Source organism: Caretta caretta, chromosome 1 (genome assembly GCF_965140235.1).
Source record: "Caretta caretta isolate rCarCar2 chromosome 1, rCarCar1.hap1, whole genome shotgun sequence".
In the NCBI taxonomy this organism is placed as follows: Eukaryota; Metazoa; Chordata; order Testudines; family Cheloniidae; genus Caretta; species Caretta caretta.
In genome coordinates, this window is record NC_134206.1 from 158,623,557 (window position 1) to 158,767,735 (window position 144,179).

Genomic DNA, 144,179 nt, shown 5'->3' on the forward strand with positions numbered 1-144,179 from the left:
CTCCTACAGCCTCCAGTGACTTCAGTGTTCTTTAGTGACAATTTAAAAAAAATCAAAAAAGGAAGCCTTATCTGAGAAACAAAACTATTTTTGCCTTCAGATACCAGAGAGCAGCAAACATTTAGAGTAATACAGGAGAACCCAACAGTACAAATTTTCACAATATCAATAAGATGTTGTGAGCTTTCTTTGAGTTTGGACTTGGGAATGAAAAACAAGTTGTAGCTGGAAATTTTTGGAGCCTGCCATTTGATTTTGTTGTAAGTCCCAGGGAACCTTTTGGCCCTCTCCAGATTGTTCTAAACCGAGTTTCAGAGTTACATTAAGTGATAGTCCTGTCTGAATTGCAAAATTTGTATTTGGAATCTGATCTGACTCCAAACTTTCCTGGACCCAACCCCACTTCCAAAATGAAATGCAGGACAATAGGTCACATGGTCGGTCCTCTTGATGAAAATGAGCACCAGGGAATCCTTGTAAAGCCAGACAGGTCCAACACTTCTATTTTTAGAGTTTTGCCTTCACCAGGTTGGATTCACAGAAACATGCAATAAAACTGAAGGAGTGGAAATACAAAAGGAAGACAAACTTGGGCACACTGAAGTCAGCAATTTTTGCGCTGCTTAATCTAGACTTTTTTTTTTTTAAGCAATAAATACTGAGCAGTTCAAAAGTAAGGGCCAAGCAAGTAACAATTAAAGAGGTTTGGAACCAATACCTCTTTCAACTTTCCAGTGGGTTTCTGATGTTGACGGTGTAGGCAGCTGATGTGATGTCTAATCCAGGAACTAGATTTGTAAGTTTTCCTCCATGAGCAAGGCAGAGACTTTGCTTCTTATCAGTGTAGGCTGAGGTCTGAAGCTCCTATGTGCCTAGAGGTGTTCTGAGGAATGGGCTCCGCTCATGCAGAGCAGGCACTGGGAATGCACTCCCATCTCTATGAACATGAACAGTGTGCATCACCCCCTTCAAAATCCATACCTTCTTATCCAGGTGTTTGGATAAGCCTGGCCACTTCTCAAGAGTTCTAAGGATTCTGGCTGAGGTAAAAATTAAGTGTGCAACAGTGCAAGCTCCTAACATTTACTAATTATACTGACATTTAACAATTGTAGTGGAGTTCTGAATTAAAAAGACACCTTTCTAGGCCTGGAGAAAATGTCCTTACACTTGCAGCTAGCCCCAGAAAAGGACTGAGACTTTTGGAACTGCATTCCTCTTATATAACCTGTACTCCAAATTTTCAAGGTTGCAACAGTGTACTCATGAAGCCCCCATAAGCTTTGCTCTCAAGAAGGGTCCTGCACCGTAGGTTCATCCCAGTAGTGCAAATATGGAGAGGAAACATCGGAGAAGAATGTAGACATATCACTTGTGCTAAAGGGTGCTCTCCTTCACTCTCTAATTAAGAGCTTACTCTGCTCTTTGTAAACCACTGTGACACAGAGGCCCATCGTTGGTTTACTACACTGTGCCAGTAACTCTTGTCAGACCTGACATACTCACCACACCTAAAATACTGTTGTCATAATCGGTATCTAAAAGGTGTCATGTAAGGGATCATATTCCACATTGGTGAGGCCTCATCTGGAGTACTGTGTCCAGTTTTGGGCCCCACACTTCAAGAAGGATGTGGATAAATTGGAGAGAGTCCAGCGAAGGGCAACAAAAATGATTAGGGGTCTGGAACACATGACTTATGAGGAGAGGCTGAGGGAGCTGGGATTGTTTAGCCTGCAGAAGAGAAGAATGAGGGGGGATTTGATAGCTGCTTTCAACTACCTGAAAGGGGGTTCCAAAGAGGATGGCTCTAGACTGTTCTCAATGGTAGCAGATGACAGAACGAGGAGTAATAGTCTCAAGTTGCAGTGGGGGAGGTTTAGATTGGATATTAGGAAAAACTTTTTCACTAAGAGGGTGGTGAAACACTGGAATGCGTTACCTAGGGAGGTGGTAGAATCTCCTTCCTTAGAGGTTTTTAAGGTCAGGCTTGACAAAGCCCTGGCTGGGATGATTTAACTGGGAATTGGTCCTGCTTCGAGCAGGGGGTTGGACTAGATGACCTTCTGGGGTCCCTTCCAACCCTGATATTCTATGATTCTATGATATACTGGTAATGTGCTGGTCTGAAAATCACTATGTGATGTATGTATGGTAAACCCACAAAGGATTTTATAGCTATGTGCTGCAAATGTGTTCTCACAATGTATTTTGGAAAACAACGCTTAAGAAAGCCATGCCTGTTCCAGACAAAGGAGTATGGTTCCACCTCCTTGAATGCGTCTCTAATGTAAGTTAGGCAGAGTGTGACCAAAGACAAAGAGAAGCACAAGGTAAACAAAGCCATCTGGAGAGCAAGTGCAGAAAGATGAATACTTAACAGTCTTGACGTGGGGGCGGGGGGGAAGGGGATGGATATTGCATCCTCAGGGAGGCCTCCTGCCTCTTGAATCACAGTCAATGAACTTTGGGAATACAGCATGGTGTCTACACCCTGGCAGGAGAGAGAAGCATGGTTTGGGCTTACTTTTCAAAGCATACATTGCAAAGGTTTAGTGGACTATAAAAGACAGGGGGTCTGAACATCATGTGATAAGCTAGTGAATCAAACTGATTATACAGAATATTACTGTATCAGAAGTGTACTGAATAAGGTCTTTTATGAATCACCAGTGTGTCACAGGCTTTAATATCATTGTGAAGTGTATGTATTGACACTATATGCGACATAATGGGTACTTACTGATATGCTTTAAAGTCCAACTAAATAGAGGGAAAAATAGGTTCTCCCCCAGACAGGAGGGGAAGTAGCTATCTCCAGTGTAAATTAAGCATTATGGAAACAAAACAATGGAAGCCTCCATTTACATACGAATCAGCAGAGGGATGGGAAGTCAACAGAAAGGGACGAACAGCAGGGAGCCTTCCTGCCTCTTGTAACAGGGTCAATGAACATTGGGAGATATAAGCAGAAACAGGGAGCCATTTTGGGGGATTTAATTGAGGGATTAAAGGGACCACAGCTCTTGAAAAAAATCACAGAATGTTGGATCCTTCAAGCAAGGGGGTTGAAGTCTCTGGGAACGGAGTTTCAGTGTGAAAACTGTTTAGGCAAAGATTGTAACTTGCTGAAATTAACTTCTAAGTCATAGAAGTGTATTTTCCTTTCGTTTGTAACCCTATCTTTATTCCTTATACTTGATCCTTAAACCTAGGAATTTTTGTTTAATAAACTTGTTTTACTTTTACTATAAAACAATTCAGTGCGCTGATTGAAAGGAAGGGTGTGTTAACCCCAGTTAAGCTAACAGGCTGCAGTGTACTGCCTCTTTCAAGGAGCAACAAACATAAAACTTCTGTGAGTTTCAGAAAGAGGGCTAGAAACTGCATGGAGACGTCTCTGGGGAATTCAAGAGTTGGGATTCGGTTTTGTTACTGGTAAGACAAGGTTTGGATTGGCAGAGTCCTGAAGAGTTTCGTGGCAAGAAAGACAAGCTGGTGTGTCAGGGCTTTGTCACGCAGTAGCAAAACTTTCACTTGCTGAGGTTGAGAAGGCTAACACAGTAACTCACAATTCTGGGAACCCCAGCAGATGGTCACAACCAATCACTAGACTAGAGCACAAAACAAAAACACTTCATCAGGTCTGATTCCATCCAGCAGATGACAACACAGGACACAGAAAACATTATAAGTACACACTGACCCAAGCTAAGGCAGCACTAACCAAAGTATCTGGGGGTCCATTCAAAACTTCAGCCAGGAGCCAATCAATAAGAATCTGTGGCTCCATAAAAATATCACATGTGTTTGCAGAGTGCATATCTCTGGCACAGGGAATAGAACTTGTAATTTCAGCTCAAGCACCTCCATCACTAGTTCTTTTGCATTTGAGCCAAAGGTAAAGGTCCCTTAGCTCACAGTAGCACTACGGTTCTTATCCTTCTTGTAGGTCAAACATTAGAGGAGGAAGCCACCCCCCAAACACAGATCTGATCCGTTCCAGAGAAAGAACTCTGGTACACATACAATCCATTATAATACCCAAACTTTTCAGGACCTCCTTTGTTAGCACTGAACACTTGAAGCAGCAGAACCATTACCACATTACAGGTCTTAATTACCTGCTGTGCAGGTATTTAAAATTATACAAATGGAACTAACATCCTGTGCATTATTTCAAGTTTGAATATATTACAATGAATATAGTTGTCTTTCTTGCTTGCAGACCATTTGAGGAAATCAGGATCAGTTTGCAAATATATTCATTATCTACAGGTGGACGCTGAATATTTTGTGCAAACAACTTTCAGTCAATGAGGTATATGAGAACTGTTCATTTTTGACTATTCACTATTTGTTGTGAGATTGGTCATGTATGTCACATGGTAGTTTCTGCCCTTTGATTGTATAATAAACTTTTTAAATAGAAAGAACTGACAAATAGCAAACAATCTTGTTTTGTACAAATACCAATATTTGTATGAGCACAAGAAACAGCCACTCTCTTTCGATCTGTGTATATATTTCACTATATTAGAATGAATGAGTCAATTCATATTATTCCTTCTTAGATCAACTGCATTAACATATGAAGGGAAAAAACTTTGTATAAGAAAAATAGACTTTGTGATAAAGCTTCATTTGAATTGTTGCCAGAATGTATTTAAAAGAGAGAGGAAAAAAAAGACATATATCCCAAGCATGTGTATTTTAGTTCTAGAGGTGCTGTCCTGTATCGTTTATTGTTGTCTGTTTTTAGAATAGAGTATTGCTTGTATTTGTGTATATATCTACTTTGAGGCTCAGATTTTCAACAGTGATTGCAAAACACTTCTGTAGGTACTTGATTTGCATATGCACTAAGTTCATTTTGCAGCATATACAAGTATGTCTGTATGCAAGTCTGGATTTACATGTGATCATTAGTTTTCACATCTGCAAAAAACTGCACATGTGTGCACACACACACACACACACACACACACACACACACACCCGCCCTGAAAATATAGTGAAAATGTTGGAAAATATTCAATGAAAACACGAAAACATTTTTCTGCTTTTAAAAATAAATTGATTTTATATAACAAATCAAATTTTGGCTTTTGCCTGAGCTCTGTGCGATAATTCTGCAAAGCATTCTCAGTTATTGTTTTCTGTAGCCATATATAGACTTGATGGGGTTTTCTTCACCAGATTGCAACAATATTAAGGTACGTCAAGTTTTGAACCTATACTACTTGTCACTCTCCTTTTAACATGAACCCCCTGAAATTCCTGTTACATAAAACTATGAAACATTAAAGTGAACTACGAAGGAGTGGAAATCTATTATGAGTTCTTTCAGCATATCAATGCACAAAGTCAAAGCTCCCTGCAAAAACAGTTACTTACCAACAGTAAATGTTGTTCTTTGAAATGTGTTGTGCACATATACATTCCACTGCAGGTGTGTGTGTTCCCAATACACTCGAGTCAGCGACATTTGCCAGCAGGACCACAAGGTGGTGCATGTGCTCCTACTCTCCTGGTGCTCTCAGGCAAAGACATAAAAGAGGTGTGTCTGCGCCTCCCTCTCTCCTCCTTCGCACCGCTGTATGTAATGTAATGTCTGAAGTCGTGGGGAAGGTGGGAGGGTTATGGAATGTGTATGGGCACAGCACATCTCAAAAAAAGCAAGGTTTCCAGGCAGCTTATCTAGATTGGCTTCTCTCTCCAAAGGTCTGGCATCTCTGGACCATATTTTTCCATCTGAACACCTGGTAAGCCTCTACAGGAATATGCTTATAGCTGTGCCTGCTGTCAGTCTTTTCCAGATATTATATTCTCTGATGAAAGGATCCGACCCTGAGACGTGCTCTGCATCCACAACTTCTTTTCAGGTGACACATCTGAAGATCAGAACTATAGCATTATAGTCCTTGTGATTAAGACTTTCAAAGCTGACTCGGCAATTTAGCTGTAACACACCCACTGAAATTAATAGAAGTGATGCAGATAAATCCCCGTGTCATCTTTGAAAATCTTTTTTCCTCAATATTTGGAAGAAAACATGCACAATGTTTTATGTCAAAAATGCTTAAGACAGATTCATATAAGTGTAAAAGGTCTCCAAGACACCATACCTGCTCCAGACCAGTGGCTGAACTGACATAGCAGAGATGTATTGACACGTTTACCCACACACAAATTAATAGAGGTTAAGGACTGCAAGACCAGCCAAGGTTTGTAACAGAATTATTCCACATTAGAAGTATATATATTTTATAAACATCAAAACAAAACGCAGCATCCCGTTGATTTTTTCCCTATGATTAAAGGCTGCTCATTTTCTTTTGCAGATTAAAGTACTATATGTAAGAAATACCCAATTTCACCAGGGACCATCAGTATAATCTGCACACTTTTCACATGAGTAGTAAAACCCATAAAGCAGAAAGACACTTGGATTGAGACAAAAATCTCCTCTCATCTCCATTGTGATGTTTTTATTTTAATACTAATGTCACACAAAACCTACTTCAAGCAACATTCAGTGTCTGCCAGAAACTAACCCAAACCAACATATTGAGAAAGAAGGCTGGAAATTATTCTAATCTCCTGTGTCTTGTGTGAATAGCCCAGTTGAAGTCAAGGGAACAATAGGCCTGATCCAAAGTCCATTTAATTCAATAGGAGATTTTTCAGTGACTTCAGTAGGCTTTAGATCATGCCTCATTTGCATTAATAATCTTTTAAGAAGTAAAGTTCGGATCTGACCTATTGTCCCAGCTCTAGATTTTGCAGGGGTTTCCTAATAGTAGGTAATTTAACAGACGACAGGCCGGATCCTGCATGCCTTGCACACTTAAAACTCCCACTGACTTCAGTAGGATTTTGAGTATGCCAGGAATGCAGTACTGGGCACTTGCATTGTCCTGCAACACCCTCAGCACTATTAAATGGGGGATGGACCAAGCATTTGGCAGAGCTCTGACTTTATGGCTTGTGTCAGTTTAAGTTAGAGGGTTAATCTAACCTTTTTGTGGGTGTATGTGTTTCCTTTTATTAAGTGTAGGTTTTTAAAAAATTCCTACTTTATATTAAAAGGTGCATTTATAAACTGTTTACAAAAAGGGTTAATAAAGGCTTCTTCGATACCGTAATAAGTGGTTAATCAATTGTTTTGGTATCAAGAAAAGAAATAAGTTGCTTAGAGCCATCTCTGTCACCTTCTAGTAAAGCCATTTGTAAGTTTTTTGGGGGAAGGATGAGGATGTATGTCCATGATCTGTGGCTGAAAGGCTTTTTTCAGATTTTTTTTTTTTTTAAATGTGTAGTCTTCATCTGATGTACATTGTTACCTGCCCTTCATAAGGGAAGGCTGGTGGAGTTAATCGATTTGTAAATATGCTGTGCTGCTAGGTGGTTATTGTAAGTTTAATTATTGCCAGGACAGCTTTGAATCTGTGGTTTCAATGTCACATTAAAGACATAATAAAATACTGATGTGTCTAAGACCAACTATAACACACTACTCATGTCTATAACGTTTATTATAATCATTAACCCTTTATTAACTATTTATAAATGTATTCCTAGTATGAAGTGTGACTAACAAAATCTCTCTCTCTCTCATGGACACATACCAGAGTTGCAATCATAAAACCTTTGTTCTTGAAAATATTTTTATGAACTTATAATTACATATCCAGCAAAGCAATGACTTTGGAGGAAATGCAACTGTATCGCATAAAAACAAGTGAGGATTTTTAAAGTGAGGATTTCTGATCTAATAGAGCATGATTGTAATGGATTTCCAGAACTGTCTATCTGCCTTTGAAAAAACAAGTTGGCACATAGGACTTGTACTGCATTGCACAGGAAAAATCCTTCTGAAAGTGTTTTTAAAAAGCAGTTACTGTACATGCCTGAAAGCTACGTTTTGGAAGTTCAATGTCCATGCCATTTTAATTAACAATTAACAAAAACAAAGAACACATATCATAGACTAACTACCTGCTAAGTCTTTCATTCCTCAAAACGGTTTTTGCACTGCAAAAATCACAGTCTCCCTCTCCCACCCAAAAACATTAAGAACTAGTAAACCATTTTTTCTGCATTTGTGTAAACAAAACAAAAAGGCCAAAAAATTGTCCCACACAAAAATCTTGGGTAACTAGTTTGATATGGTATTTTCCAGCTACGTTACAGATTCCTGAAAATATGACTGACGTTGAACTAAATAATGCTAATATAATTAAAGCAATGTGAATACTTTAAGTTTAAAGACAAGGCATGCTTTTTCCATTCAGAGAAACTGTTCATGTAAAAATCCATCATCCATGAAGCATGTTCTGATTTTTAATTTTTCTTTGCTTTGATAGATCAGTTGCTTCACAATATCCCTTAAAAGACAACTATCCAAGAAAAGCTAAATTTACAGTGTTCACATTTTAAAGATTGTCAGTTTCATAGAAAAAATGTTGCTAAAACAGTGGAAGATTGATGGATCATTTCTGTTACTATCTGAAAACATGGGTATCAACTAACATTAGGTAAATATTTTGACAGTAGACTACAAGGTTAGTAAGTTTGTAAAAAGGCGCGCTCTCTCACACAGTCAAAAAAAAAAAAAGAAGAAAGTGATTTTTCAGTAGATCCTACAGAACTACAGAGCAGAACAACATTTGTATTTCCACGTTGCACAGGTAACCAAATGACATGGTTAGGGTGACCTTTTAACAGCATACTTGCGCCATCTTTCATTCTACTTCGTGCTGGATGATTGAGTAAAATTACTTAATAATGTGAAAAATAAAATTCTTGAAAGAGTTTAGCAAGCCTAGAAAATCAGATTTGGGTTTGGCAAAGCCAACCTAACTATTCAATCTACAATGAAACAACAACAAAGTACAGTCAAGTCCTAAATGTTCCAATAGTACTCGTCAGCTATACATTTAACAATTCAGAAGTAATACCTGTTTAGGTTTTACTTTGTTCATTTGAATACTACAGTTAAACTTGCATTCTCATTGATTTTTCTTGGCTAGCTTTGCTTTTTGGGGGAGATGATTACAGTCTGAATACATTCCATTTACTATGGAAGAGGGGAGAACTGTTTAGAAATAGAAATGTTTCACTACGTAGAACTTCAGGCATTTAACATCTTAGATTTTCAGGAGGGAATTAAGGTTACATATATTTCCAACATGCTTTCCAAATTATATTTTGCCTAATCAACTTTAAACCCAGCTGAATTTTTCATGAATGTTTTGTCTGAATGATTATCAAAAATAAAAGAAGACCAAAAATACAACAGAGTACCTATAAATCACACAGTTATGGCTGGAGGGGTGACTTTCACCTTGCATAGACTGAATAATTATTCATTAATTGCTCCCAAGCAGGTTTGAAATTGAATCATTAATAACTTAAATTAACTTAATTACAATCAAGTGCATCTGTTTTAATTTTGCACAATTTCCATGATTTCTTTTTAAATGCTGCAGTTTTAGTTATTAGATGTCAGTCCTTGAAAAAATTTGGGTCCCATAGTTTGTTAAACAGTACCTCTGATTACTAAAACTGAAGTAATTTTACAAATATAGTTTACTTTTCACTATACTGTTTACTTTTTGCAGTTCTCTTGAGACTGACATTAAAAATGGATTACTCCATTTTCTTTTGTCACTAGTAACTTTCCAGTCAATTTCACTTTCCAGGTACTTATGCACTAGCTAAATGCTGCAAACACCAGCGAGAACGCTTACTTATTCTATTGAATACAAATATATATATTTCCACTAGAACTAAGGAAAAAATCCAAGGAAACACTTTTAATTGGTGTAATGATTTGTACAAGCTTGCTTTCGTAAAATCAAAAGGGACATCATCAACTTGAAATCTAGTTATTTTCAACTGAGTTGAAAGTTTCAGGTACTACACCTGCCTGAGTCACCCTGCCAATATATACATATTTTAAAATCACATTTTCCTATTTTTTGAGGACTCAATTCTGCCAGCTTTACTTGTATTGAGCACGACATTATTCTACTCACGTATGTAAGTATTTACAGCACCGTGGCTTCAACTGCTACTAAACATGAACACAGTTGGCTGAATCTAGCCCTACAAATATTTTTCCTCTCACCTTCGGTTGTATGAAAAACATACACAATACAATAGGAAAAAATGGCTCTTCCATGGAAACACTGAAAACAAAGTGCTGGCAGAAGCAAACGGTAAACAAATTGAAAAGATAGAGAAAAGTATATTTGCTTCCAATCTCTGTCAGTTATATTCATCTTAGGTGTTGCTTGTAACAATAGTAGGCAAAATGTTTTCAGATAGGAGTTTGATTTTTAAAGTTGACTGTGTCCTTTTAATTTTGGGGTAAAATTGGACTTGTCAGTATGCCTTAAATCAATTACATTATACCAGTTTTCATAATTAAATCTTTCATTATACACTCTTAGTATTTTCTTTAAACTGCTCAGTACATAGGGAAAGAGTATTAGAGGCAAAAACAGAGAAGTTGGATTAAACAAATACTTTAAAAAAATTAATAATTCTAACCATAATAATACCTCATTACTGCAGTTGAGTCAACAGGCCCAATTTATCACAGGCATAAGTGGGTGCTATAGTAGCGAAGTCAGCTGCTTATGCTAGTGGTGAGTGTAGCCCAATGCCAGTAAAACAAGGGTTTTTTTAATGGTAACCTCTGAAAAATAAATTTGCCGTCTGTGTACATGTAACAATTCTTTAGCATCTCCTGTCAAGGTCTCTGTTCATGCTGCCTATAAATTGCTCAATAGGGCAGACTTTAAAGCCCCAATTCAACAAAGCACGTAAGCATGTGTTTAATTTCAAGTATATGGTTTAACCCCACTGAAGTCAATGGGATTTAAGCACATGCTTGGATATTTTGTGGAACAGGAATGGCTTTAAGTAGGTGCTTACAGTTAAGCACATAACTAAGTGCTTTGCTTGATCAGTGCTTAAGATTTGAAGGTAGCACCCTCCTTCTTTTCACACTGTCCTGCTACAAGACTTCTTGAGTCTTCAGTTATTTGCACTTAACAATGGGGAAAGACCCAACTTTTTCAGCATGAAGCGTTAATAACAGGTGTTCAGAAATAACAATACACAACTCAAGATCTGCAGATAAACTGAAATTAACCATTATCACAGATAAATCTATTTTCATCACTAGTTCTGAGTTTGTTAAAAGATACACAAGGATTTTTTACAAGCCTGTTGTAAATTCTGGTAGTGATGTTTGTATTTGAAAAGATTCTTTATAGAATCCATGAATTATATTTTTTGTATGTGGAAAAAAATTTCAAATTCAATAACATAACCCAGGTGGAAAAACTAGCCAGTCAGTTTTTCATTTTTAAAAATCAGACTGAAAAAACACGAACTATTAAATTTCTCTGTTGATTACTAGAAATTTTGTGGATAATTGTACTTACTTACCTGAATACTTATTTAGCAAATATCTTCAGATACAAGTTTAGATACAGAGTTAAATGTAATTTGAGCATTAGTTTACAGATATATAAATCGAAGTTTGACAATATCAAAATCCCATCAAACCGTGGGCCCTTCTTATGCTATTATCAAATATACTATACCACTATGGGATAGCAGAGAATCATGGAACACTAGCATTAGGCATGTTTATTAAATTTGGTCAAATTTTCAGAACCTTCCAAATAGGAATACTAAACATTTATTTTCCCCTTCTGGAAATTTTTTTCTCATGCTCAATACAGTTGTCATTCCAATTCCTACTGAATTTATAAAAATATTTTTTTTATCCAATAATCCCGCAAGGTAAAAATAGGAGTTTTTATAGCAAATGATAAACAAGCTCACTGACTATGAGAGAAATTAAACTTATTTAAACTGTCATACATTCGCTACTGAATCACACATCTCTATTTTGTGTGTGTGTGTGTGTGTGTGTGTGTGTGTGTGTGTGTTGTTGTTGTTGTTGTTGCCCACCTCAGACTGGCAGTTTTTAAGGTGCAGAAGCATCTTTCAAATGTGTGTCTAACTTAATGATCAAGTGACACATGCTTTGAATTTACATCGTTAGCCAACCAAGAGTTGTGTTAAACAATAGGTCTAATTGAAACGGCATAATTCTTTAGAAATTGTAGCACTTTCAATATAATGAGAGAAAAAAAAAGGGATATTTATGTGGATCATTATATTATTAGATGCAATTTTTTGAAATAAAAAAAAAACCCAAAAACCTAACCCCTCTTCAAAATTCAAAAACACATTTGAAAGAAGTTGCTGCACCTGCAAAGACACTCTTTAAGCTTACTATGAAATACAAAAAAGTGCACCCTTCTATATCTACATATAAAACATATTAGAAATAAAACTTGTGTAAAATGTTTGCTGTGCAAACTATAAAAACAGTCAGTCAGTCCATTCATTTTCCTAAATATTTTGTCACACTCTTGCTTCCTACTGCAAAGAATCACTGTTATCCAAAACAAGCCCACTGATGTTTGTTGTTGAGAGGTCTGCTCCATCATCTTCACCACTATCCACAGATTCATCCTCACTTTGTCCTGCCATCATAACTTGCTGAACAGCCAAAGTAGCACCATCAGATGACAGAGACTGGAGACTGTCTACATTCATGTTGACCGGAGCTGTAATTGTTACAACAGCTCCTGCAGAGATGAAAACGTGTAAACTGAATTAGTAAACCATTAGTAAACTGAAAACAATGATCAAATCAGAATTTAGATTTAACATTACACAAGAGAATTTGTATTTTTTTAAATAGGATATCTTGGAAATTACGTACAACAACTAACTATGTTATTTAGGTTGCAAAGTCAAGCACTCAAAAGTTAGGAAATGTCAGAATTGAGATTGCAAGACACTGTTTGGTCCCTCTGTGTGCATGCATGAATCAGTCTTTAATTACATGATCACAAACTAAATATTTCCCACTGTACCCCTACCTCATTCAGTGCACAGGCTGGAAGGTGCTCAGGGAGTGAATCAGGGTTACTTAAATGGATGAGACTGCTGCCTTATTTAGCTCCCATTGATGTCAACAATTAATTGAAGTGTTGTTGTAGCCGTGTTGCTCCCAGGATATTAGAGAGTCCAATAAAAGATATTACCTCACCCACCCTGTCAACAGTTACTGGCAGCTTTCCTATTGACTTCAGTGAGAGTCAGATCAGGCCCTTGATGCAGACGTTGCAAGGTGAGTAGGGACCTGAGGCAGGGGAGTGCAGGAAGGGAAAGGCTGGTCCTGTGATTAAGGCAGTTGGATGCCATCCAGGAGGGATAACTGGGTCTATTCCTGCCTCTGCCACAAAAGTTCCTACATGATACTAGCCAAGTCATTTAAACCAAAAGTTCAACAGGTGGTAACCAATTATATATTCCTCATTTTCTCAGTGCCCAAATGTGAGACTCTTGGGGCCTGATTTGCAGCACTGAGCACACAAACACTGTAAGAGAATTCAACGGGAGCTGTAGTACCTTGGGCAGTAAGGCAGTGTGGTCTGCAGGAATGAGAACAGCGTGGAGAGTCAGGAGGCCCCATGTAACAAGTCTGGCTCTTCCACTCTGGGAAAAATAATACATGATCATGTAACTAAAAACTATATCATAATACATATGCACCAGGGCGAAGAATTAAGGTTGCGTGGGCAACTTTAATTCTGACATTTCCTAACTGCTGAGTGTTTGACTTTGAGAAACTTAAACAACATTCTTGAAACACATTTTTTCTATATATATTATATACCAAAAAATCCAAGTATTTAGCTAAAATTCTGAGAGAGAAATTTCTGTTAATTTTTTCCAGACTATCGACACAGTGATTTAGCTACATCAGGAAATGCCCCAAAACATAACAACAACAAAAGCCACTTTATTTCTATGTAATAAAGACATTTAAATAAGGAATTCATTTTACTATACATGTTCCAGCCAATTTTCCTTACCATCTGACATTGTAAGTTCATTAGATTGCTGCTGAGCAACTCCTGATGCAATGGAATCAGGCCAGAACCTCTGAACTGGTCTGTTTTGAGCTGTTTTTTTCTTTGTTTTTGGAGTTTCAGAACAGCTGGAATCCAGCATTGGCTGAAGAATTCGTCTTCTAGCATTGATAAACCTAAACATGACCAACAAAAACACCACACAGCTTATGACCAAAAAATTGTGAATGCATGCGCGTTCACGCACACAGAGAGACGGTCTCAATCAATGTTTTATGCAAAAAATAAAAATTAAATAGAAATTCATATTAAAAATGAAAAATGCTATTTCTCAGCACCTTGATTTCATACTCCATGTTAGGGATGAACAAGAACCACAACACCTGCTCCTGGAGCACTGAAGTCCTTTGATATTGCAAATCTAACTAAGGAAGCAGCTCTCTACTCCCTGGCTGGCAGGCCCTCTTTCCTTAGTGCCTGTAGAGTGTTTTGAGGTCCTTAGGTGCTTTAAGTTTGCAGAGTACTGTATGTGGAAGATCACCCATTGTTTCCAGGCAAGTTTAGTGTAGAACTGTAGATTTAACTCTAGATGTTCATGATTTTTTCAGTTTAAGTTAGACTCCTAATTTTATTTCTATGTATTGTACACATGTGGATGGCACTCACATACACAGAGTGTACCTCCATACCTACACTCCAATAATGGACATTAAACCAAAGTTTTGGATCTTACCAATTGTTAACCTGCAGTAGTGTAAGATTTGTCTGGGCTGCAATCTGCTTTTTCTCATCTTCTGTTGGATATGGATGCTAAGGACAAAAAAAAGACAAAAAAAAACTTTGTATGTAAACTTTTTGCTTTTTTTTTTCCTTAAAAGAAAATGAAACTTTCTTCATTACAATTGATAAAAAATTGTATCAATAAAAAAAAACCTGTTTCATCAACAATACATTTTAAAACAAACTTTTACTGATACAGTCACTTAATAAGTAAAACTTTACTAAACAAAAACTGCTTTTATCCTTATAAAGTGTATACGCCACCATTTAATTGCCCATGTCAAATTCAGGAAAAAAATGCTTCTCACAGCTGCCAGAGTCCTTGTTAGACAGTGTGATCCTTCACCAGCACAGCATGTGGTAAGATTTGATTAGTTACACTGTCTGACAGCTATGTCACATGAGAGTGCTGATGAGCCTTTTGTGGTTAAACAACACCCTCCCTCCCCCCGAATTAAAAAGGACAAGGGAACTGTATGTAACATAAGAAATACACGTGTGATTTTCATGCATAATTTATCTGTTGTAACATCAGTTAGCTAAAACAGAAGATACTCCATTAATTTATAGTGCTCTATTTATTACAAATAGAACCTATCTTCCCCTTCCAGCGCAAGTATGCATGCACAGGGAGGACACTGTAGAATAACACAGAGCAGATGGCACACAGCAGTTGTTGGAAGGTTTGGTGAAAATTCAATTCTCCATCCACATATAATTTATACATGATTGCTCCTGAGTGAGCCATGCACTGGAGGAGTACCTAGCACTAAATCCTGAGCACACTGAAATAAAGAATAACAACGTCTAGAAAATTTAATAAAATCTTGCAGTTCAAATGTTAAATATATTCAGAATTAGGTCCTTATTCAATTCATATTAGAGTCAATGGAAAACTCTAACAGACTTCAGTGGAAGCTGGATTGGGCCCTTAATGCATAAAAAGTAAGGCCAAAAAGTTTTATGTTCCTCAGGAAGCAAATCCAAATAGACCACACAGAAAGTCTTCTCTGAATACTTATGTCTGCTGATCATGTTTAGTCCTTACCCCTATGTGCTGAAAGAGCCAAGATCTCATCACATTAGTAGCGTGCTTTGGAAGAACCCCTCTCTTATTTTTTGACGAGCCATCATCTTGATGCAAGATACTTAGATCTTGGTTTAACTGTAACTGAAGCTGCACAAATAATTTAAGAAAAATGTAGAAAGTTATACAGTTACTTTAATGAATAAAGATATTGCACAAAAACTGTTTTTATCATTATGTGAAAAAATGAATATATTTACAGAAGCAATGAAATACGTTAGCTCTATAATCTGTGTCAAAAAAGGGAACTTTATTTACCTGCAGTGGTAGTGGTGGAAGTTCTCTTGCAGTATTATCCTAAAGAGATCCATACTCTGGGTTACATATTATCAGGTTTCTGACGTTTTAGCATTTTCTAGAACCTCTTTCAAGAATTGCTGTAGTTGCCAGAAGGCTGTATTCACTGCATCACAGCTACCAAGTGCCCATTTATTTTCACTTACAATAAAATTCATTCCAGTGCAGGGGGCCAGGCATAATATCCTCCTTATCCTGTAAACACCATATTGAGAATCTGATTCTCTACTGACTTGCAATTTGTGTATCCATTTACACATGGTGCACAGAGTGTAACATGCTATGCTTATTTGGTAGTGTTTCACACTTACTTTACACAGGCGTGACTACACAAGATGCAAGGCTGTGAAGAATCAGGCCCTAGGGGCTTAACATGGAGCTTAAATAGTGTAAGACACCTTGTGTGGGTCTTCTGCACTGAGGTGAATTTAACTCTAAGGTCCTTACTTCCCCAGCCTAAACAAATACACCAAAACTCTCGAAGCACAATAGGTCTGTGCATGTGCCTCAATCCATATCATCATCATCATCATCATCAAAGACGACAATAATGACTGGTATAAAAAGCAGCTCTCACTACTTAACGTTCTCCCAGCCTCCAGCCTCTGGAAACTATAAAGCTAAACCGGTGAGAGGCGTACACACCGGCTCCTTAAAGAAAACCATATATATAAAACAGATACAAAGAATATATGTATGACAACTAACTTTGTAAAATGAACAGCTATCCTATCACCAGCTCCACTTTTAAGAGAAAAATCGGCTAAACTCTGTCCTTGAAGTAGGTATGCAGTTTCTTGGGAACTGCATGTATGCACGTTCAAGTTGAGTTTGGCCTGATGAATTTAGATTATTGCAACAATAAGTTCAAAAGAGCATGAGAACAGAGTAAAATAAATGACAAAGTTTAACTGATTGTAGTGGAAATTCAGCAGCTCCTTTAGAAAGTATATAACTGTATGCAAAGCCACTCTACAGGGAGAATCTATTACTTAAATTTACATGCTTAAAATACCAGTTAATGAGGTTTTCCTCATATATCTCTAGCTATATGTGTGCATACATTTTTAAAAACGACACTAAAGCAAAATTAAGTTTTAAAGTTTAACTGCACAAAAATCAGGAGATTCTGAATTAGAGTTTCCACACAAATTCTAACTCTACCCAGTCAGTAATCAATGCTGCATGCACTTGATTTATATTTATGCTGTACCTTTTCTACAGCTTCAGAGGCACATATTTAATGTTTTGTTTTACCAACTCTGATACAGAGGCTGTATTTGTTTTACAAGACCATGAGGCTGTATTATATTCTCCATGTCCCCTCAGCTACAGAGCATAACCAAGTGGCATCAGCTGTTTTAGAAAGGGCTGACTGGCTTCACATGTAAATGTTTTTGGTCTCCCAAACCTGGCAGGCCACTGCATGATTAAAAGGAACACAGCATACAGACTTGAAACGAGACAGTCCTCTCAGTCAGCTGGAATCCTCTGAAACTGAAGTCAGCAGGATTTGAAAAGTCTGCACTTGGGAATAGAGATCATGAAACAGATTTCAAAGCCTGGTGGCCAGGTCTCCCCACAACCCCCAAGACATCTGAAGAAAAAAAAAAAGAAGTTGTACTGTATTGTATCTATACTGTATGATCATTTAATGGAAGACCCTAATGTACTGCCTACAAGGGGAAGAGTTCAGGCTACTATAGGATCCTTAACACTGAGTAGTTTAATTCTTAATTGTTGTATTATTAAAAGCTAGACCTTAATGATTTTTAACACAGATGTATGAAACCTTCATGAGGTATCAATCTTTCCCTCTTTTGTCTCCTTTTTTCACTCTCAATTGATGTATCTAGATGTTCCCACATTGAAAAAATCTGCATCTATGAACATTTGGAGAGATGCTCTTCAGTGTTTATCCAAACCTAGTAGGAAACAGCATAGAGCTCACATATGATATATCATTTCAAACAGCTGTGTTACAACTTTATTATTTCTAAACCAAGTTTCTTCAAACAAGACAGAACACTGGTTCATCACCAAGCACTGTGTATATGCTGAGTGTGAATCTATTTTAAAAAGGATGTTCTTGAGCTAAGTGTAAAGTATCATATGAAAAAAAAATTCTTCGAGCCCCCAAACACATTCAGAATTGACAACACACACAGCCAAATATTTTAAATTCACAGCAATCGGCTTCTCTGCAGAGGCTCACCATTGTATTTTTCAACTCCCACAAGATAATTTCTTCCCCACTCCCTCAGAAAGTTATGGAACACTAGAAATAGGAATTTAGGAAGTTCTATTTCATGCCCAAGGGTTACAGTGGAATACAGGGTCACAGTCAACCCACAGATGGACTTGGGAGTTCCAACTGAAGTCAAAGGAAGCTATGGACATATATGTGCATAAATTGAGGTTATTTTCCATTGGATGCCACACTTTTCCCATTCAAAGTGGCAACAGTTTTCCCTCCCAACAATCCAGACCAATTTTACAGGTCAGGGGTATGGATGAAATTCTTATTAACTCAGAGGTATATGTATCTGAGGGCAGAATTTGGCCATGTATGTGCTATTACAAAGGATAAGTGAATTTTAAATATACTCTTTCATGAAAGAAAATCAGTAATTGTTAATGGGCTTTATATTGTGCAGATGAATCTTCCTGTTCAAATGTTTAACAAATTAATCCACTCTGGGGTCTTCTTATTCCTGGATGATCTGATTTACCACTTTCTGATACATAGACCACTATCTTGATGTTCTGATTTGAGACCGTCAACCTGTTATCAAATATTTTCCCTTCCTGAAATGCAGATTTCATTGGACTGTCCTATTCTAAATTGTAAAGGGCTTCCCAGCAAAAGAAGGCTGACCTTTCTCTTTCTTGAGTTTGATGTAATGCACACTATTTGGCTGTCACCCATTTAATTCAACACAGTACTCTGAAAGTTTGTGTAGTGAGAAACACCTCTTAACAAGTGTAAAATCTGAAATATATAAAAATAAAGTTTTAAATGGCAAGAAGTCTGCCAGCACCAGTAAAATGATACTTCTGACACCAGCAGTATGACATCATAACATACTCATATAAATCCATCCTGCCATAATCCTAGTTCAGTTACAAAGAGTTTAAAAATGCTTAATGTTTACTCAGTAAAATATTTTTCTTCTATACAATTACTTCTCCGCTATCACCAAGAAGAAAGAAATTGATAGTTGATGTCATGATGCTCTGTCCTGTCAAGGGAGATTTTTTGCAAATCTTTGAGATCCTATGCCATATTACAAATGTGGGGATCTTTGCAACAATGCTTAACTTTTTTTTTCTGGAATTAAGGTAATTAATGTTTATTTGTGTAATGCTCAGTCTGGCACTTTAATCATACTGAATATATTACTACTAATTTTAAAAAAATAGGTTTTTTTACTCCAAGAAACTATTCCATGAAGACCATGAAACAAACCTGTGAATTCTGGATCCTAATTGTCCCAGGTGACAGTGCTTGTGTCACTACTTGACCTTGTGGAGTGACCACAGTGACTGGCTGATACACTGTACCCCCTTTAAAAACAAAATACAAAATTATGACTATAAAGTAGATAAAAAGTGAATATTTGAAAAACATGCATTTCAACACTAAGATCACTACTGATTTAGTTGGGGATTGGTCCTGCTTTGACCAAGTGGTTGGACTAGATGACCTCCTGAGGGCCCTTCCAACCCCGATATTCTGTGATTCAATGAAGTGAACATCTTGGTGGGAGTTACTTTACTGAGGGACAAATAATCATTCTATTTAATTATTTTAATATAATTACTGCTGACAAATATAAATGCATTTTTTAGATAGCTGATATTAACTATATTTTATTACAACTTCTCTAACACATTAAGATGCACTCTTTGATATTAAAGTTTCATTTACAGAAAACTGCAACACGTTTGACTCAATTTCCATCCATTTTAGATATGCCGAATCAGATGCCCATAGTGACCTTAGTGACAAGACATTTCAAGTGTATTTCATCTTGACTGCCAGCCCAACACAATGGTGCAGTTTGGAGTTGTCAGGATTTCACTGTCTTCCAGATCCTGTTACAAACCTACATAATGTAGTGCAAGACTTTGAAGCGGAGGTGGGCAAACTCCTGCCTGGCCCCAGAGGCTAGTCCCCCGCTGTTTTCCCTCCCCCGCAGCCTCAGTGCACCGCGCCACTGCCACAATGCTCTGGGTGGCCGGGCAGCGCAGTTGCAGAGCCGCGGCCTGACCTGGTGTTCTGGGAGGTGCGGTTGTAGCGCCGCCAGCCACTGGTGCTCCAGGCAGCGTGGTAAGGGGGTGGGGGGTTGGATAGAGGGCAGGGGAGTTGGGAGGGCGGGGGTGTGGATAGGGATCGGGGCGGTCAGAGGGTGGGGAGCAGCGGGGCTGGATAGGGCAGGCGTCCCGGGGGACAAGTCAGGAATGAGATGGGGGGTTGGAAGGGGTGGCGGATGGGGTAGGAGTCCCGGGGAGCCACGATGGGGCGAGAAGCGGTGGGGTCAGATAGGAGGCAGGGGCCAGGCCACGTGTGGCTGTTTGGAGAGAGAGACACAGCCTCCCCTAACCAGCCCGCCATACAATTTTGGAAACCCGATGTGGCCCTCAGGCCAAAAAGTTTGCCCGCCCCTGCTTTAAAGCACAGCATTTTAATAATACATATTTTTTGCCTAACAATTTTTTTTCAAAATATTATTCTTTTCAATAATAGATCAAATAATTTTTCCATTTATAAAAGGACATTGCATAGAAATATATCACCCTCCCCCACCCCACATACACATAACCCTTTAGATATATTTCTGTGCAATGTCCTTTTTTCGGTTGTATATACATAAGTATATACCAGTGGTTCTCAACCAGGGTTCCGGGGCCCCCTGGAGGGCCACAGGCAGGGCCAGCGTTAGACTCGCTGAGACCTGGGGCAGAAAGTCAAAGCCCCACCGCATGGGGCTGAAGCCTGGGGCCCTGAGCCCTGCCACCCAGGGCTGAAGCCAAAGCCTGAGCAACTTAGCTTCACGGGGCCCCCTGTGGCATGGGGCCCAAGGCAACTGCCCTGCTTGCTACTCCGTAACACCAGCCCTGGCTTTCATATGCAGAAAAACAGTAGTTTTGGCACAGGTGGGCCATGGAGTTTTTAATAGCATGAAGGTGGGGTGGGGGTCAGAAAGAAAGAGTTTGAGAACCCCTGGTATATACTATTCTTAATTTACACAAAACATATAAAACCAGTATTCAAAAGAACTACTGGGACACTTGGTTGTAGAACATTTGGAAAGTTACTATTATAGGAGTTTTTAATAAAAAAAATTCCTATCTTTGTACATTTCTTAACAACTGTGAAAGAAAGCAAAATAAAGAGCAATATGTCAGTTTTTCTTTTCTGTGTCATACCTGCTACTGTTGCCATAGTTACATTTCCCTGCTGCAATGCTGATGCAGGCACCATAATCCCTTGGGGACTGAGTGTGCCTGCAATGGCACTTTGAATTTGCTAGAAAAATAAAATAATTAATTTTAAAAACTAAGTATGCTCATGTAATTTGTAGTTGCAACAAAGCTGGGGCTTTAAAAAGAGGATCATCTCGAAGAGAAAGACTCCATCACTCAAAGGGCATTACTGCAAACTGACCAGCTTGAAAACATTAGTCATTAAATAATAAATCCATAAAGCAGACATGAAATAACCAAATATATTTGGGGATAAAAAAGATTTTGGATACATAACTAAACCAGAAGTCAAACAACAATTTTCAAAGACACAGAAGATAAAGAGTAGATACAATGGGTCTCAGGAAGTAAAATTATAAGTGAGTTTGGAGGTTTAATAAATAACTTCATTCCTTCTGTAGCTTTCTGACTTAAAAATGCAATATGCACACAATATCTTAATCTAATTAAACTGAGTACTACAGTTATGTAATTTAAATTATGTTGGTAAACCCTGATCCTGCAAATATTTGTACATATTCTTAACTCTGCCTGTGAATAGTTCCATTGACTTCAAAGGAAACACATGTGTAAAGTAAAACAAATGTGCGTCTACAGCATTAAGAACTAGTAGCCATGCCACCAAAAATTGTTTTAAGTAATCTCTATCTAATTTCAAACTTTCCTCTCCATGCTTCAAGGTACCAAAAGCAAAAAGTGAATTTTAAAAACTGAAATTTAAACCATTAGGAATATTCATAGTGCATAAAATTAAACATGTACATAAGTCACTACAGGATCGGCACCCTAGACTGAAGCATTACTAGGTAGTATGACATCATTGTCCACACTCAAGGAAATAGTGTTGCCAACTTTCTAATCACACAAAACCGAACACCCTAACCCCACCCACTACATTCCCCCTCCCTCAGTGGCTCACTCTCCCCAACCCTCCCTCACTTTCACTGGGCTGGGGCATGGGGTTGGGGTTCAGGAGGGGGTGAGGGCTCTAACTGGGGGTGTGGGCTCCAGGGTGGGGCCAGAAATGAGGGGTTCAAGGTGTGAGAGGGGCTCTGGGCTGGGGCAGGGAGTTGGGGTGCAGGCTCCGGCTGTGAGTGGGCTCCAGGCTGCGGCCAAGGGATTCGGAATGTGGGATGGGGCTGCGGGTTGAGGCAGGGGGTTGGGGTGGAGGAGGGGGTGAGGGCTCTGGGGCGGAGGCGGGGATAAGGGGGTTCATGGTGTGGGAGGGGGCTCTGGGCTGGGGGTGAGGGGTTGGGAGTGCAGGAGGGGGCTCTGGGGCGCAGGAGGGGGTGAGGGCTCTGGCTGGAAGTGCAGGCTCTGGGGTGGGACCAGGGATGAGGAGTCCAGGGTGTGGGCAGGGGCAAGGGGTTGGGGGGCAGGAGGTGGTACGGGCTCTGGGCTGGGGGTGCAGGCTCTGAGGTGGGGCTGGGGATGAGGGTTTAGGGCATAGGAGGTTTGGGGTGCAGGGCTGGGACAGAAGGTTGGGACTCGGCGTTGGAGCACAGGCTTACCTCAGGAGGCTCCGGTCAGCAGCTCAGCGAGGCTAAGGCAGGCTGTCACCCGCAAGCACCGCCCCCCAGCTCTCAGTGGCTGGGAACAATGGGCAGGGGAAACGCACGGAGCCCCGTGGCCTCCCGCCTAGGAGCTGGACCTACTGACCGCTTCTGGGGTGCAGCGCGGTGCCAGGACAGGTAGGACGAGCATGCCTTAGCCCCCCAGCACCACCGAGTAGACTTTTAATGGCCCAGCTGGCAGAGCTGACTGGAGCCACCACGGTTCCTTTTCGACTGGATGTTCCAAAAAGGGTAATAAAGCAATCATTACCTCTCCGATTACTTTATAAAATAGATTAGGTATTTTAATCAGATATTTCAACAACCTAGCAAATACAGTGCACGTGTATAAGAATATGTGCAGCTGTTGATATTACAAGGTAGACAGAACAGACACACGTGACACATCTCTAAAATATTATGACTAAAAACCAACAAGTAACCTTTGTCCACTCTAAAATGTTTGGATCAACTTATATGTTCAGTTTATACACATAGAGCCAAACCATCTTTAGTGAGGCAGATAGCCTTGACCCCGCTGTCCAGTTTAAGAAGACATTGCCAAAGAGATACAATGCATATTATGACAACTTTTTCTTGTGTCCATTCTCTTTCCTAACATCTGTTGTCATCAAGGCAGCAACTCCAGCAAATCCAAGGGTTTTTTTTAAATTTTATTTTATTTTATTTTTGAAGTTGCTGGACTGAGGTAAGAAGTAAAAGGAATGCAGGCAAACTAATTATGGCATGTCTCTAAGTGTTGACACTTTTCAATAAACTTGTCCACTGTTCAGCTCCTCAAAAAAGGTTAGCAACCCTCAATAAAAACACAGTTACAAAGAACAAGCTAAGCAGCGTATAAGTGGAATTCTTACAAAGTGTAGCAAAAACGTATTATAAATTTCACAGTATTTCTAAGAAAAAGCCCATTTAAATGAGCATGAAATGTACCTGTGATGGTACAGGTGAGTAAGGACTTCCAGGTTCTCCACTTAGTAGAGTTTCACTGTTCATTTTAGTTTTCAGACAGGCAATGTAACGACTACAGAAATCCTTGCAGAGTTCATTAACCTTTTCTAGCTCAAGCAGATGAATACGTAGCACCTGGATTGCCTTTACCATCTAGAGAGAAAGATGGAAAAAAGACTTAGAAACAAGGCAAGAAAACACTATTACTTGCATGAATAATTAATTTAGGGCAAACTTTAAATACATGTAAGAATATACTATTTCAATTACCAGAACACAGAATTACTGATGCAGAAGGCTGCTCACAATACTCTTTCCCAGGTTGTATTACACTGGAATGTGAAAGGCATGTGTTTAGAACAAACTCCTGTGTTGCTCCACTGCTTAGGTAAACTGTCAAACAAGACAGAACAAACACAAATACAGCATAGGATTTTTCTTGTCTTGGCCACAGTCTATATTACTGTACAATTTTTAAAAAATGGTTGGGGCAGGTGTGGTGAACAATAGTACTCTGAGCTATACTCAGAAGAATGGGTTCAATTCTTCAATCCCATTCCCTCACTCCCTGGGCCAGGAGAAACTGTAAGTGGTATAGTAGCCCCGCTGGGGAGGAGTGCTACCCATTACTCGGCAACCCATGTGGCCAACTAATGCTGCCCTATTACCTAAAAGGACATTGGCAGCAACATAAGGCCTCAAGAACAGAGCTGTGAAAGTGAAAAAGAGGGAGAGGAACCTTCAGTTCTTAGACAAGAATAGAGCCTGTCAGCAAATAAACAAATAAATAAAAATGAGCATTCATGCCGTCCTTTGAATATGAACATATTTGTAATCATATGCTTTAAAATACAGTTCTATTCCAAAGCAAGACTACATAAAACTGACATCTTACTCAACAAATCTGCTCCGATGTGTATTCAGCCATATCTGCTGACTTTAGTAACAAAAAAGCATTGTTTTTCTGCTTTTTATGCCAGTTTGCAGAGCTAACACATCTAAGAAAGAATCCACAGCTCAGCTCACCCTATTTCACCTTGTGCATCAACAGGATTGCTCACAAAACTCCAATCCGTTACCTTCAGTGAGTTTGTACTGGGATAAGACGGTTGCACTGGTGTCACTCAGGTGATAATTTGAAGACAATGGGAATGCATGTTTAATCTTATCTGGCCTACAGAACTTTATTACTTACAATGTACAAAATATGTTTTTTCCCTTGCCTGCCACTGGATTTTTTTGTATCACCCAGAAGCCTTAGACAAGTTGAATTGTTATCTGGGCAAATAAAAGCATCAGACTTCCTGTTCATCAAACAAGGACATTCAGAGAGCCAGAATGACATCAGACACAGCAGCACAGACCATAGTCAGAGGACAGAGTGGATGGAGGAGACTGGTGAAAGGGGAGCAGAAAGAACTAAGTTGCCTCAGGGACAGAGAGGAGCAGCAACACTGAGCTACCAGTGAGTGGACAGGAGGAGATGCTGGGCAGAGGGATGGGCTTAGATGCTGTCAGCAAGATATGCAATGCTTTGGGAAAAGGGGCTGATACAAGGGAAAAAGCACACTACTGAGCATATCTGAGGATAATGTGTTGGATATAAGTGCTCTGATCAGAGGTCTGTGCTGCAGTCAGGTAGTTCAAAGACAGTCCGGTATCTTTCCCAAAAAGAGAAGCAATGGTTTAACTTTTCAGCCAAGCCAAAGTAGGCTGTGTATTATTATTTATACTGTAGCAGCACTAGAGGTCTCAATCAGAGATCAAGACACCATTGTGCTAAGCAGTATATGTACCTAACAAAGTCTGCCCCTGTCCCCATAAAGCTTATACCTGACTCAAACGAACTAAAAATTGAATTACTTGCTGCTGCTAAACACAATTTGATTGTATTTAGAATGGAGATGATCTCTCTTTAATACTCTGTTGCAGCCTTCAAACTGCAAATTGGCTCCTCTAAGGACAGGTAGTCTGATTTTTCGCAGCAATCCTTGCTTTACACACTAAATACTTAAGAATCATTTGTGTAAAGACTATCTACACACGTAATTTTAAACATATCTGAAAAGTGTCTGGAAGACATTGAACAACACTGCTGGGTTTTGGGGTAAAAAACCATCATCAGCAGAGCACAATATTGGAGGCCCTGAGTCAAGTAAGAATAAAGAACATGACACATAAGGAAAATGGGGTACTTAGAGTTAAATGCAATTTCCAGAATTAATTAAAAGCTACTATTGATATATTTCATGTCAGAAAGATTAAATGTTCTGTGTAATTTGCAGAAAGCATGAGATCTTCTTGTAAATGGGTGAAAAACCTTTAGAACTGATTTGCTACACATACATGATCTCTCTGCTGCTCATGCAAAATACACCAAAGCAGAAAACAAGTTGCTGTCCCCAAAGAGAACCTGTTACTACATAATTTTCTGTAAAGTGTTAAATAAGGAGATCCAACAAATTTGTCACCTTGTTTAACACTCTTTACAATCACTAAACAAGATTTTAGTTCTAGAGATTCTGAGATTGAGATTTTGTAATTTGAAGGCCAAAAGTGGCCTTAATCCTAGATGAGAGGTGGGCAAACTATTGCCTGGGGGCTGCATCTGGCCCTTCAAACATTTTAATCTGGCCCTCAAGCTCCTCGCAGGGAGCAGGGTCCAGGGCTTGCCCCGCTCTGCATGTGATGTGGCTAAGCGCAGCTCCCGGAAGCAGCAGCATGTCTCCACTCCAGCTCCTATGCGTAGGGGCAGTCAGGGAGCTCCACATGCTGCCCCGCCCAAAGCACTGCCCCTGCAGCTCCCATTGGCCAAGAACTGCAGCTGATGGGAGCTGCAGGGGCGGCGTCTGCGGACAGGGCAGCACGCAGACCTGCCTGGCTGCGCCTCCGCGTAAGAACTCGAGGGGGGACATGCCACTGCTTCCAGGAGCTGCTTTAGGTAAGTGCCACCCAGAGCCTGCGTCCCTGAACCCCTCCAACGTCCCAACCCCCTGCCCCAGCCCTGATCCCCCTTCTGCCTGCCGAATCCCTCCTGCTCCCCAGAGCCCACACCCACAGCTGAAGCCCTCACCCTCACCCCCTCCCACACCTCAACCCCCAATTTCATGAGCATTCATGGCCCGCCATACAATTTCCATACCCAGGCCAAAAGTTTGCCCATACCAGTCCTAGATCAAATCATATTAATAACTATGGCGTGGAAGACTTTACAAATGCAAAGTTTCTTCAGGAAGTGCCTCAGAAATATATACAGATAGCTATCTTTGTTACTGTGCTTGCTGATGAATCAACTGACAGGTAAGTAACGGAGCAAGAGATGGTGAAATCTGATTTGTGCATGATGACAAATCTTGTACTCTTTACTGATACCGAAGACTTGGAATCTGGGATAGCTAGTGGTATTACTCGGAATAAAAACAGCGTCAGGAATTGTAAATGTCATGGCAGAATAGCTACAACCAAAACCAAATGGCCTTTCAAGACTGATTGTACAGTAGTGAATACAGGATGTTAAAGTAGTGTGCAAGCCAAATATAGGTACAAGTCTCTTTGGCTGGCTGTTGCATCATCCACAACACTGAGGTGCTATTCTGGATCTCAAAAAACAGTCTCCTTATTCTATATAAAGTTTGGATTTCTTTTGTAAAACATAAAAGTCTCAAAAGATGACAGCAGTTTCAAGCAGTGCACTATTGTGGATGTATTCACCATGTACATTGATTTGCTTGCCCGGCCAGAGCACTGAAGCCAAATGATCATTTTTGATCACTAACAGTCACCCATTTGCTACATATTGCAGAAACTAAGTTAAGGGCATCTTAAGGAGATCAAGACAGGCAAATTTGTGCGCACATTGTTTTCCATGATGGATGGAGCCTACATTATGCCTGAAGTTTTTCCTTACTCTTCAAGGAGAGGATCTTTTCTTGTATGAAGTTTCAGCAAATCTAGAAAGTGGTATGTCCGAACTTACAGCAATGAAAGGCAGTCCTAGCCCTTTGGTTCAAAACCTGTAGGGATGACAAAATGCTTCTGAGTCTTTAAAAGAAGAGCTGAAGAAAAATCAGATCCATGTGCTCAAAGTGTTATTTTAAATATGAATGCACATTCACTGGGTTTCAATATCTTGACTACACAGAGTCCTAGTGATAAAAAAGCACCGAGCCATTATGAAAGTATACAATAGATAATCTTTTAGACCAGGGGTCGGCAAGCTATGGCACGCGTGCCAAAGACGGAACATGAGACGATTTTTAATGGCACGCTGCTGCCTGCTAGGTCCCAGCCGCTGGCCGCACTCCGCCCGCTGCCAAAACCAGGCCAGCAGCGGGCTGAGCGGGGCCGGCGGCTAGGACCCCGGCAGGCAGCAGTGTACCATTAAAAATCCTGCCCGCCCCGGCCTGCTCTTCTCCGCTCCCCGCCGCGGGGACAGGGTGAAGAAGCTTGGTCCCACCACCTGCTGCTGCAGGGCAGGCAAGCTCCCGCCTCCCCCGCCTCTTCCCCCAGCATGCTGGGTTCCTGCCCCTCCTCCTCTCCCTCCCTGCCGCTGATCAGCTGATGGCCCTTGCGAGGGAGGGGGAGAAGTGGAGCCACAGCTTGCTCACTGCTTCGGGGAGGAGGCAGAGAAGAAGTGGGATGGGGCCCTGGGGAAGGGGGGTGGAATCAGGGCATATCCCCTCTAGGCCCGCCATGAGCCACTTTGGGCAGGGGGCTGGGAGCACCCCCATGACCCTAGCCCACACCCCAAGCTCTCTGCCCTGATCCCTACACCCCACCACACACACCCCAGCCCTCTGCCCTGACCCCTGCACCCCCCACTTTCCCACCCCTCGCACCAAATGGGAGCTCCTGCACACACACACCCCCACATTCCCACCTGCACCCCTCGCACCAAATGGGAGCTGCCCAGGTAAGCACTCCACACCCAAACCTCCTGCCCCAACCCTGAGCCCCCTCCCTCATTCTAGCTCCTGGCCAGACCCTAAACCCCTACCCCCAGCCTGCTCCTTCACCCCCAGCTCTATGCTCAGTGCACTCCCACCCTCAGCTCGGTGCAGAGAGAGAGAGGAAGAGAATGGGTTAGAACCAGGAAGAAGGTAGGTGCCCACCGGCAGCCGGGACCCTGGCTGGCAGGAGCCGGCGGACGGAACCCCAGACTGAGTGGCAGTGAGCTGAACTGCTCAGCCCACTGCCGGTCTGGGGTCCTCACCGCCGGACCCACTCAGCCCGCTGCCGGCCTAGGTGAACGGAACCCCAGGCTGGCAGTGGGCTGAGCGGGCCGGCGGCATAAGATCAACATTTTAATTTAAAATGAAGCTTCTTAAAACGTTTTGAAAACCTTGTTTACTTTACATACAACAATAGGTTTAGTTATATAACATACAGACTTATAGAAAGAGACCTTCTAAAAAATGTTAAAATGTATTACTGGCACGCAAAACCTTAAAATTAAAGTGAATAAATGAAGACTCGGCACACCACTTCTGAAAGGTTGCCGACCCCTGTTCTAGACCAATGCAGTCCTCCAGCGGTTGCCTTTCAAATTGTGTTTAAATACCACCAAATCCCAAATAAATGGTCATGAACATGCATATTTAACAAAATGTTTAACCAGCAGGTCACCTACTTTTAGGGGTATATTGTTCTTGGTGGAAATATTGTTAAATAATTGTCCTGTAATGCCGCAGTGGTAGAACATGGGTTTTCAAAAAGAACTTAAAAACAAAAACTACCAAGTGGCAAAGCAAGACTTGATGTAGGTACAAGTAAACAGCCTAAATATAAACTTTTTTTAGCCTCAAACTATTCTCTATGCAGAGGTGGGCAAACTACGGCCCGCGGGACCATCCTGCCCAGCCCTTGAGCTCCAGGCCGGGGAGGCTAGCCCCCAGCCCCTCCCCTGCTGTCCCCCGTCCTCGGCAGCCTCAGCTCGCCCTGCTACCAGCATTCTGGGTGGCGGGGCTGCGAGCTCCTGCCGGGCAGTGTGGCAGGCTCTGGCCGGAAGGCGCGGGTGGCAGTCCTGTTGCTCTGAGCGGCATGGTAAGGGGGCAGGGAGCAGGGGCATTGAATAAGGGGCAGGGAGTCCTGGGGGGCAGTCAGGGGACTGGGAAGAGGGGGCGGTTGGATGGAGCGGAGGTTCTGGGGGCGAGGGTGGTCAGGGGATGGGGAACGGGCTGGGGGTTGGATAGACGTGGGAGTCCCAGGGGGCCTGTTAGGGGGCGGGGGTGTGGATAGGGGTCCGGGCAGTCAGGAGACAGGGCGGGGTGTGTGTGTGTGTGTGTGTGTGTGTGTGTGTGTGTGTGTGTGTGTGTGTGTGTGTGTGTGTGTGTGTTGGACAGGGGTAGGGTCCCGGGGGGGGTGGGAGGGGGAACGATTAGGGGCAGGAGGTCTCGGGAGGGGGGCGGTCAGGGGACAAGGAGCAGGGGTGTGTGTATGGATAGGTCGGGTGTTCTAAGGGGGGCAGTCACGGGGCAGGAAGTGGGAAGGGGCAGATAGGGGGCAGGGACCAGGCTGTTTGGGGAGGCACAGACTTCCCTACCCAGCCCTCCATACAGTTTTGTAACCCCAATGGGGCCCTCGGGCCAAAAAGTTTGCTCACCACTGTTCTAATGGCTTGAAGAAGGACCAAGAACAAAACACTTTCATGGACACAGTCACAATGAGCATACAACAGTAGGTAGCATTACTGGAGGGCTTGACTAATGCTAGTCTATAGGATCAGATGGACAGCACTCATAGTATTACCTGGGTATCAAAACTTTTACTTGTTTGAAATAAGTTACCTTGCCTCAGTTCTGACCCTATGTCTCAGATTAGTGGTGATACTGTAATTAACATTAAAGCAAGGACAAAACTAACATAAGATCAAGTGAGAGCTAGACGCACTAAAAACAAGAGAATAAAAATAAAATTCTAGCAGAATAGTCTAACACAGAACAAACAGACCATAGAGAAACGCTTCCAGACAATCACAGCAAAAATAATATTTCATTTTAATTCGCTTGAGAGAAAGAGACTACAGCCTGTAAATTTGGATGACCACGTTTTCGCATGTAACAAGTACATCAGCAGTCTTAGCTTCCTGTGGACAAAGCATTAGAATTCTTTTCCCCCAGCATGACTTGACTATTACATGCCACCTAACTATGGGTGTCAATGGCCATCTGATATTGTCTTTCCAGTTGCAGAAACAAATCTGGAACATCCACTAATGGTTAAATCCAGTAAGTAGAATAATTTGTCCATAGGTGCCAGATAGTAAAAACTACATTGATATTGTTTTAAACAAAGCCAGGAACATACTACAAAACAGGGAATAGGACTAGAAGAATGGCTATGCCAGACAGATCCTTTGTCCATTTACTTCAATATCCTTTCAGTGAAAGTGGCCAGCACCAGATAGGTCAGAGGAAGTTGAAAGAAACCTTATAGCAGGACAGTTACAAAATAAACTACCCATGGAAGAAGTTTCCTTCAAACTCTCCACCATCTCATCAGATATCTTATCAGATTGGCTTATGCACTAAAAGATGAGGGTTTATTGTTCTTCTAAAAAAACTGTATCTGTTGCAACTGTACTGAATCTAAACCAAAGTCCATTAAAGTCAATGGAAAGACTCCCACTGACTTCAATGAGAGTCATATCAGGCATATTATCACTAAAAAATGTCTAATCCTTTGATGTCTATTAAGTTTGGCTTCAATGACAATGAATTTCACGTGTTGTGTGAAAACTATTTTTTAAAATCGGCCTTAAACGAGTTGCCTTTAAATTGCACTGAAAATCCCTTGCTCTGGTATTATGAGAAAGAGTAAACAGGAGTGCACAGATTTTTCTATATATTATTCATTATTTTGTCCACCTTTACCATGACCATTTTATTTGTCTCAAGATCACTTTTCCTGTGGAAAGTCTCTCCTTGCCTTTAAATAATACCATAAATCTGATGAAGGTAACATGGACAGCTCTGAGTTTCGAAACTACTTCTCATATGATAATAACTGCTTGGATTAGCAACACCACCTCCATATGTCCCCCACAGGAATATATTGGGAAATACAGTCAGACACACTACTCGCAGAAGGCCAGCTCAATACCTTGGGGTCAGCAGACACATCAAAGATTATGTTACAAAAGAATGCACATACGCCTGAGCGTTGCCTTTGAAAATTGTTAGTGTACACTTCTGAGTAATGCAACCAACCATTAGTTAGATAATTCTAACTAATCTTTAACTCTCTGGAGCAATTCAAATCAGTGTAAAAATAAATTGATAATGTTAAACTGCTAATTTGTTAAGTTTTCTTTTTAAATGTTGCCAGATAGCCTTTTCACTACTCTGGGCAATCTGACCTACTCGAAATACTCTGCTTGGTAATATCTGTAACAGAATTTGCAAAACATACTGCTAACAAGTCTCATTGGTAAGCCCCTGTGGCATTCTTAGTACTGACCCAATAAAGAAATCTCATTACCTAATGCTAACAATGGTTACACTGTAACAATGGTTACATTACACTGCATCTAGGATGAAAAAAAATACAAGTTCTAATGTCTATCTTCTCTCGGATAGATTACTTCAGAGTCATTCACTGGGGTCTGATCCAAAGTCCACTGAAATCAATGTGAGTCTTTCCATTGATTTCAATGGTCTTTGTATGAGACGATGTTCGGAGTGGTACCGTTTAGGATACTATGCCAACTGGTTCAATTGGGTGCAGCATGGAGGAACTGAATCCTCTCAATTTCAAATAATCAGACAGTGCTGAAAATTTAATTTAGATGTCACCCTCAACTACAGGTGCACTAAAGTAGTCCTTAGAGATATTTCAAGTAAATTCTGCTGGAGTTTTGCTTGCTGAAATCTTTTGCATAGTATTAATGCAGAAATCCATCAACTCACTTAAGTGAGTAGCCCTCATAGTATCAAAGTAATAGGAAGTCATCAAAATGACTAAAATTTACTAAAAATTGCTGAAGGTAATCAGCTTTAAAGGTTCTGCAACCCAATACAGCTCACAATCCACTCCCATTTTAGCCAAATGGCTTCATTCCCAAAAGATCTGTGCCATGTGGGCAAAGCACTCTTTAGAGGCCATGCACACTTTATCAACCCCTTCCTTGGGAGTCTCTCAGCCAGTTTAGGTGTATGAGCCACGTGAATCACCTGTAGGGTGCTGTTACTGATCCATAGGAGACTCCCAGACCATCCTTTATGACTGCTCAGAATGTCCTGCAATTAGTGGATTAGTCTCTGTGCTGCCCTTGAGCCATGTGGGTTTGCCAAGAACCATGGTCACAGTATCCCAATTATTGTGGAGCTACTGTTCCCTCAGAACAGTCCTTGAAGCAACACTGAGTAAGTCATAAGAATGGCCATACTGGTCAGACCAAAGGTCCATCTAGCCCAGTATCTTGTCTTCCGACAGTGGCCAATGCCAGGTGCCCCAGAGGGGATGAACAGAACAGGTAATCATCAAGTGATTCACCCCCTGTCGCCAATTCCCAGCTTCTGGCAAACCGAGGCTAAGGACACCATCCCTGCCCATCCTGGCTAATAACCATTGATGGAGGTTTTGAACCCTGTTATAGTCTTGGCCTTCACAACATCCTCTTGCAAGGAGTTCCACAGGTTGACTGTGCATTGTGTGAAGAAATACTTCCTTTTGTTTGTTTTAAACCTGCTGTCCATTAAGTCTAAATTCTGAAAGCTGTTTCCCCCCTTCCAGACACAAAAAGTAAAAAGAAAGCTCTTTCATCTTGGCCAAGCTCATTGCTCTTCTGTTGGTACCGAAATATGTGGTTTCTTTTAAATCAATACTGAAATGCATGGCTCTTCCTAATTCAGCTCTTGTTCCACGATGAGCCAACCAGACACAGGGTTCTTATGTCAACCCTCCTTGAATTATTAGTGCTCCCACAACAAGGGAGGCTTGCAACTGGTTGCAATGGCAGCCTTTCCTCCCTTATAACTTTTAAAAATATATATTTATAAATCCAGGTGGAATGGGCAGGAACCTTCATTACAAGGTTGATTTCTCCTCCTCCTTCCCCCCGCCCCCCAGCTTCTCTTCTTCTGTCTTTGGCCCCAGCTCATCCTGGCAAAGAATGCAGGCACCAACAGGGACTGTTATCAGGACAGCCCAGAAAGACTCAGAGTGGGCCAGACAACTGCAAAGCTCCCTTCCTTCCAGTCTGGAAGCGTTTCTCTATGATCCGTTTGTTCTGTGTTGGACTATTCTGTTAGAATTTTATTTTTATTCTCTTGTTTTTAGTGTGTCTAGCTCTCACTTGATCTTATGTTAGTTTTGTCCTTGCTTTAACATTAATTACAGTATCACCACTAATCTGAGACAGAGGGTCAGAACTGAGGCAATGCAACGGGGACTGGACTGGAAGGAAGGGAGCGTTGCAGTCGTCTGGCCCACTCTGAGTCTCTCTGGGCTGTCCTGATAACAGTTCCTGTTGGTGCCTGCATTCTTTGCAGGATGAGCTGGGGCCAAAGACAGAAGAAGAGAAGCTGGGGGGTGGGGGGAAGGAGGAGGAGAAATCAACCTTGTAATGAAGGTTCCTGCCCATTCCACCTGGATATTTTTATATATATAATTTAAAAGTTATAAGAGAAGAAAGGCTGCCATTGCAACCAGTTGCAAGCCTCCCTTGTTGTGGGAGCACTAATAATTCAAGGAGGGTTGACATAAGAACCCTGTGTCTGGTTGGCTCCTGGGGAGTAACTCTTCTGCTCATTTCTTTGGTGCCCTTGACTGACTGGACTGTATATTGACATGTGAGCAATCCAGAATGTCCAATAATACCAACAGGTGGGGGAAGAGGTTACACTGGTCAGAGGTGTCATTTCTTAATTATCTCATAGTGGAAAGCTCCCAAATAGGGGAGGAGTATGACGAACACATATACCATAGAGAACCTATCTAAGGTATTTGGAGTAAGACATAAACAAGGCCAAAACGATCTAGGGGCAAATTGAGTTTAAAGATTTCGATTATTCCTCTTGAAAGAAACCAGGAACGGGGGACAAAGGAAAACAGCGTCTTTGTTAATATTCAAAAAGTTAAAAATACCTTGAGGCAGTATCATCTGATCTACCTCATGCAGAATAAAATGACTTTCATTTTTACTTATTTTGATGACAGAATCTAAGGCAGATTAATAGAAGTCTGGAAGAAAAAAAAACCCACAGGAAATGTTAAGATGCCAGTCAAAAGCTGTGGCTGATATAGGAGCAGCAGCAGTCAGGCACTCCATTGCTGTCAGTCGTGAAAGAACTGACAGAGGCACTACAGGCTAATAAACTGGCAGAACTGAGGGAAGAAAAGAGCTGTCCCTCAATTCTAAGACTATAAGAATTCCTGCCAGTCAATATACTAGGATCATGGACTTAAAAATGAGACTAACACCAATGGTCTGTTTAGGGAATTCTGCTTACAGTTCTGTCATGTTAGCAAGCAGACTCACAAGAGCACGTACCATGTCACTCATGACATCAAAGATGACTGAATCTGAAATAATGGCTGAAATCTCTCTCAGAAAGAAATCTTTATGGCTATTTAAAACCATTAAATGTATTTCCCCCCTTGACAATGAACCTCATATTTAAACAAGATATTTTAATTGAAAACAATCTTTGAAGGTGTGAAATGTCTGCAGCGGGGCTCTTTCCTTTTCAAGAGGAATCTAAAATGGTGGCAGCAATGTGGTGGGTCTTACAGAATATCAGTAAACCTGCAGTGTTTTCTATTGGCTCGGCTACACTTTTCATATGATGGGAGAGAACATATCATTATAGCCATTAACATAGCAGTTATTCTTATTACCAATACTTATGATAATATAGTGGTATGAGTACTTCACAAGGCTTCACTGGGTCATTAACATTCCAGTTAAAATGAACAAACACCACGTGCCCCTGCTGCTTGCAGCTTTCAAAAAGCCGGTGGAAGGACCTGGTTTATTTTCTCTCTTCCACATTCTGTTCATTATTTTGGTCTATGGTGGCAAAAGCCACTCTACTACAGGATTTAGCCACAGAACCGTTATAGGATACAAACACATTTCTTCTTCTTTCTGTCTGGGCAAATTATTTCACAATGTCAATGACCTTTTCTTATGCAAGTTACATCAAACCTTGCTTCTCTGTTAGAGAGATACAAAGGCCTCATGGTTGAAACACTAGACAGGGACTCAGGAGTTCTGAATTCTCTTCCTAGTTGGGACCTTGGACAAACCACTGAATCTCTGTGCTTCAGTTCCCCATCTGCAAAGTGGGGATAGTAAGATCTCTTCACCTCATATAGGTGTTGATTATGCATTAATGCCTCTAAGGTACTCAGACAACAGAGGAGTGCCATTGAAAGGCCTATAAATAAATATAATGTAAATATTTCACTAACTCCTTAACTACGTCTCCATCTTTCTTGAACACAAACTGGGTCTTCCAGTCTAACTCTGTTCAGTTAGAAGTCACCAAAACAAACTTTCTACTTGACAATGGAAATATCCTAAGCTATCTATCTCCCTTTCATTCAAGTCTAGTCATGAGTCGCCCTCCACCATGAGCTCCTCTCTGCACCTCAAATGTATATAATCTGCAAGTAAGCCTATTGTAACCTTTTCAATACAGCACATTGTCTTCCTTCCCCTCCAAGTAGCTTAATTTAAATATGTATTAAGCTCTTTCAATGTTTCCTTATACTTCACTCCCTCCAGTCCCCTGACAGTTTCCAATGATCCTTTCTGAATTCCTTCCAGTTTGTCAATACCTTTCTGGTCTTGTACCCAGAAAGAAACCCAGTATTTCAACCACAGTCACACAAGTGCCATATAGATAAGAACTATTACCTACCTCCCTGCTCCATGATATCATGTCTTTCTATATGTATTGACTTGTGTCTCCCACCTTTCCCTTCCCCCAAGTTATTAACTGCATGTTTTTAATCTTTCTAAGTCCCTTTCTATTACAACATTCTTCTGCCCTGACTTGTTTCCCCAATTTCGTTAAATTCATAAATGAAACATGTTTACTGACTCTTCAAGACCGCTAAAAATGTTAACATCAGCCTTTGTGGGCATCCCAATAGACACCTTCCCCAATTCAATCTATTACCATTTATCATTAATCTTTGTTTACAGTCTTTTAAGCTATAAAATATACTTATGCACACACTTTTAGAAAACTAAGGATATGAAACTCTCTTCTCTCCAAAGATACATAATAGATCCCTATTCTGAGTCTCTAAAGCTCCAAGACTGTATTTGTAAAAATACAGAACTTGCAACCATGTAGGAATAATATAAATATGCTGTAACAGAGTGCAAAAATCAAAACCAAAAGGTAAAATATATCTTGATCAAAAGACAATACAATAATCTTTTTTGCCTGCTTTCAACAGGTTCAATGAGGTGGACTTCAAGGAATAATACCTTGTAAAAATATGTTTGGAACTCTGTGTGGATGCCATAGATCCCAAGCCAACATTTTTCTGACACTCATCGTTAAAACCACCGAAATCATAGCCCTAACAAGAAATAGCAATGCAAAATGTACTAAGACAAACTTCTGAGGTTGAATTTATGGAGAAGGGCCTTTACTGGGCTTGACATGTGTGCATGAGAAACTAGCAGGACTCACTGACTTAAGTAGAATACAGAGAAAAGATATTTCACTGTAACATAAAAATAAGGTAGTCAAACATTTTTTGTGTGATGCATGCCAAAAGAGCCACATGGGCCTTTTTGGACCAGACAGTGAGTTCTTTCTGTGTAAGTTGGAATGCTCTTTTGGTAGGCTTCTTTTGAGCAACTGGGACTTCAGAGGTACTGAATCTCTGATCCTCTACCTGCAAGTACTCATGAGCAGCCTAATTTGAAGTTCCTTCTCTCTGCCTTGTCTGAAATGGCAGAATTCCATTTATTGCTACAAAACAGACACAACCTTATAGGACTCTACATTTGAACAGCTTTTTACATAGGCCCAAAATACCAAATTGAGTATCATTTAGAAATGCTGTCTCAAACTGATTTATCATTCAACACAAACTGTTCTACTTGATTTTTTTTTTAAAAAAAGATTTGCTTATATTCCTATTGCATACCATGCCTCAGACTTATTTTTATGTATAAAAGTTAGTGGGCAAATTTTCTAACCTTTCCTCCCTCAGACAATGCAGATGCATCAGGGCAAAGAACACAGAACAGGAAAATCTGACTAGATAAGTTATATAGAACAGTGAAGCAAAAATTATCTGATTGCTTTCTGAGAAACTACTCTGTACAGTCGACTGGATTGTAGTGGGTATATGTCTTAACTCATCTCTAAATATAATGTCAACCTCAGCTGTTTTATGAACACATACTGGAAACAACTACTGAAAAATGTGAGGCATGTGGTCAAAATGAAGGATGCAATACATCAGTGGTTCCCAAACTTCAACAACCTGTGAACCCCTTTCATTAAAATGTCAAGTTTCACGAACCCTCTCCTAAAAATGAATATTTCCAGGGATTTTCTCCTTTACCTGAGTATAAATTATAAAAGCAGTGATCTTGGAAATATAAAATTTGTTTTTATGACATGATTATACACTATTTATTATTAATTATTATGTATAATTACATTATGAAAAAGGCAACATTCTTCCAAGATCTCACTTTCGTAGCTTGTATAATTTTGAATAAGCCTGTTATAAGACAAGGCTCCTATGTTTCATCAAGGAGTATCAGATGTGAAACAGCGTGAAGGTATTTAAGAAGCCAACTCAAAGACTTCCTCTTGCACAAGCATTCAGGTCTTGAGCAGTCCAGGCACACAACGCACGTTACAACAAAGCTTAAACTTATTCTTCATAATAATTTTAAAAACAATATTAGTTGCCTATTTAATTTTAAAAACAGAAAAAAATATCCACCTCCCTTTCTATTTCATATAAGGAGTCTTGAAGTTTAAATGTGTGTGATAGATATGCTTGCTTTGATCTGCTTAGCTCTTGGAAGTCCAGGGGCTCCGGACTGCTGGCCCCGGGCTGCCTGGGGTCCCTAGAGACAGCTCTGTCCGCCATTAGGGAATTTTTCCCCCTCCGAAAACTCCCTGTAACATTTCGTGAACCCCCAGGGGTTCATGAACCCCAGTTTGGGAATCACTGCAATAGATGTTTATAGATAAGAAAAAAAAAGGATAAAAAGACTAAGTTTACAAACGTTTTCTGATCTATAGTTTCATAATTCAGTACTTGCAATACTAACAATACACCATTGTAGGATCAAAAGATTTGGGAATCTACCAAGAGCAGCAGTTGAGAGAAGTAATTGGGAATAAGAGGGAGAAGTGTCATTTGCTTCATAAAAATGCTTTATACTTACTAAATTATCAGTCTCTGGATCTTCACAAAAAAAGGGTTTTCCTTCCTTCTCCTGCTTCCTTACAAAATTTTCAATATCTACATCAAAACTAGCAGAGGTAGTGCCTTCTGAGCCCTGTGTAGATTGTTCACATTTTTCAAACAATAGTGCTAACAATGGAAACAGTGGGTGCCTAGGAATAAATAAATAATAAAATCAGGCCTGAATAAATATTTTTTTAATTTATATTTACTACTTTATAATGTTAGGTATCCAAAAAGTAAAAACCTAACCACCACTCATCCAGAAAAGCAATTCTGTAAGTTTTATTAACAGATTATATACAACACAACTGATAATATTAGCCAAAATACATGTGAGGGTTTTTTTTGTTTTTGTTTTTTTAAATAAGAGTGAAACTGTATAAGATTTAGAGATAACTAAAGCTGTATAAAAAAGCAGGACTATGTAATTGGACCTTAATAAGAAGAAATCATAATTGCAGTTATGAAGCTATGAAATGCCATTTTATTAATTGTTATTTAGTAGAAGGTGATGTATTAGTACACTGTGTAATGGATTAACACTGACACAAAAAATAAAACCAGATTTAAATTACAAAAAAAAACAAGCCTGAGAGCACACATCTGGTCTCCAATATGTGCCCCATTTCAATATAATAAAATCACCTTACAGTTTGGTACAATTGAGAACGGCCTGTATTATGAGAGACTCACTGTGAAATTAGCTAACTTGGCTCAGGTCAGGACTAAGATGATTTTACCATTAACTCACTTTGTCATCTTGGCCAACTCACTTACCCTCCCTCCTATGTGTCATTTTCCCCATGTGTAAACTGGCAATAACAGTGCTTTTGTAAAACACTTTTGGTATGTCTACACTGCAAAGTGAAGATGTGATTGTAGCATGGCTAGGCATACATATGATAGCTTTAAATTTAGCTAGCACAGGTCACAATAGCAGTGTACTCATAGCAGCACAGGTTTCAGAATAGGCTACCAACCAAAGTACATGGCTAGGGTCCATGGAGGGCTTGTATTCTGGTTGATAGCCCATACTAAAGTCCTTGCCACTATGTGTACACTGCTACTGTTACCCACACTAGCTAGATTAAAGCTAACACAGGTATGCCTACCCATGCTATAATTACATCCTCACTTTGCAGTTTATACATACTGATTAATATCTTCAAATGAAAAGTGCTAAGATAAGTATTTTTGTATTACAGAGTTGTGAGAAAAGGCACATTTTTATTTATTTATTTTTAATCTAAAGAAAAAGTGGTACAGGTTTCGTTGATCACAAAAAAATAAAATAAAATAAATGAGAAAAGGCCTTACATACTATTGAAGCTAATTCTAACATATAAAATATAACGGGACAGCTTGAGTTAAAGTCACTATTCCTCAATAGCCTAGACAAAATACTATTGCTAACTTAAAGCTTGATGCCTGCTGCCCACTACAGCTATAGCAATATCTGTTTTTAATAACTGACATGTGCACTTCATAATAGTCTTCAAGATCATGCAACAGAATCCTAAATTTGGGGAAATTTTTGCCTTAAGTAAAGAATCTAAAAATGAAACCATTTTATTTGAACTTACTCATCGTTTACTTGCAAACTACAACTCATCTGGTTTTAATCTGCCTAGTTAAAAGAAAAAAAAAAAGGCAAAAACACACCCCGAACTGTACTTTTTACCCTTCAAATACATAACCAAAGTCCATAATACTACCTGTAAATGGCCTGCTTGTCTGCATCCATTGGCGTCTGAGATTCTACAGGGGCAGGACTCACTCCTTCTGCATCAGTTTCAGAGCAGTTTGGGTCTTGTTCAGTTTTTAACTCGGTTACCACTTGCATCTGTAGAAAAAGGAGGATAAGTTATTTTACGTCACCAAGCACAAAGATTTATTAGTAAGTATACTGTTTTCTAAGTAAATAGCAATGCAAAAAGCTAGTAAATTGCCAGAAGGTTGGTATGATTTGGCAATTATACAAAAAGCATAAGCAGTAACAAGAAACTCATTTAATCCTTGACACTTTCTGTTGGATAGTGTAAAGGTCATTTCAAGTTTCAGCACTCAGCTTTAAAATTGGGATGATTGATATTAGTGAACTGCTAAAGCATTTTGTGTCTCACAAGCAGCTATTTTTGGAACAGGTTAGACATATATTACTCCAAAAATGAGATTATGAAAAGGCTGACTTACCAGCCTTTGTGGTGAAATCACAATAAAATTTTTACCCTCCTATTGATTTCCTTCTCCCTTTCCACAGATATGCTGATGGAAATAGGGACTCTGAAGCTAGTTTCCTAATCCATTAAAATTTACACTTTGTTATACAGAACTGAAATATAGCATTTGTTGCAGTCTTTCACTAATCAGGAATGTAATTTCGCCTTACAATTTACCTCTAAACTTTTACATATGCAGATGATATTAAACAATATAGGAATACCTACTCAATGTAAAAAGCAACAGTAGTTGTATTTAAAAAGTAATATTTACTAGTTTTTCAGCAGAATGGAGTGAAGTAACTGCCATTAAAAATATTTTAACAAGGCATTTGTTTGCCAGTTCAACTAAATGAGCTCATCTTCATATCCATGCAGAACAAACTTAATCAGCTTAAAACAGAACAACGACAAATTAAAATCAAGTTAAGTGAAAGATACCAGCCTAAAAAGGCATCCAATAGCGTATGTTAGAGAGAGACTATGAGTCTGAAAAGCTACTCTGCAGTTTGTGTGGGAGTGCAGGGCACAAGTAAATGCTGCAATAGTAAGAGGCAAGAAAAAGATGCAAAACAGGAAAGCACCAAAGCACCTTAAAAGATAAGCTTAAAGAGTCATGATTTAAACATTACTAACAGGCTATAGAGTCCTGTAATCTTTGGGTAGTTTTATGCTATTCCATGATCATATTGGGTATATTATAGCTCCACAAGAACATTGTTAGAGTTACAGTAGGGCAATTCAATCTGCACATATAGAACATCCTGAATGGCACCAATGGACTGGGAATGCCTTTGAGACTTTCTGATGGCTTTCTAAAATGGGACTTCCATTCTCTTTCACCTACAGCAAGGTATCTTTAGACTAAGAGCCCGCTTAAGGGGGACAAAAAGATCATCCCACTTGAAGAACTTATCCACCATGGAACCCAATCTTCCCTTCAAAAAGGATTGCATTTTTCTTCCAGCTTGAACATTTGTCACGTCCCCCTAGGGGCACCGAACCAGTGGCATAAGAAGATTCTTTTTCTGCTTGAACCATGGCAGTTTGTGTCTTACGCAGAAAAGCCAGGCTGCATTAAGCACCATCACCACATTAGGATCAAGGTCTCAGAAAGAAAATTAAAAAGCACAGAAGGACCCACCCTCACAAGGGCTGTCACCACCTTGTTCTCAAGAGCAATCCTTTGAAGAAAGAGTCAGCCCCTTAATAAATATTAGAGTAACCAATTCAGACGTCATCTAGGGACAAAGCTTCACCTAATTCCGCACACAACAAAGAAAAGGAATTTAAGACACTATCCTGGAGCGAGTCTTGCATAGGCTGTTTGGACTTTGTTGTCTGACATGGCTGAGCCCTCTTTTAGCTCAACAGGAAATTTTGAGAAAATGGCAGAACTTCCTAACCCTCAAGAAGTTCTCTCGGAAGGGTTAGCTGATTTGGAAGCCACTGTGCCTGGAGAAAGACATAATTGATGGACTTATTTTTTGGCTAACAATGGGAAAACAAGTTACCTAAATCTGGGGGCTACATTCTTTCAGCTGTTTCCTGCTGATGACAGAAGCCAAGACACACCAAAACCAGAAGACTACCTTGTGGCAGAGTGCTCCTGAAGCGCAAAACAAAAAAAGAACCACCGCTCTGCTCCTGAGGGAATTCTGCACCACTGTGCATTCACATAATTCGTGTGCCGTGCAGAATTTTCTTTCCTCAGCACAAAATATATTCTGCCAAGAAGTGCTGCAGTTACGCCTTTTGCCCACCAGGGGCCGCTGTTATGCCAGAACAGAGAGCAGACGCTGCTCGGTGGAAGCAGCCCCAGCTGCAGACAGAGAAAAGAAAAGACTCTGTTCCTCACAGCATCCTACCTGTGGGGCTAGTTCAGGAAGCATGGTATATGGGGAGGGTGGAACACATGGAGCTGCTGGGGAGTTACAGACTGGGGTTCAGAAGGGCTAGTTCAGAAGGGGGGACAGACTAGGGTGGGAGCTGAATGGGAGTGGGGGTGCAGGGACACATGGGGATGGCTGAGTGGGGACACATGGGGACAGAAGGGTGTAGGGACACGGTGGGAAAGGTGGCCGGCTGAGTGGGAGTTCAGGGACACATGGGGATGGGGCAGAGGTGCCTGACTGAATGAGGCTAGGGATCAGCAAGAGTCTGCATGGGGGAGGCTCCCTAACAACCCCTCCTACCCCACCCCCCAAAAAACGGTTCCATACTTCTTCCACACATACCCAACAACCCTCCAAGTTCACACCTAGGCTCCCTCCCAGCAATTACTTTCCTCTTCCTCAGCTCCTCCATTACCCTTGACTTCTCCAAGTCTTTGCACTGCTTCTGAGGGGTGTGGGAAATACATTTCTGTATTGTAGTTTAAATAAATTACTACTCAAAATTACATAATTGCGGATAGATATTTTGAAATAAATTACCAAAATAATTGAAACTGGCATAATTATATTGTGTTATTTTGACAAATAAAATATACAGAATTTTGCCAAATTTGAAACTATTGTACACAGAATTTTTAAACTTATGGCGCAGAATTTTTTTTAGGGTGCAGAATTCTCCCAGGAGTAAACTGCCACTAGCCAGGGTGGATTTGATTTAAATCAAATTGATTTAAATCATGACTTAAATCACTAGTCAGGAAGACTCGATCTAATCATGGATTTCTACATAAAAGTGCATTCTTGTTGGTTGTTATAACCTTAATACATATTCTTCACAACTCAGAGATAGATGTAGGTTTCATTTTTAGAAGGTACACACTATACATTTTTAAAGTGAAAACTTTTCAGATTAGTTTTACAGCTATATCAGAAAAGAAACAATTGTTTGGTTATTTCATTTACCAAAGGTAACTGAGGCAGATATTTATGAAGTCATTGGGAAGTGAACTATCTCCAATTCAACAGGTTAATCATTAATATTTGGAGGATTTTCTTGCCATGCTGTATTAGGAGGAGATCACCACCAGACAGACATTTAAATTGTTTTATTTAACTAAAACAACGTTATGTATTCTGGATTTTTCTCTTCAACAGCAAACGTGTGATATTTTAACAAAACAAGCACAAGAATTTTTGAATTTAATTAAACATTCAAGTTTTTTTTTAAAACCAGGTTTGTTTTTGTTAAAATTGTTTTAAAACTAAAATAGTTAAATGAAACATTTAAAAAAAATTAAATTGATTATGTCATCCAGGTCAACATGAGAAACTTAAAATATTGGCTTCTGCAGCTCACTCAGTTGTCTTTACCTTCATTTTCCTGTTTGGTCATAATCTGGGAAAGAAAAAACAAGCTTTTCAGGTCCCAAATGATTTCTCAATTTGGAATGAATTAGTCCAAAGGAAGAAAATATTCTTTCTACACTGGCTGAAGAAGCTACTGCTGTTAAAAGTGAGATTATCACTTCAGCAGTCTCTGAATCCAAGTGCTTAAAACAAAAAAGAGTTGAAACCCCCATCTGACACCTTATTTCTGATTACAGAGACTTTAACAGTGCTTTTCTGTTGAAAATGGATTGAAGACTCCAAATCCATTAGTTAACTCTTGTGTCTTTCTTTAAAAGATCATCAGCAAACATATTTCTTGAATGGTTCATCCTTAGCTCTGAAGTTTATTATAGTTGGCATTATGGAGGGATGATTGCTGGATGTCCATGTCATAGCCAACTCCTCTTCTTCAGCAGTTAAGGTTTGATCCTGGTACCAAGTATTGAGAATATTTGCAAGAAAATAAGCTGGAAATAGTGCTTGTCCCATTTGTTTTTTTAATGCTTGTAATTTAACTCTGTCATTGCATATTTCTCATTTTAAGATCTCACTCAGTTCCTTCCAAATTTCAACAGCGTCAGCAATAAAACAGCTATTTCCCTGCATTTTGTTCCAGGTTACGGAAATAGACTTCAGGGTACTCAGCATGCGTTCAACATTTCTCTTAAGATCAACGTTGAGAACTTTGGCTGCGACAGTACCATCTATTTTTTCATGATTTTGTTCCAAACTGTCATCAGATTAGGCCAGTTCTTGATATAGTGCTCAAAACAGTCCACTACTGAGTTTCACCGCATGTCTTGTGGGAGAATTAGCTTGGTTCCTCCCACTCTTTTCAGAGCAGCCGCTGCAATATTTTGCAATTTCAACAACATTAGCCTTTATTTCTGGAACACTGAAGTCTTTGGCTAGGAGGTGCATCACATGATCACTGCAATCGTATGTTATTAGCTTGGGACTCTCTTCATGCTCTTCTAAATAATTTCTTCTCATTTTGGATATATTTGCAGCATTTTCTGTGACCAAACTGCATACCAGACATTTGAAATTTTTTTCACACTTTGTTATAGCTTTTACTGCTACTTCTTGTAAGTATTCTGCTGTGTGTGCATTTCCTGATGTAGCAATTGTTTCTGTAAGGAAGACATTCCCTTCTTCTGTTGTCACACAAGCACATACAACAGGATCATTATGGACATTGTTCCACCCATCAAGACTCAGGTTAACAATTTTACCCTCTAAACTTTTTGCATACTGCTCAATTTTTCTTTCATACACTTTATCCAAATTTGCCTGCAACATCTGCTCTGTTGGTGGACTGTATCCCAGTCTGAGTGACTGAACCATGTTAATGAAGTGTGGGTTCTCAATCATATGGAAAGGAGAGTTTGTTGCATAAACAAACCGGGCAATTTTTTCATCAATTACCTCTTTTTGTAATCTGCTGGTTTTTATCACAAACTTATCTTTACTGGTTGTTTCTGGATGATGGAGATTTTTTTTTCTTTTTGCTACAGCTGATATACTGTGGCTATGTGACATACATGATGTGACTGAAATATTATCATTGGCAGATAACTCTGAAACTATGGAAAATTATGGTGATCTTGAAGGTGGATAGTCTTCAGAATCCTGTATGTTGAGGATGGATTCTCCTAAACAAAATAAGTCAATGCAGTTATTTTATTATTACCATACTGCTCATTTAGTATTACTCATTTCATTCACTGATACTCAGTACTACTTTAAAGGTGAAATTGTAAAAAGATGATCTGCCTATTTCAGTTATTTTTTTTATCACAACTGCATCTAAAATGACAGTACCACAGAGTAACAAATATATTTTTGCTCAAACACGACAATTTAAGAAGAGTCCAGAAGGAAGACAGGCAGTCCTTAAGAAAGAAGTATGAAATAAAAAAAGTTTACCAACCTGAAGATCCTGCATATTCAGACACGTTCCTTTCATCATCTTCAATACAGCTTCCTCCTGAGAAGGAGCACTTCTCATGATGTTGTTTCATTTGGGCAACCAGGCCTTGCATTTCTTTGTTGCACTGTTTGCATTTTGCAAGCATGCCTGTTTTACCCACAGGTAGAGGAACTTCATTAAAATATTCCCAAACCGGGTCTCTTTTACAGTCTTCTGCCATTATAGGTTTTCCCTTCTAGTGAGAGAATGGTATGGTAGATCTCAAATCAATGAAGGCTACACTCAGAAAGACCTTAAGACTTCTGGAATATGCTGCTCGAATAGTTTCACTTTTGTTTCTACTGCCTGTCCCTCCCTTCTCACATTTATCTTCAGACTTCTTCTCCTTGTCCAGATCTATTCCGCCCCCAATAATCTTCTATTCACTGAACTTTTTGAAACTTCGCACTTTTAGAGAGATAAAAGGGATTGACTCTGTGTACACAAATTTGCAGAGGGACAACAGGGTGAGGTCTGTTATTTCTCACCTCTATATATTATTTATTTAAAAACACTTTTGCTGTTACCAAGCATGTTATCTCTGGAGTGCAGACACAAATTCACAGGTTGAGAACTGCAAAACTAAGCATCTCTGATGGTATCTTCTAGACTGAGCCCCATTGGGTAGATAGAAAGATTAACTTAAACAATCTATACAGAAGCCCCTGGAATCTCATAAGATTGGATCCCTAATCCATTAACTATTGGAACTCATTTACAAAACTTTTCTTAAACGTTACATGAACATATTGTCTCATACTATAGAATTAGAATTTATAATCCCTATTCCATGATGAGATTGTTTTAATTAAGATACATTATAGCTCAAAGATATCTTTAGATAGGTTTTTTCCTCAAAAAGCATTTTATCAAAATAATCCAATTTTTTAAATTTTTTTTTTTTAAAAAAATCAGTGATTTTTATCCACCATTCCACCATCTCTTTACCAAGGCAAATAAGTATTCTAAACTAAGTAAACCTGTCAAAGAAAAGGGTTTATGGAAAAAAAGCTCTCCAAAATAAAAGCAGGAGGTACTCCAAAAAGAAGACAGCAATCCAGAGACCTGCCTCTTTGGAAATAAAAGAGAACTTACTGTTCAGCTAACCAGGCCTCTTTGTAGGGGAAGAAACAACTCAGTTTTTCTTCTGACAGTTAACACTATCTCCATCTACTGGCAGGAAGACTTGTACCTACTGCTCAGGCTGGCATACAGCAATAATGGAGAACAGGTCTTCAGAGTGCGGATCAATGACATAACTTGCCCACAGACTAATGTTAATTTGAATGCAGTTTTAGGAACCACTGCTCCAAGATGCAACATCACATCACATATAGAGCCTAACCTTAAACAAAAAGGTAAATTTTTCACTTGCTAATAGTAATGCAATACATAGAGGAGAAAAAATGCTCTCACTTGTTGCCCATCTTGATAGTTGTCTATACTTAATGTCTGTGTTGCCATCATGGTTAATGAAGGGTTTATAATGTCAAATCATCACAAGAAAGAACACATATTCTAGAAAAGAGTAAAAGATGTCAGTTACAAAAATAATTTTTTTTAAAATGGATTCTACACAATGCAAAAAATGTTACCAAAATTTGTGTGCGCAACAGCAAAGTGACTCAGTTATTTAATTGATCATGCAATTATATTATTTTTTTACGCAGCTGTCATAAATATAAAGGGAAGGGTAAACCCCTTTGAAATCCCTCCTGGCCAGGGGAAAGCTCCTCTCACCTGTAAAGGGTTAAGAAGCTAAAGGTAACCTCGCTGGCACCTGACCAAAATGACCAATGAGGAGACAAGATATTTTCAAAAGCTGGGAGGAGGGAGAGAAACAAAGGGTCTGTGTCTGTCTGTATGCTGGGTCTTTGCCGGGGATAGACCAGGAATGGAGTCTTAGAACTTTTAGTAAGTAATCTAGCTAGGTATGTGTTAGATTATGATTTCTTTAAATGGCTGAGAAAAGAATTGTGCTGAATAGAATAACTATTTCTGTCTGTGTATCTTTTTTGTAACTTAAGGTTTTGCCTAGAGGGGTTCTCTATGTTTTTGAATCTAATTACCCTGTAAGATACCTACCATCCTGATTTTACAGGGGGGGATTTCTTTATTTCTATTTACTTCTATTTTTTATTAAAAGTCTCCTTGTAAAAAACTGAATGCTTTTTCATTGTTCTCAGATCCAAGGATTTGGGTCTGTGGTCACCTATGCAAATTGGTGAGGCTTTTTATCCAACATTTCCCAGGAAAGAAGGGGTGCAAGTGTTGGGAGGATTGTTCATTGTTCTTAAGATCCAAGGGGCTGGGTCTGTAGTCACCTAGGCAAATTGGTGAGGCTTTTTACCAAACCTTGTCCAGGAAGTGGGGTGCAAGGTTTTGGGAAGTATTTTGGGGGGAAGGATGCGTCCAAACAGCTCTTCCCCAGTAACCAGTATTAGTTTGGTGGTGGTAGCGGCCAGTCCAAGGACAACGGGTGGAATATTTTGTACCTTGGGGAAGTTTTGACCTAAGCTGGTAAAGATAAGCTTAGGAGGTTTTTCATGCAGGTCCCCACATCTGTACCCTAGAGTTCAGAGTGGGGGAGGAACCTTGACATGGTGGCATAGTGGTGGGATTAACCTGAAATCATTTTGAGATCCAGTTGAGATTTTTTGAACTAGAAATACAGATTTTAAAAAGGAATTTTTTTTTTTCCTTTGGAAAGGAAGTCCAGAAAGCAGCTGAAACTGAAAGCAGCTTGGTTTTTCTCTGCTTTGTGGCCAAGCAGAGACAAAAGGGGATTATCTTTGTGAATTGCAGGTTTTCTTTGCCTGGAGGCAGGGTACTTAACTCCTGCAGGGAAATTCACAGTCTTCCAACCCAGAGTTTTTTTTTTCTTTTCTTCCTAAAAGTAAATAGGGGGGTGTGTGTTCTACCCATTTGCCTGGAGACAAAAGTGGCAGGGTTGTTTTTTTTAGGATTTTGATTTTTTTGTTTTACAAGGAGCACAGGTTTGAAAAGGAATTTTTTTTTTACTTTGGGCTGCTGGTAAGCAGGTTTCCAAGTAGTTGGAGGTTTTTTGCTTTGATTTGGGCCCAGAGCAGAGACAAGGGAATTGTCTTTTTCTGTAGGCTGACAATCACTATCAGAGAATAGGTATTCTATTCCAGCACAGCAAAATTTTACAGCCAAGTTTTGTTTGTTTATTTCTAAACCTTGGGTGTAAAGTTAGTTAAAAACAGAGAGGTTAGAATGACAAAATCCACGGCTCGACAAAAGCTGGAATTAGCCAGATTTCAGGCTGAGGAAAAACAAAGGGAACATGAAAGACAGATAGAACTCATGCGGCTGAAAATGGAAGCAAGGGACAAAGAACTGGAGGAGAAGGAAAAAGAGAGGAAGCATGTGGAGGAGGTGGAGAAGATAAAGGCTCAGCGGAATATCCCAACAAACCCTAGCAATCCTTCTCCAAGTACCACTTCCCATCCCAGAAAGTTCCCCACCTACAAGGCAGGTGATGATACTGAGGCCTTCTTAGAAAACTTCGAAAGGGCCTGCCTTGGGTACAACATCTCTACTGACCAATACATGGTAGAGCTGAGGCCGCAGCTCAGTGGACCCTTAGCTGAGGTGGCAGCTGAAATGCCTAAAGAACACATGAACAAGTATGAACTGTTTAAATCCAAGGCGAGAGTCAGAATGGGGATAACACCCGAGCAGTCTCGTCGGAGGTTCAGAGCCCTAAGGTGGAAACCAGACATGTCATTTACCCGACATGCCTACCACATTGTGAAACATTGGGATGCCTGGATATCAGGAGCAAGTGTTGACTCTCCAGTAAATTTGCCCTTCCTAATGCAAATGGAACAATTCTTAGAGGGTGTTCCTGAGGAAATAGAAAGATACATCCTAGATGGGAAACCCAAAACTGTAATCGAGGCAGGAGAGATTGGAGCCAGATGGGTGGAGGTGGCAGAGAAGAAGAAAACTGGTCGCAGTTGGAGCGGAGACCAGGAGGGACCACCCCAGACCACACCCTATTACCAGGGGCCGCCCAAAGCCCCACCTACCTCCCAAAGAACCCTCCAGACCCCTTATCGTCCCACCACCCCGTTCTCCAGCAACCCTCCTCGCCCCAGTGACCCGTCAGCTGGACGATGTTTTAAATGTAACGAGCTGGGGCATGTAAAGGCCAACTGCCCCAAGAACCCCAACAGATTACAGTTCATTGCACCGGAATCACACCAGAGGTCCACAGGCCCAGATACCTCCCAGATACCCTTGGAGCGGAGGGAAACTGTGAGTGTGGGCGGGAAGAAGGTCACCGCGTGGAGGGACACTGGAGCACAAGTGTCAGCTATCCATGCTTCCTTAGTGGACCCCAATTTAATCAACCCAGAGATCCGAGTGACGATTCAACCCTTCAAGTCCAACTCTTTCAATTTGCCTACAGCCAAGTTGCCTGTCCAGTACAAGGGCTGGTCAGGAATGTGGACTTTTGCAGTCTATGATGATTATCCCATCCCCATGCTGTTGGGGGAAGACTTGGCCAAGCATGTGAAGCAGGCCAAGAGGGTGGGAACGGTCACCCGCAGCCAGGCTAAACAAGCCGTGAGGCCTAGCTCTGTTCCGGAAACTTCTATCAGGACCCGGTCAGAGGTGATGGACCCGGACCCCAGGCCAATGTCTGCAACAGCAGTAGTGGATCCAGTCCCAGAGACCCAGACGGAACCAGTCCTAGAACCGGAACCAGCCGAACAACCAACACCAGACCCCGTGTCAGCACTGAATCCAGTACTTGCAACCTCAACACCAGAGGGCCCCACCGAACCTGAACTGGCAGCAGCCGATAACCCTACACAAGAGGCTCAGCCGGAGCCTGAATCCCAACATAGTGCACCAGCGGAGAGCGGTTCACAGTCAACAGAAACAGCTCCATCCCCTATATCGCTTCCAGAGGGACCAAGCCTAGGTCCCCAATCCAATGAGGGACTGATGTCTCCAGCATCAAGGGAACAGTTCCAGACCGAACAGGAAGCAGATGAAAGCCTCCAGAGAGCTTGGACGGCGGCACGGAGCAACCCACCGCCTCTCAGCTCTTCTAATTGATCCAGGTTTGTTATAGAAAGAGGACTTTTATACAAGGAAACTCTTTCTGGTGGACACCAGGAAGACTGGCATCCTCAGAGACAGTTGGTAGTTCCAACTAAATACCGGGCCAAGCTCTTGAGCTTGGCCCACGATCACCCTAGTGGCCATGCTGGGGTGAACAGGACCAAAGACCGTTTGGGGGGGTCATTCCACTGGGAGGGAATGGGCAAGGATGTTTCTACCTATGTCCAGTCTTGTGAGGTGTGCCAAAGAGTGGGAAAACCCCAAGACCAGGTCAAAGCCCCTCTACAACCACTCCCCATCATTGAAGTTCCATTTCAGCGAGTAGCTGTGGATATTCTGGGTCCTTTTCCGAAAAAGACACCCAGAGGAAAGCAGTACATACTGACTTTCATGGATTTTGCCACCCGATGGCCGGAAGCAGTAGCTCTAAGCAACACCAGGGCTAAAAGTGTGTGCCAGGCACTAGCAGACATTTTTGCCAGGGTAGGTTGGCCCTCCGACATCCTCACAGATGCAGGGACTAATTTCCTGGCAGGAACTATGAAAAACCTTTGGGAAGCTCATGGGGTAAATCACTTGGTTGCCACTCCTTACCATCATCAAACAAATGGCATGGTGGAGAAGTTTAATGGAACTTTGGGGGCCATGATACGTAAATTCGTAAATGAGCACTCCAATGATTGGGACCTAGTATTGCAGCAGTTGCTCTTTGCCTACAGAGCTGTACCACATCCCAGTTTAGGGTTTTCCCCATTTGAACTTGTATATGGCCGTGAGGTTAAGGGGCCATTGCAGTTGGTGAAGCAGCAATGGGAGGGATTTACACCTTCTCCAGGAACTAACATTCTGGACTTTGTAATCAACCTACAAAACACCCTCCGAACCTCTTTAGCCCTTGCTAGAGAAAACTTACAGGATGCTCAAAAAGAGCAAAAAGCCTGGTATGATAAACATGCCAGAGAGCGTTCCTTCAAAGTAGGAGACCAGGTCATGGTCTTAAAGGCGCTCCAGGCCCATAAAATGGAAGCATCGTGGGAAGGGCCATTCATGGTCCAGGAGCGCCTGGGAGCTGTTAATTATCTCATAGCATTCCCCACCTCCAACCGGAAACCTAAGGTGTACCATATTAATTCTCTAAAGCCCTTTTATTCCAGAGAATTAAAGGTTTGTCAGTTTACAGCCCAGGGAGGAGACGACGCCGAGTGGCCTGAAGGTGTCTACTATGAAGGGAAATGTGCTGGTGGTGTGGAAGAGGTGAACCTCTCCATGACCCTTGGGCGTATGCAGCGACAGCAGATCCAGGAGCTGTGCACTAGCTACGCGCCAACGTTCTCAGCCACCCCAGGACTGACTGAACGGGCATACCACTCCATTGACACAGGTAATGCTCACCCAATTAGGGTCCAACCTTACCGGGTGTCTCCTCAAGCTAAAACTTCTATAGAATGGGAGATCCAGGATATGTTACAGATGGGTGTAATCCACCCCTCTGAAAGTGCATGGGCATCTCCAGTGGTTCTAGTTCCCAAACCAGATGGTGAAATACGTTTTTGCGTGGACTACCGTAAGCTAAATGCTGTAACTCGCCCAGACAACTATCCAATGCCACGCACAGATGAACTATTAGAGAAACTGGGACGGGCCCAGTTCATCTCTACCTTGGACTTAACCAAGGGGTACTGGCAGGTACCGCTAGATGAATCTGCCAAGGAAAGGTCAGCCTTCATCACACATCTCGGGCTGTATGAATTTAATGTACTCCCTTTCGGGCTGCGAAATGCACCCGCCACTTTCCAAAGACTTGTAGATGGTCTCCCAGCGGGATTAGGAGAATATGCAGTCGCCTACCTTGACGACGTAGCCATATTTTCGGATTCCTGGGCAGACCACCTGGAACATCTACAAAAAGTCCTTGAGCGCATAAGGGAGGCAGGACTAACTGTTAAGGCTAAGAAGTGTCAAATAGGCCTAAACAGAGTGACTTACCTTGGACACCAGGTGGGTCAAGGAACTATCAGCCCCCTACAGGCCAAAGTGGATGCTATCCAAAAGTGGCCTGTCCCAAAGTCAAAGAAACAGGTTCAATCCTTCTTAGGCTTGGCCGGTTATTACAGACGATTTGTACCGCATTACAGCCAAATCGCTGCCCCACTGACAGACCTAACCAAAAAGAAACAGCCAAATGCTGTTCAGTGGACCGAAAAGTGTCAGAAGGCCTTTAACAAGCTTAAAGCGACACTCATGTCTGACCCTGTACTAAGGGCCCCAGACTTTGACAAACCATTCCTAGTAACCACAGATGCGTCCGAGCGTGGTGTGGGAGCAGTTTTAATGCAGAAAGGACCTGATCAAGAATTCCACCCTGTAGTGTTTCTCAGCAAAAAACTGTCTGAGAGGGAAAGCAACTGGTCAGTCACTGAAAAAGAATGTTATGCCATTGTCTATGCTCTGGAAAAGCTACACCCATATGTTTGGGGACAGCGTTTCCACCTGCAAACCGACCATGCTGCACTGAAGTGGCTTCACACCGTCAAAGAAACTAACAAAAAACTTCTTCGGTGGAGTTTAGCTCTCCAAGATTTTGATTTCGACATCCAACACATCTCAGGAGCTTCTAACAAAGTGGCTGATGCACTCTCCCGTGAAAGTTTCCCAGAATCAACTGGTTAAAATCGTCCTTGAGATGTGGAAAATATTATTAGTCTTTATGTACTTGGTAGTATATTTAGAGATGCATGTGTCTTATTAACTCTGTTTTTCCTAGAGCTCCAGGAAGAAATCCCAGCCAGTGTTTCACCCTAGCTGAGATTTGGGGGGCGTGTCCTAAATATAAAGGGAAGGGTAAACCCCTTTGAAATCCCTCCTGGCCAGGGGAAAGCTCCTCTCACCTGTAAAGGGTTAAGAAGCTAAAGGTAACCTCGCTGGCACCTGACCAAAATGACCAATGAGGAGACAAGATATTTTCAAAAGCTGGGAGGAGGGAGAGAAACAAAGGGTCTGTGTCTGTCTGTATGCTGGGTCTTTGCCGGGGATAGACCAGGAATGGAGTCTTAGAACTTTTAGTAAGTAATCTAGCTAGGTATGTGTTAGATTATGATTTCTTTAAATGGCTGAGAAAAGAATTGTGCTGAATAGAATAACTATTTCTGTCTGTGTATCTTTTTTGTAACTTAAGGTTTTGCCTAGAGGGGGGATTTCTTTATTTCTATTTACTTCTATTTTTTATTAAAAGTCTCCTTGTAAAAAACTGAATGCTTTTTCATTGTTCTCAGATCCAAGGATTTGGGTCTGTGGTCACCTATGCAAATTGGTGAGGCTTTTTATCCAACATTTCCCAGGAAAGAAGGGGTGCAAGTGTTGGGAGGATTGTTCATTGTTCTTAAGATCCAAGGGGCTGGGTCTGTAGTCACCTAGGCAAATTGGTGAGGCTTTTTACCAAACCTTGTCCAGGAAGTGGGGTGCAAGGTTTTGGGAAGTATTTTGGGGGGGAAGGACGCGTCCAAACAGCTCTTCCCCAGTAACCAGTATTAGTTTGGTGGTGGTAGCGGCCAGTCCAAGGACAACGGGTGGAATATTTTGTACCTTGGGGAAGTTTTGACCTAAGCTGGTAAAGATAAGCTTAGGAGGTTTTTCATGCAGGTCCCCACATCTGTACCCTAGAGTTCAGAGTGGGGGAGGAACCTTGACAGCAGCCATCACTCTCGCAAACAAAACATTTAAATTAATTGAGCTATGGAAATTTAAGGCTCTGAACCCTATATGTTTTCCTTCTGTAATGTGTCCAGTCATCAGGAGTGCTTTGGTTGTTGCCAAATCTTTCCCACACTCTTGCATATCACTGTAGTATATGACAATTAAGATGACTAATTATTCATTATTTTCCAGATGTATTCTATTTTCTAGATATTAAAAACAGTCTTAAGTGGAGTTTTTCCATTGAGAAAACATTTCAGGTAGTTTGAAGAATATTCTCCATTTTCATTTTGTTGAAGGGTTTTCATATCATGAACAGAGGAAGGTCACAGCTAAGGATACTATTTAGTCACAGAGATCACGGCAGTCACGGATTCCATGACTTTACTGGACTCCATGACTTCTTTGGCTGTCAGGGACTGAAGCCAGGACCGTGGCTTTGGCCAGGGCTGTGAGCCCCTGTCCTGGGGCTGTGACTGTGCACGTACCCCTTCCCCCTTGACTGCAGCTGGTGATGTGTGCCCTGCCCTGTTGCTGGGGCTGGGACTGTGCGGCTTCAGCTGGGGCTGTGTATTCCCTACCCCTTTGGCTGGGGCTTGAGCCAAAGCCATGCGCAAACTGCCACCCCACATACTGGGGCCAGGGCCATGCGCCACTGCCGCACTCCCCACACGAAAATGGCTGGAGCCATATGTTGTTGTCCACTCCTCTCTCCCCGCTGGGGCTGTGGGCCCCTGCCCCATGGCTTTGGCTAGAGCTGGAATCTGGACTATGCACTCCCCACCGTGGCTGCTGCCGGGGCTGGAGCCAGGACTGTGTGCTCCTGCCCCACAGCTGTGGCCAGAGGTGGAGTCGTGGGGCTGCGTGCCCCCCACCCATGGCAGTGGGGCTGGTGCTGTCAGTCCGTACCCCCAATTGGGGCTCCAGGTGTCATTCTTCTTCCCTACCTCTCCCCCCTAACCCCCAGCCCTGTCTCCTGGTTACTTTTAGTAAAGTCACAGACAGGTCATGGGCTCCTGTGAATTTTTATTTATTGCCAGTGACTTTTACTAAAAATAACCATGACAAAATGTTAACCTTAGTCTTCGCTCTTTGGGACAAGCCTTTGTATGTGTTTATATGGCACCTAATGGGGCTCCTATCCTGATTGAGGCCTCTAGGCACTACTGTACATTTTCACTGATTTTAAGGCCATAAAGATCCATTATGATCATCTGATCCTCTGCATAATGCAGGCCATAGAACAGCACCCAGCAATTCCTAAATCAAGCCTTTATCCTGTGGTTGAGCTCAGCATAATGTTTAGAAAGACATTCAATTTTGTGAAGAAAGGGGATTGGATTCACATTCCTAGATCCTTTGTTTACAGTATTAATGAAAAAGTAGGAGGAGGCTATTTTCTGGTTCTGGTCTGGAGGCAGCAAAGATCTCGAGAGAACAGGATTTTTACAATATTTCAGTCCAAGACAGTAGAAGCCTCACAAGAACACCTGATCTTGGCAGAAGTTACACCATTCCAAGTCAAAAACCTCACAAGAGCAGATCATGAGATTCTGTCATTTAATAACAGAAAGCCTAGGCCTGATTTGTGTATTCTTGGCCCATCTCCATTTAAAATGCAATTGTCCTTATACTCACCCCACACAACCCCAAAGCAAGCACTGAAGATATAAGAACTATTAATACTGCATTGCATTCTCATTAATCTATATAGATATGGGTGGGCAGAGATGCTGGAACAAATTTTTATAGTGGAGTGCTGAAAGCAGAAACCATGTATTTGGTTGTTATTACTACTTCAAGCCAGGGGGTGTTGCTACACCACCAACACCCCTAGTTCCAGCACCCCTGGGGGTAGGGCAGAAATTAACAATCTTTTTCATAAAACTTTTCCATTATAACAATCTTTCTTACATAAAATTTCTCATGACAAAAGGTACATTGCTATATTGCCATAAACAAACTTACACACATTAATACTGGGATAAAAATCAAAACAAGAAAGGCATTTTGTACCTAGATATTACAACACTAGACTTCTATAACACCTTTAAAGGGATCTTTAAACCTCATTGGTCCATAGTGATTGACACCATGGTAAAAAGGATGTAAGCGGTGGCCAAAAGCCTGGTTGGTAGTTGGTATTTGTACCATCTGGTGAGGGAGGTCTCTCAAGGTTCTCCACCTTAGGTGGCCTGGAGAGCAGTGCCTCCTTCCATGTGTTACCTAGAAATACAAGACCAGACTGAGGTGGAAGGTCACTAAAACAGCCTTATGGCTCAGTTTTTCCATCTGTAAAATGGAGATAATGCTTTCTTCTTTGAGTGCTGTCCCTGTGAATGCTCTACTTCAGGTGTCGGTGCATCCCGGTGCCGTTGATCAGACATTTTGAGTAGAAGTGCCCGTTTGGGACACACTTGTGCAGTAGTCATCTTGAGACACAGTTGGCGCCTCATCTAGTGAGCGCATGACCTCACAGAGGAGAAGATACCACCCTACCCCGCGATCAGGACCCCTGACCTCTCTGCCACCTCACCGTCAGGGACCACCTAAATGGAGACACTACTCTATTCTCTCCTGCTCCTCAAAAGATTGTGCTTCAGGCTAAGATCTGGATACCGAGAAGGATGGGGAGTGTCTAGGTCTTTCCCTCTGAGTACTCTCCCTCTGGGAAACTGTTGTGTAAAAGCAACTCATGAATCCCAGCAAGGTCATTGCATGGGCATAGGCCTGGGGGGCCATCCATGGGTGCCCATACCAAGGCCCAGAATCACACCTGGTCTCCTGGTATCTAGTACGCGTGTGCAGTTCGCACTGTGTAGTCCATGATATGGGGGGGGGGTACGCAATATCACTGAATACAGAACTTCATCGACATCTTTGTCTTCACTTGAGAAGGAGCGAGCAGTCCCAGATGGTGATGGTGAACAATGTGGTACCGGTTACACTGTGCAAGGACAGGTGCGTATCGCTGGGAGCTCAGTGCAAAGCAGGGGTGATTCCAGAGTCTCAGAGATGAGCAGGTCTTTTGGGAATCTAAATTCCTGTATTACCGGCATCAACAACATCGGTATCAGGGACGGTATTTGCGTCGGTACCATGGGAAGCATGTGCATCAATGCCCATACTGTTGGTGCTGATGGTGTCGAGATGACTATGTGCTCTGTCGATTGTGAGGTAGGTGGAGGCCAAGTTCCTGTCAGTGCCGAAGCACTTGGTACTGTGTGTTTAGGTGGTGTCCTCTGTGCCGTCTTTGAGGTTCTGGGCTTCTCTTTGCCTCTATTGCCTGACAGTGCAGTCTTGTCCAGTCCGGTCCGGTCCTCTTGGGGTCCTTGGACTTATCGGCAGTGTTGGTACTGGAGGTCCCAAGGAGTCAAAGATACTGTGTTTATACCTGACGGCATGGAGGCTACTGACCTTGTCAGGGAACTCTTTCTGGGATAGCTCCTTGGTAGGCAAACTTGGGGCCCTTTTCTTACTCTCTTTGTGAGAGTCTGCTGCCTTTCTCTTCATGGATAGTGGAGAGTGTGAGGTGGCAGATGTCGGTACTGTCGGTGATCGCTGCTCTGGAGAGATGCCAGGACTGGAGTCTGAGGCTAGCCGCAGCAAACTCTCCATCATTAAAAGTTTCAGCTTCAGTTCACAGGCTTTTCAGGCCTGAGTTTTGAGCCTGAGACACTGTGTGCATTTTTGTGGGAAGCGCACTTCTCCCAAGCAACGAATGCATTGGGAGTGCCCGTTGCTCATGGGGATGCCTCTTGGCAAGAGAGGCACCTTTACAACCCAGGGTATCCTGGCATAACCCCCATGTAGGGATAACTCCTGTGAAGGAAAGAATTTAGGGAAATACCAATCTGAACTAAAGGGTAACGAGGAGGAAGAAAAAAAAATTTAACAAGGAGAAAAAGGGAAAGAAAATGGAAGCAACTATTAACTATCTAAATTTTAAAGAAAAAACATATTATAAAAAGCACTAAAGGCACTAGAACGGGCTCTGCAAAGACTCTGTCTCTGGACAAGGGCGGTTGCAAAGGAATGGATGACGGTTGGATTACACAGCCCTATATAGTTGCTGCTCACAACGTGAGACCAGGGGAGAATGGGCTCATGTGCATTGCTACCAAAAATCTCAGATCCTAGGTACAGGGACGCATACACACCTAAGGTGAAGCACCCACAGGGACACTACTCAAAGAAGAATCTATTTTTTCATGTTTAACTGCCATCTCAAATTTAAGACCTATTAAAACAGGTTTAAGATTTTCTATTAAAACTTCTCCCTTCTCTGACTTAACTGACAACCTTACAATACTTCCAAAATCTATATTCTCTCTCCTCCTCTTCATGTATCCAATCCCTGTAATTCATGTTATTTCTTCCTCTTTAATATTTCCAAATCTGTCCTTTTCTCTTTGTGACCATTGATCAAAACATGTCTACACCTGATCATCCTCTTACCTCGATTCTGATAACTTTCAATTATCTTTTACCATTCCAATATACTACTACTGTTAGTTTTCTCACACACCATTTGACTACCACATTTTATTCTTAAGAACATAAGAATGATCATACTGGGTCAGACCAATGGTCCATTTAGCCCAGTATCCTGTCTTCCAATAGTAGCCAATGCCAGATGCTTCAGAGGGATTGAACAGGATATATTTATATCAAGTGATCCATCCCCTGTCATCCACTCCCAGCTTCTGGCAGTTAGAGGCTGAGGAGATCCAGAGCATGGGATTGCATCCCAATAGCCATTGATGGACCTGTCCTCCATGAACTTATCTAATTCTCTTTTGAACCCAGTTATAGTTTTAGCCTTCACAACATCCCCTGGCAATGAGTTCCACTGGTTGACTTTAATTGTGTGAAGTAGTACTTCCTTTGTTTGTTTTAAACCTGCAGCCTATTAATTCCTCCATCCTTCCCATCTCTTGCTGTAAAAAATTAAAGCTCCTTCTCATCACCTAGAAGGGTTCACACAATCTTTCTTCCACGTACATCTTTGCTCTCATTTCTTCTTCTCCCCTCAATTTCCTATGCTTTCTTCCTCTTCCCCTTCACTCCCTCCCCCGACCGCTTATCTTCCTCCTTCCTTCGTCTCCTTTTTCCATCCTCAGATCTCTGCCTTCTAGACTGCCACCAACTACCCCTGAACAACCTCCTTGGCTTCCTCTGAGAAGCTCCCTCTCTGCCCCTCTTCAAATAAAGCCAGCTCTCCTATATCTTGTGCTTATCTGATCTTACTAAGACTAATTTCTTCAAGATGGTGAGAGTATTTATGTTCTGTAAAACTTTTACAGCACCAAGAAACAATTTTATTTTAATATAGATTTTTGCTATTTAATTTCTTAAACGTGGTGCTAAATATTGTGTGTGGCACCACCCATTAATGTAACAAGGATGAATAAAAGGTTCACATTTTATACTACTTTATAAATACCACCTTAGGAAAGTCCAATAAAAATAAAATAAAAAAAGGATAATGAAATTATAAAGTATTTAAATGAGGGTTTCATAAGCCAAATTTTCATTTATTTTCTTGGGAATTAGATCAACGTGTTTTCTCAAATCCTTAGATACTTGGAGGTTTCTATTTTCTAACCCAAATTTATTAAATAATGACTACTAGGTTAGTGTTATTCCACTATTTAATTATGGAATGGAAAGAATGAGGAACACTTCAAAGTTCTTGCTACATTTATCTTGGGTTTACTATTTAAATTCCACTATCCCATATATTTACTAGAGGAGCATATTTAGCTTGAAGGTATCAGTTAACTGCTACTCCATCTCCATAAAACTATAGATTCAGTATCTGTTTTTTGGAATGGCAAAATATTACAGATTTTTCCAGTACAGAAGTTATAAAGAGGGGAAGGTGGGAATAGAAGGAATAAATGCACTTACTCATCAAACCTGTATTATTTCGTTACTGTACTGAGACACGCGATTGTAAGGACTAAGCAGTCTTGTGAAGACCAGCGTTCATCTTAATAGTTAAAGTGGAGGTTTCAGTAAAATTTGTAGGATTCTAAAGGGCCACATTCTAAAGTGGCTGCTTTCTCAGAGTTTCATCATATCTTCAGGTGTGTCTCTTTTTCTGTTTTATCTGACAGTTTATGCTTGGGGAAACCATGTAGATGTCTTCACTTAAATGGAGTGAGGAAAAGAACTGTACATTTTCCCTACTCTTATAGGCTACTCTCATTTCATGTCTTAGGGGGATATCAGAGGGACAAACCAACATAGCTCTATAAATTTACATTGTGCCTCTCTGATCTACTATAATTATTTGAATAAGTCAAATTAAATGGATAAAGGAGAATCAGAAGACATAATTTGGTAAAATCCTTTTGAAAGTTCATATTAAGTCCTTCACAGAAGGCTACTATGGAAACTATGTAGTCACCGAATGAGAGACGATGTTCTGTTCTTTGTAAGAAACTAGTCAAGAGAGAGAAAACAGAAAATAGGAATAAATCATTAATTTTCAATGTGTAAAGGGAGTCTGTCCAAAGGAATCTTTTTCGGACTAATGTAATTTCATACCATTATTAAATGACCTGAAAATAGTGTGAACAGTATTGTGGCAAATTCTGAAGATAAGTTATGTACACTAATCAACACTACAGAAGAACACGAGGAACTTAACAAGGTCCTAACAATGGCCTGGATGACCCCATCATGCCTGATTCTGACACAGAGGAGACTCTCCACGTTTGCACCTCCCCCACCTAGGTGTAAGGGGAGGAGGAAGAGATATTTGGTAATTGGAAGCAGATCAGTAGCTCATTCCACTGAGAAGGGCTCCAACATCACCACCTCTAAATGGAACATTTGAGGAGGACCTCTAAAAGGAATCCTATCATAGTGGTCCTCCCCTATAGCCTCCTTCTGTGGATGAGGAGGATACTGGGCAAGCCAATGACAGATAAAAATTCAGCTAAGATAACTCCAAGGTAACGCAAACTGAAAAGAACAATTTGAGATAATCATGCACACTGACTGGCTCTAAATTAACTGAATCCACTCAGGAAAGACTGAGTCTTCATTGTGTATAACTAAAGAAACATAGCTGTTCATTATGCAGTGGTGGCAAAAAAAACAAATTATGTTAGGTTTTATTAAGAAAGGGAGAATATAAGAAAGAACAATATAATGTCTTTATATAAATTGGTTGTACATCCTCATCTGTAATACTGCATTCAATTCTAGTCAGCAAAAATATAATTCAATTAAAAAAGGGATAGAGCAGAAATAGAGAAGGTTCACAGAACAGCAACAATGATGATTAGAGGCATGGAAAGATTTCCTTGTGTGAACAAGAAGGTCTATGTAGTTTAGACAGGAAATCAACAGGTGAGCTGAGTCAGGTATATAAAATCCTTAATGGTATACAGGTCAATCATGTGCTCCTATTTACTCTCATAATAAGAAAGTGGACATCCAGTGATATTAACTCAAAGCATAACTACCTTGTGGGATTCATTGGTGCAAGATATGGCTAAAAGAGAGCTTTGTAGGATTCAATAAAGAAACAGATATTCACAGATATAAACAATGTCATTTGCAGGAAGACTACATACGGCAGATAGTTATAAGAGATCTAAAACCTCATTCCTCAGGGTATAAACCAACCATTAATTGCTGTGGGTCATGAAGAAACTTCTATGGAATTATTAGTGCACAGTTGTTCCTTATAGGATTTTTTGTTTATTAAACTACACCTTCCTCTGAAGCATTTAGTACTGGCCACAGTTAGACAGACAGATACTGTAGATGTGGGCCACTGACCTGATCTAGTATGACTAGTAGCAGTACCAGTAGTAGTACCAATGCTTTCTATACAACTGTCCATGGTTTTGTGTTCATACATAGCAAAGTGAAAAAAAATAAAAATGGGTATTTCTCCTGCCCAAGGCAGGCTAGCGAGGAACAGACTGCACTTTCCATTCAAATATAATGGAATTTGCCTCCATCTGCACACTGCCTGTTAGAGGAGGAGTTAACATGGTACCAGCTGCAATGAAGCTGCTCACCCCTTTATTTCAACTGGACGTAGAAGCCATTGTCTTATTCCAGCAGATTGAATTCCAGGCTCATTGCTGCACAAGTTAGCAGATACACACCTAGGAATCAACAAGGAAAAATTCAGATGGAAATAATAATTTGGCAAATAGCTTATCAGCTGGAAACAAATCTTTTTCCCCCCAGAAAACAGAGTAATAAAAACAAGGGTTATAAAAAAAAATGTAATGGTAAGATGTTTTTTCTACCATTTCTATTTTGGGGGGAAAAAAGGATGTATTAAAAAAAAGAATAAACTGCCCAGTCTTTATTGTTGACTTGCCCTGATCTTACGACCTCCAATGTTGCTTTTGTTAGTGCTTGCAAAGGAAAGGAAATATTGTGACTGCTGATCATCTTTCCATTGTACGTGGAACCTTTGTATTTTACTCTCTGGATAAACATCCATTTGCTTGGGCAACACAAGGCAAATTCCAAAATAAATCTAGTGATGGCAAATCAGAACAACTGTGTACTGTCTTAAAAGAAGCTCTTCCATATCAAATCAAACACCAAGAACTATTAATCAGCTTTTTTGATATCCTTCTTAATTGTACTCTCTCAAAATAAGTTCAACAATTATTAGTGAAAAAAATAAGTGACCTACTACATGAAAAAATATGCAGAATGTAATGTTGGGAATTATTCATCCCATATGCAGAAAGCTGGTAGGTTGTATTGTAGGTTTACAAAGCAGTTTAAAAAGACTTCTTTAAATTATCACTTAACATTGAATTATGTTTGACATATTAAAACTAGCACTTAATGAGTGCTGATGCAGAAATTATGAAAATGTACTCAGAAAATATGGTTCCTGAAAACACTATTGAAAATTGGCAGTTAACCCAGAGCAAAGTTTATGGTCAATAAAACTATCTCAGGGGAATGGTCAAGATACTAACGCCATACAGAGGTCAAATGGTGAAACAACAACAACTAAAGAGTGGTGATTCTTTAATACACAGTTGTGATTTAAAATAAAACTATGTATTCACTTATTCAAGACTCCATATTTCTAATCATAAAGCAATTTTTCTAAAATTTAGCTACAATGAAAAAAAGAAAAACCCCAAATCCAAATTTTGGAAACTGAACTGGAAATGGTTGGATTTGAGATCTAGAACTTCAGTTGTGTTCAGTGTAGAACCAGTACCTCAAATGGCCAGTTTTTATTCCTGGGATAAACTATAATGAGGACACAGTGGTTCATAGTACTTTCTCCCTTTATCCACCAAAGCCCCACCTCCCCCAAGAAGCTGGACATCCCTAGTTTTCTGCAACTCCCCACTATTGTCTTTGTGGAGGGAGATCTGTGGCCTCAGTACTGCAATTGCAGGCCGTATATCTGGGGACCACTACATTAGCTTTATGAATGTTATCGGTACGTTGTATGTATTGTGGTGGGCTAGGGATTGTATTCTACTTTATGGGGGAGGGTTAACATTGCTCCTCTAGGAATTAAAAACAGTCCCTTGACCCTCCCTCATGTAAGATACCAAGTATGAGCAGGGAAAGGTGCTTAAGGAGGACAAGACCCAGGTGGAAGGGTGTTACTGAAGTGTGGAGACTGGATGGGAAAAGATGCTGTGGGAGGAAATTGTGTTAGTTTGAATGGGAGGGAATCACATGAGGTTGTGGTTGTGCAGTCCTCCCCATGAAGATACTTGAGGCCTTAGCAGACCACTATGTTTTCCTGTAGAAGACATCAGAGGAGACTGGAGTGCCACAGGAAATCATGGGGCCTCCATAGGTTGGGACAGTGTGAAGCCTGGGCTTGAGTCTAATATTGCTGAGGTTTTTTAAAATTAATTTTATTCCTTGTGTACTCCTACAAATAGGGCAAGATTAAAAGAGGGAAGGTATGAGCACTCATATATCACAGATTTAGATGCTGATAAGAAAATTAAAGGAACCAAAGGACATAAAGAGAAGAAATTCTTTAATTGCCTAAATACCAATGCTAGGATGCTGGTAACATAAGGAATTGCTCATTTTTTGGGCATAAATTCAGTCTAGTTGGTATTACTGAAACCTGGTGAGATGATTCACATGATTAGAATGTTAAAATCAATGGTTACACCCTATTTAAGAAGGATAAAGGGGAGAGGGAGTGGCACGCTATGTCAAAATGCCATTACCTGTTTCTGAATCACTGACAACTTGGAAGAAAATGATCTTGAATATTTATGGATCAATGTCCTAACAGATAAAGCACAAGATGGGGTATTAGTTGGTGTCTGCTACAGACCAGCAAAACATAGTAGGGAACAGGATGACCAGCTCCTTACACACTTATCTATAAAACATAGGGAAAAATGCTACATGATCATGGAGGACTTTAATTTGAGTGACATATTCTGGATGTCTCACGCTGCAGCAATAAAATATTCTTGGATTTCTAAACAGTATAGATGACAATTTCCTAACTCAAGAAGTGTTCCATCCAACATAGGGGAAACCTATATAAGACCTCATCTTAATATATAAAAAGGACCTGGTCACAAAATTAAAAATTAATGGTAGCTAAATACAAGTGATCATGACTTGATTATTCTGTTTGCACACTAAATATGTAAAGTCCAGACCAGTAATATATATACGTGGTACTTTAAAAGGGCCAATTTCACAAAACTTAACACACTTATGAGCCAAGTCAGGTGGAAAGAGGAATTTAATCAGAGAAGTGTGAATGATAATTGGGAATCATTAAAAACACCGTACTAAATCCCCAAAATCTCACAATTGAGGAAGAATGCCATATTGGTTAAAAAAAAAAAAATCTACCTGGTTTAGAGAGGAAGTGAAGGCAAATATAAACAAATGGAAAAAAGGAGAAGTTGATAGTAGTTAATATAAATCAGAAACTAGGAATGGTAGAATATGGATAAGGAAAGCAAAGGGATACAAGGAGATATCTATGATCGGAAGAGTTAAGGACAGTATGGAGTTTTCTAAAAGTGTATTAGCAACAACAGGAATCCTAAAAATAGCGTTGACCCATTACTAGATGAAAATGGTAGATTTATCAGTAGTAATGCAGAAAAGGCAGAGGTGTTCAATAAATATTTTTGTTCTGTATGTAGGTGAAAAAAAAGATGAGGGAGTTATATCATATGATAACATTCTTTCCATTCCGCTAGTATCTCAGGAGGATGTTAAACAGCAGCTACTGAAGTTAGACATTTTTAAATCAGCAGGCCCACATAACTTGTATCCAAGAGTTTTAAAAGAGCTGGTTGAGGAGCTCACTGGACCATTAATGTTGATTTTCAATAAGTATTGGAACACTGGGGACGTTCCAGAATACTGGAAGAAAGCTAATGTTGTTCCAATATTTTAAAAGACTAAACAGGATTACCCATGTAATTATAGACCTCTCAACCTGACACTGATCCAGGGCAAGATAATGGAGCAGCTGATATGTGTCTTGATTAATAAAGAATTAAAGAAGGGTAATCAATGCAAATTAACATGGACTTATGGAAAATAGATCCTGTCAAACTAACTTGGTACCTTTTTTTTGGATGATACTACAAATTTGGTTGATAAATGTGTGTTGAAGTCATGTACTTAGAATTCTGTAATGCATTTGTCTTGGTACTAACATGACATTTTGATTAAGAAACTAGAATGACATAAAATTAACATGGCACATATTAAATGGATTAAAAGCTGGCTAGCTGATAGGTCACAAAAATGCAACTTTAAATGGGAAATCATCATCAAGCAGGTGTGTTTCTCATGGGGTCCTGCAGGGATTGGTTTTTGGCCCTATGCTATTTAACACTTATCAGTGATCTGGAAGAAAACAAAATCACCACCGATAAAGTTTGCAGATGACACAAAAATTAGAGGAGTGATAAACAATGAAGACGACAGGTCACTGATGCAGAGTGATCCGGATCGCTTGGTAAACTAGGCGCAAGCAAACAATGTGCATTTTAATACAGATAAAAATAAATGTATACAACTAGGAACAAAGAATGTAGGCCATACTTACAGGAGGGGGATTCTATCCTGGGAAGCTGCAACTCTGAAAAAGAATTGGGGATCCTGGTGGACAATCACCATAACATGAGCTTCCAGTGAGATATTGTGGCCAAAAGGATTAATGCGATCCTCAGCTGCACGAACAGGGGAATCTTGAGCAGAGGTAGAGAGGTTATTTTACCTCATATATGGCACTGGTGAGACTGCTGCTGGAATAATGTATCCAGTTCTGGTGTCCACAATTCAAAAAGGATGTTGATAAACTGGAAAGGGTTCAGAGAGCCATGAGAATTATTAAAGGATTAGAAAATATGTGGTATAGTGATAGACTCAAGGAGCTCAATCTATTTAGCTTAACAAAAGAGAAGGTTAAGGGGTGACTTGATTAATCCGTTAAGTACCTACAAGGGGAACAAACATGTGATAATGGGTTCTTAAATCTAGTTCGGAAAAGTATCACACAATCCAATGGCCAGAAGTTGAAGCTAGACAAATTCAGACTGGAAATAAGACAATTTTTTTAAAAAACAGTGACAGTGATTTACCATTGGAACAATTTACAAGGGTCATGGTGGATTCTTTATCACTGACAATTTTTAAAACAAGATTGGATTTTTTCTAATACCTGTGCTCTAAGACGGCAGTTCTCAGTCAGGGGTCTGAGGCCCATTGGGGGGCCATGAACAGATTTCAGAGGTCCGCCAAGCAGGGTCAGTGTTAGACTCTCTGGGGCCCAGGGTAGAAAGTCAAAGCCCCATTGTGCAGGGCTGAACCTTGCCACCCACAGCTCAAGCCAAAGCCTAGCAATTTAGCTTTGTGGGGGCCCTGTGACATGGGGCTCTGGGCAATTGGCCTGCTTGCTACCCGCTAATGCTGGCCCTGTTTTTTATATGCAGAAAACCATATTAACCATGGAACCAATGAAACTTGCCTAAATTTAACCAATGAAAGCCAAAACGGAGACCATTTTAGCTTGATATGGTCAGAGAGAGTACAATAACTTGGCAAGTGTAAAATACTCCATATCCCTATAGGTTAGGAAGTCAAAATCAAAGTTAGTTTGCTTTTGTCACATAAAAAAGACAAAGCTCCATTGAGGTTTTGCTAAAAAGCAAAACAAGGTAACCTGGGCCCAAGGGCCCAATTCTATAAAAGAAAGCACACAAAATAATACCCTAGCATCTTAACTGAAGCATTTACATTGCACACTCATTCTCACAATGCCTACTTTATGTATTAAAAACACAAAGACCTGTGCATACCTTAACAGATGCATACATTAAAGATATTGTTTAAATCAATGAACTTACTAATGCAATAATACAGCAACATAGTGTACAAGAGTGTACTGTGTTACAGGGACACACTCATTCCACTGCAGTTGAAGTGATTACTTGTCTCTGACTTACCTAAACACTACTGAGCATATACTACAGTTGTTCTGTGTTTGTTATTTATAGGATAGCCAATAATATGATGAACATCCGATGAAGTGAGCTGTAGCTCACGAAAGCTTATGCTCAAATAAATTGGTTAGTCTCTAAGGTGCCACAAGCACTCCTTTCTTTTTTCCAATAATATTGTAATCTTTGTTTGGAGGATATTCATATGTGTCTATGGGATTCCCAGAGCATCAGCTTGCAAAAAGAGCTTGTCTACACAGGGAAATGGACTAGCATATCTACAGCAGAAGAATGATTCCACTATGCTGGAGTGACTTTGCAGCATGGCCATTCTATTCCCGAGTGTCACTTTTATTCCAGAATAGTATGCCCACACAGGGGAGTTATAACACCATAGCTGTAGCAGAGTAATTGTTCCATTATAGCTGAAAAGTTATTCCACTATAGCTAGTCCATTTTCCCATGTAGACAAGCCCTAAGAAAGTCACTGATATGATTTTCCATTACAGTAAGAGGAAAATTTGATTTTATGTAACTTTTCTCTTGATTGCTTTGTGATCCAATCAAGCCACTACCCCACACAGACATGAAAAAGAGTGTAAGGCAAAGTTAAGGTTTGAGTGCATCTTACCTTTCAAGAATGTTAAGTTGGAAATCCAAGAAACATAGAGTTAAGCTTGGATTTCTCAAGCAAGGCACCCAAACTTTGCCCATGAGGAGACAAAAGCTTATCATAATCATTTCTTTGCATGTGGAGTGTTAAAGATATGCATTATATAACACTGGTTTTATGTTTCATAGACACATCTCTACTGTTACTTTGTTATTACATTAATCTTTGCTTTTTTCATGTAATAATATAATGTAATAATCTGGGCATGCTAAATCTGCATATGGATCATTTTGTGTCTAGTGACACTTGGAAAATTGGATGCCACATGCCATCATAGAGATTGAGCCTATAAAGTACTATGCATTTCACAGGAAGTGTTATGTGCCCTCAGCATTTGACAGGATTAGGTCCTTAATGATGAGTGAGTAAACGCTGCCTTCAATATACAGTTTGTCAAACCAAGAATTTGAAAAATTATTTTATATGTGCTACTTATGACTAGCAATGTTGTGAACTGGCACAACCATTGTATGATTAAATGAACCTGTTTTTACGGTCACTGTGAAAATGAAACTTTAGTATGGATGGATAAGGAAGTACAAGTTTTTAATTTTCTAAATGCATCACTATGAAAGCAAAATTAAACAAGTTAGGATGCCTCATTTAAGAAGCACAACCTAACTCTGCATTTCCTTTTTTTGTTTTTACATTAGCATTCTTGAGGTAACATTCACTTAACCCAAATATATATGCCTGCAATCTCCATTTCACCTTAAAGGTTCTGGGTTTTTAAAAAGAAACCTTAGGCTAGCTGGAGGAAGGTCCCTTTTTCCTATGAACCGAAGGGAGTCCAAAGATTGGAAGATATCCTGGAGGTCTCGAGTGAATGCTACCTGGGGCTGCTGGCTACAAAGACTCCAAATAACCAGTGTCCTCTTTACCAGATGGGAGTGGGAAGTCCTGTAACTCTACAAGGGTACTCAGAATCAGGGATCCTCTCCTACAGGACACAACAGTTCCCTTCCTCTCAGCTTCCTATTGTACACAGGATTTGGGCTGTCCTCCTAAATCCTGCAGGAATGGTGGTGAGGAATAAAGCGGATTGGAAGGAGACCTGAAGTTCAGAAGAAGTGGAGTAGGAGGGGGAATCTCCTTATCCCTCCTTTTGCTCTCAAGGCCCCATGAAGGGGATCTCGGCCTTTCCTCACTAGTCTCCAGGACCCATTTAGGGTTTTCTGGTAAATGAAGATTCGCTCACCTGCTCATGCTGGCTTCCTTACATCATGAACCTTAGAAAGCTTGTGGCCTCCTGCTAGTGAACCTTGGGATGCTCAGCACAGTCCCCTATTCCCACTGGCTTTAGCAGCTTCGCTTGGCCTCCAATTAGCCAAATTATGTTCATATGGGACTAACATAGGCAATGCTTTCTGAATAGGTAGTTATTCAGTATTTTATTTTAGCCTCATAATTCAGTGTGGCCCATACACTATTTACTGCACTTCATCCAAAGCCAGCACAGAATAAAGAATTATTAATTTCTTAAGGCTTTTTCTGTGGTGCTCTCAATGTAACATCTTAGTTCTTTACAAACATTAATGAATTTATCTTCACAATATCCCTGTGAGATTAGATATTATCCTCATTTTAGACATGATGAACTAAGGGACAGAGACCAATGACAAAAATGTCAGACGTGTCTACTAATTTTGGGTGCCCAACTTGAGACGCCCAAGGCCTGGTTTTTCAAAGTACTTAGTATTTTATAGCAATGAATATGCTCAGACTGGAGCTACCATTCACATCACTTGTAATCATGAGCTCTTCACGCTTCTGCAAATTTGGCCCAAGATGTCTCTTGTTGGGCACCCAGAAAACAAGGCACACCCAATAAGTAGCTAACTGTGAAAACATTGGGTTTAGTGACTTGCCCAGAATCACAGAGGAACTACGTTACAAAGGCAGGGATAGAATCCAATTCTCTAGTGAAGCATTCAATTGTCTTAACCACAAGACCATCCTTTCCTCGTCCTGCAGTCCCCTGCCTTTTCACAGCATACCTTCCAACTTCTGCAACAAATGAAGTAAGGGTGCTAAAGACCATAGCCTCATTCACTACAAAACCTGGATTCTTCTCGAGAATCCACAGTCCTTGTGTGCACTAAGTAAGTCAGGAGTCCAGCAGGTTTGGGATGGTTATATCCACAGCACAGTCCTCTGCCACATAAGATAATGGACTAACCAGTAGCAGTAGAAGACGATGTTCTATGTGGACCTGCTACTAGAGGGACATGAGACAAATTTTGTCAGTGGCTTTCACAACTATTTGGTATCTAGCAAAGGAATGTTGAGTCAAAAATAATGGGTTTAATTCCAGTGTGCTATAATGGTTAGAGAATCTTCTGCTCTTATTCCCCCTAGCCTCTCCCTATCCCCTCCTGCTCCCATCCACCGTGCGTAGCTCTTGGCCCATCCCCACCCCTGCTGCCCCCACACCCAACTCCTATCCCTCTCCCTTATTCCCTTTGCTCTTTTCCCTCCGCCCCCATTAGTTCCTATTCCCCCATTCCCTTTCCCCTCTTTTTGTCCTATTGAATCTTGCCCCTGTTGCCCTCCCCACCAAGTTCTTAGTCTCATTACCAATCCCTCTGCTCTTTACCCCTCCGCATTTCACTAAGGCTGCTTCCTCCTTGCTCTTCTTGCAGTCTGAGCACCAGCAGGAGGAGCACTGACAGGAGAGACACTCCGTTCCTGTGCCTGGCACCACAGTGGCATTGGTAACTGGTAGAAGCAATTACAGGGAAAGTCCTGCTCAGCCCATACAGCCCTGGGATGCTGCATGCTCAGTGCAGATGGAATCTTCATGGAATTTAGCTGCCAAACTCTAACAAACTGCTAATCACATGTAAACTTTTTTCAGAGGCTTATAACTCAAATAAATTTAGGCAAGTTTTCACAGGGGCAGCAAAAAATATAATCCTGGCACAAATGCAATCACCCTATCAAATTTCAAGTCTCTGCATCCATGTCCCTCAAAACAAAGGATGTAAGATTTTTTAATTGGCAAAATGTATTTTTCCTTAATCGCATTCTCAGAAATGGTTGAACTGTTTTAGCTGGAACTTTCCAAAATAATTCATTTTAAGACAGCCCAAACAGTTTACGTTTGCTGAAGTTAGAAGCAACTGAAAACAGGATTTTATATTGGAGAGTGTCAGGCAACCTTACTATAGGTATTGCTATCTTCATCACTTAGAATATATAAATGAATTTAGTGGTTATGAACTGACTGACCTGGAAACGTAAGTTCTTTAGCTGAACAGGTACAGCATGAGAAGTGCATACATACACACACCCACACACCTCTCACTCCTCTATATTCTATACACACAGATATTATGTACTTCAGTTCCAACTCCTATTTTAGAATCCACAGTGTTTCTTATATAGGACATATTTTTGAGAGAACAAAAACTAAGCCTGTATTACTGTTTTCCCCACTCTTTAGTCCATTGTTTTTAACTCTAAAGTAAGTAAATGGAGAGAGCCTAGCCCACTGTGACTACCCCCAAAACACACTATATCCTCAAAAAGGGCAGAGAAATAATCCCGAAAGCCCACAAACACAGGTTTAATCTGCTGGCAGTGTAATTCATTTTTATTTTATTCCACTAGAAGTAAATCATCATATCCCTTTTATTATCAGCAATAGGAACTGCAGAAGAAGGGGAGTTCCACCAGACAGAGCCAGAGAATGCCACTCTAAGGGCTGTATATGACTATTACTTAAGCTGGCAATTCTACCCCCAGTTGTAAAGATCTGCTTTACAAAGCCTGGAATGTAGACCCAACTATTATATATTTTTGATAAAGTATTTTGCTGAGTTATCAGTTGAATATTTACTAAAAGCTTCACCAGTAAGAGACAAATAAGGAATAGCAGGGTTTTTTTGTTCTTTAATACAGCAGCACAAATAATACATTAATTTAAACATGGCTTATTACTGCTGATGCACACCACTGAATTTTAAGAGTTGGGTTTTTTATAAATTGTTTAGAAAATACACTCTTTAAATCAGTGATACTGAGATTAAGGCTCTGGAGCCACAAGTGGCTTCTTAATACATCTCCTGAGGCTCTTTGAAGTACATGATATTAAAACAGTATGGTTTAATTATTAACCAATCAGAACGCTTTTACTATGTTATTAAATAATTGTAGTTGATAGTCATTTTGCTGTGAGAATAGTTAAATATGTGTGTATAGAAAATGAAACAACGAATTCATGCTACTGTGGCTCTTTTGAGTAATGTTGATCATTAATTTGGCTCCTGAACCACTGAGGTCTGAGTATCACTGCTTTAAATTATGTACTAAGTTGTTGACATACTCTTTCTATTATAACACAGAAATGACACACAGATTATAACAGAACAAGAAAGACTGTCTCCAGAAACAACACTCTGAGACCTAGCTAAACTCTCAACTTGAAAACCCTTCCCTCCCTCCCATAAAGTACCCATCAAAGTCTAGGGTTATGTAAATTAAATTTTTGATTATACTTTGCCACTTAGAACTGAAATGAACATTTAGAATAACCAACAACTACTCTGTCTTAGCTCACACATTTATCATATTAAACCAAACAGTGGTCCACAAACTTGTTCTGTACATTCAAGGAGGAAGAACACATGTATGCAAAGCAGAAGATCTAGGTTTTATTTCCAGTTCTAACACAGGGTGACCTTGGATACGCCACTTAACTCAGGTTATGTCTACATCAGCACTTTTGTCAGTCAGGGATGTGGGAAAAAAAAAAAAAAAACACAACCCGACCAACGTAAGTTACCCCGACAGAAGCACCAGTGTGCACAGCACTATGTCGGCGGGAGATGCTTTCCTGCCGACATAGCTACCGCCACTTGTTGGGGATGATTTAATTACACCAACAGGAGAGCTCTTTCCCGTCAGCATAGAGCAGCTACATGGGAGACCTTACACCGACACAGCTGCATCGGTACAGTTGTGCTGCTGTAAGGTCTCTAGTATAGACATAACTCAGTTTCTTCCTCTGTAGAATGGGAATACGGAGGCTATTACTATTTACTTATCTCACAGGATTGTTTTGAGGCTTACTTAGCTAATATTTGACGCTGTCAGATGATGGTTGCCTTGTATTTTCTACCCCCCACTTTCACTTTCGTTCCGGGCTACCAATGTTCCATGCTTATGACATCAGAATCACTTCCATGATAGTGAAGTGTGACATCAGAAATAATGATACTAGTGAATGAACTGAGTAAAAGGAAAAATTTGATTATGGATGAACATATTTTAGTATTCAGCAATCATGGGAAAGGATATGATGGCTTTTGATGAAGTATTTTGTAATACTTGTCTGGGTGCAACCAAAGCAAAGAGTTAAATCTACAGCTCTGTCTTTAATTTACTGTTCTGAGAACCTTACAACACTTAGAAAAGCAGTGATTTGTACATTGCACACGATACGGATTATGGTAAAACGGTAAAAATGGAGTAAGATAATCCCTTGACAGAGTTATTCTTTTTAACCAGACACACCCCATAAACAAATGAGGTAAAAAGGCACCAGCTACTGCAAGAGATTAATAATATATCTAGAATTTTAAAACTACGCTAAAATAGCTCTAATTGTTTCACTTACTACAATAAAACACATTAATGTCTTTACCCTGCTGGCGTACAACACTTTTGTAAACTCAGGTGCATAATTTTTGCAGAAATGCCTCTTCAGCCCCAGACTACTAAATACAAATCTCATACGTTTTTGATCCACATCTCTTTGGCACTCAGGACATTAACAGAACCATTACAACAGACAATTCCATGAATGCAGTGGTACTGTGGGTCATTCATACTTGGTTGTTAGTATATGCCATTCAATATAAATCAAATAGTTATGTATGGTAATGCCTTTTAAACCATTTCCAGTTTACTTATACATCAGCTATTAGACCCTTTGCGACTTTATTACAGCATTGCATTTGCAGTGTGGATAAAATAATATATAAAAATTGGTTCTTGCACAGTAGTTTGTTTTTTTCCAAAGAGAAAAAACGCAGCAACAAAAACTAGCAAAAGACACCCAATTTGTAAGAATCTGAAAAATCTGAGATTGAACATGTATTTCTAGCATACCCCAAACTCTTACTGATTTAAGTGGGAGTATAGGGAATACAAGATTGGACCTTGTTTTAAAAATATGGTATTTTTAAACACAGAATGCCTCAAAGGAGTACGCAGGCCTCTACAACTATATTTAACATGGAAAATAATACAAACAACAAAAATCTAAAAGTTAAGCCTTTTACTGTAAAGAAAATGAATGTAAGCCAACAACTTGTATGCCAAATTGGCCTTTCCAAAGGTGTATCACAATTTCCATGTAATGCACCACACAGAACTCTTAAACTTCCATAAAGCATACAGCAAATGGTAACTGAACTGTTATAGTTCAGCAGAGCACTTAAAGCAAGTGAGTAATAAATACATAAATATCTCACAGATGAAAGGAGGCAGGTATAATTAACCCCACTTTACAAATGGAGAAACAGGCGAAGTGGCTTGCCCAAGGTCACTCAACAGATCAGTGATAGGAATAGAAATGCAGATCTCCTGAGTTCCACCCTAGTGCTAAATCCTCTGCACCACACTGCCAGTGAAGTCAATGAAACTATTCATATGCTTAAATAAGTCCTTAAGTGATTTACTAAATTAAGGCTTAAATTAAGAACTTGCCATAAAGTTTACATTTTGACGTTGACATTTGTGCCCTTTATTATAAATCAGGGACAGGGGAATATCTAAAGTTGAAAATATTCATGGTGACAGACTAAACTGAAGATATGTTTGGAACCCAAACTGAGCACTGAAATTATCATTTGTAACAAAAAATATAGAAGCACTAATTTAGGTATAGTAAAAACAAAGAGGTTAAACTCAAAAGACACACTGTACTATTTCACCAAATAAATTTGCTTTGTTATTGGTCTCATTTTCAATAATTTAAGACAGTTCATTATAACTTTTGTACTTACTAGTTTGTAAATATACAAATTATCTGCAATTTTTGGCAGAGGTATTAAGAAAATGTGTCCACAATATATTTTTATTATCTGCTACCCTGGAGATTGTGGGTTTGGATCAGGAAATTTCTGATGCTCCAGCAGTCATCAGTTTTCTGGCCTGCAATATAATCTGAGAGATTAAAGTATCCTGTATACACAATTAACATTCTTGAAATACATTTTAGGGCTTGTCTACACATACACACTGTATCACTTTGACTATACATGTATAGTCAAAGAGGTACAACACCCCTATGTGGACCCAGTTATGCCAGTACAAAGATGCTTTGTATCAATATACTCATATAAAAGAAAAGGAGTACTTGTGGCACCTTAGAGACTAACCAATTTATTTGAGCATAAGCTTATGCTCAAATAAATTGGTTAGTCTCTAAGGTGCCACAAGTACTCCTTTTCTTTTTGCAAATACAGACTAACACGGCTGTTACTCTGAAACCTATACTCATATAGGTATTGTTTATTTCCAATCCCATATAACCAGGGGTCCAACTAATATAACTCCTTCAAGCTAAAATAAAAACAAACAAACAAGAAAAACCCCCTAACCGAATCCAGTATACCAGTATAAAAACTGAGTACAGACCAAACATTGGAAATGAAAGCAAGATCATGGACTTTAGAACAAGCAAGCAGTGATAACCAGTGATCAGTGTAACAAGAAATCTTTTTTAAAAAAATAAATCAAGTTTTAAACTGGACATTGTAAATTAGATGAACCTTTTACAATACAGTAAAGTGACCTTCAAAAAACAAAAAAAAACCCCTGTGATTCCCAAATTCTCCAAAGAAGTCTACAAACTAAGCCAAAATGTGTTTCATACTCTTTACACCAGAAAGATATTTGAAGGAACAGACATCATAGTCCAAGTAGGGTCAAGGAAAAAAATTAAAAAATAAATTTTGCCTGGATTGCTCTATTTGGGAAAAATAGTTTATTATGTAGCACAACATTCCTAATTCATAAAGCTATCAAAATAAACCTGGAACCTCACTTTCCCCACTGAAACCACACATCAGTTACACTTCTGTAGATGACTGGGACAAAGAGAGGACATTAATTGAAAGATACATACAAAGCCAAAAACAGCAATTGGATCTCCAAGAGTGTTGGAAATGTTAGCTGCTGGGACACCATTCTACAGATGAAAAATAATCTTAAAAATAAATAAATAAATAAAGCAAGACAGGCAGAGAAACACACAGTATATATGTTAACCAGTGAAGGTTTAACTGGTGAGCTCTGGGTGATATCTACTGGTACATGGGACGCACATTTCCAGAAACTCAAGATGTGTGGCTAATTGAGGGAATATTTCAGGATAGTAACAATATCGGTACCCTATTTTATCTAAGTATATGTACTACAATAGTGCCCAAAGGCCCCAGTCAAGTTTTGGGGCCAAATTGTTCTAGGTGCTGTGCAAACATGTAGGAAGTCATGCTCCATGTCTCAAATTGCTTATAATATAAACTGAAACACCGATAACGTAGCAGGTCAGTTTAGCATAAAGCTAATAAGACCAGCCACTGCCTAGCCTAGCTATGAACACAACTTGTAATTTCTGAGTAATTTAAAAGACATCATGCCCAACCACTAGTCAAGATAGCCATCATTAACTGGCTGATTTCTTGTGGGTGTCAAGGCAAAAGTGGAATTCAAGATGGGATGCGAGGAGGGCTGTGAACTATACAGTTGGTATCTTTGTTGTTTATGTGGGGACCTAACAACCCACCCCTGCAGGCCAGGTCTATTGGTGTCAGGCTCAAGTGTTTACACTGTAAGCCCCTTGGGGCAGGGACCCTTGGCAGCTTTTCTAGCCTCTATAGGGAGGAAGCAGCGTGGGCCATGGAGGAGCTCAGACTAGGTGATCTGGGGGTCTAGGGCTCAAACTCTCAGCACCCAACAACCACCGGAGCAGCAGGCCGGTGGGCGCGGCGGGCAGCCCACGGCCCGGCCCCGGCGGGGATGTGGCGGGGTGGGGGGTTAACACTGCGCAGAGGGGCGCTGGCCCGGGCGAGCTCGGCTAGCGCCGACGCGGGCAGCTGCTCTTTCCTCTCACCCGGGGACTGCCGCGGGCCGGGCCGGGCCAGGCGAGGCCACAGCGGCAGCGACCGCAGCCACCTCCCACCCTGCGGCGGGGGTGGAGAGCAATGCCCCCGCCCGGCAGCAGCCCGACCCCCGCTCTATCGGAATCTTCGCAAAGGCCCTTTAAATATCCCCCCCTCCCGCCGCCTCCGCCCTCGCGGCACAAACAGCTGTTACCCGTCCCCCTTCCCTCGCACCGCCTCCCTCCCCTTCGGCGGGCGGGCGCGCGCGCACGCGCTCCCACAAAGGCAACGGTTAGTCGGCGGCTGTTCCAGAAATTTCCTCGCTCCCCCCTCCCTTCCCCGCGCCTACCCGCCGCCGCCCCTATCCTCCCCCCCCGAGTTGGGTATAGCGCGGGTGCCCCCCTCCCCGCTGCTCCGTGTGGCGGGCTCTCGCTCCCCCGCCATCCCCGGTCTGCTTGTGTGTCTGGGCCCGGCCGGCTAGCCGCCGGCGACGGGCGCGCCGTGATGGATGGCTGGCTGGGAGCGGGTTTGAGTGACAGCGCTTACCTGGGTGCCAATCTTCGTCACACTGACAAGCGGCTGCAGCAATCGGGACCCGCACCGCCGCGACACGCGTCACCACGCACACACGCACCCGGCCAATCGCCGCCCGCGCCACACTTAACGACAACACGCTGCGCATCACGCCTCATCAATATTCACCAAGGGGGCGGGGCGAGCGGCGGCGCAAGACACGCCCACCACGAAACTCGCCGGAGCGAGTGGGCGAGGTGAGCAGCACGGCTCCTCCTCACGCCGGCGTGCCCCCACACGTCCGTAATGAATACTCATGAGGGGGCGGGGCGAGCGCCGTCTCTGTCACGCCCCCTTCCCCGCCTCTTCTGTGTGGTCGCGGTGGGAAGGAGGCGAAACCAACTCCCAAGGGCAGTCCGGGGGGGGTCGGAGATACCAAGTGAAGCGGGGGAGGGGGAGCTGCAGGCATTTGCAGCGGGGCCTGCTACAGCTGCCCCTGATGGTTCTGCCCTGAGCTGGCGCGAGAGGCCGGGCGTTTGGCGCCCCTGCTCTGCCGCCCCCAGGCTCTCAAATGCCCCTGCTGCCAGGGCGCCCCTCCCTCCAGCCTCTGGCAGGTGCGGTGCCCCCAGGCCTCCTTGTGTGTGTGTGGCTTTGCCACCCCCTGTGTCCCAGTCGCTCTCCTGCCCTTTCCCCCCACCCCACCAGCCACGCAAGGCCCTAGTGCTCGCCCCACACACAGCCAGCCTGTTGCCAGGGCCTAGCTGCCCACGCTCAGGGATGCAAATAAAGGCAGGGGGCAAAGGGGAGCAGCCTGGGAATGGGCAGAGCCCATCTCAGCAGCTCTGTTGGTGTTACACAAATGGGCACTGCTGCACTCCGTTTGCCATAGCCTTCTGCAGAGCCAGGCCGCGTGAAGAGTCTTGGCCAGCTGAGCTGGTGAAACTGGCAGCAGGCTAGCTGAGTGTCTATGCAATACGCAAGCGTGTCCCATATCCCCTAAACGTGACCCCACTTCTCCCCATCTATCAAAGCCCTACTCTGTCCCCACTTGCAGTTTTTGTCTCTGAGAATCTGGTCACCCTACACCTACATCAGCACCTCGCCAGTCATATATTGTCATTTTAGTTGCCTTCTTGCCTGAGGAGGCCTACAAGGCCTGGTCTACGCCTAAAACTTAGGTAGCCCTAACTATATTGCTCAGGGCTGTGAGAAACTTCATATCCTGTGCAACATAGGTCGACCTAACTCCCACTGTAGATGCAGCTAGGTCAATGGAAGAATTCTTCCATTGACCTAGCTACCGCCTCCCAGAGAGGTGGATGAACTACATCAAGGAAAGACCCCTTCTATGTAGGAAGTGTCTACATTACAGCCCCACAGCCGTAGCACCATTGCTGTGCCAGTGTGATGTAGACAATACTCCAAGTGAGCTCCCTCTTGCCACTTCTCCGTACATTCAGATCCATGTGGAGTTAGAGACTGTGAATGTGATAAGAATAAGTGTGGCAGAAACAGGGAGAAATCAGTATTGCCAACCACAAGTTTTCAAAAACCAGGTGACAAAACTCATAATATTGTCTAAAAAATCATGAGATTTTAATAATAATAAATTTTGTATTTTTTATTTGCCTTCTGGCTTTTGAGCCTTTAGGGTTCACGTCAAGCTTTACTCTGCAACCACTGGGTCTAGAAACATCCTCTTTTTAAAATGAAAGCTGACTCCAAAAGATAAAGCTTTAAGAAAACCACCAAAATATCAAGAGACTTACATTAAAATTGCAAGTGTTGGCAACAGTGAAAGGAGAAAACAAGGAAAAAGAAAAACATAGAAAAGGAATTGGAGGAAAGAATATGCACTCTTTTCTCTCTCCACCCCTAGCTGCCAAACGATCATGTGCTCCCCCTTCCCAGCACTACAAAGGGTCCAGGACAGGAGTAATGATACAACAAAAGGTAGAGGAGAGCCACAATGAGGGGGGTGGGTGGAGTGCTTTTGCACTCTGTAGAGTTCCATAGCTGTGGGAGTACATAATATAAAGCAATGGTGATATTGATGTGCAAGTCTCTTTTTTTTACTTAGAAAACATGCAAAGTGAATACAAAAACTTTTTTGCATAAAATGGTTGTCACAGTTCAGGGCAACTGCATCTGTATTCCCCCTCCTTGGTCCATCAAGGGAACACATTCTAGGCTCTAAGCTCCAGGCTCCGCAGTTGTCAATTCTCTTGGGTAGAGACCTGTGTATCTCTCCCTTCTGACTGGGGTATTTCCAGGCTGAACAGTTACCTGCCTCCACTGTGTTATACCCCAAAAGATAGACTGCCTTGGCAGGCCTGCTTTGCTGCTCTGCTCAGAGACAGTAGACAGTGTAATTACCCACAGTTAAAAGTTACCACACAGCTCTTTCTAAGCAACCACTTTTAGGCTAAAAGCACTACAGACAAATCATATTAAAAACAATAAAAGAACCTACACTCATGCTAGTAAACTTACCAGAGATCACCCCGCCCCAACAAGGCTCTGACTAGTGATTAGTCCTTCAAACCCCTCCAGTTCATAACAGTTTTTTCTCAGAACTTACTCCCATATCTAATAGGGCCTCAGTGGACCAAAGACTTTCTAACCCATCCCTAACAATTGGGGCCCCACTTGGAGCAGAGGTCTGTCCATTTGCTGGATCAGAATGAAGCACTTGAGTCACTTTAGCTTAGCTTATTTAACCAAAAATCCTCTTTGTTGGACAATTCTCTGGAGAATTCAGTTTGAACCAGTATAGGCAAGTCTCTTTCCAGGTGGTGGTAGCTCTCTGAAGGTGTTACAAACGGAGTTAATTTGCCCAATCGCACTCCCCCAAATTCCCACTGTTCTTAGTTCCCGGAGGGCTGTGGTCCCCTTCGCACACAGAAATTCATACAATCCCTTAAGAGTGCATAAACTTTTGTATTTTTAATCCAATGAACTGTTAAAATAGTTAAACTTAATTTGATAAGGTTTAATTTAATTCAATAAAGTTTGCCCAGGATATTGCCATAGCTGTCATAGTATTTAATGCTTTCAATTACAATTTGCAAAAAGCTTAAAATGATTGGCACTACCAAAGTCTTGCAGTTCAAGTAATTAAATACCACGGTTCTCATGCTAATTTTAACTTTTTTTTCACACTTCGCATATTGAGTACAAACTGTATGTGTAGTTCTGAGAACTGAATTGGGCTTATTATATAGTAAGGCTACCTTTAATAACTTAAGCCCCAGTCCTGCAAACACTTATGCATATGCTTAATTTTACTACCACGAGTAACCCTAAGGATTTTAATGAGACTGCTCATGGTTGTAAAGTTAGGCACCTGCCTAAGTGTTTGCAAGCTCAGGACTCAAGTTATTAAAGGTAGCCTTAATATATAACAAGCCCAATTCTGTTCTCAGAGATATACATACAACCACAATTTTCTGAAATAGGATTTGTACAATTGTATCTGAGGGCAAAACAGGATCCTGTATATACACAGTATACCTGTTAAGGTTACTGTGACATCCTTAACTTTTGCAAATCCTAAGTTCTGATTGTTAAAATGGTATGCATAGTATCATATTGATGTAAGTTTTATACTTAACGTATTCAAACAGAGAAAAGGAAACATTTCATTTGACAATAGTTAGTCTTTATTATGTACTTTGAAGCTTTTTGATATATAAGCATTAAAAGCTATGTTTTAAAGTGGTGTTGGGATGGGTTACTGTGTATGTGGCAATCACTAATGTGTATAACATTATACTGAATAAAAACTTTAGTCCCAATTATCAGGTTGGCATAACATTGTCATAACAGTATTTTGCACAGGTTTCCATTACAATGCTGTCAGTTTCTTAAGTGCTGAGCTTTAACAAAGGAAGGGCTCAACTGCTGCTCTCTTTTGTTACTAATGGAAAAAAACAGTTAAATAATAAGAGATACATGTTAACCATTTTGATGTCCTATGGCTATTTGGAGTGCATCCAGAAAAGCAGCCTTTGTATGTCTGTCCATGTATGCTGAACATTCATATAGTCTACTAGAGTTTTACATGGCATAGTAACAGTAGTGAAAAAAACTTGAGACTCATTGTACAATAGATGTGGGACTCATGTTAATACTAATAATAATCTATTTAAATCAATATTAATGATTTAACTGAGTCTAAGTAGATATTAAGCCCATGAATACAGTATAACTCAGTTGATAACATTCCCTCTAGGAAAAAATGTTAAGAGATCATGTTCCACAGCAGGCTTTGGGCTCATATCAAATTCTGGCACTGCAGTGCAGTACAGCTCAAAGGGAATTCTGCACAGTAATCAAGATGTAATTCTTTGGATGAGATATCACACAGTGGTTTCATTTACCCATCTCTATTCAGAGAAAAAGTAAAGACCTCAAGGCATTTCCCAAAAAAGAGAAAGGAATAAATCCTATCTCCCGTTTGGCATTTCCTCTCATTAAAACAAGTTCTAATTTCCAGGGCAGTATGTTAGCTGAATCACTGGCTGCATAATAGTTATTCCATCTGTTTATATAGTTGAGTCACTGCATTACCAGTATCGAATGCGTTATTTGGAAAGAATGTTAGGCTATCTTGATTATAAAATATATATATATTCCATTCTATATGTTCGCCAATACTTCGACACCTTTCACTCCCGTTTTAACATTTTAACAAATGGCTGAAAAGTTAGCGGATAGTACCAGTACAACAAATACAGCAGAGTGAATAGTATTACAAAAATACCCCTACCCCTATATTGCCTTCCTGCCTGCAACACTCTTTGCTACAGGCATTTAATGGTAATGGAGCTAAATTATTTCATAACTCACTACATTTATTTTCCATTTGAGATATCATAAACAAATTATATAGACAGAGTTTGAGGGGAAATTATCTGTTTTTTATTGGTGCCAAGAAATTGTGGATATTTGTCACTTGATTGCAAACTTTCTTCCAAAACATAAACTGTTTGAAAAGACACAGTAAATTTTAAACCTAAATTTAATCTTTTTTTTTTTTAAAGGGGAGCAGGGAAGGAGGGGAGGCCCTTAAATGTATCAAAACACTTTCTTGATTTAAATATAAAAATTAAATGAGAACATTTTATTTAAATGTTACCCTTTAGTGTTGCGAATGCAAACAACATTGTTCTAGTCAGTGCATGAGAACCTGAGAATGAAACTGACTAGAAATAAAAATAAAACCAGTTAGTCTACATTCACTTTCCAATAAATGGGCGAGATCCATCCCCCAAATCTAAAGTCAGTGGAAAGACTCCTGTTGGCTTCAACGGGAGATGGATTGGGTCCTAAGTGAAATGCAATGAAATGCCAAAAGAAAACAAACATCAGAGGTTCTCAAACTAAGGTCCACAGAACACTTGCTTATGGTCCATGGAGACCTGTCTTTACTCTTCATTTCCAGCTGCTTTTACAGGTCTCCAGGGTTTTTATAGCACAGAAGATCTGGGAGGCTTTCCAAGAGCAGCCGGGAATGAGGTGAAGGAGCCAGCCAGCCAACCTCTGCTGTATAAATGGAACAGGAGAGGAACCAAGAGCTACGCATAGCAACTAGAATAAAAAACGGGAGTAGAGTGACCAGGGGAGCAGAAGAAAAGAAAACAAGGCAGCTAGGTGGTATGTCCAAAAAAACAGGTAGCTGCTGGAGATAATGTCCAGGAGAAAACAGAATCAAGTTGTGGGAAAATGTATTCAGAGGTACAGGAGGACTACATAACAAGCAAGCATGTGCAGCGAAAGAAACGTAAAAGATGGCAAAAAACAGTCGAGAAGCATGAACAGAGAGAAATAGAACAAATGGGAGGAAAAAATGAAAGGAAGAGGAAAAGAAGAATATATTCGAATATAACATAATAAATATAATAAAGAATATAATAAAAAAGACACAATGCATTGCATTAAGGCAGTTAAAATACATACATATTTTCCTGATAATACTGCTCAATACAAGCAACTGCTGTAGTTCCCAGGGTGATATTATGTGACTAGAAGTGCATGAGGAGTTTTATTACGGGGAATCTCTATTAAGATATGGTCTATACTATCAAAATATTTGAGAATTCCAGGAATAGTAAAAAGTAAACAATATTTTAAAAATTCTCTTTTAATAATGTAAAGTGTTGTTAGTAGCGGTGATACTTTAATACAGCATACTTTTATGTTGATTGTGTGCCTTTTATAAATTTCAATATACTTAACTATACACTTAAATATCACACTGAGCTGTGTCCAGAATTCAAATGTTGGTGTCATAACCTGAACTACTTTCAAAGAGTGTCAGGAATACTATTATATATGACTTTATCACCTTTACATAGACTACAAGAGCCCTCTCAGCTACCATAAATTAACTTTTCAGAACTGTAACTGGGCATACCCTATAAAACATTCTGAAATATCAGAAGTTACACCAATGAAATACCCTCTTCATATGTGCTTTCTGATGTTATCCACAGTAAAGATTTCACATGTCCAATTCAGCTTTCTGTCTCAAGGGGCTGTTTCACATATTCCTGCTTTATGAGCAACACCACTGAACACTGTCAGACTCATTCACTTTTTGCCATGCTGGCCCCTGCAAATGAAAATGTCTGCTCACAAAAATGAGCATGCTTGTATTTCCCATATATTTTTTACATCAGAAGATTGAAACAAACCCACTTAGTGTCTATTTCAGTGTGATATTCATATAAATGTACTCTGTATGCATATTTGAATGTTCAATCAATTCTCAACATTTTCTTTCTTTAATTAAAAAAAATAGAAAATTAAATGCAAAAAGTCACATTAATTCTGTATTATGGTGGACATTTTTAAGCCCATAAGAGTCAGGAAGTTCAATGTTAAAGGTAAAAGTCAACTGTAATTTGACAATATTGTTTATTTTATATGTTAATCCTTAGAACAATGGCATGGTTCACACTGCCAACCAAATAAATATATTGATTATTATATACAGTCTCCAGAGCACAAAGTAACACAATTTTATAACATAAAAGTGTACAAAAGACACCATACATGCACAATGGTGCCCAATTATAGCTGCTACAGAAACCATAAAAACTGTACATTTTTGGTTTAAAAAGTTCACCAATAACATTTTACCCTACCATAGCTTTTTGCTTTTAGTATAAATAATCTGGTTAGAAGATATTTAGAAACTGAAAATATTGTGTGGGGGAAAACATGTAATGACTACATAAGTTCCAGATACTCCCCTAGCGGGTAGTACTGTGGTGGGACATTATTGGGATAGTTAAAAGAGAGAAAGGTTTCAAAATCCATGCCTCTATGTCAAGTTTTGGTCCAGGCTTATCCCAGGTCCAGTCTCTCCTCATCATCCCTATTGCTGATAATGGTTTGCTTAGTGGGAAAAGACTGTAGTCGCAACTGCAGTCACTGCGAGAATCCATTGGCTCAAAATTACTCTGAGTGAGAGCTTAATGCCATTATAAGGTCTATAACAGCTGCAGCAGTAATATATCTGCAAGTCATTTGAAAATGTCATAATGAATAAAAAGTTATCCATCACACAGATGTATACATTATATATAAACCCTACTACCTATTCAGTTATACTTCCAGTAACCCTCTCTCCTTTGTATACTATAAACCTCCCTAGCTGCAGTAAGACACCTAAAACTTACTATCTGGTGTAGCAATCCCTGCATAATATTACCTAACCCATTCTACCTGTTTTAAACAAAAGATAGGATGTTGAAAAAAGAGAGGGGGAATAGAAAGCTATACAAATTCATAATGCAAAAGGGAACTATTAATAGCATGAGACTGAGTGAATAATATAGTGAAAAAATAAGGTGAATATTGAGGAACAATGAAAAATATGTACTTTAAATATACAGTTATGAGGTTTTGTTAAGATCTCCAGGGATCTCTAACACATCCCAATGCCCCCAGCCTGCAATCTGATAATAACAAAGTCAGGATTTGAAAAATAAAAACTCAGTATAATAATGAAATGGGTGGGGCAGGTTAGGGTAGAGAAAGGGAAGCTATGAGTAACTATGAAGATTTTAGAAAATAATAAAAAGGGATCAAGTGTAAACACAATCCATGGAAGGAAATGTATACATGTCCACCAATTATGAGTCCAGTCCTGCAGGATGTTAAATTCCTCATGAAAGGTGCTGAAAACCCTTAATTTAGGAGTTCAAGTTGCTCAGCAACTGAGCATCTTGCAGGATTGGGCCCTATGTGGGCTGAAAAACACCAAAAATGTTATTCTATATTTATCTAAATTGTAAAAATGAATTAGACAAGAAACATTTTCACCATAAGAACTATGTACTGACAAGGCAAAATCCTGGCATCACTGAAGTCAACTGGAATTTTGCCATTAACTTCAATGGGGCCAGAATTTCACCCATAGTCTCAAAAATGTTTAAAGAATATTTCATTTTACTTAATCTTTCATTATCTATTGTCTGAAGACTCCTTTTACAAGCTCAAAAGTAAGTTTTGTCTTTTCCCATTTGTTTTACTCTGTATTTTTGTGTATCAGTACAGTATCTTTCATAATATCACTATAGCTCGGGAAACAGGATTTGTTAATCAACTTGCACTTCCACAGTGAGGTGGCTATCCATGCAACAGCAGATCACGCCATATTTTAGTTTCTATATAAACAAATAGTTTTTAAAATGATATGGTTAGAAAAGTGACTATGTGAAAATGCTTTCTTCCTCAACACATCAGCTTCTTATGTGCATTCAGAGCCTGAACTGCTTACTTTACTGACAATTTTCAGAGTAGCAGCCATGTTAGTCTGTATTCGCAAAAAGAAAAGGAGTACTTGTGGCACCTTAGAGACTTATTCCCCCCCCCCCCCCCCTTCCTCAGACGTTCTTGTTAACTCCTGGAAATGGCCCACCTTGAATATCGCTTCAAAAGGTTTTCTCTCCGCCCACCCCACTCTCGTGCTTGTAATAGCTCATCTTAAGTGATCACTCTCCTTACAATGTGTATTTTTTCATGTTCTGTGTGTATATAAATCTCCTCACTGTATTTTCCACTTTATGCATCCGATGAAGTGAGCTGTAGCTCACAAAAGCTTATGGTCAAATAAATTGGTTAGTCTCTAAGGTGCCACAAGTACTCCTTTTCTTTTTGCGAATACAGACTAACATGGCTGCTGCTCTGAAACCTGTCATTATGCAAGGCACTGCATTTAGCCGTATGGAGTGGAAATCTATCAACTTCATGAAAAAACTTGTACAGATACACACAGACATCATCTTCCTTTCCAAATGCAAACAGATGGACATCATACCAAAAGGACTGAAGGTAAAAAATCCATTACAATCTACATACCACACAGACTATGCTGACAGCTTGTGTCACACGCTCTCAAAGAAACTGCAGAACCACCTGATCAACATCCTCTACAGCAAACAGGGAAAGATTAAGAATGAGCTCTCAAAACTGGATACTCTCATAAAAACCAACCTTCGACACAAACTTCCTCGTGGCTGGACTTTACTAAAACTAGACAAGCCATTTACAACACACACTTTGCTTCTCTACAAAAGAAAAAGGACACTAAATTATCTAAACTACTACATGCCACAAGGGGCCACAGCAATGGTTCCCTCAACCCTCCCAGCAATATTGTTAATCTATCCAACTATACTCTTAGCCCAGCAGAAGAATCTGTCCTATCTCAGGGCCTCTCCTTCTGCCCCTCCACCCCCACGAACATGATTCAGTTCTGTGGTGACCTAGTATCCTATTTTCGACGTCTCCAACTCAAGGAATATTTCCAACACACCTCTGAACAACATACTAATCCACAGAGACCTTCCTACCAACACTACAAAAAGGATTCTAGGTGGACTCCTCCTGAAGGTCGAAACAGCAGACTGGACTACTACAAAGAGTGCTTCCGCCGACGTGCACGGGCTGAAATTGTGGAAAAGCAGCATCACTTGCCCCATAACCTCAGCTGTGCAGAACACAATGCCATCCACAGCCTCAGAAACAACGCTGACATCATAATCAAAAAGGCTGACAAAGGAGGCGCTGTTGTCATCATGAATAGGTCGGAATATGAACAAGAGGCTGCTCGGCAGCTCTCCAACACCACTTTCTACAAGCCATTACCCTCTGATCCCACTGAGAGTTACCAAAAGAAACTACAGCATTTGCTCAATAAACTCCCTGAAAAAACACAAGAACAAATCCGCACAGACACACCCCTGGAACCCCGACCTGGGGTATTCTGTCTGCTACCCAAGATCCATAAACCTGGAAATCCTGGACGCTCCATCATCTCAGGCATTGGCACCCTGACAACAGGATTGTCTGGCTATGTAGACTCCCTCCTCAGGCCCTACGCTACCAGTACTCCCAGCTATCCTCAAGACACCACTGACTTCCTGAGGAAACTACAATCCATCGGTGATCTTCCTGATAACACCATCCTGGCCACTATGGATGTAGAAGCCCTCTACACCAACATTCCACTCAAAGATGGACTACAAGCCGTCAGGAACACTATCCCCAATAATGTCACGGCAAACCTGGTGGCTGAACTTTGTGACTTTGTCCTCACCCATAACTATTTCACATTTGGGGACAATGTATACCTTCAAATCAGCGGCACTGCTATGGGTACCCGCATGGCCCCACAGTATGCCAACATTTTTATGTCTGACTTAGAACAACGCTTCCTCAGCTCTCATCCCCTAATGCCCCTACTCTACTTGCACTATATTAATGACATCTTCATCATCTGGACCCATGGAAAAGAAGCCCTTGAGGAATTCCACCATGATTTCAACAATTTCCATCCCACCATCAACCTCAGCCTGGACCAGTCCACACAAGAGATCCACTTCCAGGACACTACAGTGCTAATAAGCGATGGTCACATAAACACCACCCTATACCGGAAACCTACTGACCACTATTCCTCCTACGTGCCTCCAGCTTTCACCCAGACCACACCACACAATCCATTGTCTATAGCCAAGCTCTACGATACAACCGCATTTGCTCCACCCCCTCAGACAGAGACAAACGCCTACAAGATCTCTATCAAGTATTCTTATAACTACAGTACCCACCTGCTGAAGTGAAGAAACAGATTGACAGAGCCAGAAGAGTACCCAGAAGCCACCTACTACAGAACAGGCCCAACAAAGAAAATAACAGAACGCCACTAGCCGTCACCTTCAGCCCCCAACTAAAACCTATCCAATGTATCATCTACAACCTATCCTGAAGGATGACCCATCACTCTCACAGATCTTGGGAGACAGGCCAATCCTTGTTTACAGACAGCCCTCCAACCTGAAGCAAATACTCACCAGCAACCACACACCACACAACAGAACCACTAACCCAGGAACCTATCCTTTGCAACAAAGCCCATTGCCAACTGTGTCCACATATCTATTCAGGGGACACCTTCATAGGGCCTAATCACATCAGCCACACTATCAGAGGCTCGTTCACCTGCACATCTACCAAAGTGATATATGCCATCATGTGCCAGCAATGACCCTCTGCCATGTACATTGGCCAAACTGGACAGTCTCTACGTAAAAGAATGGACACAAATCAGACGTCAAGAATTATAACATTCAAAAACCAGTCGGAGAACACTTCAATCTCTCTGGTCACTCGATTTCTGATCCAAAAGTGACTATTCTTCAACAAAAAAACTTTAAAAACAGACTCCAATGAGAGACTGCTGAATTGGAATTAATTTGCAAATTGGATACAATTAACTTAGGCTTGAATAGAGACTGGGAGTGGTTGAGCCATTATACTAAGTAAAACTATTTCCCCTTGTTTATTCCTTCTCCCCCCACCCCCCCACTGTTCCTAAGACGTTCTTGTTAACTCCTGGAAATGTGCTGGAAATGGCCCACCTTGATTATCACTTCAAAAGGTTTTCTCTCCCCCTACCCCACTCTCCTGCTGGTAATAGCTCATCTTAAGTGATCACTCTCCTTACAATGTGTATTTTTTCATGTTCTGTGTGTATATAAATCTCCTCACTGTATTTTCCACTTTATGCATCCGATGAAGTGAGCTGTAGCTCATGAAAGCTTATGGTCAAATAAATTGGTTAGTCTCTAAGGTGCCACAAGTACTCCTTTTTTTTTTTTTTTTTACTGACAATAAGTTTTTATTGGTTGCATATAAAAAAAGACAACATATATCTGTTTTATGATCTAAACCAACTGAGAAAATACATACCGTAAAAATGTTAACACTATGAATGGCTCATCTGGAACAGGATCCTGGTATATTCTTAGACTGATTTTTGTTTTTAAATCTTATAATGTGTTGTATTTCAGGGCTGTAAAATCCTCTTACCAGTGGGACTGCCCAAGCACCTCTTTCAGCCAACTGGCAGAGGGCACAAGGATACATGGCAGTCCAGGGATCCCCTAGGTTCACCAAAAGAACATCATGCAAAGCCTCTAATGAAAGTCTGTGTCACACTGGTCATCCTAATCACTATGAGATGTATGCACAGAAAATGTGAGGATGTATATATATTTATGCTGAAAATTACCTGCTCTAGGCCTTGTAGTTAAATGCAAGTCACTCAAATTGAGAAAAAACTTCTCCAGACTGGAAGTGGGAGATACTTATTTCCTTAGTGGACCATTGTGTACTGAGTGTTTTACAATAGAATTCTGTTAGCATACTGAGTGAAATGTTAATGAAGAGCCTGTGGAGACTACAGAAGAAAATTAACAGGAAAAGGCAAACAAGGGTGGGGAGGGAACCCTGTTTTCAGGTGAAGATCAAAGGTCTGGTTTAGTAAATCTGGGGTGCAGAGACATGCCCTGGCATCCTTCAGTCTGTGAAGATACATTGCCAGCAGGCATGATCTTATGAAAAGAAGATCTCAGTAATCCTGGTTGAAAATGCTAGGAAAAGGACTTAGGGTAAGTTATTCAGCAGGAAATGGGAATGTTTTGTGAGTTTAGTTTAGGCTCTAGAAAGCATATTATGATTTTGGTTTTTATGTAACTATTTGCTTCCAATATTCTTACTTACTGTCATTTGAATTTCTGTTCTTTGATAATAAACTTATTCTTGTTTTCACTATAAATATATCTAAGTGCTTTTGTTAACCAGAGTGGTGATTCTGAGTTAAAACTAGTAAGCTAGCCTGTCCTATGCATTTGTGAGTAATGAATCAGAGAGTTCTGTGAGCATTCAGTGGATCAGGAGCTGGGCACTACAGACAGATGCTCGGAGCACTAACCTGTACAGGGAAAGCAAGGCTAGCAGAGGCCTGGAAGAAAGTGTTTGTGTTGCCAGAGGTTGGCAGAATCAGGGAGCTGATCCACACTAGATGCAGACAAGATTTCTTCACAGTCAGGGTAAGTGGTAATTAGGTGCCTCACAACCCTGGGTACCCCGGGAAGCATCACTAGTGGTGCTTTCAGAGCAGACAGCATCACTGCCTTTACTCCTGCTCACAGCTTTCCTAAGATACAGCAGAGTAAAACAGATCAGAATGGTCAAGTTCACAGAATACCTGAACAAACATGAAACGGACAATAAACAGATTGTTTTCACTTAGTTGCTTCATGCAGTGTTGCCAACTCTCTGAATTTTATCCTAAGTCTCATGATATTTGATGTTTTATTTAAGGCTCCAGCTGCTAGAATCATGTTACTACCTGAGAAACTCAACTTCCATTAAAAAAAAACAAAACGAACAGTTTCTACATCCCTCATAGTTGGAAGGAAAAACCTGAGAACGTGAACACTTAAGGCTTCAAGAGCAGAAGGTAAATAAAAAGAACACAACCTTTATTAATGTTTAACTGTCATGATTTTTAAATCCATCTAATGATTTTTTGGGAACACCTCAGGATTTTCAAATGCTCTGAGTTGGCAATACCGTGCTTGGGAATGCAGAAGCAAATACTGAAGCTATTTGTGGAGGAGGGGTACCCAAGGATAAGGAGCCTAGCACACTCTGATTAAGACCCTCACAGCTTACAGATAGGGTGACCATGTGTCCAGTTTTCGATTGGAACACCCGGTCAAAAAGGGATCCTGGCGGCTCCGGTCGGCACTGCTGACCAGGTCGTTGACTGTCCAATTGGCTTTGCTGCACAGTGGGACTGGCCGGCTCTCTGCTAGCTGCCGCGTGGCTCCTCGGAAGCAGCTGGCATGTCCAGCTCCTAGGCTTAGGGGCAGCCAGGGGGGCTTCAGGAGTGGGCCTTTAATGGACCCATTGAAGCTGTGATAATGTGTGGTCCTAATTCTACTCATAAAATTATAATAACTTTAGTGAACAAAAATCGTAAAGCTGGTTATGAAAAATGGGAAGAGGGGAGGGAAAGAATCATGAAAACCTTTGTGAAATTTCATTTTTTAAAAAATTACCCTTTTTAACTATTTTGCTGCCAGCTCTAGCAGCCTGTAACAAATAAAACCTGAAATTAGCATAATATATTTGTCAAAACAATAAATATGCGTTTTTGGGCCTTGCCTGGAAATAAGGCATCGATTTTATCAGATACCTGCTAAGAACAGGTTGATATGAAAGCCACAGAGCAGGATCGAATAACCGAGTAGGAATCCCCATTTTCCCTGTCTCCACTAGTAGGCCTCTGGCTAGTAAGTGCCTGGAACATTTGTAAAGCCATTTTGTATCTGAATGTCTTTACCACTGCTTGACTGTAATTTCAGAATTGCTGGCATTTATAAACAGAGCAGCTGTAGTATATTTTTCTGATGGTGTTAATGTGTATAATGTGTGTCTTGGGGAGAACTGGAACTAGCTCAAAGTTTCTGGATTAAACGATCACTTATGGAAGATATATTTTAAAAATGCTTTTCTTACTTTTTACTCCAGTTGGCACTGAAAATAAACAAGATGTTCAAAGGATGAGAGAAAGTAAGTACTATTACCCCATTTTACTAAAGGGGAGCTGAGGTCCAGAGAAATTAAGGTCCAGATCCACAAAGGCATTTAGGCTCCTAAATCCCACTGAAATCACTGAAAGTTAGGAGCCTAAATACCTGTATGGATCTGGGCCTAAGTGATTTGCCCAATGTCTCACAGGGAGTCTATGGTACCTTAGGTAACTAATCCAGTCCAAGTCCAGTGCCTTAGCCACAAGATCATTCTTCCTCTCTCTTCTCACATCCTACATGTGTTTTCCAAAGACTACTTTTCCCTCTAAAGAGTGGAGAATTTTTGGCCCATAGTTTCACATGAGCCCCGAAGAGAGTTTAGGTAACTTAAACATAGCTTGAATTGCTGAATTTGAACTGTTAAGTGTTGGGGATACTTTCAGGGTTGGGAATGTATGAGAATGGGAAATGAAAGTGTGGTGGGGCTAACCTCTGTTAGCCCCCTTCTGGAGCTGCAAGAAAAAGCCATCACGATCATGGTCCATTGATTTAACTGGGGTACTAGCATCTGCCTAAAATGGTACGCGCTGTGGCTCAGCCGTCTTTACCAAGCCTCACATGTTCTCCTGTGGAATACTGCATAGATTTTAGGGCACAGATTATTTCCAAGGTAGGGATTAAAAAGGTAGCAGGCAATCAGAAAATTTGAATAAAAATACAAATGTTACAATTAAGTAACTTTTATGTGACAGCAAAAAGAACAGGAGTACTTGTGGCACCCTAGAAACTAACAAATTTATTTGAGCATAAGCTTTCATGAGCTACAGCCCACTTCACAAAACTATCCATCCAGTGCCACTGAAATAGTCACATTTGGGAGGGAGGATTGGCACCAGCTGGTGCTCAGCAAACTGCAGAGTGTTTTGTAGGGACAGAAAAATGTTGTCTGCTAAAAACCTAAGTATCAATCTTGCTGAACCTATAAGATACAGGTACAGTATATAGTACACTAAGTAGATGCTACAGACCAACACATGCATCAGACTGGGCTGTCACTGTGCCATCTTTCCCACCACCACCACCACTGCCCTATAATGTGGCTTTCCCCACAATTATATATTGTAAAAGTGTTTCCCATCACTGGGTAAGGGTTTGATTTCCAAAAATAACTGAACGGACGCAGTCTATCAAGGAGTAACAACAACAGATCTGAAAAAGTACATTGGGAACTATATCTTCCTGAAATAAACATTTAGGATACATCTCCAAAACCATGAAGTGTATGCAATTATTTAAAAAAAGAAAAAAAAGAAAATCAAATCTATTTAGGCAGAGAATTAGAAATGGGAAAATCTGGAAAGGATGTTGCTGGGATATTTTATTTAAAATCCTAATCCCCACAGAAGATTGTCATCTAAAAGAGGAGAAAGGAAATTATTTATAAACACTCCACCACCATCCCCCAAAACCAAACCAAAATATTAAAAGAACATTTAGAAGAAAGAAGAAGAAAAGAAAGAAGAAAAGAAATATTAAAAGAACAAAGTCAAGCATTCAGAAGTTAGGAAACATCAGATCAATGTGGCCTGTTTAAACTTAATTTGCCTCCCTTGTGCACATGGATATGATACAGTCTTAAATTACACAATTGTATGCTACACAATGTAGGATAGGGACCTTAGACTGTAAACTCTTTGGGTCAGAGACTGTCCTTTACTGTGTGTTTGTACAGCATCTAGCACAATGGGACCCTAATCTTGGTTGGGGCCTCTAGGTGTCCTGGTAATACAAATAATTCAGCTTCAACTCCCTGAGTTTACTTCTAGCCTATTGGGAAGGATTCCAGAACAAAGAACTGGTAAGGCTCTTAAAACAGGTTCCTTACAAGCAGTACACTTGGGACAGCGTGAAGATACAGTCCCTCTGCACAATTGCCTGAGCCAGCATGACCTCTTCAAGTGTGTAGTTCCAAGTGGACAGAACATTTCACAGAACTGGCATTCCCACTCTGCCACACCTCTCCGGCAGGCTCAGACAGTTTTGGCTCTCATCTGCCAGTATTAATGGAAGAGAAAACACGAGCTATTTGAAGAGTTACCCAGCTTCCTCAAACCTTCCTAAATGCTTGGAAAAGGTCCTGGTATTTTCATTACCTTTTGACTGTAGACAAGAAAGAGTCACCATAGTGCACATTTAAAAGCAGCTTGGTCAATGGCAAGACAGGGTTCAAGACTCACATGCTAGGGCTAATGCAACTATTCAGAAAACCATTTACTTTGAACAGCAGTGATTGTTTTTCTGCTCAGCTTTTCAAAACATGGAACACACTTGGGAAGAAATTATCTTAAACACCATCAAGTTAAAAGACTTTTCACCTATTTAAAACAGGGCTGAAAAAGAGTACTGACTTCACTACTAGTACATCTGTTTACTGGATCTCAAAACAAAAAGTCTTTATATTTCTGTTATTCATAACTTCAATTATTGCATCTGAATTTAAAAAAATCGTATTTCTTATCGATTTCTGCTGTTTATCTTAGCATCTTAGACAACGAAAATAAACCAGTTTCACTTTTAGCTAGATTCTAGTGAGTTTCTCTTTTACATTCTCATCTACTTGCAGAATGCTACATTATTTGGATTGCAAACACTGCTTTAAAATTTTTATTAAGAATTTTCTGCTGGGTTTTGTAGAACTTGTTTTGGGCCTAATTTGTTTTACTTTTGGAGGTGTAACAGAACTGTGTAAACATCAGAGGCTGAAAGATTTTTGGAGCAGGGATCACGTCTTAGACATTTGTCAGAGGTAGACAACAGGACACAATCCTGACCTGGATGATGTCATAATATATTACATATCATGTATTATAAACAAATTATAAAAAAAAAGGATAGGTTAGAAATTTGTAAGTCTTTTAATCATTATATTGCATTCTGTTTTCAGAGCAAGAGGTGCTTTGAAATTAAACTGCATTCAGAAAAGAAATGGACCTAGTCCTTCTGTAACAAGCAACTACAAGAAATTCACTCTGTACTGACAACCTTTTCTACAAAAATCCAGGAAGTAATATTTCTGTGGTGATGGTAGAAGCATAGAGCAGTTCAGGTCTCTTCTCTTCATTGTAGAATACAACATGGACTATAAGAGAACATAGTATTAGGGCATGTATTGATAGAATTGTGAAGTTATTCCAATTTTGACCTTTATGGCCTGTGTTATACAGGAGGTCAGACTAGATGACCACAGTGGTCCCTTCTGGTCTTGGAATCTATGAAAAGATGTGGAGAAGAGGATCACCATCTGATAGTTACTTGAACTGTGTCATACAGGCCAAAAGGACATTCTGTGTGTGTTGTCTCTGCTACCCTTCTTTCACAACTACAAAAGGCTACTCCTGTGCACACTGATTTATGTGGCAAATTCCTATTAACTTCAAGTACAGACTAGGACCTAAAGGAGTTTCCACTCCACTAAAATTCATTTATTTTTAGTAGATCTACTAAACTATGTATTATTTACCCACTTCTGAGGCTGACAGTGTACTTAGTGAGGAGCACACAAAATGAACAGTCTTGGCCCCAAAGAGTTTACAATCTACACCACTGTGATTGTATTTAGCAAATCTATGCCCCACATTATTATTAGAGGTTTCAGAGTACCAGCCATGTTAGTCTGTATCCGCAAAAACAAAAAAAAGGAGTACTTGTGGCACCTTAGAGACTAACAAATTTATTTGAGCATGAGCTTTCGTGAGCTACAGCTCACTTCTGTGTGTATATAAAGTCTGCTGCAGTTTCCACGGTATACATCTGATGAAGTGAGCTGTAGCTCACGAAAGCTCATGCTCAAATAAATTGGTTAGTCTCTAAGGTGCCACAAGTACTCCTTTTCTTTTTGCGAATACAGACTAACACGGCTGTTCCTCTGAAAAACAAAAAAGGACTACTTGTGGCAGCTTAGAGACTAACAAATTTATTTGAGCATAAGCTTTCGTGAGCTACAGCTCATTTCATCGGGTGCATGCAGTGGAAAATACAGTGTGGAGATTTTATATACACAGATAACGTGAAACAATGGCTGTTACCATACACACTGTAGAGAGTGATCAGGTAAGGTGAGCTATTACCAGCAGGAGAAAAAAAAAAAACCTTTTGCAGTGATAATCAAGGTGGGCCATTTCCAGCAGTTAGAGAACACTTCAATCTCTCTGGTCACTCGATTACAGACCTGAAAGTGGCAATTCTTCAACAAAAAGCTTCAAAAACAGACTCCAATGAGAGACTGCTGAATTGGAATTAATTTGCAAACTGGAAACCATTAAATTAGGCTTGAATAAAGACTTGGAGTGGATGTGTCATTACACAAAGTAAAACTATTTCCCCATGTTTTTTTCCTCCCTCCCCGCTCCCTACTGTTCCTCACAGGTTCTTGTCAACTGCTGGAAATGGCCCACCTTGATTATCACTACAAAAGGTTTTTTATCTCTCCTGCTGGTAATAGCTCACCTTAACTGATCATTCTCTACAGTGTGTATGGTAACACCCATTGTTACAGTGTGGAGATTTTATATACACAGAGAACATGAAACAATGGGTGTTACCATACACACTGTAAGGAGAGTGATCAGGTAAGGTGAGCTATTACCAGCAGGAGAGCGGGTGCGGGGGTGGGGGGGAACCTTTTGTAGTGATAATCAAGGTGGGCCATTTCCAGCAGTTGACAAGGACATGTGAGGAACAGTGGGGGGAGGGGGGGAAGAGAGGGGGGAAATAGGATTGAATAAAGACTGAGAGTGGATGTGTCATTACACAAAGTAAATCTAAGTTAATTGTATCCAGTTTGCAAATTAATTCCAATTCAGCAGTCTCTTGTTGGAGTCTGTTTTTAAAGTTTTTTTAGTTGAAGAATTGCAACTTTTAGGTCTGTAATAGAGTGACCAAAGAGATTGAAGTGTTCTCCGAGGGGTTTTTGAATGTTATAATTCTTGACGTCTGATTGTGTCCATTTATTCTTTTACGTAGAGACTGTCCAGTTTGCCCAATGTACATGGCAGAGGGGCATTGCTGGCACATGATGGCACATATCACATTGGTAGATGTGCAGGTGAACGAGCCTCTGATAGTGTGGCTGATGTGATTAGGCCCGCATTGGCACCCTGACAGCAGGATTGTCTGGCTATGTAGACTCCCTCCTCAGCTGGGAGTGCTGGTAGCGTAGGGCCTGGGGAGGGAGTCTACATAGCCAGACAATCCTGCTGTCAGGGTGCCAATGCGGGCCTAATCACATCAGCCACACTATCAGAGGCTCGTTCACCTGCACATCTACCAATGTGATATGTGCCATCATGTGCCAGCAATGCCCCTCTGCCATGTACATTGGGCAAACTGGACAGTCTCTACGTAAAAGAATAAATGGACACAATCAGACGTCAAGAATTATAACATTCAAAAACCCCTCGGAGAACACTTCAATCTCTTTGGTCACTCTATTACAGACCTAAAAGTTGCAATTCTTCAACTAAAAAAACTTCAGAAACAGAGTCCAACGAGGGACTGCTGAATTGGAATTAATTTGCAAACTGGACACAATTAACTTAGGCTTGAATAAAGACTGGGAGTGGATGTGTCATTACACAAAGTAAAGCTATTTCCCCATGTTTATTCACACACACCCCCCCCCACTGTTCCTCACATGTTCTTGTCAACTGCTGGAAATGGCCCACCTTGATTATCACTACAAAAGGTATTTCTCCCCCTCTCCCCCCGCTCTCCTGCCGGTAATAGCTCACCTTACCTGATCACTATCGTTACAGTGTGTATGGTAACACTGTGTATATAAAATCTCCCCACTGTATTTTCTACTGCATGCATCCGATGAAGTGAGCTGTAGGTCAAGAAAGCTTATGCTCAAATAAATTTGTTAGTCTCTAAGGTGCCACAAGTACTTTTCTTTTTGAAGGTGCCACAAGAACTCATTATTATTAGACTGTACTTTATTTTTACTTTTACTCTATACAAATAATATCTGACATGATCTACAGACTCCTTATGTAACTACAAAATTAAAACCATGGTTTGCAGATATTTTAGCACTGGTATAGTTCTGTATTATAGGCCTGACATGCAGTGCATTTAGGACTCAATTCTGCTCCCATTTCAGTCAATGACAAAACTCCCACTGACTTCACTGATGTAAGACTAGGCTCTTCAGTAGGAAAACTCACAAGGCTACTTTTGCAAACACACATTTTCATGTTTATGTTTCTTAGTAACAGCACAGTCCTTCCCATCTTACAGGTAGAGTATATATGGTTTCAGAATAGGACTTGCTGTCCCAGTGAACCCCGATGTTTCATTAACGTTAGTGTCAACATTATTTGTATAAATGTGCATGAAGAGTTAACACATGGCTCTGTATTTTCCATTTGCTGATTTTTAAATTTCACAGCTCTAAGTGTAGTTAATGCAGGATTAATGTGCGTCTTACTTTCATTTTATTAGCAAAGAGAACAGTTCTCTTGGTTCCTACTTAAAACGCTGAGCAACAGATTCATGTGGGCCTCTTGCTCACTTTTACTACAGTAATAAAATGCTTTTTAAATTAGTTTTGCTGGGTGAAGATATAACTAACTGCTTTGTTAATGGCACCCAGGGATTTGTGGCCAATATCCAGATTGTCCACTGGCTGACTTCATTTTCCCTTTGACCAAACTTGTTCTAGTGTTTGTAAAAGTAAAAGCAGGTAATGGAAAATTCTGGGGTTGCTGCAAAGCACATTGCTTGAAGGCCAATTAATTTTTAAAATAGAAAGAAGAAAACCAGAGTGGAACTAAACACACATAAGCTGGCAACCATCAAAGTAGTTTCCCAGTGGATGGAAGGTGGTTACTAATAGGATAAAAATATAAATTTACTGGGACCAATGCAACCATTAACACAGGATTTATGAAATGAAGACTACTTTTCTCCCATCACAGCACATTTTTCATAGATTAAGTGAGACCCAACAGCTACTTTTATTTTTATTCTGAAAGAACAGTAGGAATTTAAATATGGTCCCAATGCTATGCACCAAAGCTCCTACCCTATCAGCACAAGCAGTTACTGATTTACACTATCACTGTTGCTTTAATTATTAAATATTCAATTGTCATACATATGGAGATAATACCCCTAAAAGTTTAATTGATGCAACGTAATGGATTAAGAATTGTCCAACTGATGTTCCATTAAATATTAAATAGCTTGATTTTTTTCAGAGAACCTGCATAGAATGAACTAAAATCAACTAAAGCTGTAATTAATCAGCTTTATGGGTGCCCCCTCATTTGCTCTATTACAAGTTCCAAGGAGTGTCTCAATTTTGTATGTTATGTAAGGATATAAGGAAAATCTATATTCAAATGCTTCTATCAACAAGGATATTCTTTACCATAGCCCCATCTTCAACCAAAGGCTTTAGTCCTCACATCATGCATAAGCTCTTTAAAGCAGTGATTGTCTTCTTGTATGAAGAGAACATCACAATGTGGACACTAGCAGAAGTAATAAAATTAATAAATAATAATAATAATAATACAGAGATGCATATAATGGAAAAAACAGATGTACATTCATTAATTTCCTTCAAAATAAACAGTGCTGTGAATCAGAGGGCAGGATAAAGGCCAAAGTTTAGAATCAGATTACATATCAAATGTTAGGTGTCAGCTTAGACCAGGGGTGGCCAAACATACTGACCCTCTGAGCTGCATACAACAATCTTCAGAAGTTCGAGAGCTGGGGAGCGCCAGCCAGAGAGGGGCTTCAATCCTGCGTCGTGGTGGTGGGGCTAGAGGCTTCTGCCTCGTGGGGAGGTGGGGTGTCTTGGGGCTTCAGCCCAGCAGGGAGTCGGGGCTTGGGGCTTCAGCCCTGCTCCTGCTGAAGCCCTGATCACCAGCAGATACCTCCCACAAGGTTGAAGTCCTGAGACTTCCCTCTTTGCAGGGCAGAAGCCCTACCCCCATCACCCCACCACAGAGCAGAAGCCCGAGCTCCTCCCGCCAGCATGATAGGTGGAGAATGGGGGAGGGCCCCTCCGCGAGCCGCACTTTAAACTGTAAAAGAGCCGCATGTGTCTTGTGAGCCACGGTTTGGCCACCTCTAACTTAGACTACATCTTGTGTCAATATGCACTGGGATCTAGAAAAGCTAGATATGAAGAAGTCAGGATGACTAATTTGTAACTCACTAATGGACTCTAACACAAAGTGACTCTGATAGACAAGAAGTCCTCATCAAAACCATCAGCATAAGTAACTGCAAGTTTATTTATTTTTTACAATATAGACAATGCAGCAGTGTCAGAGCAATTCATTCAAATAAGATTCAACATTTCTTTTCATCTTGGCTCTTTTAGTGCCTCGGTGACAGCCTTCCAGAAGATGGCTGAGGCTGTCTGAATTTTGAGAGCTCCACATCAAAATCCACAAAGGTATACATATTATATTCGTGATGCTGGAGGTTCTTGTAGGTAGAATTATCAAATTCCTCCTGTGCAGATGCAGAAGCTGTTTTGGTCTCTGTGGAACAAAAAGAAGACTAGTGAACCTGGTTATGCCAAAACAGAGATAACATTCTTTCTGACTGCATCAGTTCCATACAGTTGGAGGCTCCTCATTCTTTGAAACAAGGAAAAAAAAAAAAAAAAAAGTCAGCCGCTACAGTGTAAGGCAGGGGTGGGCAAACTAAGCCTGCGGGCCGGATCCGGCCCCTCAGGGCTTTTGATCTGGCCCACGGGATTGCCACCCCCCGTGGTGCCACGAGCCCCACGCCGCTCCAGGAAGTGCCCAGCACTACGTCCCTGCTGCCCCTGAAGGAGAAGGTGCAGAGGGCTGAGCGCACTGCCCTTGCCTATGAGTACCTCCCCCGAAGCTCCCACTGGCCAGGAACAGGGAACCACAGCCAATGGGAGTTCAGCGGAGGTACCCACAGGCAAGGGCTGCACGCTCAGCCCTCTGCATCCCCTCCCTCAGGGACGTGGTGCCAGCCGCTTCCCGGAATGGCGCGAGGCCAGGGCAGGCAGGGACTCTGCCCCGGCCCTGGTGCATGCCGCTGCCACCCTGGAACAGCTCCAGGTAAGTGGCGCCAGGCTGGAGCCCACACACCAAACCCCTCCTGCACCCAAACTCCCTGCCCTCAGCCCCCTGCCTGCACCCCAACCCCCTGCTGCACCCTGCCTGCACTCCAACCCCCTGCCCTAAGTTTCCTTCCCGCACTCTGCACCCCTCCCTGCACCACTGCCCTGAGCCCCCTCCCACACTGTGTACCCCGTCCTGCACCCCAACCCCCTTCCCTGAGCCCCCTTATAAATCCCGCACCCCTCCTCTTCCCCAACCCCTTGCCTTTAGCCCCTTCCTGCACACCGCACTCCCTCCCGTACCCCAGCCACCTGCCCCAGCCCTACATTCATGGCCCTGCACGCAATTTCCCCACCCAGATGTGGTCCTCGGGTCAAAAAGTTTGCCCACCCCTGGTGTAAGGATAAAGTTGCTAAACTTCTGTTTGTATCTTATAAGATACCAAGGAAGCACATCACGCATCTTTAATTGAAAAGACAGAACAACAGATTACTTGAATCAACTACCACAGGATTCCAAATATATGACTCCCTTACAGTGGAAAACATTAGCAACAGTGTTTTTATTTCAACACACAAATGATTTACTATTCATGGAAATTAGTTGGTCCCTCCTGAATGTTGCCTAGTATATACTTAATGTCACGTAGCTTTACTACCTGGTTCTCCCCACAGCCAGAACATTATGTGACACTCTTAGCAAGCCAAGAGATGCAAAAGAGCATTAATTACACATTTATCTCTATCTATCATGTCAGACCACAAAATAAGGACATTAAAACAAGTTAAGCTGATGATCTTTTCTAATAAAAACTTAGTTACAAAAAGGATTTCCACAAATTATTTCAACTGTGACTGTATCAGAAAATATATCAAGGACTTTATATTTTAATCCCCCCTCCCCCACATTATGAAATTTCTTGTGTGCTCTTTATTCTTTTCTAAAGAGATAATTCTGAATGAATAATAAAAAACTTAAATTTCTGATACCACATATACTGAAGCGGGCATTAATTTTTGTACTTTAGAAAGAATACACTAATCTAAATAAGATCTTTTATAACAACATTACTGTTCAATTCACTTTACCACACAGGGAAATTGTGAGAAAATTTTTTCCAGCGCAAGAAGAAAAGCAAAACATATTTCTTATTCTAGCCTGTACTTTTATATAAAAAGGGTTGACAGTCAGAAAGAAATTTAAGTGCCATCTAGCAATAAAAGTTTGTGCCACTTGTATATAGTGGTTTGTATTTGTTTATTTTATATCAAAAACTTTACCTTCTACAGTTATTTGTTTCTTTCATAATGTGACAGTCTCCCAGAAAAATAAGCAAGAAACAGAACATTGTGTTTTCTCCTTAATCTTTCTATATTGGTGCAGTGATACCATATGTTTCAACACATGTATCTGTTGCATTTTATAACTGAGACTCTTGCAAGTGTAACAAATCACAATTTTGTTTAAATGGCAGCTAGAACTATGAAGGCAAACAATCTAGTGCCTTCTATTCCTAGCAGGGTATATCTTGCAACAGAAACCACTACATACATATTTGAACCAGGTGTTGCAATCTCTGCTGGAAAGAGCTCCAAGAATAAGCAAGCTTAGGAAATAGTACAGTCAACCTGCAAGACAGGGTCCTTCTAAATCAAGAGATAGATGCTCAGGAAAGAGCAGACAATTTTTTCTTGCCCATGATGCACTGCACTTGGTTCCTCAAAAGAAGACTTTATTCCTGAATTCTTCCCCCATACATCAAACTTCATATACACTCTGTCAAGCAGAATGAGCTTTTCACATGATGTTCTTGTTAAGCGAGTTGGAGGTACACTTCTGAGTTACTCTGCTGGTAATTTTACTTACCAACGGCTAATGGCACATTTGTTTTGATGAATGTTTAGCATTCCTATTCCACTTTGTGGGATGAAGCTAATTTAAAGTACAGATTTCTAAGTAGGAAAAATGTACAATATGTCTTGCAAGTTGGTCTGGCTGCTGCGTTTTCAGATAAATGAAAGAATGCAGAAACAGGAAGGAAATGTAGGTTACACAAAATCTGTGACCAGTACTGTTAACTATTGCTCATCTGTTTATTAAAAAAAGACCAGCAAAAGGGAGGGGGGAAGTGGGGCAAAGGGTCCCCATAAAATAGTTAAATGAAAACCAGATTTCACTCAGTTACATCTATTTAAACAAGAAGTGGCTCCTCCATTTACTTCAATGAAGTTACTCTAGATTTACACTAATGAGTGAAAGCAGAACCCAGGGCACTGTTTAAAATACGAACTAGTTAAGAAAATGGTTCATACTTCACTTTGATGCAGCAGTGATTTTGCAATAAAGCCTTTCTCCAACTCACCAGAGGTTAACTAGACCCATTTCCTTTAATTTTCTAATTACTTTCTAGGTGTTAACTACTGAGGGGAGTGACTGAGGCTACAGGGCTTGGCTCTCTAAGGATAGTTGTGTTGGGAAAGAGAGAAGCATCAAATATAGACAAACGTAGGGAAAGGTGTTTTACAGCTTTCAGAAGCTCCTTCCACTGGATGTGCAGAAGGGCAAAAAGTTGGCAAGGTTAATCATAACAGTGATTGTATTTTAAAAATCTTGAGGAAATATTCTTGGATTCTAATGCTGAAGGTAGGTCAAATTAGTGGTTGACTTTTCCTTTAAATAAAACCTGCACCCCTTTTGCTCAGCACTGTCTCCTGAAAATTGACATGCAAAAAGCATTACTTGTCATCTAAGGCTCTTGCAAATAATTGTGATCTTGCAAATAGCCTTATTTGTGCTTTCAGCCTTGCAAGTAGGCAGGTTCTTTAAATTAAGTGTGCTAGCAAAATGGTAGCCAGATTTTTGAACGTCAAAAACAGGACATCTAACATTCTCATGGGATGGAGGAAGAAAAGAATGCACCACAGAAGGTGTTGAACAAATTGGGATGGAGACATTTTTTCTTTTATTGGACTATGGGGAACACAGGAAGTATCTGGCGGGGGAGCTGATGGTGTGGGATTCACGCAACTTGTGGGTGGGAAACTGAATTGTTTAAGGAGACCAGTTATAACCAGGAAGGTTAGGCGAGACACAGACATATGTCTGGGAGATGATTTGGGGAAGGCATGATGTGTGATAGAGAGAGACATCAGTGCCCCCTTTCTCCCCTGGCTATCTTATTGATTTTGTTGGGTCCTTTGCTGGCCTTACTTATTGCTCACCTTACAAGTCCGCCGGTCTCATAGCCAATTCCTGCTCCTGTGATCCTCCTATGCTACCCAAATCTGTTGCAATCTGTGGTATGGCAAAACTGGGGGAGGCAGTGGCAGCATCTGTGCAATGGGATGGTGGCACATTCAGCTCAGCAGAAAGGCAGCTACTGGGTTTGCACGCAGAAGTTAGACAGGAAGAAAAGGGGAAGAATCCAGAGGTTGGGCAGAGTTGCTGGCTGTCTTCAATGTGGTTCTACTGAAACTGCAACAAAATCCTGATTTTATGACAACAGGCTATGACCAAACAGAACAGTCCCTCAAAACTGAAACAAGCGTGGTTACCTTACCTGTTAACAAGTATAATGTTGATTTAAGAAAAAAATAAGTACAATGAGATAAAAAAATATGTTTCCTTCCACCATCATAACTAGAAGCTGCATATTAAAAAGGAGAGAGAAAGTTTTTCAACATAAGTACACATGACGACAGCAAGAATTTATCACCAAGGTGTGACTCTTTCCTCCACAATGTGTTATATCAGCTAGCTTTATAACAGAATATGGAGAATCCAGATCAAAGAGTTGATATTGTAGATATAATTAAAAATGTTATTTCAAGCCCCAGCCCCAGAAGAACCAATATAGTTCAAACAATTTAAAGCTGTACCCTGTATAGTGCCTTGCTCTTCAGTCTGAGCTCCAGCTTCTTGAATGATCTCCTCTGTTGTAGTGTTTACCATGAACGGTGTCTCCTTCAAAAACTCCTCTTGTAGTTTAGGAGCAGCTTTTTCTTTTGTCTCAGTCTCCTGTACCTCCCTTGTCTCGGTTTCTTCCCATCTCAATAAAGTCAGCTTTCGCTCCACTTCTTGCTGAGGGTCTGGCGGAACTTTTAGCTGTGCTGCTGCTGGTGGGGCTCCAACTGGAGTCTCCGCCAAGCGCCTAGGTTCCTTAAGTCTGATGGCGGCCAGCTTTTGGCTTTCTTCAGCCTGCGTTTTTGAGATGGACTTCTGCAAATCTGTCCCTTTTAGGCTTTGTTTCATGGAAGGTTTTCTTGTTTCGGACTTTAATATTTTACTGTTGGCTGTTGCTGTTTTACCAGACTCCATCTGCTTGATGTGAGGCACCTCAATTTCTGGTCTGTGAGGCTTCTTCTTAGGTATATATTCTTTATCTCCTTTCTGGGACAAGCTCTTGTCTGCCAATGTCATTACCTTCACCGTTCTGTTCTCAAAAAAGAAGGGATCGTGTCTTGGAAACTCTACTCTGGTTTTAGTGGCAACTCCCGAGGCACTTTCTTCTTCATCAGAATCAGAGCTAGAATCTGATTCGGAGCTGGATGAAGACTCTTTCTCAGCCAACTTCTTGCTCAACCCTCCTCTTGTTGTGATAGAAGCCTTTCCCTCAAGAGAGGAAAGTGTTACTCGCTCAGGAAACACTACTATTGTTTTTCTTGACAAGAATTTCCTCACCTCTTCATCCGTTAGCTTTACGGCTTCATCAGTGCTAGTACTAGCTATGGTCTTGGTCTCACCTTGATTTGCAGATGGTGGGTGAGAACTAGGAAACAACTTTTTAGGGAATTCAACTGTTGTTTTGGTGGCCAGCAGTTTGGTGCTCTCCTGAGGTGCCACCACATCTAGGAAATGGCATAAAGAGGATTATTATAATTTCTGACGCTCCTGTTAATTTGGAGTTCTTAAACATCCAACGTTAAGTTTCTGAACTGCTCTGGTATAAAAATCAAATTTGAAAGTGTAATTTCACTAATTGCACAACCCTGGAACAGATAGTTACCTTTTCTATATTGTGCATATATCTGAACTCTACTTAGCATCAGACATGCTTTACTGCTAGGACTGGAACTCATATGAGATCTAGCTTTTATTCCTTGCCGAGTCTGAATTCTTGTGAGAGCTCTGCAATGTCACTGTCTTTCTCTGTGCCTCAGCTCCCCATGAGTAAAGAGGGGACAAATATATCTTCCTATTTCACAAGGGTGTTAGAATAAATTCATTACCGCATGTGAGGTACTCAGATACTACAGTGATAGATATAAACCTAAGAACAAGATAACAAAGAACACGAACTACTGAGTGATCATTCTGATAACCATCACAACAGAATAGCTATCTTCATAAGCAACAGAGGGATAACTCATGAATGATGTTTAGATGGCTACAGGTCTCTCCCTTGTTCAAGACCTCATATACAGTATAAAGTAACTGGCTGTAAAAATGTCCCCATAATTTACTTGCTGAATTGTTACATAAAACCTTGTTTGTGTGATGCACAGCCACAAAATGCTGCCCCCTCCTGTTCTTGAGCTTCTCCACTTGCTATTTTGCCTTCCTGCCTTCTTCCTCTCTGTCTGTTTCTCTGTGCTGGGATTTCTCCACATGGACGTTTCAGTGGATTTCCTGATCCTGTCATCGGCTCTCTGATTATTCCATACTGGGGATGGTAGCAAGCTAAGAGAAATTGCCAGCCCGCCCACTCTTTCTCTGAGTAGACGTGGGTACCTCCACTAAATTTTACTGTCCCGATTAGGGCGCTGGAAAGAAAGCAGTAACTTCTAAACTGTTACCCACCCATGGGCCTTAGGTACTCAAGGCAGATTGTGTGGTCTGCTGGAGGAGTGGAAGACCAGTGATAGAGATTATTCTTGTGAGGACAGGGAGAGCTTCGGGAAGAGCTGGCAGCTGCCATGCAGCACTACTAAACTCTCCCACTACTCCCACAAATAGCTGCATGATTCCCACTTTGGTGTGTAGTTTAGTGTAGCTCTGCCTCATAACTTGGAAGTCTATGCTGCATAACTTGGATCTAACCGTACCACATAGTTCACAGGGTATTGATTATTTCTACACATACTTTTTCCACCAGTTTTAGTTATGGAGATTAATTAGGATGTATGAGAAATAAGCGATTCCGAGTACAGTTAAGCCTTCAGCAACATGCAAGTTAAGACATAAGTGAAGTCACAGATGCATGAAATTAAAAACATTTCATGGAGAAATATTGTTCTTTTATTTATATTTCAAATACAGTAGTTTAAGTTAAATACTGATTTATTATATAGGTATTATTACCTTAAAAATAATTTCAGAGACACAAACTTTATGTAAGGCACAGCAAAATCAAATACTGGGTCATCAACCCAGATGCCATGGTCTACAGGCAGTGTCACTGATATTTGAGAAAGTTTATTCAAATATAAAAAGATTTGTATTAAATACACAGGACGTGGCAAAGTAAACACAAGAGTCCGTGGTGGCTGGGGTGGGGGGAGGGGAATATAAACAGAGCAAAAGCTGGAGTTGTATTCATGCTGGGAAGTTTTTAGAAACTGAACAAAAGAAGGCAGCAGCAATACTGAAATCACTCAAATGGAGTATTAATACTGTGCATCATTAAAGACTGGAAAAAAAGATTACGATTTAAAATTCAGTGAAGAGTGAAATATTATATTTGTCAGCATATATCATTAACCATGCGATCAAATTATTAATAGTATAGAAGTTTAGTTCGGCACTGAGCAGAAGAGCATTTTCGCGAAGTCAGTGGCTATATTACCAAGCTTTTTGACTAGCAATATTGAGGTGCTTCCAGCTTTGTACCACAGGATGCACTCAACTAACATTGAACTGAACTGGCTCTATTGGAACGATAACATGTCCCTTTCAGTGGCTGGCATGGACATATTATCCTCATGAGTGACTTAGAAGATAAACATAACAGTGGTATCATCAGCAGAGGCTCTAAATGATAGAAAACAGCAGCCAGTAGGACTAGTAGAACCAGTTTAAAATGTATTCATTTTCAGAAAAATAGAATATGGAAATGTCATTTTTGTTCCGTCAGTGATTTCCACAACAAATGTGTTCATTTTATCAAGGCAAAGAAGATTTTCACACCTCCTCAAGCTGGGATCTGAAAAATCAGGCTGTGTTCTATGTATTTTTATTACCAATAAAATACACTGGATGGAATAATCATGTACTCAAAGGAAGATGTCCTAATTGGTCTTTTTCTACACTATCCAGAGGCTTACAAGAGTTAGAGATTCCAGAAATTGATGCTATGATACTACAGTGATGACAACCCTAAAAATACCATATATAATTATTGTTTTATGTATATTTTTACCAAAACCATGCTTCAAAACAAAGATACTATACAAAACAGTAACTGGCAGCAGCTATTGATTTAAAATATTTTAAGTTTGTACTTTTCTGAGCATTATCAATGACGGGAAGGCCGCAAAGGCTCTTGGGTAGGATATCCAAGGTTTTATTTCCCAAGCTTTTTCAGAGATCAAGGTTAGGGATTGGGAGAGTTTGTTTTGGAGAAATCTTTTCAAGCAGGTTCTTTTTAATCTGTCTTTGACATGTGTGATTATTAAGTTATTTAAATTTTGCATATGCCTAGAAAATAACTAATAGATGCAATGTACAAGTCTGAACAAATAAAAATAGCTAACTGTATGTTATTTTCTAACAAGATATGCTCAGTCCTAACCTCCTAAAAAATACTGAAAAATGGAAAGTTTGGGATTGACATACATGTACATGTATAAAGCTTAAATTACAAGCAACCAACATGATTGTTATGGATCAGATACTATCATTTTCTACTTTTTCATAAAATCCTGATCAGTATTTTCCTAAAATAATGCTAAACTGAGATTGAGGGCATTTAAGCAACTGTTTCCATTTTTTATGAAAACATTAAAAATACAGGTCATTGGCCACAACTCTTTGAAGGGATCCAGAAGCACATGCTCTTGAAGTCCATGAAGTGTACTTTTTGCTCAGGAGTAAAAGTCCAAGATTCTGAATTATTTTTGTAGTATTAGGGCCTTGATCTTTAGTCTGGTCAATTTTTATTTATAAACATGTAGCTGAAATTGTTGCTTAACTTTTAATCACTTTAAGTGATTAAAAAAAGGGACAGGATCTAGATATTACAGCATTTTATAAATACTCTATCGCAGGGTGGATAAGAATCGGTTGATTTAAAAAAATCAATTTTTTAAATTTAAATTAAATACAGGTTTATTTTAAAAAACTATTTAAAATTAAATTTGAAATTGTGACAACCTATATTAAAACAAATTTTCTATAATCTATAAAATCATTTATATAATATTAAGCAGTACATTTGCTTCCAACTTTTAAAGAAAGTCAAATCACTGAATTTGTGGAAGCAATTGGAATGAGAGTTTGAAGTGCGAAGCCTGCTTTTGACAACAGTAGCTTCTTCTCCAAGTGCAGAGAGAACATCTTTATTTCAGTTTATTCAACTAGTTCAGTTCAATGTTCATTCAAAGTTAAGAAACCAATTAGAAGTTTAAAAAACAGGAAGGCTTATTTTCCTCTTCCAATCCAAAGACAAGGTGTGAGGGGATGAATCATAGAATCATAGACTTTAAGGTCAGAAGGGACCATTATGATCGTCTAGTCTGACCTCCTGCACAACGAAGGCCACAGAATCTCACCCACCCACTCCTGTAACAAACCTCTAACCTATGTCTCAGCTACTGAAGTCCTCAAATCGTGGTTTGAAGACTTTGAGGTGCAGAGAATCCTCCAGCAAGTGACCCATGTCCCACGTTGCAGAGGAAGGCAAAAAACCCCCAGGGCCTCTGCCAATCTGCCCTGGAGGAAAATTCCTTCCTGACCCCAAATATGGCGATCAGCTAAACCCTGAGCATGTGGGCAAGACTCACCAGCCAGACACCCAGGAAAGAATTCTCTGTAGTAATTCAGATTGCACCCCATCTAACATCCCATCACAGGCCATTGGGTATATCTACCGCTAATAGTTGAAGATCATCAATTAATTGCCAAAATTAGGCTATCCCATCATATCATCCCTTCCATAAACTTATCAAGCTTAGTCTTGATGCCAGATATGTCTTTTGCTCCAACTGCTTCCCTTGGAAGGCTGTTCCAGAACTTCACTCCTCTGATGGTTAGAAACCTTCATCTAATTTCAAGTCTAAACTTCCCGATGGCCAGTTTATATCCATTTGTTCTTGTGTCCACATTGGTACTGAGCTTAAATAATTCTTCTCCCTCCGTGGTATTTATCCCTCTGATATATTTATAGATAGCAATCATATCTCCCCTCAGCCTTCTTTTGTTTAGGCTAAACAAGCCGAGCTCTTTGAGTCTCCTTTCATAGGACAGGTTTTCCATTCCTCGGATCATCGTAGTAGCCCTTCTCTGTACCTGTTCCAGTTTGAATTCATCTTTCTTAAACATGGGAGAACAGAACTGTACACAATATTCCAGATGAGGTCTCACCAGTGCCTTGTATAATGGTACGAACACCTTCTTATCTCTACTGGAAAGAGAGCTACTAGTTCTAAAATCTTGAAGGACTGGTAACCTAGAAACAATCAGTTGAATACAAAAAGAAAAGGAGTACTTGTGGCACCTTAGAGACTAACCAATTTATTTGAGCATAAGCTTTCGTGAGCTACAGCTCACTTCATCGGATGCATACCGTGGAAACTGCAGTAGACATTATATACACACAGAGACCATGAAACAATACTCCTCCCACCCCACTGTCCTGCTGGTAATAGCTTATCTAAAGTGATCATCAAGTTGGGCCATTTCCAGCACAAACCCAGGTTTTCTCACCCCCCCCCCCCCAAACTCACTCTCCTGCTGGTAATAGCCCATCCAAAGTGACCACTCTCTTCACAATGTGTGTGATAATCAAGGTGGGTCATTTCCAGGTTTCCTGGATTTGTGCTGGAAATGGCCCAACTTGATGATTATCAAGTTTACCAAGTTTATCAAGATTACCTTGATTATCATACACATTGTGAAGAGAGTGGTCACTTTGGATGGGCTACTACCAGCAGGAGAGTGAGTTTGTGTGTGGCGGGCGGGGGGGGGGGGGGGGGGCGGAGGGTGAGAAAACCTGGATTTGTGCTGGAAATGGCCCACCTTGATACACACTGTGAAGAGAGTGGTCACTTTGGATGGGCTACTACCAGCAGGAGAGTGAGTTTGTGTGTGTGGGGGGGGGCGGAGGGTGAGAAAACCTGGATTTGTGCTGGAAATGGCCCACCTTGATTATCATACACATTGTGAAGAGAGTGGTCACTTTGGATGGGCTACTACCAGCAGGAGAGTGAGTTTGTGTGTGTGTGGGGGGGGGGTGCGGAGGGTGAGAAAACCTGGATTTGTGCTGGAAATGGCCCAACTTGATGATCACTTTAGATAAGCTATTACCAGCAGGACAGTGGGGTGGGAGGGGGTATTGTTTTATGGTCTCTGTGTGTATATAATGTCTATTGCAGTTTCCACGGTATGCATCCGATGAAGTGAGCTGTAGCCCACGAAAGCTCATGCTCAAATAAATTGGTTAGTCTCTAAGGTGCCACAAGTACGCCTTTTCTTTTTGCAAAGACAGACTAACACGGCTGTTACTCTGAAACCTTTCTTTATAATGGGCTACACCCCAACCCACCAGAGGCCAATGTCCCAGGCTGTGAGGGGAATATTTGAAGTCCAGATCCAAGTTTTACAGTTTATACTCATCTCTAGTTACAGGTGAAAAGTGAATTTCGGAGACTCATTACAGTCACTTTTTGTCCACATGCCAAAGCCACTTCATACTGGGATCCCAGCAATCTGCTAAACTGAGGCCAAGGAATCCAATAGCTTAGCTGTTGCAGGTAAGATTTTAGGTGTATTGGCTGCACTGGGGTGGGCAGGAAAGAAATGTTTGGCTTACAACAGTGGTTCACAACCAGGGGTCCAGGGCCACTGCGAGCAGGTTTCAGGGGGGCCGCCAAACAGGACCAGCGTTAGACTCGCTGTGGCTTAGGGCAGAAAGCCGAGGCCCCACAGCATGGGGCTGAAGCCCAGAGCCCTGCTACCTGGATCTGAAGCAGAAGCCTTAGAAACTTAGCTTTATGGTGCCCCTGTGGTTTGGGGCCCCGGGCAGTGCCCTGCTTGCTACCCCTTAATGCCAGCCCTGCTGTTTATATGCAGAAAATCAGATGCACAGGTGGGCTGTGAAGTTTTTCTAACATGTCAGGGGGGCCTCAGAAAGAAAAAGGTTGAGAACCCCTGGCTTACAATACATAGGTCTACATTTTGCCTGATATAAACCAGTTGCAACTAGTCCTTTGCTAACATGGGCGTGTGGCAAAACCCATCTGTTTGATAAGAACTAGTGCAGGTGGAGGCAGTTGAGGGTCGAATTTCCATGTGGTGAAGGGTTTAAGTTTTATTGGCTTGCTGACTGACAATAAGATGAAGTGTGGTGGGAAGCTGTTGTTTTGGACAGTTTCATATGGTACTATAGCATTTTGTTTTTAAATTACTTCTGGGGGCATTCTATGCCAAAAAAATTAAAAATTCTCTGCACAATATTTTAAAATTCTGCAATTTTTTTTGTCAAAATTACATAATCGCGCCAGTTTCAGTTATTTTGGTAATTTATTTCAAAATACCTGTCCGCAAGTATGTCTGTAACAATACAGACACACACAAAAATGCCCCCAGGAGTAGAGAGTTAAAGAAACCGCTATGACAACCCAGTTCCTGTTTTTCTGCCCTCTTCCTCACCCCCCAAGCCAAGCCACGGGGCCAGACACCCACAACCCCTGCCCCCCAAAAGCCCAGCCGTGGGGCCCTGCCAGCCAATACACCTGAACCACCTCCCTCCCAGAGCCCAGCCACAGGCCCCCAGCTCAGATACCCGCACCCACTCCTCCCCCAGAGCCCAGCTCTGCCCCCGCCCCCCAGCCCAGACATCCTCTCCCCAGAGAGAGAGAGAAACAGCCTGATGCTTGGTCCCAGGCTTGCACAGAGTTTCCTGTGTGCCACCTTCTCCTTCCCTCAGGGCATGCTGGGAACTGCAGCTGCCAGGAAACCTCTAACTCCCTCTCCCTCCCCCCAGCAATGTCTTCTATGTGCAAGCTGGGTTCTGCTGGGTCCAGCAGCCCATAGTGGTGGCTAGCAGCACTGCAGCCCATTTCTGTGGGGAAAAGGAAATTCTGCACGTACATTAATTTCTGCAAAATTCTGCATTACACAGTGGCGCAGAATTCCCCCAGGAGTATTAAATGTATGTCAAAGGTGCTCAGAGTGTGGGAGTCCTTTGATATGGATTATGTTTATGAAAATCAAAATCGATAAAATTGCCTCTCCCCCTTAAGATTTATAAATAGTTTCATGACATAGAAGAATAAGTCACAAATTTAAATTAAATTAAAATTTGTAATCTGGACATTCTACAGACTAAAAAGCCATTCAATTGCTTCTTGTTAAATACCAAATGAAAAAATGAAGTTTCTATTAGCTGTGCACCTATTTTAATGTGCTCATATACATGACAAATGCACACAACCATCAATTTAAGAAAAAATAAATATCTTACTCTTTTTTTGACCTTTTTCAGAGCCCTCTGATTTGGTGCAGAGAGAAAGAGATGGAGAGAGGCTTCGGAGTCCCCATGCTTCTAGCTGTAAAGTCTGCAAAATTAAAATCAAACAAATCTCTTATTTTTTTATTAGATAGAACTTTGATTTTTCATCTGTAGTGTTCTTCTGATTTACTGTTAACTACTGATTTCCGTAAGGTGCAAAGACGGATGATTGATGTGAATTCCCTGGATGCAGTAGAAAGGTGATGGTGGAACGGTTATCTCATTGGGATTCCTCTCACAGATTTACTTTCTGTGAAACAGCAGAGACTAATCAGAAATTCCTGTTCCTAAATTATACAGATAAAATACTGATGCTATCTATGTATACCACTTATACCAAGGAATAGTACAGTTAAACTAAACAAACATTTAGAAGTATGGAAGGAAACAGGTAAAGCTAGATAGTTAAACACACTCAACTCATAGAATCTCTTACAATATGAAATTATAGACCAGAAATGCTCATGACATCCACTCACCCTACATTATATTACATACAAAAATGTTAAGAAAACATTAGGCTGCAAAGCCAAGCACTCACACTTTGGGAACTGCTAGATTTACCGTTATCTGTCCCCAGTGCACATCCAAGCTGTGCACTGATGAGGAGCCTGTGGAAAAGACAGTATGCGAACATGTAACTGCAAGATCCTAATGCATATGCACAAGGAGGCCAAGTTAAGGTTGCATGAACCACCATAAATCTGTATGCAGTGTTTATGAAGCAGTGTTGGTCCCAGGATTTTAGAGAGACAAGGTTGGTGAGATAATATCTTTCATTGGTCCAACTTCTGTTGGTGAGAGAGAGAAGCTTTCAAGCTCTACAGAGCTCTTCTTCACAGAAGCACTGCTGCATCCAGGTCATGGTTGGGATGGAGCCTCGTCCGGCTCTCTTCTTCCCCACCTGGGAGGTGGAAGGGCTCCTAGGAGGGTATGTGCATGAGACACTGGAACCACAAGTTGGGTCTGGAGAGAAGTTATGGAGGGAACCCAGCTCCAGTCTCTCTCCACTGCCCTGGCTACTCTCATAACAGCTGTCTGGCAGCAGAATGTCTGCTGCTTGTTCAGAACTCAGGCCAAGCTCTTTGTAACAGTGAGGGTTTCTGGTAAGCTGCAAAAAGGATCCATTACATTCTCTATAATGGAAAGCATTAGGCAACCCAAATATTGGGTTTTCGACCAGCTCCCCTTATGCAGTTCCACTGCAGGCTACAAACTCTATTAAGTCATGACTCTCCTGCTTCATATGGTCCGGAGTCCCCTTAACTTTATTAGCCAGTGTCAAGGTTCCCTCCCCACTCTGAACTCTAGGGTACAGATGTGGGGGACCTGCATGAAAGACCCCCTAAGCTTATTTCTACCAGCTTAGGTTAAAAACTTCCCCAAGGCACTAATCCTTCCTTGTCCTTGGATGGGTACTGCTGCCACCACCAAATGAGTTAGACAAAGGTTCAGGGAAAGGACCACTTGGAGTTCCTGTTTCCTTAAAATATCCCCCCAAGCCACTTCACCCCCTTTCCTGGGGAGGCTTGAGAATAATCTACCAACCAAATAGGTAAACCAGGTGAACACAGACCAGACCCTTCGGTTTTTAGGACACTAAAAACCCTAATCAGATTCCTAAAAACAGAACTTTATTATAAAGAAAAGAAGTAAAAGAAGCACCTCTGTAAAATCAGGACGGAAGGTAACTTTACAGGGTAATCAGATTCAAAACACAGAGGATTTCCCGCTAGGCAAAACTTTAAAGTTACAAAAAACAGAGATAAACTTCCCTCTTAGCACAGGGAAAATTCACAAGCTAAAACAAAAGATAATCTAACGCCTTTCCTTGCTTTACTTACAATTTTTGTAATCCTAGACCTCATTTCAGACAGGGTTTTAAGAGATGTTTTTTCCTGCCCCTGGTCCCTCTCTGGCTCCGAGAGAACGCAAAGAAAAACCTTCCCCCACAGATTTGAAAGTATCTTTTGGTCATGTGCCATCCAGGTTATCTGAGTTTCTTAACCCTTTACAGGTAAAGGAGGGATTTTATGCTACCCTTAGCTGTATGTTTATGACAGCCAGATACTCCAAAATTGTGCTTTTTACTCTCTCGTATATAGGCAAGACAACAGTCCTCCATCACAACCACATTTTACTGTCTATTCTCAATACACATTCCTGAAACACCTTTTGGAATATTAGATGGAATTTGAAGGGGGAAAAGACTGGAGGGGCAAAAAATCCAATTTAATTTATCCATGCTTCTTATATAAATTAGAAATCCCATTACACCTTTCTCATTTTGAATCAGAGACCCACACCTGCCACTCATATACAGATCACGTCTACCTACATCCAATCAACTCTACACAAACACCCCAACCATCAACCCCAACTACTACTGCCAGAATAGAAGAGTGTTTCCAATGTGTCTATAAAATGTACCACATTTTCAACTGTAGACAACTATTGCAAAAATTTCTCAAAAGCTGTGGTTATGAAATACATATAGCGAAGCTCTATGCAGGCAGTTAGGACTGTTCTGAGCCAGGGCAATGTATGCATATGTAAGATTCTATGAACAGTGAATACATGTAAGTATTTATTTACCTACCCCTCACTATTTATTTCCTCGCTTTTAAAATGTTTAGGAATTTTAGAGGGGCACGGGTGAGGGGAGTTGGACTAGAAATTTAAAAAACCTAGTAGTGTTCCTTAACTTACACAGTAGCAAATTTCATTTTCATTTAAAAGAAAACAGCTATGGAGCACTTACAAGTTTAAAAATTGCACACGTTCATGGCTTCCTGTAGCTCACTCTGCAAATTTTAAACCCTACTGTAAAACCAGGTCAGGGGACAACTACTTTGTTACCAGAGCCTCTGACTGTTATTTATGTAGCACAGAAAGGGCCAAAATGCTCTTCCAAAACTAATATTATTGGCATTATCCAAATATTGAGCCCAAAGAAAATACCTCTGAGTTTTACTCCTTTTCTGTTCAAGAAGAAAGAAATTTCACAAAACATGCAAAAAACACAACCTTTTGCATTTATACTTCTGGAGAGCATCTATATTAGAAAAAAATAATAGTATTCATACCGGATCAGCCAGCCAACAACAATGCTTAGACCCAAATTTCATGAGACAGTGATAAAAATGCCCCTCGAGACCAAAGCTGAAGCTGTTTGGCGCAGCCGCTGTAATACAGGTACAGTACTCATTTTTTTTTTCTAGTTTAGACAAAACTGAACAGTCTGTGCTGGAAAGATTTCAAGGGCTTCTCCTCTCTCCCCACCCTCCCCGCAATCAATTAACCATTTTTCCAGAAGGGTCAGGGTAATGCTGCCCAGTATACATTCAAGCATCATAGTCTTATTCTGTAGAGGAATTATTTGTTGTTTACACTGTTTCCTTCCAGAATTACATTTTTGGCTGTATTGGATCATGTTTTATATTCTGCCATACTGTGTCCTGGTTTATGTTATATTGCACTAATAGGAAAAAAAACAGAAAAAGCAAACAGCAAGTAAAGCTCAAATGTTTGTTGACACTGTGGGCTACACTCTTAAAGCATGTAGCAGTGAACAATTCTGTTTTGGTAGAAAACGATACATAGGTTTGGCAGAAATTAATTTAAAAAATAATAATTTTGGCAGATAATATTAATGTTTATTTTTAAACTTTTTTTCTATTTTTATCTATTTAAATTTTCACAATAGCGGGAAATTCTGAGGGATGTAGGACAATAATTAATGACTGTAGATGTTGAGATTCAAAAAGTTAAAGCACTGTAACTGTTAAAACACAAATTGTAAACATCACACATCAAAGTATATCCTTAAATCTAACTAATAAATTCTTACTTTTTGCCTATCTGTACATTATCATCAATAGAAATGTTTTTGTCAGTTTGTGAGTGTACACTGAAATTGACATTTACTGATAAAAATCTAATCCTTCCAAGCCTAAAGATACACAGTAGTTTTTTGCCAACTCTGTATCTCTGAGGCACATGGAACAGAATTTGAGATCTGGTCATGGACTACCTACCTATCTAGCTCAGTGTCAGGCAGTAGCCACTACCTATTAAAGAAAGACAAAAATCAATTTAAACACACACAGTCAAATGTAAAATGAGGTACAGTATGTGTGTGTAGGATTTTCTTCCTGATGCCAATAATAGTAAATTTACTTTTTGAAGCATGAGATTTGTTTTCACCTCGAGCTGTTTCTTGCATTATTGTGTAGAAACATTTAAGACTCGTTGCAGAGCTTATAACTAGGGTTGGCAGAATTCTATTTTTTTTTATGTTGACAGATAATATTGTTTATTTTTAAGCATTTTTTATTTTTATATTGATTTAAATTTTCACAGTTGCAGGAAACTGGGGTGGAGTCAAACAATAATTATTTAGTAACAGTAGATATTGAGATTAAAAATTTAAAGTTTTAACAATTAAAACACAAATTGTCAACATCACGTCAAGAACTATAATTGATCTTAGCCAAAAAAAAAAACCCCAGAGAAGCAATATCCTTAAATCAATAACTCAGACCTGTTATTACTATTCATTCACTAGTCCATTTGTAACAAGCCTAATTTAAAAGTCTAAGTCACTGGATTTTTGACTGTAATAAGTTCTCAGGCAGCTTTTTTCTTACTTTATCTATAAATTTTGATAATTATCAATGGGATATTTTTCATCAGTGTGTGTATGGACAGTGATATTGACATTTACTGGTAAAAATCTAATCCTTCCAAGCCTACTTATACCCATGTTTGAAACTCTTTTCAAGCACCATTCTAACAGATTGCATCAAATGAAGTCCAGTCTGCCTGGGCCTTTTCTTCACGAGGAAGGCTAACAAGTATTAGACACACCTTTCTCCCCTGGTGTGGGCATGACCAGACATGGAGCCTGGGCCCTGCTAGGAGGGACAATAGCAGTCCTGGCTATTGAAGCATGCCGTCAGGCAAACAAGCTGGAATGTTTTGAAAATCTGCAGTAACACATTTTCCAGATTTTCCAGCCAGGCTCCAGTGCAGAGAGAGGCCTGTCTACAGCAGGGCACTGAGCACACCACTCTGGTGGGACCGCAAGGGGACAGCACAACCCCATGCTCCTAGCCACAGCACTGCTGTATGCAGGCAGGTCTCCACATAGGGTTGCCAGCTGTCTGGTTTTCTGTCACTGGGAACCATAGCCAATGGGAGTTGCGTGGGCTGCCGCCTGCAGATGAAGCAGCGCAGAGCCACCTGGCTGTACCTCCGCAAAGGAGCCAGACAAGGGACATGCCGCGGCTTCCAGAAGCTGCTTGAGGAAAGCGCCACCTGAAGCCTGCAACCCTGACCCGCTCCCATGCCCCAACCCCCTTCCCCAGCCCTGATCCCCCTCCCTCCAAATCACTCATCCCCAGCCCAGAGCACCCTCCTGCACCCCCAAGCCCTCATCCCCAGCCCCACCCCAAAGCCCACACCCCCAGCTGGAGCCCTCACATCCCAACCCCATGAAAATGAGCAAGTGAGGGTGAAGACAGCAAGCGGGGGGAGGGGGGAGAAGGGGGCCAAGATGGAGTGAGCGGGGGACAGGGCAGTGGTGTTCAGTTTTGTGCAAGTAGAAAGTTGGCCACCCTTGGCTGCAGAGCGCCTCTTGCCATAGCACTGCCCAGCACAAGGGGCGGCAGCCTCAGACTCCCTCCTCTGGATCGGCAGAAGACTGAGCCCTCCCAGCACATGCACAGGCCCGACCCTCCCAGCCGCACCCACACACGCATGCGCAGCACCTATGGTGCCCCACCCCTCCCTCATTGTGTCCAGGCTCCCTCTGGGAACGTGAAGCACAGAGAACAAGACGCATGCGCACTAGCCACACTCCGCCTCTCCCCCAGCTAGGGAAACTGACCCCGGTCGACTGGAGTGGCGGCAGAGCCCGGACGCATGCGTAATTGCTACTGTCCTTGCGCCCCTGCCCGAGGAGTCACGGGCCCCTTGGGACAGTGTGCGCAACGGCGGGGGGGCGTGGCTGAGTTCTGGCGCATGCGCACCAAACAGGAGCCGCAGCCCCGAGTTGATTTGAACGGGAAGCCCCACTCACGCGAGCCGGCCAAGCGGGGACCGGTGTTTGCGCCCCTCTTACCCCCACCCACGGGAGAGCATCAGCCCCGCCGCTTACCTTGAGAGTCACGGCCCGGCCGCAGCCCAGCAGCGAAGAGGCGGCCATGTCTGTGTCACCTCCACCAGTCCCCCGGCGCCGCGGGGAAACACGGCACCAGCAGCAAAGGTACCCACCCCTCCGGGCCTCGTTCTGAGTGTCCCCGCGGGGTGGGCGGGCCTCGGTGCAGAGACTCCTCCCCCTGGCCGGCAGCGTTCCATCTGCCCCGCCCACCGCCACAGGAGCCAGCCCAATTCCTGCGCTCGCTGGTGCTGGTGGCAGCGGCCTGCATGCATGATAGCCCCACCTACGTGAGGAGCCCCCACTCCCTGTGAAAAGAAAAGGAGTACTTGTGGCACCTTAGAGACTAACCAATTTATTTGAGCATGAGCTTTCGTGAGCTACAGCTCACTTCATCAGATGCATACCGTGGAAACTGCAGCAGACTTTATATACACACAGAGAATATGAAACAATACCTCCTCCCACCCCACTGTCCTGCTGGTAATAGCTTATCTAAAGTGATCAACAGGTGGGCCATTTCCAGCACAAATCCAGGTTTTCTCACCCTCCACCCCCCCACACAAATTCACTCTCCTGCTGGTGCTAGCCCATCCAAAGTGACAACTCTTTACATAATCAAGTCGGGCTATTTCCTGCATAGATCCAGGTTTTCTCACATCCCCCCCACCCCCATACACACACAAACTCACTCTCCTGCTGGTAATAGCTCATCTAAACTGACCACTCTCCAAGTTTAAATCCAAGTTAAACCAGAACATCTGAGGGGGGGGGGGTAGGAAAAAACAAGAGGAAACAGGCTACCTTGCATAATGACTTAGCCACTCCCAGTCTCTATTTAAGCCTAAATTAATAGTATCCAATTTGCAAATGAATTCCAATTCAGCAGTTTCTCGCTGGAGTCTGGATTAAGTTCCCCCCTCTCACAGCGGAGGAAGCTGAAGCACAGAGTGCAAGTGACGGTGACCTGCCCAAGAGCACGTCCAGCAAAACAGGAGAAGAGCTGGGGTAGCAGCAGGCAGGAGGAGTGCATACTCCAGCCTGGTTGCAGAGGGGTAGGTGGACTTCTGTCTCCGCTGCTGGGGTCATGACTTCACATCCCTGTGCTTCAGCCACAGGACTGTTCCATGTATAGTGCCAGTCCTGAAGCATCCAAAGAACGGGAGAGAAGGTTATAGCTATGATCTTTGTCTTTACAAAAGATTTTCCAACAAGACGTTGTTAGCTCTTTTCAGTGCAGTTTTCTAAGGCCTCAATCCTGCAAAACAACAACTACTAAACAGAGGGCTTACTACTTCCAGTATTAAGTGTTGTGCAAGATTAGATCTTAATTTTGCAGGGAACCAGTATACTAGCAAGGAGCATGCCATATAATTAAATTTTCACTTGGAAATATGAACACCGTGCATAACAAAGTCTAAATAGCAACAACAGGTGAAGGTGCAGTGACATTTTAAAAATAGCTTAACTAGTTAGGTTTCAGAGTAGCAGCTGTGTTAGTCTGTATTCGCTGTAGCTCACAAACGCTTATGCTCAAATAAATGCGTTAGTCTCTAAGGTGCCACAAGTACTGATTTTCTTAACTAGTTAGTGATATTAGAAAAGCACTTTTAAACAGAGTGCCAAATGAAATAAGTATTAATAATTACTTTTTAGGACTATATGCACAGAATCAACCCCCTGAAGTATCCAGTGTTACCAGCTAGAATGAAAACAACAAGGAATCTTTGTGGCACCTTAGAGACTAGTAAATTTATTTGGGCATAAGCTTTCATGGGCTAGAACCCACTTAATCAGATGCATGGAGTGGAAAATACAGTAGCACGTAAATATATATATATATATAGTACATGAAAAGATGGGAGTTGCCTTACCAAGTGGGGGGTTAGTCTAATGAGACAATAAGGGAGGAAAAATCACTTTTGTAGTGGTAACGAGGGTGACCTATTTGAAACAGTTGACAAGAAGGTGTGAGTAACTGTAGGGGGAAAACTACCACTCTGAAACCTATCTAGAATGATAATTTCTAACATTTATAGAACATACAGTAGGACTCCTTTTTCAAAACACTGTTCAAACATTAACTAATGAATTATCAGAGTACATGTTAAGTAAGTACACATTGTTATCCATATTTTACAAATGGGGAAACTGAACAATCAAGGCCATAAATTCTGTCTCAAAGTTCTCAGTATAGTTTGACAATTTACTTTCATGCAGGCTCCTGTGTGCACAGCTCTTTGTCGGATCAGAGCCTAAATTACTTGGCCCAGGACCTATGGCAAGTATGTGACAGACATAGGGTTTAGAACTCAGGAAAACTGCCTTCTTAGCCTTAGTTCATAACACTAAACTACACTGCCTTCTGAAACTTAGACTTAAATAAACTGTTACTTGCAGAGAAAAATCTAGGCATTGAAGTGTAGCAAATTTAGATTGAATCACTTTTAGTTTATATATTCATAGTATAATTTGTACTGATAATGATTAAAAAGCAGAAGCTTTAATTAAATCTTGACTTTCTATAAAGCTTTTCCCTATGAAAGTTATAATTTACAGACCAAAAGTAGAACACTTCTACAAACATCCATGTAGAAGTAATTTTACAGACAAATTCTCTCATTAATTTCAAACTACTCATGTGCATAAATTTAAAGTGTCTGCAAAATCTGGGGTATTAGTCAATGTTTAAGGGACACTTAATTTGCATTTTTGATTAATTTAAACATATTCAGTGTTCTTACAGTATGTCCTGATAGTTTTTAAAAAAATCCTTTAGAACATATGAATATAGAGGTTTTCCTGTTCCTTTCTTTATATTTATCAGAAGGAAGCTTTGGTTGAGCATGAGACTCAGGATGCCAAACATCCTCAGGCTCACTCTTTATTCCCTCTTCTCTTTCTCTTTGTGCTGCTTGTTCTGTTTCAGCTGTCGTGTGACTGTTCTTGATGAGCACCCCTTGCAAAGCCCAGAGGAGGGAAAGCACCATTAACAAAGCAGTCTGTTATTACTAAGTAATCACAAATGTGTTAAGGAGTTATTTTGCAATTTATTTAAAATTATTGCATATTATTCACATTTTGAGGACAAAGTTCAAAATATGGTATGGGAACACAAAGTCACACAAAACATACACCGCAGCTTATTGAAAACCCAACAATTGGATCAACTGATTTGGCTGCCAGCCACAAATGATAACAGTATAGAAGATAACCAGCAATTTGTGAAGACAGCATCACAGAGAAGTTGGGAGTGTGTCTGCATTACATTCATGCAGGTAATGTATTCACATTCCACATTTTTGCAGGTATTTTCCTAATATTTTCTTTTTCAGTGATCTGCAAATCCCTGTCAGAACTCAGAGGAAATCTTTTCCCTAGCGTTTAAAAAAAATACATTTCCCTCAATCTTATGACCTCTGCCTCCCTTTTCTGCCCTTTGTCCAAATTTGTCATTCGGTGCAAAAGCAGCCTTTGTAGATTGTATGGTTTTTAATTGCTCAAGTTATTAGAGAACACAAAAGTATTGAAAAGGGACATCAGGCAAAGGATTCAAATTTTTCAATAAACTTATTGCACATAATATAGCTGTGCCGTTGTAGTTCTGTAGCACAGATGTTTCCTACATCAGTGGAAGGAGGTTTTCATTCCTCCTTTTTTAGTGGTGGTAGCTAGCTCAATGGAAGATCTAGCCATGTCTGCACCAAGAAGTTAGGTCAACCTAACTATGCTGTACAGAGCATGAAATTTTTCACTGCCCTGAAAGATGTACTTAGAATCTAGTCTTAGATCAATCTAATTTTTCAGCAGAGACCAGGCCTTAGAGGTGTTACAGGCAGTAAGATCTCTAAGCACTTGGGGTTGTCCTTTGTTTGCTTTTGAAACCATGGATGAAAGATGACAGGTAACAGATTAAAACTGATCAAACAGAAATCTAGCTACTGATTCTGAAGGCCAGGAACCTCTTTGCCTCAACATTCAAACACATTTTCTATTTGGTCTTCTGTGCAGATCTTACTGTTTGAAACAACCTCCATCTTTCTGCCTCTCACTCTTTTCTAATTTCAACTAGGATCATCTTTTTCTTCCCTTGCCTACCCTTTTATAATTTATCTCCTGCTGCCATTATTTAACTCTAATAACCTAAAGCCTCTTGGGAATTTACAATGGGTATGACAGAAGCTACCCAAACTATCTGCAATTTATTACAGGACTGACACCTCCAGTTGCAATGTACTGAACAGGGATAGAACAAAAACAAAGTCTCAGCTGGGAGGGAGCAAATCCTAGGTATTACACCACCTAGCACAAGGGGATCCGGGTCCATGACTAAGGCTCCTAGGCGCTACAGAAATATAAATAAAAACACTCTTCAAAACACCCCTCTATGCCAGAGCTCTAATTCCACTGGTTGCACTACGGCCCAGATGCTGGCCTAGGAGCCGGGCGCACTAGGAAGGGGACCATGCTGGGATCAAAAAGGCGGAATCCTCGAGCTCCGCACGAGCGCGGGAGGGAACGAGGACTGCGTGTGTCCAGCGCGTGCCGCTCCCCCGCTGCCGCCGGCCTCGCCCTTCCGTGCGTTACTGCGCAGGCGCCACCCCCGGGCCCCCGCAGCAGAGGGGAGGTGTCCCCTGTACGTCACTAGCCAGCGCGCCTTGGGGTGTGACGTCCACGCCCCGCGTCGGCTACTCGGTCAACCGCGGCTGCGGGGGGCGCACGTGGGCGGCGCCCGCATGGAGACGGCGGCGGCGGCCGGGGCTCGCGGCCCGGGGCTGGCGCTGTGCGGAGCCCTGATGGCTGCCAGCGGCGGGAGCCGCTTCCTGGCTGCTCGCTACCAGGAGCCCAGGTCAGTGCGGGCCGCGGGGGCCCGGCGCTGCGGGGAGGCGGCGGCGGCGGCGGCCGCCGGGCGGATGCTGAGCGTGGCTCGCCGTCCGGCAGCGCGAGAGCCCGACCCGGGCATGTCCCCTCCCTGTGGGGGGCCGCGTGGAACGAGACGCGGCCTCCCGCTGCGCGTGTGCATGGCGGGCTGGGGAGCCTGCGGGGCAACGTGTCCGGTCTTTAAACCCCACCCCGACCAATGAGATGTCTGCGTAAGGGCCTCCCCCTCTTCCCTGGGAGTTCAGGAGCAACAGCCCTGCCCCCTTGGCTCCAGGTGGCCTTTCAGTCCCTTTAAAGCTAGCTGAGGGCCAATTCCCGGCCCGAGTGCAGATGAACGTATCTTTATTAACTGTGTGACTTTATTTGACTACCCTGTATGTTGCTTATTCTTACACCTTGCTAATTCTGAATATATCTGGGCATTGTTTAAAGGGATACTTGCTGACGTTACAGTAGCAGCTGCATTAGTCTGTATCGTTAAAGAGGCTCCAGCCACTTGAAACTTAATCACTTTAAAAAGCTGGTTATCAGTACTGTCAGGTGTTAAAGTATCCTCTGACTCTGCTATTATTTTTGGTAGTTTTAGATCACACTGCATCTTAAATGTTTTTCTGCTGTTACTATGAGAGAGAGACTCCTACAACAGGGGAAATGGTGAAACTGATTATACACATGTTTCTCAGAGTAGCAGCCCTGTTAGTCTGTATTCGCAAATAGAAAAGGAGTACTTGTGGCACCTTAGAGATTAACAAATTGTTAGACGTAATACCTAAAATTTGAGAAATTAGGGGGAAAATACTGCTTTTTCAGTTTAAGACACCAATCCGGCAAATACTTGAGCTCAGACTTAATTGGATAGACATGAATAGTACCCACTGAAGTCAGTGAAACTGATACATGTATCAGAGTATCTGCTGTGTTAGTCTGTATCAGCAAGAATAAAAGAAGTACTTGTGGCACCTTAGAGACGAACACATTTCTTTGTTGTCATGCTCAAGGTACATCCCTAATCCTGCAAATACATACACTGCATGTATCACGAAAGCTTATGCTCAAAGAAATGTGTTCGTCTCTAAGGTGCCACAAGTACTACTTTTACTTTTGCGGATACAGACTAACATGGCTGCTACTCTGATACATGTATATAATTAGTTTCACTGACTTCAGTGGGTACTATTCATGTCTATCCAATTAAGTCTGAGCTCAAGTATTTGCCGGATTGGTATCTAAAACTGAAAAAGCAGTATTTTTCCTCTAATTTCTCAAATTTTAGGTATTACGTCTAACTATGAAAGGTTAAAAATTCCTACTTACCTCTTTTTTAGAGTTGAAGGCATTTCTTTTTAAAGGCCCAAAATAAAATCTTGATAGGATTTAAACATGTTCTGAATAAGTATTATCCATGCAACATTGTTACAATAACTACACCACTGGATTACCCAGCAACAATAGAGCCAGCATGCTTAGTTTGTTTGTGTGCTTATTACACCATCCTTCAGTAGAAGGATCTTCTCCCAAGGGCTAGGCAGATAGCATAGCAAGATAAGGTAAACAAGCATGCACATGCTGGGCAATGCAAGGCCTTGATTTCTCAATCTCCAGTCACAGGAGTATATGGATATTTGTTACACAAATTATTCATGTACAAAGAATAACGTTTTAATCTTACCAGTCTTTATGATTCCTGGCAGCTTGTACAGAATGAGGTTATGCTTGTCACATTGATTTCTGGAATCACAGTAAATGCCAAAACAGAGATTCAAGAGCAGATGGCAAATACAATTGAGAGACTAGTAGAAGTTTCATGGGAAAACAGTGATTCTTTTTTTGTTAACCCTTTTATTTCCAGTGTTGATCTCTTCATGTATGACTGCATCACTGCAGGCAAGAAGTCTCAAGAAGACAGAGGGTGAGAGATTTTGTATAAACTCTTTACTGGCTTAATGACTGGCTTAATTTCTAGTTGTGTGTCATCTGTTTTGTTAACTTATGTATTTTGAGTCTTACTCTTGCTTAGAGTGGGTATGATGGTGAAAGATTGTTTAGAAGGAACATGGGCAACTTAATCAGTGCTTCTATGTGATTTTATCTAAACCAGGGATCAGTAGCGTTTGGCATGCGTCCTGTCAGAGAAATCTGCTGGCGGGCTGGGACGGTCTGATTACCTGTAGCATCTGCAGGTTTGGCCGATCGCAGCTCCCACTGGCCGCAGTTTGCCGTTCCGGGCCAATGGGGGCTGCAGGAAGTGGTGTGGGCCAAGGGATGTGCGTGCCAAAGGTTGCTGACCCCTGATTTAAACTTACAAGAATTGAAAAGAAATTAGGGTGGGGGAGAAATCTATCTTTTGGTTGTACTTGGAGCATTGGACAGTACTTTACCTATAGTCAGTTCTGATGTTTCCCCTGCTTAGATTTTGATCCAACATCAAGGTCTGCCAGCACAGACCTCAGCACACATGTAAGCAGATATTGATGCAGGACTGGACCCACAGTCTGTTTCCTCTTGTTGGTTTCAGTCTTTTCCACCGAAACAGGAGAGAGAAACTTTCAAAATAGGAAAACCTGATTATAAAGCTACAAAAACGTAGGTAGATATTTAAGTGCAGGTACAGTACTTCAAAGTCCTATTTTAATATTAGATTTCTGGTTGACTATACCCCTCTAGATATTGTTTTAATTATTTTCTTTTGAATATGTGGAATTTAGATCTAACTTTCTAGATTTAGTTTAGGTGTTAGGGCAGTCAAGCAATTAAAAAAAATTAATTGTGATTAATCGTGATTAATCGCGCTGTTAAACAATAATAGAATACCATTTATTTAAGTATTTTTGGATGTTTTCTACATTTTCAAATATATTGATTTTAATTACAACACAGAATACAGAATGTACAGTGCTCACTTTATATTTTTATTAAAAATATTTGCACTGTAAAAAAAACAAAAGAAACAGTATTTTCCAGTTCCCCCATTACAAGTACTGTAGTGCACTCTCTTTATCATGAAAGTGCAACTTACACATGTAGATTTTTGTTGTTGTTGTTATATAACTGCACTGAAAAACAAGAGTGCAAAACTTTAGAGCCTACAAGTTTACTCAGTCCTACTTCTTGTTCAGCTAATAGCTAAGAGAAACACGTTTGTCTACATTTTGAGGGATATAATGCTGCCTGCTTCTTATTTACAGCGTCACCTGAAAGTGAGAACAGGCGTTCGCATGGCACTGTCATAGCCGGCATCGCACAATATTTCCATGCCAGATATGCTAAAGATTTGTATGTCCTGTTATGCTTCAACCACCATTCCAGAGGACATGCGTCCATGCTGATGACAGGTTCTGCTCAATAACTATTCAAAACAGTGTGAACCAATGCATGTTCATTTTCATCATCTGAATCAGATGCCACTGGTAGAAGACTGATTTTCTTTTTTGGTGGTTCAGGTTCTGTAGTTTCTGCATCGGAGTATTGCTCTTTTAAGACTTCTGAAAGCATTCTCCACATCTTGTCCCTCTCCAATTTTGGAAGGCACTTCAGATTCTTAAACCCTGGGTCCAGTGCTGTAGCTATTTTTAGAAATCTCACATTGGTACCTTCTTTGTGTTTTGTCACATCTGCAGTGAAAGTGTTCTTAAATCGAACAACATGTGCTGGGTCATCATCCGAGACCGCTATAATATGAAACATGGCAGAAAGTGGGTAAAACAGAGCAGAAGGTATATACAATTCACCCCAAGGAGTTCAGTAACAAATTTAATTAACTCATTATTTTTTTAATGAGCGTCATCAGCATGGAAGCTGGAATGGTGGCTGAAGCATGAAGGGGCATATGAATCATTTTGTAGCCAGCATTGCAAGGTATTTACGTGCCAGATATGCTAAAGTGCTATGCGAATGCTTGTTCTCACTTTCAGGTGACACTGTAAATAAGAAGCAGGCAGTATTATCTCCCGTAAATGTAAACAAACTCGTTTGTCTTAGCAGTTGGCTGAACAAGAAGTAGGACTGAGTGGACTTGAAAGCTCTAAAGTTTTACCTTGTTTTGTTTTTCAGTGCAGTTATGTAACAGAAAAAAAAATCTACATTTGTAAGTTGCACTTTCGTGATAAAGAGATTGCACTACAGTACTTGTATTAGGTGAATTGAAAAAGATTATTTCTTTTGGTTTTTTACAGTGCAAATACTTGTATTCAAAAAGAAATATAAAGTGAGCATTGTATATTTTGAATTCTGTGTTGGAATTGAAGCCAATATATTTGAAAATGTAGAAAAACATTAAAAAATATTGAATACATTTCAATTTGGATTCTGTTGTTTAACTGCGATTAAAACTGCGATTAGTCGCGATTAACGCTGTTGGCATTTTGATGACAAGTTTCTCTTTTAAGTAAATGTTTAAAGCTGTCTGTTCATGAATAAACTATTTTCTGCTTTCTGTATTTTAGACAGGATGGACAGCCAGGAGTTAAAGCAAGTGATGATATTCTTGCTTTTGCCTTCTCCTCATCAGGAGGCTATTTTGCTTTGACTGATGACAACAAACGTCTGGTTCTTTTTCGTACTAAGCCTTGCTGGGAATGCCTGAGTGTCAGGTAAGGAAGCAGGATATTGAGTGTCTGTGTATTATAAATTGGAATGACTGCTGATATTTACAGTGTTAAAATGGCAGGATTTGGAGCACAGCTGTTTGTTACTACTGGCTTCTCCTTCTTTCCTCTAACTTGCTTGAGTGAATTTAATGCTGGTGGAACTGAGGGGCCAATGTTAAGAGGTTAAGCTGGAAATGGTGTCTGTTCTCTACAAGCTTCCCTCTAAAAGTTTTCAGTTTTCCTCCATTTTGACTTTCATCCTTTTTTTTTCTGCAAAAGTCCATTAAAATGTGTACACCTCACTAGCTTTGGGAAGGCAAGCTTTTGGCCAAGGATATAAGAAAAAAAATCTCTTCACTTGTTACAAAAAGTATCTTTTGGATATTTAAAAACTGAGCCCCTCTCTGCTCTGTGTGAACACTAAACCTTAAAGAACCACACACTCATTAACCTGAGCACTACTCCAGCTACCGACGTAATCCAAGATAGGTTTGCGGGAAAGAGGATGTTAGGGAGCTTCTGGAGGCTGTTCTAAAAATCTGTCCTTATGTACAAGTTATGCATTGCATGCCTTCTCTTCTCTAACCCCCTCCTTTTGAAAGAAGTACAATCTCTTGCTGTCCACTAGAGGTCCTCCTGTAATAAATCTTTCTCTGCTGATTGTGATAGTTTTCAATATGAAGACACAGTAGGACTTTTCAAAAGCAAAGTCTTAGCAAATGAAGTTTCCACTTACATTGATCTCTGAAGAATACTAGATTCTTATCCCATCTACAGAGCAGAATGGAACTGTATTATTGGATTCCCCCTTCAGTTCTACCTGTGGTGATGATGGACCTTTAGTGTTTTGCCCAGTGTCATATAGGAAGTCTGTAGCAGATCTAGAAATAGAAAGGAACTCCCATTATAGTGCTTTAACCTCAAGGTCATCCTTCTTTTCTTGTGATTAGGGTTATATGCACCCTAATAAATTAAAGTAACATCAGCTTGCAACAAAAAACCTTATAAAGCATTGAAGTAGTTTCAAGTATTACATCTGCCCTCGAGTCCCCTGCTATTGAGTCAACCTTGAGTCCACCCCAAATCCAACTTCCTGTCTTCTGACAACCACATTTTCCCATTTTAAAAATGTTTGTTCTCTCTTGCTGCGTTGGAGACCTACACAAAGAAAAGGAGAAATGGAATAATTGCATGGTGCAGTCATGTACACAGGTAAATAAACAATGCTCTAATCTCTTTTGGTCAGTCTTATAAAAAGTAAATGTACACATTAAAAATTGAGAAGTGATAAGTTGATGAGCTCCTGCATCACTTTCTGATCAGTACTTTTTCACTGTGGAAAACCATGGTCACAGATATCTAATTAGCATCTCAGGCTATGTCTACACTGCGATTTAAAAAACCCGCAGCTGGCCTGTGCCAGCCGACTTAGGCTCATGGGGCTCGAGCTAAGGGGCTGTTTATATTTTGGTATAAACATTTGGGCTCCAGCTGCAGCCTGAGCTGTGGGACCCTCACACCTCGCAGGGTCCTAGACTCGGGGCGCCAGCCTGAGCCCAAACCTCTACACTAAATTACACAGCCCCTTAGCCTAAGCTCTCTGAGCCCGAGTCAGCTGGCATGGGCCAGCTGTGGATTTTTAATTGTAGTGTAAATATACCTTCAGAATATGTGACTTTGTTGCTGGCACATAATTCTGCAGTTTTAGATCACGTTTTACTGCACGAAATTTGACAGGACTGTGTGCCCCTGCTCTGCAACTGGAGCTGGCTGAAACCAGAACCCTGCAGCTCCAGCCCTGTGACTTCCACTGGGGGCTGCAGCCGGGGCTGTGCGCCCCAGCTCCGTGGCATCCTAGGCTTGGCGGGGACTGCAACTGGGGCCGCATGCCTCAGCCCCACAGCGCCCCTCATCTGGTGGGGGCTGCAGCAGGGGGCCACACACCCCTCACCTAGTGGGAACTGCAGAATGGGGCCATACACCCCTCGCCTGGTGGGGGCTGCAGCCAGGGCTTGGCGGGGGCTGCACATCCCTGTCCTGCAACTGCAGGGGAGCAGGGGCTGTGTGTGGCCATGGCAAGCAGCATCCTCCCCTTCCCCCCCCCACTCCATTCCTCCCCCTACCTAGCCCTGCCCCCTGGTTATTTTTAGTAAAGTAATGGACAGGTCATGGGCTCCGTGAATTTTTGTTTATTGCCTATGACCTGTTTGTGACTTTTACTAAAAATAACCATGATAAAATCTTAACCTTAATCATAATCACAAACTATTGATCCTGTATTGGCTTAAGTGGCTATCAGCTGTTGCAAGGGAAACTCTGAACTTAAATCCTGGTGACTAAGTGTACTACAAGTGCATAGCTGAGCCCTTGTCTTATTTCTTGCAAATCTCCATAAGAACCTCATAAGGTGTAAAAGGATGAGGGAGTCTGCTATGTGTAAGGTTCATCTGAGTCTGCTCCCTTCTGTGCACCTTAAGAGCTGCAAAGCTGGGGATGATGCAAATTTATCTAGCTGTGATGTTCCTAAGGCTCACATCAGAGGGGCTTCCTCTTGCAGTAAGATGCATGAGACAGGGTGTTCTGGTGGTGGCTAGCCAAATAGCACCAGTACATGGAATTTACACGTTATTGACAAGATAATGAAAATCAGAAGAGCTTCCAAGTCTCCCTCCCCATAGTTTTTATGCACGTTTTGTTTGTGTGTTTTTTATTTTATATTAGGCAAGTCTATCCAATTTTATTTGGAAAATAAGAACGGCCATACTGGGTCAGACCAATGGTCCGTCTAACCCAGTAACCTGTCTTCCGACAGTGGCCAATGCTAGTTGCTTCAAAAGGAATGAACAGAACAGGGCAATCCTCAAGTGATCCATCCCCTGTTGTCCAGTCCCAGCTTCTGGCAGTCAGAGGTTTAGGGATACCTAGAGCATTGAGGTTGCCTCCCTGACCATCTTGGCTAACAAGTTCCACAGGTTGATTGTGTGAAGAAGTACTTCCTTTTTGTTTGTTTTTTAAACCTGCTACCTGTTAATTTCATTGGTTCCTCTATTATGTGAGGGGATAAATAAATGAAGCTTCCTTATTCACTTTCTTCATATCATTCATGGTTTGGTAGACATCCATCATATCCCTCCTTGGTCGTCTTTTCTCCAAGTTGAATAGTCCCAGCACTTTTAATCTCTCCGCATATGGAACAGCTTCCATACCCTTAATCATTTTTGTTGCCCTTCTCTGTATCTTTTTCCATTTATAATATATCTCTTTTTGAGATGGGGTGACTAGAACTGCAGGCAATATTCAAGCTGTGAGCATACCATGGATTTATATAGTGGCACTTTGAAAGTTACTCTCTTGTTATCTATTCCTTTCCTTTTGGTTCCTAAGATTCTGCCTTTTTTGACTGCCGCTGCACAGTGAGCAGATGTTTTTGGAGAACTACCCCAGTGACTCTACAATCTCTTTCTTGAGTGGTAACAGCTAATTTAGACCCCATCATTTTGTATGTATAGTTAGGATTATGTTTTCCAATATGCATTACTTTGCATTTATCAATATTGAATTTCATTTACCATTTTGTTGCTCAGTCACCCAGTTTTGTGAGATGCCTTTGGAGAACATTAAGCCTGCATAGTTAAACAAGGAAGTCAGGAAATGCCAAAATTAGGTATACACATACAACGTTCAGTATGCCCCTTCATACACGTGCGTTACAATAGTCATACATGGTCATTCCAATTCACTAAATGCCCCAATAACAATTATGTGGGTGAAACCAAAGTATCGCTATTCTCTCAAATGAAATCTCAAAGAAAAATAATAAAAGATGAACACACCATTTCACCTGTAGGCGAACACATCACAAAACGATCATTCTGTATTTGACCTCTCCGTCCTCATCCTCAAAGGAAACCTGCACAACACTTTCAAAAGACGAGCCTGAGAGCTTAATAACTTTAGTAGACACTAACAATGGTCTTAGTAAAGACATTGGATTTATGGTTTATTACAACAAACTGTAACCCACTCCTTTTTTTTGGTCCTATGACTGCAGAGGTGTTAACAGGCCACTTCAGCTTGATGTTCTCTTACAATATGTGTTAACTACTTACTGTAAACAATCTGTTCCACTATTCTATTTAGCTGTGACACCGAGACCTTTTCCAGACATGAAGAAGATAGCTCAAAAGCTTGTCTATTTCACCAACAGAAGTTGGTCCAAAAAAATATGACCTCATCCACCTTATGTCTCTGATCATACTGAATGTGGTTGCAATATCTGTCACAGTATCTGTGGGGACTATATCATATTAAATTTATGAATGTTCTGTGTATCACTAGGCAAAGAATTGTATTCAACTCCACATGGGAGGGTTTCCACAGCTCTTTCTGGAACTAAAAACAGCATGTGTGGGGGTGGGGGGGAGGCATAGTAGTATAGAAAGGAGTGATAACTGCCGTCCCTTGGACTGTAAACAGCTGCAGAGAAGTGTCTCCCTCTGGGGTGGTTTGCATATATTGCTTCAAACAGGTATCAGAGTCCCAAGGGGAAAAGTGTTTTTTATATAAAAGGCTGAGTTTAAACAGACTCAGGGGACTTCTTTTTGACTCAAATGACCTTTGGTCCAAAGGGTGACCCAACCTGCTGGAGTGTTAGACTGGAACCTACTGGGGTCTCCATAGGACTGATGGGTGATCTCAGGTAAGTTTTTAGTATGTATGTAGGTGTTTTGTAGTATGCATGTAGTAGTAGTGTGGTCACTGCTGGCTTATGCTGGTCGTAGCCTTTGGAGAGAAAGCAAAGCACAGGGGCTGACCTGAGAGCTTGTCTGTAGTGAAGTTGCTACTATGCCAATTGGAGAGCTCCTCCCGTCAACATAGTTAATCCACCTCCACGAGAGGCAGTAACTGTGTCAGTGGGAGAAGCCATCTACACAGGGGGTTAAGTTGGTAGAACTACGGCACTCAAAGGTGTGGATTTTTCACACCTCTGCTTGACGTAATTCTACCAATATAGGTCTGTAGTGTAGACCTGGCCTCACTCAGACCTGCTTGCTGGATAGAATTGCAGTGAACAGCAACCTAAAGCTCTGATATGGAAAAAGGAGGGACATGGGTTTCTGCTCAGAGAGGTAAAGACTAGAGGCCTGAGACTTGGGGGGACGTTTCTGGAACGGACCAGTGGTTAAAGATGCTGTTATCTTGAAACTGTGATGTTGGTGGTAGTGTGTGAGATCTATGGCAGTGTGAACTGGTGAGTGCCAACTGCAGTGAAAGCAAATGCTGTAGGAAAGGAATAGTGAAAAGAGAGAAGAAAATGAGTTGTGAACAGCTGAAGAATGCTCAGAAGCTGATCTTGTGTGCACAGCAGGGATGGACTTTTTCTGATCAGAAGAAATCTGAGTTGGTGGCCATGCTGCACTCTTATGACTCAAGAGGAAGAAGTACCTGCCCCAAACAGGGACCGAAAGGCCATGTCAAAATTTCTGAATATCTCTAATCATGACCATTTTTTTTTTTCTTTCAGATCTGTTGTTAGAAGATGCACGTCTCTGATTATTACAGCTGCAGAGGATAAGATTCTGGTTGCAGACAAGTCTGGTGATGTTTATTCTTATTCAATAACAGAACCACAAAAAGCAGGAAAGGTTGAGCTTGGGCACTTGTCCCTGCTCTTGGATGTGGTATGTATGTTTATTAACTGGGTTTTCACGCAACCTGTTTCTTTTCCCTTAAAGAAGTTTTAGCATTATGTTATTCATATGCCAAGTTCATGACTTTCAAAAAAACCTCATTTCTTTGTGTAAGCTAGACTGAAAAACAGCACCTTTTTCCCCTCTGAGTTCTTATCAGAACACAAACGCAAGAGGCAGGGAGAACAGTTTGCAGAGAGAATGCAGTGAGTAGATCTTCCGTTAGTGTAATTTTTAAGAGCTCTTGTTTTTATTATGGAATCATAGAACTTAGATGCAATTCACTTAGGAGGTTTTCCAGTCTAGCCTGTCAATGTGGCACTGCAATATTTTAGTGCTTAGTCCATTTTTAAATGCAACAAGGCTTCCTTTGTGTGCCTTCTGGAGGTTATTGGCTTTGATAAACTCAACAATATTCCTGCCTTCGGCTACTGCTTCTTTACTACTTATCAAAAAGGCTTGGGGCTTGCATTCTAAATGTAAATTGTGGCTTTCTGCTTGCACGATACGTTCAAAATCATGAAACTAGTGTATTTGGATTTATTGCTTAATCATTAGTTATAAAGCAGCACATCCAGAGACATCCTGAGCTGCCTGTGCTGTGTGCTTATTTTGTGCCAGGCGCTGAGTCCTGATGACCAGTATATCCTAACTGCGGACAGAGATGAGAAGATTCGAGTCAGTTTGACTAGAGCGCCACATAACATCGTATCTTTCTGTCTGGGGCACAGAGAGTAAGTTTGTGGAGCTGTCCACTGTATTTAAGGGCTGGCTAGAGGAGAGGGGTTTCTGTTTGGAGCAATAGCTAGATTCTGGACTAAAGAAACTCCCCACGCTGTAGTGTTTTAGTCCAGGATACAGTTATAACTTAGTTTGTGGCAAGGACCATCTTTTTGTTGTGGTTTGTGCAGCACCTAGCACGATGGGGTCCTGGTCCATGACTAGGGCTCCTAAGGAGCTACAGCAATAAGTATAATAACTGAATCAATATACAAGACAGAACATGGGGGCAGCTCACTGTAGGGAGAAGAGGATATAAACAGGGTTTAAAGCAAGAGAGGGGGGAAGCACAAAGCACAAGAGATTACAAGAGGGGAAGCACAAAGTAAAAGAGATTACAGGGAGCACATCTCCCTCTCCCCTGTTTAAAAGCAAAGGGAGAGTGCTCGTTCCTTTCCCTGATCTCCTCATTGAGTGTTGAGGTTAGGGACATGGGTACCTGAAGAGGAGAGAGCAGCAGAAGAAAGTGGTGCTTGGTTGGAGAGATTTTAGGGCTCCAATCCTTGCTATCTATTGGTGTCATAACAGTAGCATTAGGGGACTTCCAATTAGGGCACTTTCTCTTCCCCTATCACCTTGTTTAGCTTACAGGAAGATTTGTGCTCCCTGCCCCAGCATCCCCTCTCCAGTCAGGAGGGAAGATAAATATCTGAATAGATTTTTATGGAAAACCTTCTGATATGCAGGAAATTGCAGTGGTATTTCAAAGCTTTCTGCAGAACATACTGCCTTCCCATTTAGATTTGTTTTGACATTAACATATGTTCTCCATCATGGTCAATAGAGGTTCTCCATTATTCTGGCCTTCGTAGGCATAGTACAGTGAGCACCAGAGAAACGCCCCTGCATAGCATTGCACTATGTCGTGTGCAACATACAAACTTCTGCTTGTCTGGCTCTGGTGCTACTTACACACATATTTTCAGATGTTTTTCTTCACTTGTTCCCATTCACATGCAATGAGGCATCAACGCACATCATCAGGAACAGGAGTTAAAGGAGAGTTAGGAGAGTGATGCTCTATTGGATATGCTGCAGTCACCTTAGCCCAGTCTAATTTAACTACAGTGGAGTCGCATCCTACGCGGATTTAACTTATGCGAATTCAACTATACGCGCTCGGCAAAAAAAAAAAAAGAGAGAGAGAAAGACAAATAACAATTTAAGTAGTGCAGGCTGAGCGGGGCCGGCAGCAGGTATCCCAGCCTGGCAGCGGGGTGAGCGGCTCAGCCCGCTTGCCAGTCTGGGGTTCCGTCCACTGGCTCCTGCCGCTGGGGTCCCAGCCGCTGGCCCCGCTTAGCCCGTTGCTGGCTGAGTGAATGGAACCCCAGGCCGGCAGCGGGCTCAGTGCGGCTGGCAGCCGGGACCCCAGGCCGGCAGCGAGCTGAGAGGCTCAGCCCGCTGCCAGTCTGGGGTTCATAGATAGATTCATAGATATTAAGGTCAGAAGGGACCATTATGATCATCCAGTCTGACCTCCTGCACAATGCAGGCCACAGAATCTCACCCACCCACTCCTGCAATAAACCTCTCACCTATGTCTGAGCTATTGAAGTCATCAAATCATGGTTTAAAGACTTCAAGGAGCAGAGAATCCTGTTGGAAGTGACCCGTGCCCCATGCTACAGAGGAAGGCAAAAAACCTTCAGGGCCTCTTCCAATCTTCCCTGGAGGAAAATTCCTTCCTGACCCCAAATACGGCGATCAGTTGAACCCTGAGCATATGGGCAAGATTCACTAGCCAGATACCCAGGAAAGAATTCTCTGTAGTAACTCAGATCCCACCCCATCTAACATCCCATCACAGGCCATTGGGCCTATTTACCATGAATATTTAAAGATCAATTAATTGCCAAAATCATGTTATCACCATCATACCATCTCCTCCATAAACTTATCGAGTTTAATCTTAAAGCCAGATAGGTCTTTTGCCCCCACTGCTTCCCTTGGAAGGCTATTCCAAAACTTCACTCCTCTGATGGTTAGAAACTTTCGTCTAATTTCAAGTCTAAACTTCCCGATGACCAGTTTATATCCATTTGTTCTTGTGTCCACATTGGTACTGAGCTTAAATAATTCTGTCCCCTGGCTCCTGGCAGCCGGGATCCTGGCCGCCAGCCCCGCTCAGCCCGCTGCCGGCCTGGGGTTCTGTTCACCCAGGCTGGCAGGAGGCTGAGCGGGGCTGGCGGCCGGGACCCTGACTGGCAAGGGGCCGGTGGCCGGGACCTGAGACCAGCAGCAGGCTGAGCGGGGCCGGTGGCTGGGACCCCAGACCGGCAGCGGGCTGTGTGGCTCAGCCCGCTGTCAGTCTGGGGTTCTGTCCGCTGGCTCCTGGCAGCTGGGATCCTGGCCACCGGCCCCTCTCAGCCCACTGCCAGTCTGGGGTTCTGTCTGCCGGCTCCTGCCACTGGGGTCCCAGCCACCGGCCCTGCTCAGCCTGCTGCTGGCTGAGTGAACGGAACCCCAGGCCGGCAGTGGGCTCAGCGCAGCTGGTGGCCGGTCTGGGGTTCCGTCTGCTGGCTCTTGGCAGCCGCAATCCTGGCTGCTGGCCCTGCTCAGCCCACTGCCAGCCTGGGGTTCTGCTCACCCAGGCCGGCAGGGGGCTGAGCGGGGCCAGAGGCCGGGACCCGCAGCATGCCATTAAAAATCGGCTCATGTGCCACCTTTGGTACACATGCTGTAGGTTGCCAACCCCTATTCTAGTGTATACTGTACTTTATGGGTGATTTAAGGGATTTTCAAGGGATATTTTGACTATACGCAATTTTCGTCTTACATGCTGACCTTAGAACCTAACCCCCGCGTAAAATGTGACTCCACTGTACTGAAAAGTTTTAATAAAGTGCTAACAATACAGTTAAATAAGATATTTAAATATCTTATTAATACTAATGTTAATTAATATCACATTTGACTGTCGGGAATTTATCCGCATAGATTTTAGACATTTCTTTGGAAGCTGCATAATTTTTAAATTAATGTCAAAGATCTTAAATAGCCTTTGAACTCAAGGCTTTTGTTGTGTATTTACATTGTTGTGTTTGATCTCTGCTTATTGTATTAACAGTTGTATCTTTAATGAACATAAGAGTTTTGATCAAAAAAGACATTGTTTGTAAGTGGGGGCTAGTGTGCCTGGACAAACAACTCCATTAACAATTCCACAATAGAAAGGCACTTAATACAATTGGCGCACACACTTCTAAAAATTCATTATTTAAATATGATAATGAATCAGATGGGGATTCAGTGCTTTTCTCACTTGAGTTCTCCTGTTTTTGAATGGTGTGTATTTTTATTTAAATTTATTTTTGTAATTGAAATTGCAGCATTATGCCTCCATGCACCTGCAGTTACTGCTTTGTAACTAGCAAAATTCACTTGATATTTTAATTGACTTTAAATTGTTTATTTTCAGAAGCGAGAATTCCCTCTTTAAAAACAAAAAACAAAAGCAAAACTCACACGTATGTTCTAACCTGTGCAGGGCATTGACGGCAGCGTTTTACGTTAGTGCATATGACCCCTGGGTTAGTGAGGAACTCTGGAAGCTCTTTGTGGATTCATAAGGACCCTAAGGGGTATCCTGGTGGAAGTTGCAGTATTATAAGCTCCTTAATGTTACTGGGATTCCTAACTGGATGCAGCTAATCCTAGAAAGGACAGTGGGGAAATAGTTAAATTGATTGGTTGCCCTAAAATTGAGTAGATGGTGCCTTGGATGGTCCCCAGTTGCTATGAGGGAACCCTCATGTGCTGATGCTCTGACTTCACTAATTAAAAACCAAAATCTATATTGATGTATGTGGGTTTTTTTTAATTTTGTTTATAATTGATCCATGAGCATGATATAAATCTATTTGTAAATCTAATTCTGTGTGCATATTCTGATCTAAATGACTAAAAACATATTCACACAAGCAGCACTGTCTTCCCCAGTTAAAAGGGGATCAATAGAATTCAATAAAGTAAGCACTTCTTGTATTATGTGGAATATTTTTCCAGGAATATTAGTGATATGATGAATATACTATCTCTGTCTGCCAGTTAGTCTGAGGGGGAAAAGCTACCTTTTTTTCCTGTAACTTACGTCTTTCTATTGCCTTCTTAAAATATACATAATGGATGACAGTGTAACCTTAAAATATGCTTACTATTATATAGGTACTCTGTTTACACTGACACGACACATAAATGTTGAACTCTTAACTTTTTTCCCTTTAGGTTTGTAAGCAGAATATTTGTAATACCAAACTATCCAGATCTTATGCTATCAGCTTCTGGGGTATGTATTCTGGTCCTTTGAAAAAAATGAGAGTCTTATGAGTCAGACTTCAGTTGTCTGCTTGTTTTGCAAGGATTTGGTTTCTGTAGAGGTGGAAGACTTGCATTCAGTTCCACTCCCACCAAGATTCTACTCTGGGTTTGATCTTTCTATTGTTAGTAAGATAGCGGTGATATGATCTCCGTTTACAGTAATGCCAATTGCTTATTAGGGAAAGCATACTTAGTTCTTAGTCCCCAGACAAGAACTGAAATTGACATTTCTAATGATGGAAGCACTTTCACCATAACAGTTTTTTAATTAAAAGCGGAACTCCACTAACTCATAGAAATGTCAGGAATGCTCTGCAAGTTACTGAATGCTGTGAACAGTGTAGTGACCTAAAATGTATTGAAATACTCATCTCGGTGTAGTACTGAGGTTTGGGATGGAGGAAATATTGGCCTATCTGAATTTGGTTGTAATTATGGTTAGCTGTCTCCATATTAGCTGGCCCTATATCCTACTCTGAGTAGGAATCGCATTCAAAGATGAGCACTGAGCGTTCTGAAGTGCTAAATGACAGTATCTAGAAGGTCCAATGGAACATGTTAAGCCTACTTTTAGTTTAAATTTAATCCTAATGTATAGTCACATGCATTTTAAATATTGTTAATTTTCAATATTACTACCCTTTTTCTTGTTGCCATTGGTCTCCACTTTTAGTGTGACTCACCTTTGTTTCCTATCCACTTCTTTCTTTTTTTCTTTCTTTCTTTCACTTCTGAGGTTTTATTCTTCATAGAGATTTAAAAAAAAAGCTGTACTGTACTTTTGTGTTCAGCTTCTGTGCATTCAAGGTTTCTCTGTTCCAAGGCTTCTTTCTGTGAGGTTGTAGCATCATCTTAATCTGTGCATTCTTCTTGCTTTTCACATCATTTCTAGTTCTTTGGGATGGTGAAATCACACAGTCCTCACCAATTCTTCAGGATTAACTCTTGCTTGAGAGTACTGACAAATTAATTATCAAGGGTCTATTCAACAATTTAGGTAGATTAAACATTGGGTGGACCAGCCAGCCATGATAGTTAATGTCCCTCTAACAATTAATAAGCATTAAAATCCCGGATATTTTTAGATGAACTGACGTGTTTGAAGTCTTAATCAAACTTCTCCTCCTTGCAAGACTTTCTGAATTGTAAGTCATGTGGTTGTAGAAAGAGCAAGAGTTGTTTTTATCAGTAGCACCACATGACAACTCCAGACCCAGAAAGAATGAACAATCGGAGGTGATTCCAGTCCTCTGAGAGGGGAAACTATATTCTCTATTAATGTGTATGCAGCTCAAACCTCACTAATGGAATTGCACAAGGGGGGAGAATACACTCTAGAACTGAAGTCTGTAATGTTGTGGTAACTGTGATATCTTTTTATTTGATTTCTTCCTATTGCATGCCCACAGGTTCTGTATTTTGTTCCCACGCAGTATCTCTCTGAGCAATTTCCGTGTTAGCCCCTGGCTTTATTTCGTTCATAGGGAGGCAA

The 144,179-nt window shown here is 41.2% G+C and overlaps 3 protein-coding genes across 20 annotated transcripts in view; 1 reads left to right on the forward strand and 2 right to left on the reverse strand.

The window, feature by feature from the left end:
- Positions 1 to 5,054: 5,054 nt before the first annotated feature.
- On the reverse strand, positions 5,055 to 79,710 carry PKNOX1 (PBX/knotted 1 homeobox 1). Of its 17 annotated transcripts, XM_048865562.2 has the most exons (16): positions 76,975 to 77,309; positions 67,896 to 68,148; positions 66,034 to 66,094; positions 63,868 to 63,957; positions 48,446 to 48,547; positions 41,270 to 41,397; positions 39,532 to 39,703; positions 24,135 to 24,305; positions 21,574 to 21,673; positions 19,610 to 19,707; positions 16,102 to 16,140; positions 15,805 to 15,933; positions 14,710 to 14,786; positions 13,980 to 14,152; positions 13,513 to 13,599; positions 5,055 to 12,683 (listed from the first exon to the last, which is right to left on the reverse strand). In XM_048865562.2, the coding sequence occupies exons 5-16, from the start codon at positions 48,494 to 48,496 to the stop codon at positions 12,472 to 12,474; spliced, it is 1,437 nt and encodes a 478-aa protein (XP_048721519.1). In that variant the 5' UTR covers positions 48,497 to 48,547; positions 63,868 to 63,957; positions 66,034 to 66,094; positions 67,896 to 68,148; positions 76,975 to 77,309; the 3' UTR covers positions 5,055 to 12,471. The 17 variants fall into 17 exon arrangements, with proteins under 17 accessions (XP_048721519.1, XP_048721535.1, XP_048721545.1 ...); XM_048865578.2 differs by lacking the exon at positions 48,446 to 48,547 and having other exon boundaries at positions 76,975 to 77,310; XM_048865588.2 differs by lacking the exons at positions 48,446 to 48,547; positions 66,034 to 66,094 and having other exon boundaries at positions 76,975 to 77,310.
- Positions 79,711 to 102,777: 23,067 nt separating this feature from the next.
- NDUFV3 (NADH:ubiquinone oxidoreductase subunit V3) lies at positions 102,778 to 122,608 on the reverse strand. 2 transcript variants are annotated; one of them, XR_007358669.2, is made up of 5 exons: positions 122,434 to 122,608; positions 116,226 to 116,319; positions 107,485 to 108,453; positions 106,828 to 107,080; positions 102,925 to 103,048 (listed from the first exon to the last, which is right to left on the reverse strand). XR_007358669.2 is itself a non-coding variant. In XM_048865693.2 (4 exons), the coding sequence occupies exons 1-4, from the start codon at positions 122,479 to 122,481 to the stop codon at positions 102,882 to 102,884; spliced, it is 1,278 nt and encodes a 425-aa protein (XP_048721650.2). In that variant the 5' UTR covers positions 122,482 to 122,601; the 3' UTR covers positions 102,778 to 102,881. The 2 variants fall into 2 exon arrangements, 1 of the variants encoding a protein (XP_048721650.2); XM_048865693.2 differs by lacking the exon at positions 106,828 to 107,080 and having other exon boundaries at positions 102,778 to 103,048; positions 122,434 to 122,601.
- Positions 122,609 to 127,128: 4,520 nt separating this feature from the next.
- WDR4 (WDR4 tRNA N7-guanosine methyltransferase non-catalytic subunit) overlaps positions 127,129 to 144,179 on the forward strand; it is a 29,998-nt gene continuing 12,947 nt past the window's right edge. Inside the window, exons 1-6 of the mRNA XM_048865708.2 lie at positions 127,129 to 127,282; positions 129,164 to 129,223; positions 131,757 to 131,903; positions 137,425 to 137,581; positions 138,212 to 138,324; positions 142,595 to 142,655. Coding sequence (XP_048721665.1) covers positions 127,170 to 127,282; positions 129,164 to 129,223; positions 131,757 to 131,903; positions 137,425 to 137,581; positions 138,212 to 138,324; positions 142,595 to 142,655 — 651 coding nt within the window. The 5' untranslated portion in view covers positions 127,129 to 127,169. The remainder of the gene's footprint in view (positions 127,283 to 129,163; positions 129,224 to 131,756; positions 131,904 to 137,424; positions 137,582 to 138,211; positions 138,325 to 142,594; positions 142,656 to 144,179) is intronic.

What these genes read in the sequence shown, in the direction of transcription:
- PKNOX1 (XM_048865519.2), bottom strand. Translation starts at nt 46,599, where the DNA reads ATGTCACATAGCCACAGTATATCAGCTGTAGCAAAAAGAAAAAAAAAT. An exon ending in CCAGCAGATTACAAAAAGAG is followed by an intron (nt 41,398 to 46,485) that starts GTAATTGATGAA and finishes CTTTTTCTACAG; the next exon opens with ATGCAAGTGGTAACCGAGTT. An exon ending in ATCCAGAGACTGATAATTTA is followed by an intron (nt 24,306 to 39,531) that starts GTAAGTATAAAG and finishes CTTTCTCTCTAG; the next exon opens with ATGGTAAAGGCAATCCAGGT.
- NDUFV3 (XM_048865693.2), bottom strand. Translation starts at nt 122,481, where the DNA reads ATGGCCGCCTCTTCGCTGCTGGGCTGCGGCCGGGCCGTGACTCTCAAG. An exon ending in GCCGGGCCGTGACTCTCAAG is followed by an intron (nt 116,320 to 122,433) that starts GTAAGCGGCGGG and finishes TTAATTTTGCAG; the next exon opens with ACTTTACAGCTAGAAGCATG. An exon ending in AGAGCAAGGCACTATACAGG is followed by an intron (nt 103,049 to 107,484) that starts GTACAGCTTTAA and finishes TTTGTTCCACAG; the next exon opens with AGACCAAAACAGCTTCTGCA.